Source organism: Sarcophilus harrisii, chromosome 2, assembly GCF_902635505.1.
Source record: "Sarcophilus harrisii chromosome 2, mSarHar1.11, whole genome shotgun sequence".
Taxonomy (NCBI): Eukaryota; Metazoa; Chordata; class Mammalia; order Dasyuromorphia; family Dasyuridae; genus Sarcophilus; species Sarcophilus harrisii.
The window spans coordinates 57,461,290-57,574,744 of NC_045427.1; the positions used below are offsets into that span (position 1 = coordinate 57,461,290).

General features: G+C 36.4%; 1 protein-coding gene across 6 annotated transcripts; it reads right to left on the reverse strand.

The window, feature by feature from the left end:
* Window positions 1–563: 563 nt before the first annotated feature.
* Window positions 564–90,570, reverse strand: CBFB (core-binding factor subunit beta). Of its 6 annotated transcripts, none has more exons than XM_031950313.1 (7): window positions 90,156–90,570; window positions 89,787–89,873; window positions 82,376–82,492; window positions 45,459–45,575; window positions 38,200–38,323; window positions 5,845–5,946; window positions 2,704–2,855 (listed from the first exon to the last, which is right to left on the reverse strand). In XM_031950313.1, exons 1-7 carry the CDS (start codon window positions 90,231–90,233, stop codon window positions 2,833–2,835), a joined length of 648 nt encoding a protein of 215 aa, XP_031806173.1. In that variant the 5' UTR covers window positions 90,234–90,570; the 3' UTR covers window positions 2,704–2,832. The 6 variants fall into 6 exon arrangements, with proteins under 6 accessions (XP_031806174.1, XP_031806177.1, XP_031806173.1 ...); XM_031950312.1 differs by having other exon boundaries at window positions 38,200–38,326; window positions 90,156–90,566; XM_031950316.1 differs by having other exon boundaries at window positions 2,739–2,855; window positions 38,231–38,326; window positions 90,156–90,566.
* Between the last annotated feature and the right edge of the window lie 22,885 nt (window positions 90,571–113,455).

Here is a 113,455-nt window from a genome sequence, read left to right on the forward strand (position 1 = left end):
ATGACTATTTTGAGGGTATTATTCCAGGTTTCTCAGAGGACACCTCTTCCAAGAATCACCCATAACAATTTTCCTCCTCTGATCTTACTTAACACTTTTTTGGCCTTCCTTTACCTCATGTATCCTCAAATATTACATATTACAGATCTTTAAGTTTGTGTCTTATTTCTCTCCCTAGTAGAACCTAAACATTTCATGGAAGCAGAGTCCTCTTCTCATCTATCTTTCCAGCACCTATCACTGTGGTATGCAAATAGGCACTAAAAACATGTTGAGTCAGCTCTAAATCTGTAATGGTCTAAAATTGAATGTCTTGTGACATTTGGAGGACATTTTTGTGATCAGTCCAAATGGCCACTAGATGCCACTGTTGCTTTTAAATAAACAAAACTCACAGCAGATAATTTACAGAGAAGGCTCCTTTAAGATCACCCACTATCAACTGAATCATTTTATAGATGAAGAAATTGAAGAGAGTTAGGTCTTTGTACTACTACAAAAGTAACAGAATAGAAGAAGTAACACCACAGGTTCAAATGTTGTAAACAAAAAGTAACAGACCATTGTTTTCACTACATAGTTTATTATGAAAGCAAATGAAACATAAGACAATACATATGACTAATGGTGGCAAAAGCAATTTGGAAGCTTAAGGCAAGTCTTTAAAAGAGATGAGTTCAAGAAAGATGATGCAACTTTCATTTAAATAGAGATTATGAAAAATATAAAATTGCATCAATAACTTAAAAAAGGGGTACCACTTTAAAAAGTCTGCACTATTGGAAGATAAGGGCTCATGATCTTAATGCCAGCATTAAGATATATAATAAGCAACACAATGCTAAATGGTGATAGGAGAAATTCAATATTTACAGAAAGATAGTGATGTCAACATGTGATTGAATCTACTTTTATTTAGTGATATGCCAAAACCCTTTGCTCCAAGTGCTACATTAATATCATCAGACTATCCCAATCAAAATACAAGTGCAGAAGTAAGAATCAGTAAGGATTTTATACAGTGGAGATCTTAATATATTATTTTAAGAACTCCTCAAAAGGTTATTTCCTTAAGGGTTATATGAGCAGTGTTTTGTGTGTGTGTGTGTGTGTGTGTGTGTGTGTGTGTAAACATGGGAGTCAGAGAATGCCAAATACTAACCAAGGTAAGAATAATGCATTCAAAATACTTAATTATAGAAAAGATCAACATGATCTTTGCTCATGTATTAATATTTATGATCTTTTGAACACACTTCTTATCATGCATGACTTCAAATATATATCAACAATTTTATTTTGAGATACAGGATATTATCTGTCCTATCTATAGTCATACTGAACATTATTTCTTTCTCCACAATCAAATACATTATACACAATTTCAATATAATTACCTCAGTGAAACTTCAGTTCATTTACTGAACTGGAGATGAAACCGTTGGGGATTTCCCCCCTTGAAATACATAACATAATCCATTACTTTATTATAACTAAATACATTTTTGGAAGTTCATAAATGGATGACAATATGGCTATGAAAAAAATCCAGGAAATTGGTGTCAAATGACAATACTTTCCCCAGTTTTATTTCAAACACAGAATGACGATACCATTTTGGTAGGAAGCCTATTTTAAAAAAATATCCTTACACGAATTCTTCTTGAATAATTTCTATGAATCTTGTTGGAAAATACCATCAAGATTAACCATTTCTTTTTTCCCCTTAGAATAGCTCATAGAATATAATAGACTGCTCAACTGCATAGGATTAACATTTCCTGCACAAGCCTGTCCTTTCATCACCCGGATTTTTTTTCCCCAGAAACAACAAAAAAGGCACATAATACAGATAAAGTAGATATGTGAAACATGCTTTTTTTTTTCCTTTTAAAATTCAATAATCACCTTTGTAGCTGCTTCTTCATCGTCTCCAGTATGACCGGCTGCTAAGTCTGTGAAGACGCTACAGTATCCCCTTTTTTGAATAACTTTTTAAAATCCCTGAATAAAACAGAAGCCAACCTGTGACTTCTTAGGAGCTTTAGTAGAATATTTTAAAGAAATAAACCACAACTTAAACTCATTCAATACAGAAAAAAAATCTAAAAATAGATCTGGGACAGAATGTATAACTATCAAATTTTAAAAACATTTAGGAAAGGAGGAAAGAAAACCAATTGTTAGCATATAAAAGGATACTGTAACTTTAACAACTGGAAACTTATGTTAGAAAGTTGTGGTAGACAGCTCTGTGCTACTAGGTTTGGCTTGTAAATAACGTAAAAACAATGTGAAAAATATCACTTTGCTGATATTTTACACTTAGAAAAGAAAAAAAATGGCAAAAAATTTAAGAATGCATATCTAAAATGAAGCAATAACCAAAATTTCTAAAAGTCCATAAAAAATTAAAAATGTGTAGAAAAATTCAACTGACCTATTTTTATAATGATATTAACTCCTTAATTAGAATTGATAGGAGAAAATAGTTTTACAGTTGGACAAATTTTAATTTTACTAAAGTAATGACAAAAAAATTAAGCTTGCATAGTAAAACAATATTTCAAACTATCACTAGCTACATGCCTAAAAGGAGAAATGCAGGTATTATAACATGAACATAGTGCAAACCATGGCAGTTCATGCCTGTGGACTGCTTAAGGTCAGGAAACAGACCATAGTATATCCAGTTATCACAGTTTCTGGTCTTTTATTCAATTATCTCTGCTAAGTTGAAGCAATATATATGTCAAGATGGGATGGGCACTCTGCGTTGTTGCTAATTAACGTAGTTTGAGATCATCACCACTACCTAAATTGGAACCAGGACTAGGGTCTTGTTGTCTTCTTGCCTGCAATGAGAAAATAAGAATTTGGATCAAGAAAATGTAATTTGAAAACTAGAGTCTATATACTTAAACTATGAAGCACAGAACTAGAGAAAAAGTTCGTATCTGAAAAGCATGAACAAACCTTTCAATATATAAAAGATTCAGGTATGAAACATTAGGTAAAATATTATATTTATGATTTCTGAGTTTTAGTAGACTATTTTTACTTGTGGAATGTCATCATCAAAATACAAGAGTAAAACCAACAAATTATTTTATTTATAAAACCCAATTAACATAAAAATGTACCATGAGCACAGGATCAAATATATTTAGTTTATGACATGATTTAATAGTTACATGGTTAAGAAATGAAGCACCTCATGTCTCCTAAAAAAGTTCTATCTCCTTGAAGTTATCTCAGTTTTGACTTGAGGTAAGGATAGAAAGCAGGAGCAACTACGGTTCAACCAGTGTAAGATTGGGAGACTGGTGGCCTAGCTGTGACACTGGCCAGCTTTATGTCCATGCAGGGGCAGTTCATTTAACCTCAGTTTGTTTTCTCAGCTGTAAAACAGGTGACTAGTCCTATTCTCTATCTGTGTTCTACCTTATGGGGGTGTTGTAGAGAAAGTATTTTGTAAATCTTAAATCCTTATAATGTAAGTGTAGACAACATACAAGTGAATCAGAACTCTCCCTGCCTACTACTATACTTCTCACCTGGTATATGTCGTTTTGCATGCCTGAGAAGTACTACTTCCTCCTTTCTGCCCCTCAGAATCCTTAACTTCCTTCACAATTGAACTTAGGGGCTACCTCTTCACCTGAATCTCCTGATTTTACAACCCCTTTCCAAATGCAATGTACTCTCTCTCCCCCCAAATTTCCTTGTCCTATGCATATACATATTTTGCCAGTATTAAAAAAAAAAAAGCTAGCCTTTAGGTAGCACTTTCCAAACATCATTTCATTTTATCCTCACAACCACCTTGGGAGGGAGATGCTATTTTACAGATGAGGAAAAGGAGGCACAGAGAAGGTAAGTCACACTAGTAATGACTCTGTGAGGCAAGATGAGTACTTGGGTGTTACGCAGGCCCAACACCATCTTCTGTGTCAGGCACTGGTTGAATATAAATTTCCTGAGCAACAGGGAATGTTTCATTTTTGTTTCTATTGTCTACATAGTCTCTTTTAGAAAATAAGTACTTAACAAATATTTAATGGATAGATTTCAACTGATAGAAATAGATGAGGAAACTCAGGCCCAGAGAGGTAAAGGCCTTTAGTAGTAGGGATGACTTCCTTAGGCTTTTATTCCACTTTTTCCATCTTCAAACAGGCACTTCTGACATATCCTTAGATATAAAGTGATGCCATGGAAAGAGCCTCAGCCTTGGAGCCTTTGCAACAGGGCAGATGCAAGCTCAGGGAGGGTGTCTGAGGTCATTGGGATTCCCTCTCCTCCTCTGTCAAAGGCAGTGTTGGACTAGACAATTTCTAAGGTTGCTTCTTCTCTAAATCCCAAAATGTCACAGGTGACGAGTGAAGAAGGTAAGTGAAATGCATCATACAGAGGAAATTAGACAGCAGGCATCTTCTAGCATGACATGACATTCTAATAAGTGTACATTCCAATTAAGTGTTTTGTAGTATGTCAACAGGCTAGTCATTTGAGAAATTACACAGGGCTTTCAGCACAATTTCAAGCTAAATAACCCTGGTCTCCTTGCCACTTCTTCCATAAGACAATGCAGCTCTAGACTGTTCATTTCACTGACAGTCCGCCAATCCTGGAAGTGTGTTCCTCTTCACCTTTCCCTACCTTCCTTCACAGGAAGCTTTTCTGCAATCCCCCTGGACACCAGTGCTGCCCTTTTGCTGACTTTACTCCAATTTAACCTGGAAGTGATCTTGTTTGGATGCCATCTCTCCTATTAGACTGAGAGCTCCTTTTTTGTAACTCCAGTGCTTAGCACAGTGCCCTGTGCATACCAGGTCGTTAACAATGTTCACAGACTGACTTGGGCCTTTTGGGCTTCCCTATCTCTTGGTAGCTGCTGGTGTTACTTGGTGGAGAGCTGGGTAAGGGACACTTGCTCCCTTTAGAGAAGCTTCCAAGGGACAGACTGGAGGCAGAACCAGTAGTCTGGGGGGACTTATCTCCACTGGGTTCTGGGAAGAGATGGTAAGCAAGGGTTTGTTCCATTTGTCTGGCGTATGCTTGCTCTCCCTCCAAATCCTTGCTGCTTCAGGAAGGTTAGGGATCATGCTGGGCCATATTACCAACAATGATTCGTGATTTGTGTTTAAGAAGTGACATGAAAGAGTCATCATTTATGTCTGACTGCATGATGTGGGTCAACATATAGTAAGACTATAGACTATAGACAATCCAAATGTTGCACTGATATCAAAAGGAACTATCAAGAGAACTGGAGGAAGATTTTTAGTATTTCAATTTGATAGTGTTTAGATAGAGGTGGACAAGAATCTCATGGGATAAGGGAAGTGCTAATGTGCCTCCATTGGAAAATCATGGATTCACTGAAGCACTGTGGTGTGGTAGGAACAGCCTTGGCTATGGAGTGAGAAAACCTGGGTTAGAGCTTCAGCTCTGCTATCTGCTACCTGGCTGACTGTGGACCAGCTCACCTCAACATCATATTCATGGTTACTGCATTAATTTTGGGTACATGGTTTTTAGACTGATATGGTACACAAAAGTGAACTAAGAAAACCTTAAAGTTTGTTAGATCTCAAAAATCCATGTCTAGTGCCCATACAAATATATAATGCAACAAAGACTGAAGGAGAAAAAAAATACCTGAAAACTTAAAGTTTGAAGGAGGAAAAAAAAACCCAACAACTTAATTTTGGTGACAAAAACTTAATTTGTATTTTAATTTATGCTTAATGGCTTGAAAACTCTGTTTAACCTTAAAACCAGCTTACTTTCTCACCTAAATAATATTAAATATACAATATGAAATGAATTATAACTCACCTCTCTGGACCATAGTTTCCTCTTCTGTAAAATGAGAGATTTGGGCTAGGTGTTCTCTATGGTGGGTCCCTTCCAGCTCCAGCATTCTAGGGCTCTGACTCTCTAAGCAAAAGGGATAAGGAAAGGGGACTGGCCTGTGATGTCATGAGTACATGGAACTTCCAGGTGACAAAACTTCTACTAAGACAAGTCAGCATCTTTTCTGAAACTCAACAATCTAAAAACCTGTTTCAGGCACAAAGGGCTTAAGTAAGTTGCCTGGAGTCACACAGACAGGTCTAGGACTTAACCAGGTCCTCCTTATTGTGAGATTGGCTCTCTCTCCACTATACCATGAATTTCTGGGACTCCATGTTTGTTTGTTCTTTTAAAAAAATAATAAAAAAAAGATTGCATTTCAGCACAATTGGGTTTTTTTTGTATTCCTATGTATTTAAAAACATCATTCTGATAAAGGGCCCATAGATTTCATCAGAATGCCTAAAGTGTGCCACAAAAAAGGTTAAGAACCTCTCCTTTAAGTAAAAGACGTACTTATATGCCGATCTGAAAGGAAAGAAAAAGGTTATCTTCCTCTTGTCTATCCCTCCTCCCCATTATTTGTTATTACTCCCTTCTGAATCTTGGGCAGCTTCTCTTTGTTTTTGAAAGGTAGATAACATATATCATTCATCTCACAAAATGATACTGATTCCTTAGATATAAAAAAGATGTTCATTTTAAGGATATATTAAATATATTATATATAATATATAAAATATATTTATATATATATTAAATTTTAGGTTTTTGAAAAAATTCTGAACTTAATATTATCAAATAAAAGGTCATTTCCACAAAGTAACAAAAAAGGAAGTCTTTATAATCCCTGCATGTGTTTTTATGTGTTATCTCATTTTATCTCCACAAAAGTCTCAAGCTACTAAGTCTCTCAGGCAGAATTTGAACTCAGATCTTAACTCTAAGTCCAACATTTTATAAATATATGAAGATATGTGTGAGTGTCCACAATGCCTCATGAAACTTCAAATCTCTTATATATAAGCTCATTTTCTTTCTATATAAAAAATTAATTTTAACATGCAACTTTCAAAACCCTTTTATCTATGATTCTTTCTGGCCTTCCTTCTGTACATTAAAAAATGCTTCAATAATTCTTTTTTCTTTTTTATTTGGCATCTCTCTTCCTATCTCCCTCTTGCTTCTCTCCCCAATTAGGGGGAAAAAAAGGAAAAATAAAGCTCTTGTTAACAAGTAGGTATAGTCAGACAAAACAAATTCCCACATTGGCTATGTCCAACAATATCTGTCCCATTCTGTATCAGTGATGGTCCACCACCAACTCTGTCAGAAGATGGATAGCATGCTCAATTACCAGAACTTTGGAAATGGTTGGCCACTGCACTGGTCTTAGTTCTTAAGTCTTTTAGAGTGAATTTTTTCTTCATAATACATTTTTAAATGGAAAGTGCCTACTTACCTAACAGTGTTAACTTCCTTCAATTCAAAGCATTAGATGAAATGACATTATATATGAGTAAGTTAATGCTTATTTAGATTATGTGATTTTTGCTTTAGGTGATCAAATGGACAATGTTATGGGGTCATTCTGTGATGTTACAAAAGAGTTTGTTTATAATGTATTAATGACATTATTGTAAAATGACACAAACATCCTATTCCAATCCCTGGATATGTTGTACAGGTGACCCTGAGTTCCCAAAAACTATGCCAAGACTAAATCAACCAGTCAGTCAGCAAACATTTCTCAACCACTATTATGTGGCAGGTAAAACTGTGCTATGTTAGAATTCTTACAAGGTACTAAGTCAGTGGAATTGATGGAGACAATGGTTGTTTAGCAGGGTGCTTAACAGTTCTTTAGATGTACTTAGTACTTATTAGAGTTCCACAAGATTCACACCTTTAAGAGACCATATATAAGGAAGAGCTCTCAAGCCCACTAAAGAGGAAGCCCACTAACCCACAAGCCCACTCTCGGAGGTGCAGTCAGATTCATTCCATTTTCCACCTTTGTGCTGGCTGGAGGATTCAGAGGATTCAGAGGGAGCTGGAGGCAGAAGCTGGAAGAGACAAAGGACTAGTGGCAAGAGCTCTCAGAACCAAGGAGAGAGATAGGCCTCTAAGAAAGCTAACCAGGCTATTTTGAAGGAAACAATAAAGGATTTGGACTTTAACTCCTGGCTGCATTTGAGGTGATTATTACTCTGAATTGAAACTAAGCCTGCCTCCAGAAGCTCCCCAAGAAACCTGCTCCTAGAGAACATTATGTTTTAGAGAAGAACATTACATTTTGGCACCCAACGTGGGGGCAGACATGATCCTGATTTCAGTGGAAAAGTCTCCTTGACCCAGAAATTAGGGTGAGTACAAAAACAGACAAGGAAACTTTGTTAAAAGGCTAAAATAGTATTTCAGCTAAAATGGGACAGATGTTTAGAAAACAGCTTTCTTTTCCTCTTCAAGGAAAATATGTCTAAAGCTTGGTCAGACTGATAAAAAAAATCAAGGTTTAATTGTAACCTGGGAACAGATCATTGATCTTTTAGAAACTGTACAGTACACATCTCCTTGGTTCTCTAAGGAAAAAAAATTGAATCTAGACGAGTGGAAATTAGTAGGAGAGCAACTAGGTGAATACTACAATTCCAATCCAAACTCAGTTTCCAAAAATACACTTTATATATACAATTTAATACAACTGGCTTTAAGAAATTATATAAGTATTAGAATAAGGAAAAATAAGAAAGAACAGGAGGGGGAGGTGCCAATTAAACTAGGTGAAAAGGATGAAGAATCAGATAAGAATGGACTTAAGTACAATTTTGAGTTTGGCACTTCACAACAGGAGCATTTCCCATCCCCAGACCTACTTCCCTCAATTAACCCTTCATGGGTGGAGGGAAAAGGAGGAGGGGAAGAGGCAGCGACACAACCACCCATGAAGCAGCCTATGACAAAATTACAAAAAGCACTGGTTAAGGCAAAAAATGAAGGACAGGATGTATCTGATTTAAAAACATATGCATACCCTGTTATAGAAGAGATTGACTCTTCAGGTCAAAAAAAGGAAAAGATACACTCCTTTTGATCTGGAAAAAATTAAGGATTTGAAAAAAGATTACATTTTTTATGGGGCTACATCATCTTATGTTAAGATGTTACTAGATAATATGGCTTATGAAATCTTAACCCCGAGTGATTGGAAGTCCATAGCAAGGACTTAGAACCTGGACAAAACTTGTGGCTTCCGGAGTATCATGAATTATGGGATTCAAGCCAGATGCAATAGGCAAACAGGAGATAATGTACAAGTCACTTTTGACCAACTAGCAGGTGAAGGTCAGTATGGAGAGAATTCAACACAGATTAATTACCTTATAACAGTTTATGAACAGATCACTGCTGCTGTAACAAAAGCTTGAGATTCTCTCCCAGAGAAAGATGGAGGTAGTAAAGCCTTCATAAAAATAGAGCAAGGTCCCAATGAACCCTTTGCGGATTTTGTGGGATGTTTGCAGACAGCTGTCACAAGAATCACTAGAGAAAATGCAGCTACAAAAATTATGATAAGATAACTGGCTAAGGAAAATGCTAATGAGGTTTGCAAAAGAATTATATGGAGACTACACAAAGATGCTCCTTTAGAGGAGCTCATAAGATGCTGTGCCACAGTGGGCCCAAATGCTTATTCCCAGACTATGATGAACATGGGAAGACAGGGTCCCTCTTGGCAAGGGACTTCTAGAGAAACTCATCGATGTTTTCAGTGTGGAAAACTAGGACATCTGAGAGGTCAGTGTAGATATGGAGACAGAGTAAGAAGACAGGCTGACAGAAGTTCTAAAACCCTATGTCCAAAATGCAACCGAGGTTTCCACTGGGCCTCAGAATGTAGACTGACCCAGAGAAATGAGAGGCGGGGCCCAGCTCCAAGATATCATCCAAAAGACAGGTGGGGCATAATGGCAGCTGCATCTACACCCAAAGAGTCTTCAGAAGTTCAATACTCTGATATGATCAATCAGCCAAAAAGTAATCAGATGGCAGAAAGGGATTACAATTGGGAAGAATACAGGCCTTTTAAACCAACAGGGCAGTGTCCAGTGCAAACAGCTTCAATACAAGTGCCAGGTAATGAGGAGAAATCCCCAAAATGGTAAATAGAAAGAAGTAGATAGGTTAACTGCCTGGGAGAGAGGGTTTGCTTGTATTCCTACAGATGGAGAAGGAAACAGACCGGTGGCAATGAGCACCTGGAGAGAGACAGAAAAAGAGAAAAACCTCAAAACAAAGGAGAAGATTTAAGAAACATCTGACACTGAAAGAGCATGGCTGATAATGAGACTGTTGCAGGACCTGAAAACCAGCAGGAATCATTGGATTCCTTGAGATGAAAAATTGTTGATGAGACTATTGCAGGACTTCACAGCTTGCAGGATTATTGGATTCCTGGCACGTGAACTAATGGACAACAGATTCCTTTTGGACTATTTCTAGGACTTATGGACATATATAATTCCTCATGTTGATTCATATTATTTGTTACATCACTACGAGCCTGTGTTATGTTACTATGTGCTTATGTAATTTATGTAATTATGTGTAATACCTCCCATATTGATGGATTTATGTATACCTGTTTTAAGAGTGAGCCCCTTCAGAAGAAACACACTAATCTGATTTGATTTCCCATTTCCTTTGGTGTTTTCATCTCCCTTCCTGAGATGTCAGGGAGGGCGTGTTCACCTCCTTTTTATGGTGTTTTCACTCCTTTTTTGTGCAGTCAGGCAAGGAGTAATCACCTTCTTTTTTGGGGTTCTCACCTCCTTGAGAAGTCAGGGAGGTCATGACCACCGATGTTCTAAATCAAAAGAAAGCGGGATGCTGGGGATTAAAAAAAAAAAAAAAAGGCAAGAGACAGTTCTTGTTATCAAGTAGCTTATAGTCTAAAGAGGAAAATGACATGCCAACAATTACATACAAACAGATACATAAGGATAAATAATTAAGAGGGAAGGCACTAGCATTAAGGTGAGACAGTAGGGAAAGTCTTCTTTAGAGAGTGGGGTTTTAGCTAGTATTTGAAGGAAGTCAAGGAAACCAGGACAAAGGGCTGAAAAGGGAAAACATTCCAGTCATGGGGGCCAGCCAGTGAAAATAGAATTGGGAGATGGAATGTCTCGTTTGATAAATAGATAGGAGGCTGGTGACATCGGAGCAAAGAATATAAGGAAAGGACTTTAAAGTGTGAGAAGATTGGGGGTGGAAGGTAGAGAGGTTGTGAAGAACTTTGAATACCAGAGGATTTTTATATAGAGAAAACCACTGGAGTACACTGAAGGTGGTGGTGGTGATGAGGACAGATTAGTGGAAGGTGGAATGGAATGGGAAAAGACTTGAGGATGGAAGAACAAACAGAAGGCTACAGGAACTGTCCATGTGTAAGGTAATGTTGGCCCACAACAGGATGGTGGCAGAAAGGGATGTCTACTAGAGATGTTACAAAGATAAAATTAACAGACTTAGAGAACAGAATGGATATGGGGGGTTAGGGTAGGAGAGGAAAGGAGAAAGAAGAATGAAAGAGGGAGATGAAGATGATACCAATGAGCGAATCTGGGAACTGGGAGGACTGTGGTATCCTCAACAGTAAAAGGAAAATTAGGAAGAGAGGAAGGTTTGAAGGAGAAAAATAATGAGTTAAGTTTTGAACATGGTGAATTTAAGATGCCCAGTCTGGGATGTCCAATGGGTAGTTAGAAATATAACAACGGAGGTCAACAGAAAGATTAAGGCTCCATCAGTAAATGTGAGAACCACCAGAACAGAGATATTTGTTGAATCCATGGGAGCTGATGAAATCACTAAAAAGAAATAGTATAGAGGGAAAAAAGAACCCAGGACAGAGTCTTAGACAGTTAAAGTTACAGGGTATGATTTAGATAAAAATCTAACAAAGGAAAGTGAGAAAGTGGCCAGATAGATAGGAGAAATAGGAGAGAGTAATTCAGGGATATGCTACTGCTAGCTCTAATGAGCTTGAAGAGATAATTAAATTTTTAGTATGTGCATTTATGCCTCAGAAATCAGTGACTGCTATAATCATGGTTTGATTTATTGTTCTGATGATAAGTACTGAAAATGTAAAGTAAATATAAAAATGTGTGTGTATATACACTCTTATCCCCATTTCCCCACCCTGGGTTGTTAAACATTATCAGCATACTCTTGTAATGCTCTATAAATACTGTTTACAGGAGTAAAGTTGAAGGATCAAAAGAATGAGGTTATCTCAAGACTGGAAGCTTGGTGAAGGAAAGCTAATAATAATTGGGATTTATATAGGGCTTTAAGGTTTGCAAAGTGCTTTATATCCGTTATCTAATTTGAGACTCATAACAACACCCCTTGAGTAATGTCATAAAAATCTGGAGAGAAAAAAATCAAGGAGAAGAGAATGATTGACAGCCACAAAAGCTGGGGAGTGTTTAAGAAGGATGAAGATTGCAAAAAGGACATTTGATCTGGCAAAACTCATTGGTGACTGGAGGGAGCAGATCTAGTTGAATAGTGATATGAGAAGCCAGACTGCAGAGTTAAGAAGAGAATGAAAAGGGAAGGAGATCTTCTCAAAGAGTTCAGTCACAAAATGGAAGACAGATACTTATTGCAGAGTGAGCATATTTTCTTTTCACGTTATTGTTTCTTGTTTTTCTTCTAGGCTATCATACCTTTCTGTGTATCTGCATTCATAATCTCCTGTTTTCTCTTTTGTTTCTTTGGTGAGAATGCCATTGCAGATTCAAGCTTCTCTATTCTCTGTCTCTTTAATTGCCAGATCATTTTTCTACCATTTACAGTATTTACTTATAGATGCCTAAACTAATTTATCAGATCTAGAGGACATATTTTTTTTCTGCTGTTCTTGTTTATATTTATCTGTTTATGTTCAATGTCTTAGAAATTTCTTCTTCCTGTAATCTTTGGTACTTTTAGTATTTCTGTCTCTTTTCCTTATCACTCATGTCCTGAGCCCCTCGCCTTTGAGTGTGGTTTTCTTGGGGACTGTATTTCAAAGCATCTTAGCCTTTTTCCACACTGGATAATTTATGATTCACTATGCCAGGTGTCTGTACAAATGACTTTGGATGGTTGGTCCAAACCACTGCCAGCTGGATACTGTGTTCTTTCCTTCAAGTTTGGTGAGTGCTGCACAGCTTCCCCACAAGCACAGTGTCTTGTCCTGGTAACCTATTGATTTTTTTGGGTTTTGGTAGAATGGAAGTATGAAATTGGAAGTAGGGAAGTATGAAATGGGGCTGGGAGAGTATGATGAGAAGGAGAAAGAGAAGGGGAATGTAGTCCCTACATTATGTCAAGCACTGTGTCAAGTGCTTAAGAAAAAAACCTCAACCAATTATTTGATCCTCACATTAACTCAGTGAGTTAAGTATATAAGTATACCCATTTTAAGCTGGGTATTTGCCTTGAAACTGAGGTAAACAGAGATTAACAGACTTGCCTAGGGTTATAGAGCTATAGTAAGTGAGGCTAAATTCAAAATCAGATCTTCCTGACTCCAGATCCAATGACATATCCATTGCAACACCCAATTGTCTAAGGAGGCAAGAGGAAGCCAATGAAGATTTCTAATCAGAGGAGTGACTCCTGAAGATTAATCAGTAGTATTTAAGAAAGGTTGAAAGGGTAGAGAGTATGTAGATTGTTAGAAAGTAGTGTGGTGGAACAGAAAACAAAATGAGATAAGGCAGCTGACTCTGAGATATTGTAAAGAAAGAAAGAGTGGCATAAAAATGAATGAGGAGCCGAGCATGACATTGAGGTTGTGGACCTGGAAGACTGGAAAAATGATACCTTGAAAGTAATAGGAAAGTTCAGAAGAGGGGTGGGCTTGAGTTCTATTCTGGACATACTGAATTTAAGATGCAAAACATGCAACTTGTGTGATACAAGACTGGAGCTTGAAGGAGGACTAGGCCTGATGGAACCTTGAGGGACTAACCATAGTTAGTCTTACTTCTAAAAGCTTTAACAGGTCCTGTAAAAATTCAAACTGATTAAGTTTTTCTATTCTTCAGTTGCTTCAAAGAATTGAGGCGTTAGAAAGACTTCATAGGCCAGTCCAACTTATTATCTAACCAAGAATCTCCTATGAACACCTCCAACATAAGGCTGTCTGTCTAAAAATAATGAGTATTATCTCATTTGATCCTCATAACAAACATGTGGGGAAGATGCTATTATCTCCATTTTACAGATAAGGAAAATGAGGCTGAGGATCACATAGTTAAGGAAGGAATCTGAACTCGGGTATTTCCTATACACTGTACCATCTGGCTGCCCTTCTCTGATAGAAGATCTCCACTGAATGAGCATCATTATCTTCTGAGTAAGGCTATTTTACTTTTGAAAAATTCTAATTGGTAGGAAAATTTTTCCTTACATAAAACTGAAAGTTGTCTCTCCAGCTTTGAACGACTGTTTCTAGCATCAAAGTCAAATTATTAGAGCAAGTTCTATTCCATCAAATCTCAGTGACACCGATGAAGTAAAACTTAATTCTAGAATCTTCAATTCTTATTACTTTCTCATCTGCCTGTATTTGACAGCATGGTCCACAGACAAACACCTTTGGAGCCATCTTTTCATTTTCCACACCCATTTTTTATTCTGTGATTTATATTTTACTGACTTTAGTCTGAATTACAGTTAATATGTCAAATTTAATGTTTTAATAGCAACAGTTTTCTTCTATATGCCCCAAAAGTGCTTAAGGCAAATCTATTGTTTTATCAACATCATTCATTCATTCAGTCTGGGAAATAAAATTAGATCAACTTGATATTTGTTTTCACTATTTAAATGCCATCTAAATAACTGAAAGTTTTGCTTTCCAAAGCAAATTTTGCAAAGAAGTCATACTCGTCTTTCATACATTATCTCTAACTCTATTTAAATAAATCACTATTTAAATTTCTGCCATATTAAGTTTTCTGATTCGAAATCTAAATAAAATTCAACATCAGTTTCTATATCTGCAAACTCTGGCAGAATCCTCAGATTTAAGCAATCTTAATATTAGCAGACTGTACATTCATGAAACTACCCAAATATTACAATTAATGGGTCAACTGAAAGCTAAACTGTAGTCATGGATCTAAAAATGCTATGGAATGCATATATATCAGAAAAACAATTTATGTTCTGTACAGAATCAATGCTGAATGTTGTATAAGATAGATCAATTTTGCACAATCAGGAAACACTAATATAAGCACTTCGTTTCAGTCAATGAAGGTTAAAAAGGGGCTGAGCACTGAAGAAATCCTGACTGAAAGGAATCAATACTAATTATATATTTATAACATCACTGCCAGCCTACCAATAATACTTTGTGAGATGGTAAGGTTTGAGGCTTTTGTCCTAGAAAAAGAATAATGTTAAAAATGGCAAGATTGTGACTGTTCTTTTTTTTGACTTGTATAAGAACACATGTTTCTGTTTCAGATTTGCTAACTGCATGGAAGACTGGGCTATGTAGCATGAAAAGGATTACTTTGCGATTCTTTTTTCTGCCATTAAAAATACTTTTAAGCTTCTTTTCATACCAAGGCCATGTGACTAAGAAGAAGAGAAGACAAGAAGAGGAGGCAATAGCAGTCGAAAGGCAACGCCTAATGGCAACATATGATGAGGAACAAACCGAAAGCAAAGAGACTCCATGTGAGTTTGCTAAAGGTGTAAAGGTGCCAAATGGATAAATAGTTACAAACTAAAAAAGCATTCAAAACAACGTGGTTTTCAGGGAAAACATTGAGGAACGTTTACAAAAAAACTGTAAGATGGTCAAGTGAAGATACATTTTAGATGAATAGCTTTCTATGTTTAAATATTGAAAGGATATCATATGCAAGAGGGAGAAAAACTTGTCCTGTGTTGTTGCAAAGGGCAGAATTAGGTCAAATAAATAGGAATTACAAGGAAGTAGATTTTTGCTCAACGTAAGGCATAATGTCTTAACAAATAATTGTCCTACATTGAAAAGGGATGTCTAAATTTCTTTTTTTTTTTTTTTAAAGGAGTATTCAATCAGAGAGGCTAATTGAGACAATGTGTCAGGGACGTCATAAAAGTACTTCAGATGGATAGGATGTTGAATTTATAAGATACTTTTCCAATTTCTAAATTTCATGACATTAAAAGTATGATGTTCCTAAGTTTATATTTTATCATAAATCTTGCCTGTTAGTGGGGTAGCAGAAAGAATTAATCAGAAAATCTTTTATGACTACCTATTCAGTCGACAATGACTGTCCTGTTATTCCTAATCCTTCTGATTCAAACCTTTTATTAATAATAATTTTACACAGCTTTTAAAATAAAACACATGTGAACAAGCCTGATGGGGGGGTATCATTGATTTTATTAGCTTATATAGACATCTCAATACAGGTTACTCCTTTTGGGCAGCAAGGTAGTACAGAAGAGGAATGGTATCATATCCCTGGATGATTTTGAAGTTATAAATGATTTCTATTTCTGTCAACCTAAAAAAGGTGAGACTTGGATGATGAAAGACTGGATGAATCTAAATGATACCACTTTCTAAGGCTATTACCCTGATAGCAAAGGCAAAGTAGAGTAAATAACTAAAGACACAGGCCTCTGAATCAATGAAAATTATCTGACTGGTCTCCCATTTTATTAAGTTAAATTACTGAACATTTTTAAACATTTAGTTTTCTAAAGGAGACTAAAATGAAGGAAAATTGTTATTAAAGAAGTGTAGAATTTTAGCACCAGAAAGGACCCAGGGAAATGTAAGCTAGATTCTAGATCTCAGGGAAAGAGAAACTTTTGATAATAATAAATAATAAAAATAAAGTGCTGTTTACAAAGTACCTTAGTGTCTACAAAACCCTTTCTTCAAAACAACCTGTGAGGTAGGAAATAGTGGTTTTATTATTATTTTGCCAATAAGAAACTAATGTGGAGGAGTCAAGTCTATGTGTCTGAACCTGGGTCTTCTGACTCTGGGTCTGGCATTTTTTTAATAGACCATAACTGCCTCTAGGTTGCAACTCACATTGTTTCTAAGCCTAATCAATAACTTCTAATTGCAACGACTGCTAAAGGCTAAAGAAACAGAGGCAGTGATTCTAAGAATTATTGTTTTAGAAATGAATGATGATCAAAAATTAGAAAATTCATCAAAAAGTAAAATCAAAGTCAACAGATTAAAACAAAAGGCTAATTTACAGCACTAAATATTTTTAAAGATAAAATGAGGATATCATTTTAAAACACAGCACTTTTTAATATCATCTTTCACATTACATAAGTAAATATGCAAACTTTTATACTGGCCAGGAAGTTCTAATTTAATCTTGTCAACATTTATTTTTTTTTTAAAAAGAGCCTATTATGTGTCAGGCACTGGGTATACAAAGACAATAGGAAATGTGTTTCTGCCTCCTAAAAACTTAAAGAGGAAAACATGATGCAGATAAGTAAATATAAAATAAATCCCCAACTTTGTTGGATATTGGATGGGAAGAATAACTGGGACCCAAGAGTCATGAAAGGGTCTTAATAGATGGTGATCACTTGATGGAAGCTCTGAAAGAAGCTAGGGCCTCAAGAGGCAGAAGTGAGGAGGAAAGAATATTCCAGATATCAAGGGCAGCCTAGACAAAGACATGGAGGTGGGAGGTGGAATGCTACAAATTAGAAATAGCAAATAGGAAAATTTGGCTGGAATTTAGAACATTACACATTATATGTCGTTCATCTAATGTGTAATAAGTCTGGAAAGACAGGCTGGGGTTAGACATGACTGGCATAAAATGCCAGATAGGAGAGTTTTATCCTAGAGCAGGGAGTCTTCACCTAAGGTTTGTGAACTTGTCTAAAAATATATTTTGGCAACTGTATTTCAGAATAATTGGCTTCCTTTGTCATTCTAGATATTAGAAGCAGGTGGCAGGGCTGCTAAAGCACTGGACCTTGGCCAGAAAGATCTCAATTTAAATTTATCCTCAGACACTTGCTAGTTATATGGTTCTGGGCAAGTTCCTTTATCTTTGTTTTCCCTCAGTTTCTTCACCTGTAAAGTGCAGAATTGTTGTGAGGATCAAATGAGATGATATTTGTAAAAACAGAGTCTGACACATAATAGGCACTAAATAATTATTACCTCTTCTTCCCCTACTTTCCCTATAATCATACATTTTAAACACACTGTTCTGCTAAGGGGCACAGGCCTCACCTTAGAGCCAAAGGAGTTCAGGGCCCAGAACCCATTAAGAATTCCTTTCTAAATTGAGTGGATGCCCATCAGTTGCAGAATGGCTAATTTCTTGTATATAATTGTTATGGAATATTATTGTTCTATAAGAAATGATCAGCAGGATGATTTCAGAGAGGCCTAGGGAGACTTACATGAACTGATGCTGAGTGAAGTGAGAAGAACCAGGAGATCATTGTACATGGCAACAGAAAGATTATGTAATGATTAATTCTGATGGATGTGGCCCTTTTGAACAGTAGGGTGATTCAGGGCAATTCCAATAGACGTGATGGAGAGAGCCATCTGTATCTAGAAAGAGGACTATAGGGACTGAATGTGGATTACAACATAGTATTTTCACCTTTTTTATTGCTGTTTGCTTGTTTTTTGCTTCTTTCTCATTTTTTCCTTTTTGATCTGATTTTTCTTGTGCAACATGATTGTGGAAATATGTATAGAAGAACTGCACATGTTTAACATATATTGGATTACTTGCTGCCTAGGGGAGGGAGGGAAGAGAGGGAAAAACATTTTGGAATGCAAGGTTTGGCAAGGATGAATGCTGAAAACTATCTTTGCATATATTTTGAAAATAAGAAGCTATTAAAATTTTTTTTTAAAAAAAGAATCCCTTCCTAGAGGTATGAAAGAGCAATCCATGGTCAGCCCTGAGCTTTAGGGATATTAATTTGGCAACAGTATAGAACATGGATTGGTGAATGGAGAGTTAACTGCAAAGACATCAATTGGGATCCTTACAGCAAAAAGAGGTAATGAAGATCAGAATTGAAATGATAGCTAGTCACCTGAGTGCTGATATTGTCATGGAGACTGGATTGACCAGATTTGGGTGGTGAATCAAAGTGAAAAGTCAAGAATAACTTCTCAGTTTTGAGTTTGAGTGACTAGAAGAATATTGTCTTTAAGAGAAAGTTAATGTTGCCTCTGATAACCATGTATCTCTGGGGGCAATAGTTAGCTTCTTTCTGCTTCTGTTCCTTATCTATAAAATGTGGATAATGTTTTATATACGCTATAGCCATCAGGAAAATGTTCTGCAAATAAAATATGGGTAATAATTTTTTTATTATGGTGATAAAGCTAGGCTACAGAAAAAGGCAGATGAGAAAAATCTTTACCAGCCTAACAAGCAGCCAATGATCAACATGCTTATTAAACTATATAACATTCTCATCAAAACTCTCTTAACTAGCTATCTGGAGAAACAAAACAATAGGGCATTTTCCCCCTCAGCATTTATATATGAACTTTGTTTCCTCCTAAAGAATTATAGGATTTAGACTTGAAAGAAACTTTGGAGATCATTCAATCCAATTTGGTAATGTTAGGAAGGGGGTAATGAGGCCTAGAGCCTTGTCCAAAATCACACACAAAGTAATCAGTAGAACTGAAATTCAAACGCAGGTTTTCTGAATTCATATCCAGTATTCTTCCTATTGTGAATTTCTAATATTAAAAAAATTGATTTCGATTAGGAAGATGAAATTCCTATTCTAATTAATTAAAAAGATTAATGCATACACAACAAAATCTGACCTCTGAGATAGGACCTAACACAGCCTTTGTTTCTCAGAAGGAATATAAGGCAGACATGCTTTCTTCCGCCTAGACCATATTCCTCTAGAGCAGTCTCTAGTCATTACATCCCATTAACTCTCTGTCTGACTTCCTCTCTCATCTCCCTAGCCTGACCTCTAGGAGAGGCCCACCACAGATAGGAACTTTCATATGGTCCACATTTTTCATAACATGTCCTCTAGCATAGTTCAGCAATTTAAAAAACAGAACTCTGTAGGGGGTTAAAATAAATAGAGAATAAGAGATTTTTCTTGGAACACATAGAATTTAAGGCTCCAGAAATACACAAAAAACAAACACAAAAACCACACACAGACTCGCGCCTGTTTCTATTACAAAAATAGTCTCCGCACATACTGCTGAGCTGTGCTCACAAAGAGGACTCGGCAGAGCAAGCACTTTTTTCTGGTTATTCTGTCTCCAATATAAAGACCACTTCTGCTTTCTAGCATATCCTTAATTACAGGAGGAAAAAAGTTTTATAGGTAAAAATGGAATTAATCACCTTTAGGACCCTGTCTCATAGGAGGTAGTTTAGGAAATAAAATCAAATGCTCTCTTAAAACCAATCAAATCAGAGCCAGATGCACAGATACAAAATGGATATATAAAGTAAGGTGGCTCTCATAGGGACATCAGTAACATCATTTCCTTAATATTAATTCTTCCTTTTGACTTAAATGGGGAGATTGAGCTTAACTAACATTTCTCTAGTATTTTAAGATCTATAAAATATTTTCTTCACAACACTCATGAGGTAAGTATGTACCATCTTTATTCTAAAGATGTTTATGGAGAATGTGATTTGTCCAAGGTCACAAAACTTATAAATGTCAAAGCTAGGATCTGAATCCCAAACTACAGATTCTCAGGGCAATATTCTATATTCTAAGCAAATTTATTTCAAGTGTCCTGTTCCAAATTTTGTGGGAATAGAAAGTATGTATAATAGTATAAATCTGGGGGTTAATGAACCTGAAAAAGAACCTTTTCTAGATAGTGCTTATTATATATAGCATAAGTAAGAGATGAGCTAGTCATGTATTTAGAGTGGGAGATAACAGGCAGTTCAAGTGCTATAATGATATCCCAGAAATATTACAATGTTCAGAAGAAGGTTTCTAATAGCAGGCCCTTGAGAATTTACAGAAGAATATGCACAAGAACAGCACAGGCTCAGAAGATGGTGAATGAGCTGTGACCTGTATCTGTGAGGGTTATAACCCTAACAAGGAGATACAGATTCATCAAAGAACCCTTCCTTCCCACAGAGAGGAAATATTTTTCTAACCTCAAGGCATGAGAGCTATTATGATGATGAGGTGAGAGATAAGGCAGTGGTAGAGGAGAGCTAGACTTGGAATTAAGACCTGAGTTCAAGTCATTTCAATCTTTCAGTGCTAACATAACTATTAAAGTTATAGGTAAATGCTTATTGTTATCTTCATTTATATAAGAATAATGGACTGTCCCACAAATTTAGAGCTAGAAGGGAACTTAGAGGTTAACCCCATCATTTGATAAGTGAAATTAACAGACAGTAAGATGTGAGGCTAAAAGTACAAGCTACAGATGACAATCTGCTTGGTGGAGGAAGTTTCCAACCTGGGAGTTCCTTACACAGTTGAAATCACAGGTCTGCTGGACACTCCCTCTGAAAAAAAAATTATGGATGATGATTTTAGTCCATAAATAAGCATCAATAATCATGACTTTGTGAAATGGCTTTCAGGGAAGTCTATTCAGGTTAGGGGTATGTGTATAAGATCAATATAAGCACAAAATTATTTCTACATGATTTTTTTTTTTTTGTTACAATGCTATTAACTTGCTGTGATTGCATTAGCTTTGGTACACCTCATCAGCACCCAGAGTGCCCTGTGCCCCTCTGACTGGAGACTGGAAGACAAAACAAGGAACTTCTTCCAAAGTCTCCAATTAATGAAGATTCCCAAAGCCATTCATTTTCTTCATTGCCCATCAGTTTGTAATCCTTGGACTAGACTCTACCCTGTTCTGCCCATGTACCTTCTTTTCTAATTCTCTGTCCCTACCTCCTTTTCAGCTTCCTTTTGTGAACTGTCTTCCCCAGTTAGATTATAAGCTTCTTAAGGATAGGGAGTGTCTTTCTTATTCACATTTGTATCCTCAGTGCTTAGCACACAGTAGCTACTTAAATCTTTATTAAATGACTTTGGACAAGTCATTTTCCTGATACTTTCAACTCTAAGATGAAAATACATTGATTGAACCAGCTACACCCAGCGAAAAAACTCTGGGAGATGACTAAGAACCATTACATTGAATTCCCAATCCCTCTATTTTTGTCTGCCTGCATTTTTTGATTTCCTTCACAGGCTAATTGTACAATACTTCAGAGTCCGATTCTTTTTGTACAGCAAAATAACAGTTTGGTCATGTATACTTATTTTGTATTTAATTTATACTTTACTATATTTAACATGTATTGGTCACCCTGCCATCTAGGGGAGAGGGTGGGGGGAAGGAGGGGAAAAATTGGAACAAAAGGTTGGCAATTGTCAATGCTGTAAAATTACCCATGCATATAAGTTGTAAATAAAAAGCTATTAAAAATTTAAAAAAAAAGAGAAAATACATTGAACCAGATGATCACTAAAATCCTTCCTAATGTGGACATTTTATGAATAACTTTTTTACGATAGATATTCCCAATATTGGCTGTTAGATACTTGCCTTCAGAAATCCAAAATATTATTTTGATAACTCACTTCCACTAGAAAAAAAAATTAAATACAAACTCCCAACATGTATGTATGTGTGTGTGTATATATACATATATATTTGTTAATTATGTAAAAATATATGGTTCAGAGTTCATTTTATTTCAATACTTTATTTGAGTAGTTCTCATAGCTGATAAATTTTCATCTTTGTGAAGACCGTGTTAGCACCCTGGATACTTTAAAATCAGCCGGAATCAGGATAAGCTAAAGAACTTGATTTTTATTCTTTATCAAAGGGAGAGGAGAGCTTGCTGACAGGAATCTCCTCTTTCTTCTCCCACTCCGGCTAGTCCTACTCTACCCTCTAAATCCTCCTCAATCTCTCTATCCACCAACAGATCAAACCTGCACAGAGTAGCGGGCAGGGCCATTCTTTCTCCAAGCATATGCTAATAGAGTATTGTCCAATTGGTAATTAGCCTTAAGTGCTGGACCTCAGTGCATCAACTCAGTTTCAGCCCATTACACATCTTTCCTTAATAAGTCACTTCTTCTTAGAATTAATAGGAAGGTTAAGGTAACTTGATGGCAGTGGATAGAGCACTTAGTTTGGAATCAGGAAGACTTACCCTCCCAAGTTCAAATCCAGCCTTATATACTAATTAGCAATGTGACCCAGGGCAAGCCACTTAACCTGTTTGCCTCACTTTCTTCATCTGAAAAATAAGCTTGAGAAGAAATGGGAAACCACTCTGGAATCTTTGTCAAGAAAACCCCCAAATGATGTCATGAAGAGTTGAACATGATTGAATTCATAGAAAACAAAATCTGAAGGTGTTAAATTTACACACACATGTATATTAACAAATAGTTATAGCCACAGAAATTCTTCATTTGGAAGATTTTAATGTTAGAAAATTCTGTTTTCAAGTTTAAGTTGTATAGATATGAGGATCATTTTAGGTAACGTGCTTATATCATTTTAGGCAACAAATCATATTAGTTATAAAAAAATTTCCATGTACCTGCTTAGAAAGTGTTCTTGCCAAAATACAAAATTCCTTTGAAAAACAGTTAGTTTTTCATTTTTTGTTAAACTGTTACCTTTGTTTGATACACAAGATATATATAAGGAAGTAATACAAAATGTTTAGTCATTCCCTAATGGATATTAATTGTTTTCCAAAAAAGAGGTCCAAATCCTTAATAAAAGAATGAAAATGAAAACAATATTGAGCTCTACTTCATACTCAGAAAACTGCAAAAATTATAAAATAAAATACTAGTGAAGATCAAAAATGCGGAAAGACAGAAACTGTATATGCACTGTTGGTAGAATTGTGAAGTAGTCTAATCATTGTGAAAAGCAATTTGGAAGTAACTAAAATGTTCATGAGGCAGTTGGTAGCTCAGTGGATATAACGCTGGGTCTAAGGTTAGGAAACCCAGAATCTAAATCCTGCTTCACAAACTTACTAGCTGTGTGATTCTGGGCAAGTCACTTAATTCCTGATTGTCTGATAAAAGGAGCCACTGGAGAAGGAAATGACAAACCACACTAGTATCTTTGCCAAGAAAACCTAATAGACAGCTATGGTCCCATAGGATCAAGAGGAGCTGGACACTACTGAACAAGAACAAGAACAAATGTTTAGACTCTGTGAAGTAGTGAGTGATCTCATCTCTGTTAATTTGGACAATCTATATTTTTGTAAGTATTCATCCAGTTCACTTAGATTATCAGATTTATTGTCATACAGTTGGGCAAAATAGCTCCTAATTATTGTTTTAATTTCCTCTTCATTGGTGCAAAGTTCACCCTTTTCATTTTTGATATTGGCAATTTGATTTTCTTCTTTCCTTTTTCTAATCAAATTAACTAAAAGTTATCTATTTTGTTGTTTTTTCCCCATAAAACCAACTTATTTTCATTTATTAGTTCAATCACTTTCTTACTTTCAATTTTATTAACCTCCCCTTTAATTTTTAGGATTTCAAATTTGGTATTTAATTGGGGGCTTTTAGTTTGTTCTTTTCCTAGCTTTCTTAGTTACATGTTCATTCTCTTTCTTTCTCTATTTTATTCAAGTTAGCATCTAGAGATATAAAATTTCCCCTAAAAACTACTTTGGCTACATCCCACTAATTTAGGGATGTTGTCTCATTACTGTCATTGTCTTGGGTGAAATTATCGATTGTTTCTATAAATGTGTTGTTTCACTCATTCTTTAGGATTCCGTTATTCAGTTTCCAATTAATTTTTGGTCTATCTTTTTCTGGTTCTTTATTACATGCAACTTTTTATTGCATCCTGATCTGAAAAAGATGCATTTACTATTTCTGCCTTTCTGCGTTTGATTTTAAGTTTTTTATGCCCTAATACATTATCAATTTTTGTGTAGGTTCCATGTACTACTGAGAAAAAAGTATATTCCTTTCTGTCCCCATTCAATTTTCTCCAAAAGTCTATCATATCTAACTTTTCTAAAATTCTATTTACCTCTTTAACTTCTTTCTTGTTTATTTTATGATTCACTTTATCTAGTTCTGATAAAGGAAGGTTAAGACCCCCCAGTATTATAATTTTGCTGTCTATTTCTTCTTGCAGCTTTCTTAACTTCTATAGGAATTTGGATGCCATATCACTTGGTGCATATATGTTTAGTGTTGATATTCATTATCTGTGGCAATCTTTAGCAAAATGTAGTTTCCTTCCTTATTTCTTTTAATTAAATCTATTTTTGCCTTTGCTTGATCTGAGATTAGGATCACTACCCCTGTTTATTTTTTTTTAAACTTCAGCTGAAGGAAGCATAATAGATTCTTCTCCAGCCTTTTACCTTTGTTCTGTACATATTTCATTCTGATGTAGTGATCTCAGCAAGAGGCATATACTCAAAGAAGGTCAAAGAAACACCAAAATATTTACAGCAGCACTTTTTTGTGAAAACTCCAAATGAACACAAAGAAAATGATTATATAATTGGTGAATGGCCAGACAGATGGAAATTATAATTGTGAAGTCATGATTGTAGGATTATAATGGCTTCCTCTTACCTCCAGGATGAAATATAAACTATAATATTTGGCATACAAAGCCCTTCATAACTCCCACCTGCCCCTCCATCTTTTCAGTCTTCTTACACTTTGTACATACTCTTTGATCCAATGACATCGGTTTCTTGCCATCCTTTGAATAAGAAAATCCATTCCTAACTCAGTGCATTGAGTTAACTGGTCAAATCCCATATCAGACTGTAGAGGGTTAAGAATAAAGAGGAGCCATAAAGTGTAGATGGATTCCACAAAAGGAAGAGATATAAGGTATTAGCTAGTGGAGATGAGTGGATCAAGGGAAGATTTTCTGAGGATGAGGAATTCAAGTTTATGGACAGATGAGAGGCACACAGCAGACAGTGAGAAACTGAAGCTAAATGAGAATGGGGATAATAGAGATGATCTACTGGAAAAGATCAACAGAAGAGAAACACTCATGAATATAGAAGGGTTTGCTTTGGGAAGGAGAAGGGTCATCCTTTCAAGATTGACGGAGTGAAGGAGAATAAAGTGGCAGAAGGAATCTGTATGAGGTAAGATAAGAAAGGGGCAAGTGGAGCTCTTGGAAAATGATCTCATTTCTTTTTCAGTGAAGTATGAGGCAAGGTCAGCTAAGAAGGTAGGCGAAGGGTGAGACATGGGAAATTTGAGGAAAGATAAAAAGGTTTGGAAAAGGTACAGTGGTGACTGGGATGGTGAATCAGTTAGGGAATGTAAAAGAATTGTTTTATTGCTAGGTAATAATTAAAGTTTACCAAGTTTGGCTCTGAAGAGGAGATGAAAAAACCTTTTCTCCCTTCTTTGTGGGTAACTTTATTTTGCATGAAACATGGCATATACTGTCAGATTCAATTGAGGGGTTAGTCATATTCCTTAACTATTTTTTCTACCCGTTTTCTTTTTTGTTACAGGGAAAGGTTCTTTGGATGGAGGAAGATGTATATGTTGGGAAATGGAAGGGTATCTAGAAACAGATCAATAAATACTTTTAAAAATATATACTGAAATGACAGATAAATATGCATATTAAAAAAACCTGCTAGGTAGCATGCTACTGATAGCCAGTTATGCCATTTAAAAGGTCACTAAATTTGACAGGTTTTATAAAAGAAAACTGTATAACAACTTTAAATTCTACAACTTAAAAAATCATTTTGCTATGACACAGCAAACCTTAATGTAGAAAAAATGTTGGCATATGGAATCTTTTGGAGGTTAAGCTTTTCAGATATTTTTTAGGTTAATTTGTTTTGGTAGCACTTGCCAAACAAATACTCTATGGTGAAATATTTGCCTTTATTCCAATATATACTTTAGTTAAGGACTCTGCAAATGTTTTTCAGTGTATTACATACCTTTTCTCGTAACATTTTTTCACATTAAAAAAAAAAAAACAAACTACCTTGTTTCATGAGTTTAGAGATTCAGCTAAATTTGTAGATGCTGAAACCAAGTTGGTAAACCCAAATACAAAAAAATGATTTGTGATTTCCTTGACTGGAAGTTCCAATGAGCAATAAGTCACTCTATTTATTAAATACTTGCTATGTGCCAGGTCCTGAATAAGAAATATATAAAGACAAGAATATATATAAAGATAAGAATGAAACAGATACCTTTGTGAATAGGGACTGTTCAATTTTTTTTTTTTGTTCTTGTAACCTCACTGATCATTGGAGCCACTTGATGATTACATGTCCCATGAACCATTGGAAGTATTTGATCAATAATTGTTGGGTAGATATCCCTTATTGGGACTGGGAAATGATAGATGAAATATGTACAATGAGACATATATTTCTGGACATGGCTGATACTGTATATATCAACTGTTCTTGACATTAGTAGCATGGTTGTGTGTTATAAATAAAGAACAGTTTTTCATATGAATGTCAAAAATATAAGCATCCATTTATTGACTCATTAGCATGTGTGCTTAAATTAAATAGCATTGTGTATTTAAATTAATTTATGTTGATTATATACAAAATAAATACAAGATATTTTTAGGATGGAAGGCATTATAATAGTGTTGGAGAAATTAGTCAAAGTTTCACGTAAAAGGTGATGCTTTATGCAAAATGTGATGCTTTAGCTAAGTCTTAAAGGGAAAAAAGGATGCTAAGAGGCAGAATGAAGAAGGAATAAACTTTTGATGAGGAGGGGACAGCCAGCACATGAACAAGGCTAGGAAGATAGTTCGGGGCAAGATTGTTAAGAAAGGTTTAAGTGCAAAACAGCCAATGAAGTTTACTGAGTAGAAAGAATGACATGGTGAGACCTGTCTTTTAAGAAAATTACCTTGTCATCGGTGGCAGATAGATTGGAGAAGGAGGGGCCAAGGCAGAGAGAATGGATTTTGAAGAGCTTCGGTGAAGGGATTAATATCTACACTGATGTGATCACAGGTGGAATGAAATAAATGTTATGAATGCATTTTGCAAAAAAAAAAAAGTGCTCGAAATTCAAAATGTTTTATAATTTTTATTATACTGAATTTATGGATGAGAAAATTTGGAGGGCATTCAACATTAGATATCATTTAATATTTTTTTCTGAGTGTCCTTGTTCTGTAAATTTAGGTTATCACACATTCAGGTATGTTAAAGGAATTAAAACACCATTTTTATAATCAGAACACAATCTCTGCTAAGTCCTTAGAGAGCCTTCTTTTTAGAATTGCAATGTCTTGAGTAACTTTTGGGGAAAATAGATTTTAATTTTACGTTTTAAACTCTTATAGTAAATTTTGAGTTATCTTTCCAAGTATAAGTGATATCATCTGGCACCAGTCTCACTATACCAAGTAGTTTTAAGGACTTTGCTATCATTTTTACATAAGCACACATCAGAACACACATTGGCTCACTTATACTAATGCTGGTACATACTTGTAAGTACCTCACATTTGAAAATTTGGGTAATTTTTCCATCAAACCTTATAGAGAAAATTAAATTAAAATATCTGATTAGTTACAGATTACAAAGCATAGAAAATCTCCCTGCTGCTTGGGTAACAAGGTAGATCTTATATTAGCATAAACATTCTTTCACAGTAGAATCAATTTATTTAAAGTGTTGATTGGTGTAAAAACCAATTAAAACAAACATGTAAACATATATAATCTCTTTAAAAACAGCTACTGGAATAATTTTATTTTCAGTTGTTCAAACTATCTTTCCTTAAACACAATCAATTGCCCATCATTTCTGGCACTTTCTCTATTTCCCCATTTTCTGGCCCCATACCTCAGTGCAGATTATTTGAAATATTCAACTAGGAATCATTCTTTGGCAGTACTTTACCTATTTGTTATGGTGGGGAAAGTATCTACATAGAGATCTGAAGGATAAGCATGAAACTTTACTGAGGAAAGAAATGTTTAAAGACAGACCCAACTACATGTGATTATTTTCATATGCTGCCCAACAGTGGATGAATGTTTCCAAAGACCAAAGCTGGCGCCCGTTCCTGGGACAGAAGCTGGGTGGTGGAATATTGCAAGGATTTTTTCCCCCATTGAACTACACAATCTGGTCTCCATTAAAGTCATTTCAATTACTAGTGTCTTAAATTCTTTCTAATTTTAAACAGATATTTTAAGTCATGAATTACCTTTTAACACTGAAGAGGCCTATGTCAAAACCTGAAAGTCCAACATCACTAATTATTTTATATTTTAAAAAAGTACCAGTCCCCATTAAACTTTAAAATTATAAGTTCTCCATCTTCTAAGATGAAGCATTCAGGTTTAAGTAGTGACCCTGATACAGTTGACATAATTTAAATTCCATAACCTGACACATAAGAGATGAAATACAGTTTTCAAAAGATTCTAAATTATATGAATTAAATTTATTTTAAGTGCCAAATTACAGTTCCTAAATACTGAACCTTATGATAATATTATCAAAGTTCAAAAACTTAATCATATAAATTAGGAAAATGTAATAGCTAAGATTTTTACTGAACAGAATTAAATTTTTCATATTTTAAATCATCATGTCTACCACGGTATGAGAAAATATTCTTTATACAAAGTTAGTCAGGTTAAAGTGACTACAGACAAATCCAGAAAAGTAAAATAAAACTGGAACCAAAATGAAAATCTCAGACTTGTTAGGAGAGAACAATTTAAGCCTCTATTATTTCAATTAGGGTTAAAGGCAGGGAAGCCTTTATTCTCTTCACAACTAACATCATCACAGAGGAGTTAATTCTTTTGGAAAACTAAGGGGCATTGGGAGCCAAATATGGGTGGAAATGCAGGAGTACACAGAAATAGAACTCCGGGACTTTTTATTCCACTGCTCTGCAAATCATTTTCCCGCATGCCAATGATTTAACAGTAATTTAACCAAGGTTCCCAGAGTAAATCATGTTTATTCCTTCTACTGCAGAAAGTATCCCTTATTTGCCAAGTCAAGCCATTGTTTTCCAATAGGGTAAGTTCATGATATTTCTTAAGAAAGAAAGAAAATTTAACTGCAGAAATTCAGCAGAAAAGCAATACAGATATGGTCTATTTGATACTTAAAGTAAAGGAATTAAATATTTTCCATATTTTGCAAAGAGATAAACTTAAGTTTATGAATTCTAAATGATCTGTCTTGGATGAGTAAAAGCACAGCCAGGCAGGACTAATAGCTGACACAGATACTTTTAGGTTTTTGACATACATGATCTCATTTGATCCTTGCAACAATCCAGAAACACAGGCTATTATTATCATTTCTATTCTGCATGTGGGGTAAAGTGACTTACACAATGTACCTTACAGTCAGTGTCTTTGGCAGAATCTCCATCTTCCTGATTCTAAGCAGGCCCTCTGCCCACTTGCCTAATGAGTTTCCCCAAACACATTAATTTGATCAGTTCAGTTTCTTTTCCCAGTATTTAAGTAATTCTTATCAGGGACATCCCAGACTCTGAGTAGGATTGTTGATTTTAGTATTGCCACTTTGTGTTTCCCTCTAACCAGGCAACAGGGACCACCCACTTAGACCTTATTAAATCTCTTTAGCCTTCTCTTTTACAGGCAAAATAATCCTAGTTTCTCTCACAGGGCTCCTAGGAAGTTATTGTTTATAGTACATCTCTTTGGGTAGTGATTACAAATACCTTTTGAAGCAGAGTGTGGTACAGTAGGAAAGCAAAGAGCCTATAGTCAGGAGACAAGAAGTTCTAGGTTCTATCTCAGGCTCTAGACTGCTTTGAGATCTTTAGAAAAACACTGTCCTCTGGGCCCCAACTTCCTTATCTATAAAATAAAGAGTACAGAGTATATAATCTCTAATGCTTCTTTCAGTATTATGTGTCTACCCATGAAGGCAAATCTTAATTGGAATATTCAAATAAAAAAAAAATTGTACTCCATTTTAATTTTGCTTCCTTCTGGGAAGCAAAAAGGATGAAAGCATAGTAATACATTCAGAATCAGTATTCTGACAAATTGATATGAAAACAAGTTGACATAAAAATTTAACTACACAAAAACATACAACTCTACAACTTCCTCCAACTTTCTACCAAACACACTCCCAGAGTCTGTAAGAGATTCAATTCAGGTTCTGAAATAGCCTAATTTTTACTTTCCTTATCTAAAGTGAAGGGTGTGGAAGTAGAATAAAAAATAATAATCCATTTTAAACAGCATAGTTTATAACTCTTCCCACCTTGCCTTCCCCTCAATGGGATAAAGAGAGGAACTCTTTTCAGGGCTGCTCATCTACACCTGTAGATGCACACCTGTCATGCAACTATCACAATGGCTCCAAGAAGTTGCAGCATGCATAGTGGCCAACCCTGACTAAAATTGTCTTGGCAGACAGGCTATAAAATCAGGTTGAGAGTAACTGACAAATCTCAAATGCTTTGGTGACTTGGTAGGGGAGAGCATGGCAGCGGTGACTCCTGCAAACATGTGAAGACTTTAGCCAATTGAATGCGGGGCATATGTGAGAAAATTTGTCCCAATAGTCAAGAAGGAGGTTGACTCAGGTGCTGTGGAGTAGTTAAAGTCTGGTCAGACACTAAAAACTAGCGTTATCTACTCCACCCTGGGCCACCTCCAATCTTCTTGATTTTTGTCTTGCCACGGGACTTTGAGGACTTTGGAGGAGAAAGTGAGGCTGAGTATTTAATGCAACTGCCTCCCTTAAATTCAAATCATGAACAAGTAAAAATATCATTTTGTTCGACAAAGATCCAATTCAGTTCCAATTGATCAGTGATGGACAGAATCAACTACACCCAGAGAAAGAACACTGGGAAATGAATGAGGACTATTTGCATTTTTGTTTTTCTTCCCAGGTTATTTTTTCCTTCTGAATCCAATTTTTCTTGTGCAAAAAGATAACTGTATGGATCTGCACACATATACTGTATCTAAGATATATTTTAATATGTTTAACATGTATGAGACTGCCTGCCATCTAAGGGAGGGGGTGGAGGGAGGGAAGGGAAAAGTTGGAACAGAAGTGAATGCAAGAGACAATGTTGAAAAATTACCCAGGCATATGTTGTCAATAAAAAGCTATAAAATTTTTTTTTTTAAAAATCATTTTGGGATGTCATTAGTCCTCTTTAAAAATGAAAGATGAACAAAAACCCAGCCCAGAGTAGGTGTTTAAAAAATGTTTACTAAAACAAGTTTATCTGACGAATTTAAGGTATTTTGAAGTGAAAATGATAAAAATTAGCGACTGATTAGATAAAGGATAACTCTTTTTTTTTATAGTAGATTGAATTTTATTAGAACTTCCCTTTTATTATTCTTACTTTAGTTTCTTTTTTTTTATTTAATAGCCTTTTATTTACAGGTTATATGCATGGGTAACTTTACAGCATTAACAATTGCCAAACCTCTTGTTCCAATTTTTTACCTCTTACCCCCCCACCCCCTCCCCCAGATGGCAGGATGACCAGTAGATGTTAAATACATTAAAATATAAATTAGATACACAATAAGTATACATGATCACAACGTTATTTTGCTGTACAAAAAGAATCAGACTCTGAAATATTGTACAATTAGCTTGTGAAGGGAATCAAAAATGTAGGTGGGCATAGATATAGAGATTGGGAATTCGATGTAATGATTTTTAGTCATCTCCCAGAGTTCTTTCTCTGGGCGTAGCTGGTTCAGTTCATTACTGCTCCATTGGAAATGATTTGGTTGATCTCGTTGCTGAGGATGGCCAGGTCCATCAGAACTGGTCATCATATAATATTGTTGTTGAAGTATATAATGATCTCCTGGTTCTGCTCATTTCACTTAGCATCAGTTCGTGTAAGTCTCTCCAGGCCTTTCTGAAATCATCCTGTTGGTCATTTCTTACAGAACAGTAATATTCCATAGTATTCATATACTACAATTTATTCAGCCATTCTCCAACTGATGGGCATCCATTCAGTTTCCAGTTTCTAGCCACTACAAAAAGGGCTGCCACAAACATTCGTGCACATACAGGTCCCTTTCCCTTCTTTATGATCTCTTTGGGATGTAAGCCCAATAGTAACACTGCTGGATCAAAGGGTATGCACAGTTTGATAACTTTTTGAGCATAGTTCCAAACTACTCTCCAAAATGGTTGGATTCATTCACAACTCCACCAACAATGTATCAATGTCCCAGTTTTCCCACATCCCCTCCAACAATCATCATTATTAGATAAAGGATAACTCTTACAAGTTGTGAATCTGAATGACTGGAGGAATGGTGATGCTCTCGGCAGAATTAGGACATCAAGAAAGACAGTTTCTTTTTGGTGATCTCGTCACTGTGTATAGACAGCATTCTTCTGACTGCTTATTTTATTCTCTCAGTCATAAATCTTTCCTAGGTTTCTATGAATTCATCATTAGCTATAATTTCTTGGTACATAATAACATTTCAATGTTCAAATACCACAGTTTATTCAGCCATTTCTAAATGGACTAAGAGGGGGCTTAGGGACAGAAGTGACTCTTAAGTGTTTTCCCTTTCCAAGGAGACCTTAATCACAAATATTATTGTTAAGTCTGAAGGAACAAAGGTTCCTGGGGAATTGGGCTTTTCCTTTGTGAAAAAAGTTGGATGACATAAAATTTGTCCTAGATGCTATATATTTTTAGTCTTGAGTTTTGGCTGAGCTTTTACTTTTTTGGTAGGGACCTATATCCATATGGTATAAATTTAAATTCTCAGAGAAGAGATCTTTGGTGGGTGCTTGAAGAAAGGGAAGATTTTTTTTTTTAAAGAGATACTTTCCCCAAGATCAAACCTAATCTTTTTAAACCTGGAGCTTTGGTTCTAAGTCAGGGATTATACACTGATGAATTCTTGAATAGTGAAGAAAATAAAGCCTTAATTTGAATTTTAAAAATCAATTTTGTAAGTGCTGATGAGTGGATAAATTTGTAGTTCACTTGAAAAGGAACTGGGAGTTTTAGTGGACTCTAAGTTCAATTAGACACAGTGTGATATAGCACTCAAGAAAATTAACATAATCAAGTAGTATACATCAAGAATAACATAATATCTAGGAATAAAAGAGTTATGGTTCTTTTGTATTTTGCCACATTAGACCATATTTGGTGTCCTATGCTGATCTGGGACTCACACTTATTTAGGATGGACATTGATTAACCAGAGCATCTAGAAAAGGGTTACCAGGATGGAAAGAATCTTGAGTTCATGCTGCTTAAGAATCTGCTGAAAGAACGGGGGATGTGCAGCCTAAAGAAAACTTAGAGGGTAATCTGATAGGTATCTTAAATATCTAAAGGGCTAAGTGTTAGAGGAATTAGTTTAGGATCATACATAGATTTAGAGCCATGAGAGACTTTAAGATGTCATCTAATCCAATTCCCTCATTTGGATACTTGGAGCTGAAGCCAAGGAAGGAGAAATAACAAGGACATGGTCACCCAGGGAATTGGTAGAAGAGTCAAGAATTGAATCCATTTTTGAAATCCAAATATGGAGCTTAATGACTTTCTCCCCATAATCCCAAAATACAAACAAGAACAGTTGAATGAAAGTTGCACAGATAATCAATTTAGGCTTGACATAAGGGAAAACTTTCTAGAATTAGCCTATCCAAATGTTTAAAAAAAACCAAACTATTTGAGGTAATGGATTCCTTCTTACTGGAACTTTTCAAACAAAAGTTCTAGGACTATCTGTCAAGTATATTTTCAAAGGGATCCCTCTTCAAATATGGGTAAGATAAGAAAATTTGTGGATTGATTCAAAAGGCCTTTAAAGTTCTTTTCCTCTCAGAGATGCTGATACTTTCTTTTCTTGATTTCCACGATCCATTTCTACTGGTCTAGTTGAATACTCTTTTGTTGATTCCTCATATATTCCTAAATTTCAAATGTAGATGCTCCTTTGTGCTCTCTCCTAGGACTGTTTTAAAAAAACACAACTATATACTTTCTCCTTTGATCAATTATCATCTCTATGCAAATGATTCACAAATACAAATATCCAGCACTATTCTTCCTAATATCCATCCTTGTGTGTGATTTTTTTTTTTTAATCAATTAGGTAAGTGACTTGCCTATGGTCATAGCTAGCAAGTGTCAAGTGTCTAAGGCCAAATTTGAACTCAGATCCTTCTAACTTCAGCACTGGTGCTTTACCCATTGCATCATCTACCTGTTCAATGTTCAATGCTTTCTCACCCAACTGCATCCTAATAATCCCCACTTAGATACCCCATTGCTACTGCAAACTCAAAATATCCAAAGTGAAACTCATAATTTACTTCCCACTAAAAAAGTCTTTGCCACACTTTGCAATACAATTTAAGTAGTCTTCTCTCCGTTCTTAACACAGGACACGCCATTTCTTTCCCTCCCCCATTTATATGTTTATTTTTTTTAAATTTTCAATAGCATTTTGTTTTTTCCAAATATATGAAAAGTTTTCAAAATTTATTTCTGTAAGATTTTGTATTCCAAAATGTTCTCCCTCCCTCTTTTACCTCCCCCTCTGCAAGATAGCAAGCAATAAGATAGAACTTAAATAAAAGGTACTCCATTTCGTGATTCAGTGTCTTTGCAATGATTACCCCTTATGCCTAGAATTCACCCTTTCCTTCAGAGTTCCTTTCTATCTTTTAGATGTAGATGAGGCACCATATTTTACATGAAGCCCTCCCTCTGAAGTTACTCTGGATATATTTGTCTTTATTCACTTAATATTTGTGCTGCCTGTATTGTTATATGTTCCTGGTACACCCTATTTGAATGTAACCTTTGTATAGGAGAAGGGTTATTTCATTCTTTGTGGCTCTAGCCAAGCACCTGGCACAGTGCCTGGTACATAGGAGGTGCTGATTGATTCTATGGAGGACACTGATATCCTTCTAGATACCTAAATTCAGAAATTTGGATTCATTCTTGATTCTTTCCTTTCCTTTTCTTCTCTCATTAAATAACTTGCTAAGACTTGTTGAGTCCACCTCCACTATCCTCTCTTTTCCATTCATATATGGCCACACTCCTATCCAAGTCTTCCTTATCATTTACTTGGACTATTGGTAACTATCTCTCCTTATTGATCTCATTGCTTCAAGAATCACTTATCAATAATTGTGTGGTACTTATAACTCTTTTACAACTTTTCCCTTTCCTATCTCTGCAGATTTTACACACACAGATACTGCTCCCCTTGCCAAACTGAAATTCAGACACTCTGGTTTTCTTAATGTTCTAGACATATTCTATTCCATCTTTGGTGTGTGTGTGTGTGTGTGTGTGTGTGTGTGTGTGTGTGTGTGTATGTGTGTGTTTTCTTTTAGGGAATCTTCTTCCTCATCTTTGTCTCTGCATTTTTCTCTGGCTTCCTTTAAGACTCAGACAAATGCCACCTTTTACAATGTATATGAAGCTGCCCGTTAGTCTTCTTGACTGCTAGTATCCCCTCTCTCACAACTAACTCATATATTTTTTTAATATGTGTATACCTACTAGAAAAGAAGGACTTGGACAGTAGAGATTGCTTTAACTTTTATTAGCCTAATTCTTGGCACATGATAAGCAGTTAATAAATGCAATAATGATGGACTCATTTCCTATTTTGCCATTCCTCTCCAATAAATCTGCCACATGGCATGGGTCAGATCATGCCATTCCCCTGCTTAAGCATTTTTAGTGGCTCCATACTGCCTCAAAGCAGTGAAAGTTCCTTTCACTTAAAGCTTTTTGCAGTCTGGCTCTAACCTATCAACCATTCATAACCTTGCCTTTCTTAAATTTCTTAGAGCAGTTGTGGCCTTTGTACAAAGGTTTCTCACTGGTGTCACTGATCTAGCTCTCTTCCATAACCTGGCCTTCCCTTCTCCAAGTAGAACAGAAGCTTTCTTAGGACAGGGACGGTTCTGGTTTTAGTTTTGTGTTCCCAGAACCTAGCACAGTACCTGGAATTTAGCATTCAATTCATAATTCAAAGGAAAGTTCACTGTTATAAAAATATGTATTTTTTAAAATGGGGCCAAAATTTCTAAGACTGGAAAATTTTCAGGAAAACATTATGAAGCATTTCTTTTTCCATATCATTTACATTCCACCCACATCTTAGGTACAAAGAGAAGTCGAAATATGAATTTCCTGGGAACTTTCTATATAATATTACATGCCATTTTGATTTATTTGCTTGTCAGTCATAAAAATGATATATGTTTGGCCTAATTTCAAATGCTAGTCATCTAATGCATTTTAAACACACATCTACCTTATTTATGCAACAAAAATAATTTTTTTTTTTTGGCAAGGCAATTGGGGTTGACTTGCTTAGGGTCACAAAGCTGATAAATATCAAGTGTCCGAGGAAATGTATTTTTGTTAAAATTTATATAAATGAAATTTAAATGTAACAGAAGAAATCAATTTTTATGTAAATTGAGAAATTTTTTGGTAAAATAAATTGTCATTCTTTATATATCTTGTAAAAGTAAATTTTCATGTGTAGAATTTTCATAAAAATAGTTACAAATGTATCTGACAAACAAAATACAAAGAGGTGGTCAACAAATCTATTTTCTCAGAATCTAAGCACTAAACATTCCTGGTACAAATTAACAAACAGAATAATATAAATGATTCTGAATGAGTCCTGAAAGATGATCTTGTTCAACTCCCTCAATCACAAAAGATGAAATAGAAGCCACAAGACAGAAGATGACTCGCCCATGGTCTGTGAGGCAGTAAGCAGTAGAGGTCCCTTGAGTGCCAAAGCTTTTTCTCTTTTTACATCACAGGGTTTTCTCCCCTCAAAGTATCTTCAAAAAAACAAAATTAATAGCACCAAGTAACACTGTTGCCCAAAAGTTCCACTCTGGCCTAAAGATATTTTAAGCAGAGGTAACTTTTTCAAATAACTAAAGTAGACATTAAAGCCACAAATCTTGGAGAAGACAGAACATGTGGCAGACAAAGATTTTTACTGACAAAGACAAATAGCAATGAGATAAAGTACTAGTTTTCATATAATACCTTAAATTTGTATAGTTTTTTTCCACTACATCATGCATTCAGGTTCAGGATTCAATTAAATTCAAAACAGGAGTAAAAATAAAAACCCCCAACATAAATCACCAATAAGTCTTTGATGCATCAACCAACAAACATTTCAAACCCACCCTGGGAGTTTGGGGTAAAGTACTAACCAGTTACTGCCAGCAGCTGTGAAACTCTCACCTCCATTTCCTCCCTATGAGACCGGTCTCTGTCTTCAAATTCACGTGTCCTTCTCCGAGCCTCTTCAAAGGCCTGCTGGGCCAAGGCATCCTCCTGCTGTCAGAAAAAGGAATGAAATGAGGAGTCTTCCTACCAATGAATGGTAAATATTAAAAATTTTAAGGACAGGTTTACTTGTTACCACTCCCTTCAATACACAAAATGAAAAACTGCTCTTCTAAATGCCAGTGCTTGTATAAATTAAGTTTTTACTACTTTTAAAAACCATGAATTTTCATGTTTCTATATAATTGGCAGCATGTCAGGAGTGGACTCAGGAGATCTGGGTACAAATATTGTCTCAGTTAACTCCTACTTGTACAATCATATAACCTTTTGTCTTCATAAAATGGAAATAATACTCATGCTACTTACTTCATGGGGTGATCTTGATGATCAGATCTTGTTGATCTTGTCTCACATTTCCGACTGACTACTGGACATCTCAAGCTAGATGTCTGATAGACATCTTAAACTCAACATGTCTAACACTGAACTCCTTTCCCCTTTTCCAAATACTTCCGCTATTACTGTTAGGGGAACCACCATCCTCCCAGGTGTCATAGTCAGCACCTTACTCTTCTCCCAACAGTGATCTGTTGCCAAGGCCTATTAATTTTACCTTCACAATATTTCTTGCATATGATTGCTTCTTTCCCCTGATACCATCAACATTCCACTGCAGGCTCTCATCACTGCACACTTGAACTATTGTTAACAGCCAACTAATTGGGCTCCCTTCTTTAAATGTTTCCCTACTTGAGTTCAACCACTATTCAGCGATCAAAATTATCTTCCTAAAAGGAGGATCTGATCATGTAACACAAGTAACATGATCTAATCATGTTACCACCTACTTTTAATAAAAAACTCCAGTGGCTCCCTAATATTTCTAAAATTCTTTACTGACTTTAAAAGCACTCTGTAATTTGGACCCTTCTTATTTTTTGCAATCTTTTTCCAGCTTACCCACCCCACCTCCATATAACCTAACATTCAGTGATACTGTTCATTTTGCTGTTTTTTTTTTTAATTAAAACTTTTTATTTAACAAAACATACGCATGGGTAATTTTTCAACATTGACCCTTGAAAAACCTTCTGTTCCAGATTTTCTCCTCCTTCCCCCTCTCTTTCCCCTAGATGGCAGATAGTCCAATACATATTAAATATGAAAATATATGTTAAATACAATATATGTATACATATTTATAGTTATCTTGCTGCACAAGAAAAATCGGATCAAGAAGGAAAAAAAAATCTGAGAAAGAAAACAAAATATCTTGCTGATTCTAAACAAGATACTCTATCTTCTAAGTCTGTGCATTTTCTTTTTTTTCCTTAAAATTTTTTCCCCCAATGATATATAACAAACTTTAACATTCAATTTAACAAAATTTTGAATTCCAAATTTTTTCCCTTCATCTTCCTCCCCTTTCCTGAAATGGTAAGCAATTTTACATAGGTTATATATAGACAATAATTTTAAACACATTTCCATATTAGTCATGTTGTGAAAGAAGAAACAGACTAAAAGGAAAGAAAAAACACACACCCAAAATTAAGTGAAAATAGTATGCTTCAATCTGCATTCAGACTTCTTCTGTTCTTTCCCAGATGTTGATACCATTTTCCAACAAGAATCCTTTAGAATTGTCTGGAATCATTGTATTATGGAGAAAAACTAGCTATTAGTGTGTACAGTGTTCTAGTTTCTGCTAATTTCACTTTATATCAGTTCATATAAGTCTTTCTTGGTTTTTCTGAACTGTGCTCATCCTTTCTTACAGCACAATATATTGTAACTCCATTACATATATGCCATAGCTTGCTTGTTCATCCATTCCCCAGGTCAACCCCTCAATTTCCAATGTTTTGCTACCACAAAATGAGCTGCTATAAATAATTTTGTGCATATAGGTCATTTCCCTTTTTTATGATCTCTTTGGGATACAAGTTTATGCATTTTCTTTAAAAAAAAAAAGATCATTTTTACATTATCATAGTTTCCTGTAGTCTTTCTCCCCTACTCCTCCTAGAAAAGCATTTCACACAATACATAATATTTTTTTCAACAAAGATAATTAAAAAATTTTTTTTTAAATTTCGATAAAGAAAATTAAAAAAAATATCAGTCAAACCAATGCACTGACCAAGGCTGAGAGCAAATGCAATGTCACAACACTTGGGGTGGGATGGAAATATATCCTCATCTATTCTACTGAGTTATGCTTATTTTTGAGTAATTTTCCTTTATGATTCACTTTTGTTTTTGTGTTTTTATTGTGCCTTCCATTTTCATTACTGTAGTCATTGGATGTATTGTCTTCTTGGCTTTACTGACTTCACTCTATCAGTTCACACAAATCTTCTCCTGCTTCTCTTTGTCAAAATTTGTCACTTCTTACAAATGCACAGTCATGGAACATTGTACTCATGTCATAATTTGTTTAGCCATTTTCCAACTGGTGGGCATCTATTCTGTTTCCAATTATTTTGCCATCACAAAAAGTGTACCTATAAATCTTTTGATGTCTAAAACACTTTTTCTTATCAATGGTCCCCTTTTGTGCTTTAGTAATGGAAACAAAGGGTATTTGGACATTTTAGTCACTTTATGTGCATAATTCCAAATGTTCTCACTGATTCACCAACAAAATACTAGTATGCCTATCGTCTCTAACATTATTTCCATCTTTTGTTATCTTTGCCAATTTACAAAGTGTGAAATTATACTGAGTTTCACTTCTAATGATTTTGAGTATTCTTTCATGTGGTACTTAATAGTTTGCAATTCTTCATTTGAGAATTCTTTGTTCATATTCTTTGACCATTTATCTATTGGAAAATGGCTTTTGGTTTCATATATGTTACTTGTTTATATATATCCTGGATACCAAATCAAATTTTTTTTGCACTTGACAGTTTCCCTTCTAGATCTATTAATTCTTTTTGTTCAGAAGCTTTTTAGTTTCATATAACTGAAGTTATCTATCTAATCTTTTATAACTGCTTCTATTCCTAGTTTGATTAAGAATGTATTTCTTATCCATAGTTGCAAGAGCTGCTTCTTTTCTGATTTTTAAAATGTATGTTCTTTAATAATAAGGTCATATATCCATATAGAATCTATAGTAAAATACATATAAGCCAAATTTCTCAAGTCTCTGCATTTTTACAGGTTGTCCCCCATATCTGGAATTATATCACTTGTCACCTGTGTTACATGTGGCTCTCCTGAAGTCTTAGCTAAAATTCCACCTATGCAAGAGGCTGGTCCTTATATATTTTAATGCTAATGCCTTTGCCCCTAAGATTTTCTTCAGTATATCTTGATATCTTGTATCTGTCTTGTTTGAACAGTTTTTGTCTCCTCCATGCGTTTATCCCCCTGCCTAGCATAAAGCAGGTGTTAAATGCACAGACTTAGAAGATAAGAGTATCTTGTTTAGAATCAGCAAGATATTTTGTTTTCTTTCTCAGATTTTTTTTTTCCTTCTTGATCCGATTTTTCTTGTGCAGCAAGATAACTATATAAATATGTATACATATATTGTATTTAACATATATTTTCATATTTAATATGTATTGGACTATCTGCCATCTAGGGGAAAGAGAGGGGGAAGGAGGGGAAAATCTGGAACAGAAGGTTTTTCAAGGGTCAATGTTGAAAAATTACCCATGCGTATGTTTTGTTAAATAAAAAGGTTATATGGAGGTGGGGTGGGTAAGCTGGAAAAAGATTGCAAAAAATAAATTTTGCTATTTCCTGATCCCTTCCATGTCTGGGACAAAACAGTTATACCATAAATGTTTATATTGCATAATTAGTGGCTTTGGGTTATTGCCTTAATTTATCTGATCATTCTTGTTTGATACTTTAAGTGTCGTCCTCCTAAGGAATGACATAAATGCTGGGGTTTTTAAAAATATAATTTCTTTGGCTTGTAATGAAGAATGAGCCTTAGGAATTTTAAATGACTTATATATCCACATTTTCTTATAACTTCAAATTTTAAGGACTCACCTTTGAAATCAAAGAATTATATGAGAAAACAAAAGGATAAGCTGTCCACCAATTTGGAACTATGCTCAAAAAGTTATCAAACTGTGCATACCCTTTGATCCAGCAGTGTTTCTACTGGGCTTATACCCCAAAGAGATACTAAAGAAGGGAAAGGGACCTGTATGTGCCAAAATGTTTGTGGCAGCCCAGTTTGTAGTGGCTAGAAGCTGGAAAATGAATGGATGCCCATCAATTGGAGAATGGTTGAGTAAATTGTGGTATATGAATGTTATGGAATATTATTGTTCTGTAAGAAACGACCAGCAGGATGAATACAGAGAGGATTGGCGAGACTTACATGAACTGATGCTGAGTGAAATGAGCAGAACCAGGAGATCATTATATACCTCAACAACAATACTGTATGAGGATATATTCTGATGGAAGTGGATTTCTTCAACAAAGAGAAGATCTAACTCAGTTTCAATTGATCAAGGATGGACAGAAGCAGCTACAACCAAAGAAAGAACACTAGGAAATGAATGTAAACTGCTTGCATTTTTGTTCTTCTTCCCCAGTTATTTAGACCTTCTAAATCCAATTCTCTCTGAGCAACAAGAGAACTGTTCGGTTCTGCACACACATATTGTATCTAAGATCTACTATAACCTATTTAACATGTATAGGACTGCTTACCATCTGGGGGAGGGGGTGGAGAGAGGGAAGGGAAAAATCGGAACAGAAGTGAGTGCAAGGGATAATGTTGTAAAAAAAATTACCCTGGCATGGGTTCTGTCAAAATTATCAAAGCAAATAAATAAATAAATAAAAATAAATTAAAAAAAAAAAAGAAAAAAAAAAGGATAAGCTGTCCACATAACAGAAATGGCAGATAACTGTCAGACAATAAGTGATAATGGACTCAGCACATGACAAATTTTTGGAAGGGCACAGATAGACATGAATCACACAGTATGGGCAGACATGAATGGTTTTATTTTACATAGTTAGAGAGCCTACTGATTCACATCTAGCACAGCTCCATTTCAATATGGAGTAAATCTTGGAAATACTCTGAGCTGTGCTTAGGCTCTGATGATCAATGAAACACTTTTCCTCGTTGATGTTAGTTATTACATGCATGAGGGGATAAAAACTTCTTTAGGGAAGGCATTCTTTCCATCTAAATTTTGCTATTTCCTGATCCCTACCATGTCTGGGACAAAACAGTTATACCATAAATGTTTATATTGCATAATTAGTGGCTTTGGGTTATTGCCTTAATTTATCTGATCATTCTTGTTTGATACTTAAGTGTCGTCCTTCTAAGGAATGACATAAATGCTGGGGTTTTTAAAAATATAATTAAAAATTTGAACTACATTTTCTATAGCTACATAAAGTGTTATGTCTTTAAATTCATGACTAACAAATCACAAAGAACAATTATTGTGTATTCTTTTTGAAAGTATGAAGATGTGTTTAATTATTCTTGTGAAAATATTAGATAGAAAGATAAAACCTTAAGGAATTCATCATTAATTTTTTAAAAATAGTTTTATATTTTGATAGGAAATTTTTCACATGGAGAATAGTTTTGAGGCAGATGCAGAAGACATAAAAATATTAAATTAAGCCCATTTTTATTTTTATGTTCCTTTTAAGATTACAAAGCAAATATGCAGAGTCAGATTAGAACTAATAAGGTCTGAAAACCTTCAATGTTTATTTTATTTTTAAAAAATATTTTATCTGTTTTAGTCAAGATTTGCCTTTTCCCACTCCCACTTGAATCCCTCATGTCCAAAATAGAAAAGAAGGGGAAAAAATTACAAAGATGTACAGTCAATTAAAACAAATTTCCATTGTTCATGTTCCCATCTTGCCTCCCTACTCCCCAAATGGTTTCATTCTACATTATGAGTCCTGTTTATCAGGAGATATTAAGTTTCACCTTTAATTAGTCTTCTAAAAATCTGTTAGTCATTAAGAGTGTGGCCTAATAGTATTCCATCACATTTACATATCATAATATATCAGATTTCTATCCCTTACCACCTTAAAAAGTTATAAATATTTTGTATATCTTTTGAGTTTGTTTTGCCTAGGACTCTCCCTTAATCTACTCTTTCTCTAATTTTTCCTTTCCTCTTTTCCTTTTTTCCTCTTCTATCCTTGTTTAGTGAAAGGTATTTCTGTATTAAAGTGTGTGAACATGTGTCTGTATATATGTGTTTTTCCTTATTTTGATCAATTCAGATGAAAATAAAAGCCTTCAATGATTATACCATTGACCATGGCAGAAGTCAAACATCACCACACTTTTATATAATGTTTTAGGATTTTACAAAGTAATATCATAACTACTCATATTTACATAGTACTCCTAAGTTTATAAAGTGCTATCCTTATAATGATTTTGTGAAGAGAGTAGGGCAAATAGTTTGTCTATTTTATAGATAAGGAAATTAAACTGAGGTTCAGAGTGTAGAGAATCACAGATAGTGGGGGAATTCTGGGGGAGGTATAAGACCCTTCAGACCAGAGGGAACCTGCTGACAATGTCTGGTTCGGCTCCCCATGTTCGGCTTGGGATGTCTCACCTTTCCTGAGAAGTCAAGGAGGGCGTAACCACTTGGGTTCTACTTGAAGCAAGGGATACTTACAGTAAAGAGGCACGTACTTATATATCAATAGCAGGGTGCTTATAGTTAGCCCTTGCACAGTATGATGTGATGATATAATGGTTCTATAGTTGGCACTTGCTCAGGATGCTGTGGTGATATAATTATACTAAGGTATTTAGGGGCTGAGAGAACTAGAAATAATTGGACTCCTTCTTTGATCATCCTCATGGGTCTTCTGCTTCATCACTCCTCCACTAAGACCAAAGACTTGGGTTGGCCCTGAGATATTCCAGAGAGCTAGTCTGGATGGTATATTTCGGCACCCCAGTGTGAGGGTTCTAAAAAGCATAGTACATTTTAGCACCCCAATTTGGGGGCTCTACGAAGCACACAGTCAGCAACTATATCAGTACAACAATTCAAATCTGGGCATCTATAAGTAACAGTGTTCTTTCCTATTATACTATCATGCTGAGACTGAAGTCATAAGAGCAAAATTTAAAATAAACAAAACAACAACAATAACCAACTTACTGCTAAGTCTGAAATGACCCTACCTGGGCTCGTTCTTCATCAAATTCCAAGCAACCCATGCCATCCAGTCTCTGTAGATCAATCCAGCCTTTCCAGATGACACAAACACCATTTAGAATCATTGGAGCCTTTAAATATACCTGAAACACAGTTTAACAGAAATCAGCAATGAAAACAGATAAACTCTACCACATATTTAAAGGTCAAAGGAGATTAAGAAAACCTCCATTTTTCTTAGGGATGGAGAGGGGGGAAAAAGATAACAAACAAATCTATAAAGGCTGTGAAATGGTTTATAACCTCAGGTTCTTGACAATTTTCAACCCGGATAATTTTTATCAAGATCTTACTTCTCTTGGTTACAACTTCAACAGTTATCCAATATTAAATAACACATAAGAGTAGGATTATAGTTAAATAGTATTTATTGGCAAACGTTAAACAACTTGTAGCTATTCCACATCTATATGTTACAGATACATCAGTCAAAATCCTTTGAATTAGATTTACATCAAACTATGTGTAGTGTTTCTTTATCACTCCAATTATTAGTACTTTATTCCTCTGCAAATTATTTTGTATTTAACTTGTGCATATTCTATATCTGTTAATGGAAAATAGTTTGCTTGAGGGGCAGAGACTGTTTTTCATTTCTATCATTTCCCTGTTATATCTAACATGATGTCTCTCAATTTAATCAGTTTTTAGATTTTTCCAAGACAATTTTAAAGTCCTTTGTACTTAATGTTAAAAATTAGGATAGAAATAAAGAAAAATTTAATCAATTATTTAATAATTTAGATAAAATAACAATGAACAAAATTTAGTATAATCTCTTATAAAAGGGTAAAATATAAACAGATAAGATCAATTCTTCAGAAACCAAAGAATTGAGCTTTTTTCCTTTATTTCAATTTTGGGGAGGGAAGACAAAAAAAATTCAGTGATATTCAGTATTTAATAAACAGTCAAAATAAAAACAGCTCTCAGAAAATGTTGCAGAATTGGTACAGATATTTTAGCACAACTATCCACACCTAGTACTACTTAAAAAGTCTTTTATACCTCATTGTATTACTGAAGAAAACTTGGGCTCCCTATAGGCTCTGCTTAAATTCTAGCAGAGTCCAAATAAGTTAGAACTACTAAATACCAATACTATGGACAAACTGTGTGTCTAACTGACTATGCCTAGTCAGTCATGGAAATACGTGTTACATTACCAGACTGGCCACCAGAAGATGAATGTTTTCTGTTTTTTAGTGTAGCACATTATTAGGTATGTAAAAATGAGAAACAACACTTACCTCTCTCTTTGTGCTGGTTCCTTTCCACTTACACATTGCCAGTGGCAGAAAAGGTGCTTAAAATACCTAACTACTATTACTGTAAAATGGGAACTAAAATTTAGAATGATTACTCTGAAATCAATAAACAGGTTCGCTAGATTATATGTAAAAAAGGCATAAGTCTGATTAGTTTTAAGGAAATCAACAAAGACTGAAATGAAAAACATTTACTAGTGATCTTAGAAAATCTTCAATTTTCTATACATTTGGATGACATTAAAATTTAATTGTTTTTTTTCTTGAGAAGATACAGTAACCTTTCTCTCTCAACAGACAAATTTTTAATATTGAACCCCTTCAAAAAGCCAGGATTTGGACAGATGTCAAGCTGATAACTTGAAGCCTTCTTAACTTAGTTCAGACTGTAAGAGATTGCACTCCACTACGAGAACCTTTAAGAATCTATGAGTTGGGGCAGTAGCACAGTAAATAGAAAGCACAGACCTTGGAGTCAGGAGGAATTCAATTCAAATCAGGCCTCAGACACTTTCTAGCTATATAACCCTGGACAAGTCACTTAACCCCCAACTGCCTCCAAATAAACAAACAAAAAACTAATAGTTGTCTTTGAGTCCAAATTTCATCACTATAATGATGAAATTTGGATTCAAAGTGTCTCAGATTTATTTTTTTTTTGTTGTAGTGAGGACATTCTATTCATTTATCGTATGATGAATCAACATCTATATTATTCTCCTGACCCAGTTTACTTCAATTACATATGAAAAATATTTTCAAGGCTTCTCTGTATTCTTCATTTCTTTGTTTCTTATGGCACAATAATGCTCCATAGCACTCATGTATTGTGGTTTATTTGGTCATTTCCTAGTTGATGGATATCTACTTTGTTTCCTGTTCTTTACTGTTATAAAAAGTGAGACTATAAATATTTTGGTGTTTATGAGCTCTTCCTTTTTTATTATTTACTCCTTTGGAGTACATTACTTGCAATGGAATTTGAGTCAAATTGTTAGTATAATTCCAAATTGCTTTTCACAATGATTAGTCCAATTCCCAATCTTATCAGCAGTGCAATATGCCAGTCTTTCTACAACCCCTCCAACATAATTCCCAATTTGCTAGATGTGAAGTACTGTTTTAATTTGCATTTTGTTATTATTAGTAGTAATTTGGAGCTATCTTTCCTATTGATTGTTTACCATTTGCAAATCTTCTTTTGTGAACTACTTGTTGCTATCATTTGACCACTTATTGAATAGAGAATGTCTTTATCCTAAATGTTTTTTATTAATCCTTATAAAAATCTTGAATATCAGGCCTTTTCTAAGATATTGACTACAAAGATGTTTTCCCCAAATTATAACATCTCTAATATTCCAACAATATTTTAGTTGCTTTAATTTGTTCACACAAAAATGGTTTTTTAATGTCACGTAACTGAAGTTTTCTAAATTGCTTTTTGTGATCTCCTCTAATTCCTTTCCCCTTTTTGGGTAAGAATCCTTCCTTTGTTCTATCCGAGAAAAGGACAGTTCTGATTCTCTTCTAATTTTGCTAAAGTATGATCTTTAATATTCACACTGCATATTCCCATTAAGTTTATTGAAGTATATAGTGTAAGAAGTTGGACTAAACCTAATTTCTGCCAGACTGACAAGAAAAAAATTCATTTAGTGCTTACTATTTATGTGCCCCAAACTAAGCACTGGAGGATACCCTTAATCAAGATACACCCTGTCCTCAAATAGTTTCCATTCTCATAAAAGAAGACAACACATAAAGGTAAGTATAGAGCTGAAAAATTGGGGACATACTTTAGGAACAGATGAGAATGACTGTACACGCACAAACTATATTAGTTTGCTTACTGTCTCAGAGAGGCAAGAGGGGAAAAAGGAAGAAAAGATAGAATATGGCAGTCAAAAAAATTTTTTTAAATGCTAAAAAATTTGTTTTATCATATAATTGGGGTAAAATATAGTAACACTAAAAAAAAGAAATAGATGAGTAGATTTTTTAAAAATTTAAACTACATAAATTTAAAAAGGTTTTATGTGAACAAAATCAATGTTGTTAAGATTACTGAAAAAAAATTTGCATTAAATAGTTCATAAACATGGTTTGGAAATCTAAGGGGCTTTGGAAGGGAGTTTGGAAGAAGGTGGCTAATTACAGTGTCAAAAAATGCACAAATCAACATCCTGTAGATACAGCTATGAATGCAACCAATCAGTTAATCAATAACTATTATTAAGCATCTGCTATGTTCTAAGACAGGAAAAAAGCAGTCCTTATATCCTAAAGGAACTTATAATTTATTCTTCTGGAAGCTTTCTGGAACTATACATTAAAAGTCACTATATAATTCATAACATTCAACTAAGGGATCCCACTACAAAGTATCTGTGGCATTGAGGTCAAAGATAGAAGACTGACTCCATCTATGTAAAAATATTGAATGCTGCATTTTTTTTTTTTTGGCAGCAACAAAGAAACACAAACCTGGAATCAAAGTAGGTAATGATTGACTGAGGAACAGTTAAATAAGCTGTAGTAAATAAATGTAATAGAATATGATTCTATTGCTATATGTTAATAAAACAGGAAACTATAAATATGAAGAATTCAGAGAAATTAAGATTTATATGAACTGATACCAAAGTCACCAAAATTATGGAAACATAAAATAACTATAATTATATCAATGAAAAGAACATTAAATGAAGTTTAATTCAGAGGAACTATAATGGCTCAAATTGGGCTTCCAGAAGAACTAAGAAAACACTTCCTTTTTATAAAGTAGTGAGGGACTATTATTGGTGAATAATGTTGCAAACACTGCCAAAAAGGGCACTGATTAGTTGTGCTTAGCTATTTTTCTTTGTTATAAGGGAGAGTTACTTTGTGTGTTGAGGTAGTACCAATGTTAAAATCTGAAAATTACTGTGCTAAAACAACAAGAGGTATTAATAAAACTTATTTTAAGAAAAAAAAAAAGAGGGGGCCTACAAATACCACAAAGAAACAATGAAGAGTGATTGGTAGAAATTAATTCACCAAACATTACTGTTGAGTTGTTCTCTAGACACTTAACACTGATTACTGGCTACTTGCTTTGTTACCACTTTATTATAATGTGAATTATTAAAACTTTTTTATTTGATCAGTTTTTTGCAGTTTCTTTTTATAATGACTCACTAACTTCAGAAAATATAAAAATCTCTGGTTAAACTTAGATAACTTTCTTCATTTACCTATACCAAATTATAATCTTTGTTTTGTACAAGTTCTAGTGCCACCTCAACGAAAGCATGGATTTCATTCACTACTTTATGTAACTGTGAAACTGAGAACAACATTTCAGGCAAAAACTAATAACCATGACACAAAGACAAAAATGCCTTGTGGTAAGATTTGGGGATGCCATCTCCTCCCTTCTTGTACAGGTTGGGCAAAGAAAGTTTCAAAAGTTGTGTCTGATCCAGAATCACCAAGTTGATTCAGAAGCAAAGCTGGGATTTGACCCCAGCTCTTTTATCTCCAAATTCAATGCCCTTTCTAGCCTCAATACTAGTAGCTTCACTGATTTCAGATGCCTTTTGACATAGGAGTTTTCATACAGTCTACTATTAAGGTTTAATTAATATTAAAGTTTAGTGGTAAAAGGTGATAATTATAAGTAGAAAAACTACACACAAAATTCTACTGAATAAATCTGTGTTAAACTGGTGCTAATCATTTGTATATTTATATATCATTTGTATATGATATATTTATCATATTCTTTTTTCCTTATGAACAAAATTACTTTTCCTGTCAAAAGACTTCATAACCCTTATCAATACAATTTACTTATTTCATTGGAAAAAAAATAAGACTTTATTTCTTCTCCCATTTAACTAAGGGAAATCATCTGCAGTTAAAGCTAAAACCGTTTAACCACATATTTCCTTCTGTTCAGATAAGTGGTAGTTCCCTCCTCTACCATGCTGAGCAAAAAAACCCTGAAAATATGTGTGTGTTTATGATGTTGTTCAATTTTGTCCAACATTTTGATGACCCCACACACATCTACACACACGCAACCTTGCTTCTGACCAGGCTTCTGTCTTAACTTCATACTCTATCCCACAAAAAACGTCATCTTCAATACCTCATACAAATATAAGCAAGAATTGTCTGTCTATTCCCATTCAGAAGACCTTGGACCATTCTCTTTTTCACATAAGGGAAACCAAAGCTCAATAGTAGCAGGGTGCCTACACAATGGTGGCTGCAATGGTGGCTCTAATCCTCTACTGGCACTCAGGACTACTTTGTACTGATTGTTTTATTTTTAGTTTTGTTTTATTTATTTGTCTATTTTATTTATTTATTTGTATTGGCTGTTACTAATGTTCTGACACTCTGTTTTGTTGTGGGTATTCCTTTTATTGACACAGATACCAATCCCTCTACAACTTAACAAGACAATCTTTGAGAGTAGCTGTGGCTAAAAAGTTCATCGTACAACTAATGTGGTGGCAAATCCTGGGGCCACCTTCAACTGGACTGGCTCTCACAAGAGACAGACGCAGTTTACAGATAGGCCCACCAACACTTTTGAGCTTGATGCCCCACCCTGCTTTCAGCTTGGGCCCCATTGGTATGTCTACCCAGAACTCAGGGATAATTCTATATTACAAAGGGGTTCTGAAGGAGGGTTTAAGTGAAGTGACTTGATTAGAATTCATGTTTCTTTACTACCAGTGAACTCCTTAAATTCAACAATATGATTTCTTAAAAATTACTTTTATATCTGTTAGTATCCAAGAATGACAAAAATGATTTTCAGATGGTTCCAGTGTGGTGGCTAAATGACTAGACATGAACACAAAAAAGGGGTCATGATTCCACTACTCTGGGAAGCTCCTTCCATTAATTCATGAAATCACAATGTAGATGATGATTTAGCCATAGTCGAAGGAAGATGCTAGAGGAACAAGAAGGCTAAGTGACTGTGTCCAGAGTAAAACAGTCACTATATAGGGAGGGGGCCAGCATAGTTAGCTCCAACTCTGATTCTAAATCTACCTCTCTCCACAACGGTGATAAATGATTCAGAGTAAATTCTTGGTACCTTTATGTGTTCTTGAAAACAACTCTTAAGTAATTGAGTTGGGGACCTATTGTCTCTTGCTGGTTTGGCATTTTTTCTTGTAATTTCTTAATTTCATTTAAAGCTAACAAAGATTTATTTTTCACTGAAATACAAATATATTTCGTTTGAGAGTTTGGAAAGAAGCAGTTTATTAGATTATGTACTCATTCCATTGTCTTTCAAGAACAATTAAGTATTTTAATTACAATTCCTTCCATAAGGTAAGGGTTTCAACTTGTAAAGATTGTCCAACTAGCTCAGCACCACATAAAAACAAAAACAACTATCTAACTTTTTAACTGACTATTTTATTGCCAAGGAATGTGTTTTTTAAAGTACCATAGGAACTCAAAGAAACATGGATAGTCACTTAACAAAATTTGTATTTTCTTGACTCTGTCTTCAGGAAATAACTGCCACCATCACTGATATGTCTTTCAGAGAATGCCTGGCACCTGGCAGTCCTTGAAGGCTTCAAGTGAAATAAACTGAATATACCCCTTTCAAATTTGTGAAGCACTTCTCATTCATCATCTCATTTGATCCTCAAAGACTACTGGGAGACAAAATATAATAAAGATGATAATTCACAGCTTAGAAAGGAAGAAACAACTGAGCCTTAGAGAAGTTCCTTATGGTGATACAGCTGTTAAGTTTCATGAGGCACATTTGAACCCAGGACTTTCTGACTATAAACCATAGCTAAGAGAAGGAAGGGACCACAGAAATCATTTATTTTGACTGCACCATTTGATAGGTAAGGACACTGAGGTCCAGAGTGGGGGAAGTCAGAGTTACAAAGGTAAGGAAGTGGTCAAGCTCAGATCTTTCTACTGCTCAGACTGCATCCTGTTGCTTCACACTCAACCCACTGATCCAGGCTTCCACTCAAAATACAGTACAAGTTGTGTTATCTGTAGCTCTACCAATTATCAGTGAGCATTGCTAATGTAAATTTTACTCTAGATTACACAAACGCTGCCCTGTCAATTTTCATGATCTTTGTAGAACACATCATTTTTGTAGCCAAGAGTATATTTTAAAAATGAAAAATATATTTTTCAAATAAAGTTAATTTTTCATGCAGATTCTTCCCTAATATGCCCCAATGCATATCTAGAGCAAAAAGCCTCAGGCCAAAACCCAATAAAGTTCATTAACATTATGACCATATAAGAAAGTAAAGCAAATGAGTGGAAAAAGAATCCAAAAGAGAACCTTAGAGGAAGCAACTAAAAAATTACCTTTTATATACTGAAATTAATCCAGATGCAAACAGTTACTTAAGCAAGTTTAGTTGGTTGAATATTAATTGGTTCAATATTAGAATTTTAATAAATCATTTAACAACTACTTATGGAACCCTACCACATATGTAATATTGTATAAGATACAATGAAAAGTTTAAGAAATAGTCATTGCCCCTTAAAATCTGACTATGACTAGAGAAGCAGCAGCATAGAATGTCAGAGCTGGAAATGGCTGGAGGAACTGTTGAGTTAAAACCCTACAATTAACTGATGAGAAAACTGAAACTCAAACAGGGGTCAAAATCTTGTTCAATGTCACAGAACTAGATAGTGACAAAGTCAGAAATAGAAACTAAAAACCCAGAGTTCAATGTTCTTTCCATTACACTATCTGTGACAGTTTTTTTTTTTTTTTTAATGCTTACAAATGTTAGCACTTCTATGACTTGATTGCAGGAAGTTAATTTACTATTTATTCAGCAATATCTATATTCAAGATATAGTGAGTGGGGAATGCGAGGATAAATACTCCTTGAGCTCAAAAATCTATTAAAGGAGATAGAGCCACACAAAACTCAAATACAAGGCACAGTATGACAAGTTTCAGGCAGTGAGAAAGAGCAGTGGATAGAGAGCTGAGCCTAGAGCCAGAAAACTTGAGTTAAGATTTGACTTCAGATACTTAATAGCTATGTAAACCTGGGCAAGTCATTTAACCTTGTTTGCTACAAACCCTATTTGCCAATGAACAATAACAACAACATGATGAGGTTCATAAATATGGTATTAAAGTGTTATGTTTCATTTATGAGGACATGTAAGGATGGTAGATATGATAGATTATCCAACTATGACTTGGTCAGGGCTAGAGTTAGGGATTTGGAAGTCATTAGTAGTAAGTCCTGTTGAGAATAGATGAGTTTTCTGTGGTTGAGAGTATGGAGAGGTGAAGACAGAGTATTATTGGAAGGGAGAGAGAAGAAGGAAGGGTTAGTAAAGAAGACAATACTGAGAAAGATACAAGGAAAACCAAGAAGCAGAATGGTCAACTATTGCAAATGCCAAAATGAAGTCAAATAATATTCAGTAATATTCAATAACTGTTAGTCATATCCAAGTCTTTGTGACTCAATTTGGGGTTTCTTGGCAAAAATATTGGAGAAGTTTGCCATTTATTCCTCCAGCTCATTGTGCAGATGAAGAAACTGTTACAAACAGGGTTAAATGACTTACCCAGAGTCACACAGCTGATAAGTGTCTCAGATCACATTTAAATCAGGTTTTCCTGATTCCAGGACTGATGCTCTACCCACAGTGCCACAAAGCTGCCCAAGTAATATAAGGACACAGAAAGGGCAATTTGGCAACTAAGATCATGACTGACATTTAAGAAAATAGTTTCTGAAGAATGTAGGGTAGAAGCCAGATTATGAGGAGCTTAAAAGACATAGACCTTAACAAAGGGAAAGGTCACGGATTCTAAGAATTTGGCAGAAAAAGGTAAGAATAGATAGTGAATAAAAGGGGCCAAGAAGGTCCAACAAAGCTTTTCAAGAAGGGATTTTATTGTTGTTATTGTTCTGTAGTTTTTTGTAATCATGTCCAACTCTTAAATTTGAATTCAGGAATATGAGTTGTCCTGACTATAGGCTTGGCAATATCTCCCCTGTGCCACCTAGCTGCCCCCAAAAAGGCAAGTTCTGTGGTGAAGAAAGTCTTTAGATTAATGCAGGCTGATTTTTTTGGGAACTTATAGTCTTAAGAAAATTACCCAAAGCAGAAGCTCCAAAATCTCCCAGCAAAACCCTAAATCAATTAAAATGTAACTGGGAAATGTTTAACAGAAAAAAAACAATACAACACAACACAGATAATGTTAATTTGTGGGTCTAAAAGCCAATATGTGGTCAGAAGAATGTTTCTATTTGGGTTTTACACCACTGGACTAGAGTACTGAAAGATTAAGTGACTTCACAATATATGTCAAAAATAATGTAAAAAATAAAAAAGGAATGAAATTTTCAATAGTAAATCCAAATGTCATGCTTTACTAGTAAGAAAGACTATTAAGACATAATTCTGTTTTTTTATAACTTGTATCAGAGTATTCTATTTCTTTAATCTCAATCTCAGATGGTAAATTTGTAATCATTTCTCAATTACTCAATAGCTATGTGACATTGGAAATACTATTTATTTTCTCTGGGTTTCTGTTTTCTCCTCTGTAAAACAAAGATTGAATAGATGATCTTTAATGGTTTCTTCTATCACTAAAGTTCTATGACTAATATAATTCTTCTCAAATTTCGTACATGTTATGATGAAAAGTTTTCTATGATACCTCATTTATGATTCTTTTACCATTTGTATTGCAAAGGATGATATTTCAGATAGAAATGAATATCTCAAAAATAGGAAAAGCCAATGGTGCAGGGATCATGGGAAGACAGGGACACTAACATACTGTTGGCAGAAATGTAAAGTGAATCGGCCATTCTGGGAAGTGATTTGGAATTAAGCTAAGAAAGTGGCTAAGTATCAGAACCAGAGATTCTACTATTAGGAATAAACCCCAAGGCTAAGACAAAAAGAAATATACACACAAAAAATATTCTAGCAGCATTTTTTTTTTCTGGTAGCAAAAAAGTAGAAACAAAGTTGATTACAACGAACTGTAATTCCTGAACAAATTGTGGCATGTGAATGTAATGGAATATTACTGTGCAGAAGGAAATGAAGAACAGAAGGATTCAGATAAGCTTGTGAAGACTCACCAACTGCTCATTAGTAATTTTGAACTAGGCACCTCAAACTTGCTGTGTCCAAAAAGTACTTATTTGTTGACCACAAACTGTGCTATCTTCTGAATTTCTTTCTACAACCTCTGAATCAGCTACAACTCTTTACTCTCTTGCATTCACATAGTCAATCAATTGAGAGGAAGCCTGATGGAGTAGAGTGATTTGGAGTCAAAGTACCTGTGGCTACTTCCACACACTCCATATAATTACTCTGAGGACATGAAGAAGTTTAAAATATGCAAGCAAGACAATCTATCTATAATCTTTCTACACCTCTTTGATTGGGAATAGCTGACTGGCTAATCAAATAAACTAAAACAAAAAAAGCCTTTGGAGGCTTTAAGTAGCTGGAGAAATTTCTACTAAACCTAGTGCTGGATTCCAAGTTTAAGATTCCAAGATTCCAAGATAAACTATCAAGGTGTTACCCCTTTGCCACACATCTTACATTTGAGTCTACAACTATATACTATGAGTCTATTTTCCCAATGAACCTGCTGGTATTTGTGGGAGTGCCCCAGGCTTTTACAGAGTAATGTTTAAAGCTATTGGCTGATTGTTACTTTAAAACATACCAGTGGGGGCTCGTGAGTTATATTGCTACAAAACAAAACCCTTAGAATTACTCCTAGTGCCTAGAAAGAGCAGTTCTTGACCATCATCATCAGAGACCTAACTTGCCAATATTAGTGAAATGGGGATTAGGGAATATTAAATGGGTTTGATTATTAGCTCTACTACTCATTATTTTATAAAACCCATGTTTATGGATTTATGGCATAATTTTGGGTCAGTTACTTAATCTCTTTGGACCACAGTGATTCCCTCATTTGTAAAATGGGAGAGAGAATTTTATTAAATGATCACCTTAAAAATTAATGTAAGTTTTTAATATGCTTATTTTGTACAATGTCTTTGTTCTCAGCAAGATTTGCTGGGGACACAATGGTATTGCTTTGGCCCTTGTGGAATGAAGGCATTAAGAGTACTAGATAGATTGATCTATATTTGTGTGTGTGTGTGTGTGTGTGTATTTATACATTTACATATACACATATACTTGTGCAAAATAATAGTAGCAAACCCATTTACAAGGATAAAAGCAGTCTATATTAACAATTTTACAATAACAGCAACTGGGTTTATACTTCCATTAATAAGAACAGCTTACCAACAGAGCCTTCATTATTTAAGAAAAATGATCATAATTAGTATAGACATATAGGTTGTTGAAGTTTGGAAAGTATTTTATATGAAGTCATATATACATGCACACGTATGTATGTGTGTAAGTGCATGCATGTGGAAATTAAAAACTAGATAGAACCTTGGCTGTGTAGTCTAATGACCTTATGTCAGAGAGAAGGAAGAGAAGCTCAGATATACAATGATTTGTCCAAGATTATATAGATAAGCAGAGGGATCCTGGGCTTCTAACCCCAAATCAAGCCCCTGTTTTTCCTATACCAGATTTAAGAGATTAAATGGAAGAGTTTAATAAATGACCTTTAAGAAGGTAGCTTCAAACACTAAAATTGTGATCCTAGAGTCTCACTGATTTTACCTCAAAATTATCCCTTGTAGAGAAATGTTCAAGAGAAGGAGGGAATTTTGTCAGTTTGGACATTTTTCTCCAAGAAGAATGCTCAGATTAGAATAAAATGATGAATTTAATTTAAAAATGTCGTGTCCACAGCTCAGAATTTGTTGTTCAATTGTCTTTGATTCTTCCTGAGCTCATTTGAGGTTTTCTTGGCAGATAATGGAACAGTGCCATTTTCTGCTCTAGCTCATTTTACAGATGAGGAAACTGAGGCAAACAGGGTTAAGTGAGTTGCCAACTAACTCAATTACAGATAGTAACAGAGGCTAGAATTTGAATTTAGATTTTCCTGACCCTAGATCTAGTATACTACCTATATTTTCAACTCTGTTCCTACTTTTTTTTTGATGTTTTATGAGAGTAGTCCTTTATACTTTTGCTCGTAAAGTTGACATTGGCATCTAAGTATCCTAATTGCATTTCTTGTCTCAATGTTTTTAGTCTTAAGATTTTTGTATCCTGTCACTCATCATGTTAGCCATAACTTCTAGCTTTGTATTATCTGCAGATAAATGTGATAAAGTTCCCATCTATATCTTTATCATTAATAAACATTTTAAACAGTGCAGATTTATGGAAGACTCCACTAGAAGCTTGTCACTAAGTTGATTTGCTTTTTGAATTGTCTGACTCTTTGTGATTACAGTTGGAGTTTTCAAACCACTGGAGTGGTTTGTCATTTGCTTCTAAAGCTCATTTTACAGATGGGTAAACCAAGGCAAACAAGGTGAAATGACTAGCACAGCTAGAAAGTTCAGATCTCAACAGGAGGAGATGAGTCTTTTAGACTTCAAACCCAATACTCTTATCCATTGTGCTCAAAGACTTCCAAACCTATGAAACTCTAGTAAATAGTTTCCCAACTTTTCTATGAAGACAGCTTGAGAAACTCTTTATCAGATGCTTTACTGAAACAACTCTATCTGCTTCTTATATAATTTGGAACTTCATTTTTCCTTTTTTTTTTTTTTTTTTTTTTAAAGGCATGTGTAGTACCTGTATCTTCCTTCATGATATTTCAAATAAAACATCAGCCTTCCCCCCCCCCCCCTTTAATTCACTAGGATGGAGTTTATCAAAATTTGGAGATATGACCTTAAGTGCAACTCTTATTTTCTTATGCTGTGTTTCAACTCTTTATGGATCATTTTTTTCTTCTACCCTTTCAAGCACAAAGAAGGGTTGCTCTGCTTAGCAGAGAAAATAGAAATAAATAAGAGAGTTGAGTAGTTCTGTTTTATGTAAGTTATGGTAAGCCTTCTCTTCCTAAATGTTTACTTTACTGCTTTTTAATAATCAAAAACTTGTCTTTTTCAGCCTGCCATCAAAGAAAGAATGAATCAAGGAAAATATTTTACAAATTATGGATAAATTCTTTTGACATTGAGATACTTTTTAATATGTATCCTTGACAAAATACATACTCTTGGAAAAAGTGGTTTATAGGTTACAACAGAATGAATGTCTTTCCTGGTCTGCTAATTTTGTTTCTAATTTTTTTTTCTTTTGCAAATTCCTCATTTTTTATTTTGGTAATTTGATTTTCTTTTTTCCTTATCAAGTTAGTTTAATGGTTCTTTTTAAGAAAAAAAAATCTAGTTTCATTTATCAGCTCAATAAGTTTTTGTTTCTTTTTGATTTGTAATAATTTTCTATTTCTGTGCTTTTGGGGGAGGTTAATTTCATTCTATTTTTTTTTAAAGTTGTACATTCAATCTTTTCCCCCATCATAATATGTATTTCTGAGATAAAACTTTTCCTCTAAGGATTTCACTTAACTGTACCCCCAAAATTAATTTTTCTTATTTTTGAAAAATGTAATTTTTATGTTATTAATTCTTTGACTTTTATTTAAAAGAAAACTATTTGGCTTCTACTTATGCCTAAATCCTCTTTTGATATTTTCTTTACTGACTACAATTTTTACTAATTTATGAGCTCTAAAAGATGTATTTAATTGTTCAAATAAACGAGGCTATTTGAACTAAAAAACTTTAACATACTGGGAGAAGACTTGTTACACTGTAGAGGGGAACCAGAACATCCTTGGTGAGAAAGCTGTATGTGCCGAGTCATAGTAATTTTCTTTTCCTGTGGCTACTGATAAAAGTTGGGAGAGAAGTAATAAGTCTGGAGTATAGTACTCTGTTGGTTTTTTGATGGGGATTTCCTTGGATAAATTATTTTCCTTTTTTTTTTATTTTGTGTGGTATTTTCTTGTTTTTAATGAAGTGATAGGAATATGGAACTAATCTCAGATGTAACTTTCTACTCAATTTTCTTGCCTAAAATTGCTGCTGCTGCTTTTGGTATGATGCCAGTGGATTGTTTGGTAATATCTTAAAAAGTCTCACCCCTGATGTTGTGTTGAACATCCTACCTCCCAAATGTTGTTCTGTTTTTCAGATGTAGAAAAATATGTCCTTTATAGACACACTAGAGAAAGTACAGCCATGTGGTTGGAATCCTGAAGCTTAGCCTTTGATACATACTAGCTGTGTGACACTAGGCAAATTAACTTAATTTCTCAGACAAATATTTAAGATTAAGTTGAAGAGAAGCTGCTAAATTACATTTGTAGAAGTGGAGTTTCCTCTCCTCAAAATTCCTCATACCAATGAAAAATCACAAGTCTGGTACTTATTCCTCCCCTTTAGTTGATGCCTGGACTTCTGAATTAGGAACCATAGTAATGAATTTTTACTTGTTTTTATGTATTACAATTTATATATATGAAATGATATTGTGAAGACAGAAATGTCAAGATTTTTTCCCCCAATAGATAGAATATATGGAATAAGAAGTTGAGGATGATAGCTAGGTTTTGAGCTGCATTACTTGGAGAAAAGTAGTACACTTAACACCTACTATGAAAATCGGGAAGAGGGGCGAATTTGTGAGGACAAAATAATTAGTTTAGTTTGGGTCATGTTGAGTTTAAGACATCGATGGCACATTCAGTTCAAGATGTCTGATAGGTAGCTAGAAACGGGAGACTGGAGGTTAGAAAAGGTGTTAGGCTTGGATAAATAGAATTATCTACATGGAGATGATGATTAAATTCATAGGAATTTCTGTGGTCAAAAGAGGTAGTATATACAATGATAAGAGAAATGTCGATGAAGGTATGAAGAAATGATACCACATTGGTCTTAGAATAATATATTTTGTGAAAATGAATAAACCTAGGACATCTGCAATGTCGTATATGGAAAGAAGGATAATTAATGAATACATTAATGTTGCAATAGAATTGAGTGATAAGAATGAATTGTAGCTGGCAGTTAAAAGAAGGAAAAAAAAAAGCACTGATTAGGCACCTATTATATGCCAGGCATTGTGTTAAAAGTCCTTTACATATGTTAGTGGATCCTTACAACCATCCTAGAAGTAGAAGATATTTTGATCACTATTTTACAATTAGGGGAAACTGAAGCTGATAGAGGTTAAAAGTGTCTTTTCCAGGGTCACCTTTGCAAAACCTTGTGTTCCAATTTTTTTTCCTTCCTTTCCCCCCATCTTCTCTCCTATGTGCTCAAAGACTTTGTGAAGCAGATCCAGGATCGTTCGAGTTAACCTTGCTCCATGCAGATTGACTGTAGTTTTAGTTGTGAGCTTTTTTGACAAGGAGTATATAGATAGTTTTAATAGCTTGGTGGAAGCTGTAAGGTTTCAACGTCAGGGAATTGCTTTTACTGTCCTTCTAGGGTGCTTATTTGCTTTTATCTTTTTGTAAAATGCTTTTTACTAGTTTACAATGCTTTTATCCCTAATGATCACAGGATATTTTTATTAAACATATTAACCCCAGACTCTGAGTAGTCCACTGCACCAACTGTGGAACCATGAGCACAATATACAGCCATAAGATCATAGTGAAATTTTTTGAGCCTTAGTTTCCTTATTCATAAGATAGACATAAAACTTTAGATAGAGGTAAAATATTTCCTTCCCCCACAGACTTATGACCAAAACATTCTGTAAACTGTGAAACACAATATAAATATGAGCAACTGTTCCTGTAGATACTGGCTTTTTGCCTATCTGTAGTATACATTCTGTCTATCTAATATAGTGAAAACACAGGATTTAAAATCAGTCAGGGAACCTGATTTGTACTTGATTTAGGGGATTCTGGATCCTTAGGTAAACCACTTAAAACTTAAAAAAAAAAAAAAAAAAAAAAAAAAGGTGTGATGAATTTAAGAAAACAATGTCATGGCCTCTGAATCTTTTTTAAGTACTGAGAAAACTGACTCTTCAGGGTATATAACATTTTACAACTGTCCATGTTATGGTTCATCTATTACACAATGTCTGGTGTTTGGTAACAAATTATTGTTAAAGAGGCTATTTTAAGCATAAAGAATGGTAAATGTGATTCATAAGCAGGTGGGAGTAACCATGACTGCAATGATCATCCAAAAGACAAGCAGCTGACTGTGCACTTATGAGAAGAAACCAAAGCATGTGATGAAATCTGGATGAGTCACAATTGAGTGTCTTATAAAAGAATCTCATAGTTTTGCATGGTGGGAAAATGACTGCAAGTAAAAGAGGGAACACGATGACTTTAGTGGAATAGGTTATTTCCTTAGGCTTATGACTCTCACTGTGGCTCCTGATTGCTGATTCAAGAGTTAGTGGGTGGTGAAAACTGTCTGGGCAACTTATTTGCTTTGGAGATAAATTACTTTTAAGAACAAAAAAATTGGGGGAGGGGGAGGGAGTGGATAGTGTACATACTGGCCATAGTACTTTTTATATCCACAAAATGCTCTGTTAGAACAAAATAAATGTTATATTTTATTTAAATGCTGTAAAGATGACTAAGTCAATAAACATTTATTAAACACCTACTATGAAGTAGAGGTACATAAAGGACGTCCCTGAACAAGAATTTCAGTCTAATGGGAAATATATGAAAACAACTACAAACAAGATATAGACAATGAATTAGAAATAATCAACAAAGGGAGAATTTAGGGAGATTAGAAAAAGCTTTTTCTTGTAGAGGATGGGACTTTGGCTGGCAACTGAAGATAGCTAGGAAAATCAAGCAGAGAATGGGGAAGTAAAGCATTTGAGGACTAGAAGCCAGCTAGTAAAACTGGCTGATTTCAATTTGCTTAGAACTGAGATGGAGTGACTTCACTCAAGCAATACCAAGGAAGCCAACATCGCTAGATCCATAAGTATGTGGGGAAGTGTTATAATATAAGAAAACTGGAAAGGTAGGGAGATGAGGAAGGTTAAAAAAAGCTTAACAGGTTTTATATTTGATCCTGGAAGTAATAGAAAGCCACTAGAATCGAGCAATTGATTTAAATTTTTGATACATCAGTATTTCTCATAAGAGTTCTTAGCTCTGAGCTGAAAGGAATTTCAGAAGCAATTTAGTCAAACTCCATTTTACAAATGAGTAAAATGAAGTTCCTAAGAGGTCGACTTAGAACTAGGTTATCATAAGAGATCCGCTAACGGAAAAGTCCCCACCCCTAACCCCTCCTCACTTTACAGCTGATAGCAATGAGGCCTAAAGATTTAACTGAGGTCACACCATCAATCAACAACTCTATCACAGCTAGTAAGCAGCAAAGCCAGGATTCAAACACAGGTTACCTGACTCCAAATCTAGCACTCTGTTTCAAGACTTGGTTATGTAAGGAAAGTGAGGAGGCAAACACATTCTGAGGCTGTTGACAGAAATTCACTGGGGATGGTTTATGAGAAAGATAATTAGTTCTGGTTTTGGAATCTGAGATGGATATGGGACATTCAGTTTAAAATTGCAAACAGGCAGTTGGTCATAGAGGAAATAAAGCAAGTAATAAGCCCAAAGAACTAGAATGTGAATTTGACTTATTCTAGCAATCTTTCTATAACACTATATTGGCTTTGTCTTTTTAAAGTTTATTTTAAATGATGCCTTCTGTAGTTTTCATTTCTGAATATATCCTATTGTCCCCCACCCCCACCCCATTCCCCCTATCCATTACTTAGAGAACCTTCCATTAGAAGCAGGACTTGATCCTAGATTTTTCTGAGTCTAACTACTTGCTTTCATACCTTATGGCCTCCTGTTTACCAAGGTTACTTAATTTAGCTTCCTATACAATATAAATTGATATGCTTTAATGTGACACCATAATATCTATTGTTAGGTGTAAAGGGCAGAACTTTGGAGAAATATACCTAATGCTCAGTATGATTGATTGATATGATATGATAAATCAATCATATAGTCCTATAACAAGGTGTTAACTCAGTGGAATTGATAACACAATAGTTATCTAGTTTTACATGTACTTAGTACTTAATATAGCTCTACAAGACATATACTCTATTACAAGTACATCATCATAGGTATCAAAGAGCCAAAAAGGACTGGGAGAGAGAGACATTCCATCTCCCAGCACTGTAGTGGCTGGCCTGTCCTCCTTCATTTTCCCACTGAGACCAAATCCTGTCTGAAGGCCTCCAGAAAGCTATCCAGCCCAAGTGAAGGAGACAAACTGTGAAGGAGATGATGAAGAATTTAGACTCCTTGATTATTCTCGTGGTGATTATTCTGCTAAAAAGAAGGCTGATCCCAAGACCTCCGGAAAGCTAACCAGAACATTACAGTTAGGTATATAGTCTTTAGATTTTATCACTATCTTTTGCTTTTACAGTATCTCCTGACTAGATTTCCCCCCCCCCCCCAATCTCCTATCTAGCAAGACGTTGCATGTAAACTCTTTCAAAAGAGGAAAAAAAATCAGTATAGCAAAAATCAAACATACTGATCCTTATAATATATAGAATATTTTATACCCATAGACCTCTACTTCCTCAATGAAGAGAGAAGTGCATTTTCCCCAACTCTTAGAGCCAAATCTGACCACTCAAATTTAAAAAAATTAAATTTGCTTCATCTTTCCATTTGCAATTATGGTAGTCATTGCATTTGTTATACATGTTTACTCCATCCTACATTGATTCATATAAAATCTTCCCATATTTTTCTGAATGCTTCAGTCATAATTTTTTATGGTAAAGTAATATCCTATTACATTCAAGTACTGCGATTTCTTTAACCATCAAGAATCTATTAATTTCTAATTCTTTGCTGCCACAAAACCACTGCTATGAATATTTTGGTACATATGAAACTTTCCTCACTTCACTTTCCAAGAGGTCAGTGACAGGAAAGTAGCCCCTACTTCAGAAGGTGGCTTTTAGGATCAAATGAAACAATTCACAATCACCCTTGGCAAAGGATCAAATACACTAACCTATGATCTCCTAAGAATATATGTCTAGAGTGGGATCCATGGGTAAAAAGGAATGACTATTTCACCTTAAAAAAAACAACAAAAAAAGCCTAATTGCAACTTATTTTGCAGAGTGGTCTGACCAAATCACAATGCTGGTTATTTCCATTTCTTATCTTTGCCAATTTGTTCGGTATGAAGTGAAACATTATTTGCATTTCTCATACTATTAACAGTTTGGAGCAATCTTATATAAGATTGACTTTTCAGAATAATTGAACATTTTTAACAAAGGGCATGAACAAGTGCGGTAATTATACATATGGTGATTATATTAACAACATGTAGGGGAATTGATTTTAAATTTCTTTTTTAAGTGCTGGGACCAGCTCCATCAATAGAACAGGGTGAGAGTCATCCATTGCATCCTACGTCACCACTTGTAGTCTTGCCACTGGACTTTGACTCAGGAAGAGAATGAAGTTGAGGACTTTGCACAGCTCTACTTCACTTAATTTAAATTGCCCTGTTGATGTCATTAATCCTTTTAAATAATAAAGGAGAAATAACAACCAACTTTCCAGTGCCTGAAATAAGTCATTTTTAGGCCATCTTTGCCATTCAGATATGTTTAGAGGTGGAACTTCAGAGATGTTTTAATTCGAATTTCTCTTTTTAGCTTTTTGGAAAATTTAAAGAATATAATTGTTGTTAAGCTAGGATTTCTTCTATAGTGGACTAGATATGTTCATATCTTGTGATCTTTTATCTCTTGGGGAATGGCTCATGTTCTTTAATAGTCAAATCAGTGAGTATAAGATCTTAAATATCTGATCTCTAGCAAAGAGAGTTGCTTTGGAAAATTTTTATCTACAGTTAACTGTTTTAATTTTAATTCCATTGACTTTGTTTTACAGAAGCTTTCAATTTTAAATAACCAAAACTGTCCATTTGTTTTCTTCTATGATGCTCTTTAGATTTCTTTTTGGTCTACTCCTATCCATAAATACAAAAGGTACCAGTTGCAAAAGGTTCTTGATTTCATTCTCTATTTTGTATTTATTTATTTTTTAACTAAAGCTTTTTACTTACAAAATATATATGAATGGGTAATTTTCCAAAACTGAGCCCTGCAAAGCCTTCTGTTCCAAATTATCTCTTCCTTCCTCCCAACCCCTCCCCTAGATGGCAGGTTATTCAATACATGTTATATTGGATTTAACATTATAACATATTCATGTATACATATTTATACAGTTATCTTGCTGCACAAGAAAAATCGGATCAAGGAAAAAAATTAAGAAAACAAAATGCAAGCAAACAACAACAGAGTGAGTCATTCTCTATTTTTAAAATAATAGTTTGACTTCACATTAAGATTGTGCATCTATTTTTAGTTCATTGTATAGATGATATAAGATGTGCATCTAAACTTAATTTCTGTAAACTGTTTTCCAGTTTTCCCAGCAGCTCTCTATTTGCTTAACTTATATGTCTTACAAAAAGGTCTCCTAGCTGTACAACCAAGATTAGATAATCTCAGACAGCAGGACCAACTATCTTCAATTTCTTTTTTAATTTTTAAATGTTTAATTAAAAAAAATTCTTTTAATCAACCAAGAACCACCTCATCTGTCCACTTCAAATTGAAAACACAAGAAAAACAAAACTCATTAGAAATATAGTCAATCAAATGTCCACATTAACCATTTCTTAAAAAAAAAAAAAAAATTCTTATTCTGCATTCTGAGCTCTTCATCTAAAACAAGGGTGGGGAACATTCAGCTTGTAAGCTGTATAAGGCCCACAAAATCATTTGGTCTGGCTCTACCAAGGCAACCATAGGTGACAACAACTCCCACTGGTTGGGTTCTTTAAGCTGATAATTTTGTAGGGCTTATGAATGATGTTATAAATATCCAAATGATCTTTGGCAGAAAAAAGTTTCCCCACCCCTGACCTAAAAGGAGGTAGGTAGCAGGATTCCTTTGGCATCCTACTTGTTCATTACGCTGATAAGAATTCAGCACAATAGTTTTTTTTTTTTTTTTAAATCACATTTCTATACCATAATTTGTTTAGTTATTCCCCAATTTAGCAGGCACTCCAGATCCCCATTCTGTGCCATCACAGAAAGACCTATATTTTTGTACAGGTATATATTTTCACATATCCTGTATATTTTGTTCATTGTACATTTTGCTTAGTGTTCATCCCTGTATTCCTCTAACATTTCTCTAAATTTCTTCCCCATTTCTTGCATTCCACTCATTTTCCTGTTGAATAAAATTGTACCTAATATGTGTATATTTCCTCTGATCAGTTTAGATGACAGTAAGATTTAAATATCAGCTATTCTCTCCACTTCCTCTTGCAAGTTTATACAGACATTTACTTGTGCAGCCCAATTATGTTAGGCCATTTTCTTTCTTTTCCCTTTCTTCCTAGTGTATCTTTTCCCCCTTTTTCTCTATCATTTTCTTAGGATCATCATGAAAGAACAGAATCACTCCCATTCCTTGTCTAAATAGATTCCTAGGAAACTGAATGATGATAGGGTTCAGCGGGGACATGTACTAACTCCCCATATTTGAATGAAAGCAATTTACTCTTGTTTGGTCCACTTATACATACATAACTCTGGTCTTTTCAACAGGAATGCTCAGAAGGTCCAATAATGCTCATTAAAGGTCCATTTTCCTCTTCAAAGCATTATATTCAGTTTTGCTGGGCAAATTATTCTTGTCTATAAGCCCACAATAATTTCCTTCTGGAATATCATATTCCAAGTTTTCTTCCCTTTTAAAGTAGTGGCTGCTAAATCATGTGTGATCCTAACTCTGGTTCTTTGGTATTTAAATTATTTTCCAGGTCAGCTATTTTCCCCCCTATATTTTCCTTTTTTTTTCTCGCCTTTTGGACTTAATTTTAATATTTCTTATTGTCTCATGAAGTCATTGGGTTCTATTTGGTCCATTTGAATTTTCAGGGAGTTTGTTGCATGGGCAAGATCTTAAATCTTTTGTGCCAAGCTGTTAATTCCCCTTCCAAATTCTTTTTTCTAAAACCTTAATTTCTTTTCCAATTACTTCCTCAAGAGCTCTCATTCCATTTAGAAAGACATTTTTTAACCCTTGTATTATCTCTTTCAGGAATTCTAGTTGAGTTCCAACTATGTGTGTGCATCTTTCTTTGAGGCTTTGTACCTGTTTTGGAATCATTATCATCTGCCTTGGTGTCTTGGGCAACCCTGCCCATAAAACATCAATATGGTGGAATTATTATTATTTTGCCTATTCCTCCAGTCTACTTCTTGACTTTGGACTTGATATTAGGGCTGGGCTCTATCACTCATCAAGTCTGAACTGGACTTTTTTTTTGCTTCTTTCTTGGGTATAACGCAATGATACAAAAGAATGTAACATTATTTCAGGATCTTGAGGACACTTGAAAGCTCTCAATTCTTCCAAAAGGAGGTCCTGGCCTGGTCTTTTGAGTCTATACAAGCACAGAATTCTACAGGGCTCTTTTATCAGTCAGCTAAAAAGTTGTTGGTTCAAAGTGGCAGAACTGGGGCAGCTAGTGAGAGGAGTGGATTAGAGCACCAGCCCTAGAGTCGTGAGGACCTGAATTCAAATATGGGCTTAGGCACTTCACACTTACTAGTTATGAGACCCTGGGCAAATCACTTGACCCTAACTGCCTGGGGGAGGAGTAGGGTGGAAGGAGGCAGAATTATAGATTGGTCTGGACTTTCTACCTTGTTATTCTTCTGCCAGCTGGGCTATATGATAAAAGTGAGAACCTGAAAACCAGGTCTGAGCTTGGGGTCTGAGCCACACCACAGTTGACATAGCCTTTTGAACTTCCTACTTCTCAGTATAATTTCCACAGCCTTCCTGGGAAGCCATTGAATTGATGGGCACAGGTCCTCTTTTCATTCTGTTTTGTATCTGCAACCGAGGATTGGGTAGTGGGTGATTAAACTTCCAGTTAGCATCTGTTTTTGTTCTAGTGCTCTCTAATATAAGTCTAAGATGTCCTTTTGTACTGGTGAATGCCTTCTCCTGGGGCACTGGATTGCTCCAAACCTGATGCCAATGTTTGCCAACTTCTTTCTCTGTGTTGATTTGGGCCAGACAAAAGATTCTCAGTATTTTTTTTTCCTCCATTATGATTTGGTCTGCTGAATTTTATAGATTTGTCTAGGAGGAACTGTGGAAAGAGGCTTAAATGTATTGCTTCCCTCTAGTCTGTCATGATGGTCTCCATCTTTAACTTCTAAAAAAAAATCTTCACTGTATTCATAGTGATGGGCAACATGGTATAGTGGAAAGATGTTGTATTAGGATTAAGGAAGACCCACATCAAATTCCGTTTGGTAATAAATTGTGTAACCATGGATAAACCACAATTTTTCTGAGCCTCGGTCTTCTCCTTTATAAAATGGGGATGATATTACCCAGTACTTATTTTACAGGGTTGCTGTGAATCAAGTGATAGTGGAATTAGAGTGCTTTGCATTTTAAGCACTTAATTATTTGTGAGGACTTAATGCTGCCAATTATGATCCTGATTTAGGCAAGTTTGTCAAAAGGAACACAAACAAGAGAAACATAAAATTATTACAATTTAAAATCATACATTTGATTCTATTAAATTTTTTTTTTAAATCTAGAGCTGTTAATTTCACAGGTGTAGATAATTCCTAGTAAGTAATCTTCTCTACCAGTGCACAGCATTGTCAGCTTAAGCACTGAGAAGAGCAATGATCTTTACAAAGTTCCACAGCCTGTGGGTGTCAGAGGTGGGACTCACTCCCAGGTTTTTTACTCAATAGCTGGCTCTTCAGTCACCACTCCATGCTGTCTTTATCTATATAGATTAAAAATTATACTGAGTGCTTTTTCCAATTTTAGGACACCAGGAATTTAGATATTAATGTACACTACGGGAAACTATACATATTTCCCCAGAAATTATAAGGCAGTCTCAAATATTATTTACATTGCTAATTATATCTAGTAGGGCAAGGTGGGGGGATTGATAGCTAGAAACATTAGTTAACTGGAATCACTAGGTGATAGGAAATACTACACTGGAAAGATCTGCCAAAGAGAATCCAAAAAAACAGAAAAGATTCATTATTTACACCTGAGAATTCAGCAAGTCATATGTGGAAGCTAATTTTTCTTTTCTTTTCTTTTTTTTTTTTTTTTTTGCTAATTTTTCTTATTGTTGGTTATGAACTTATAACCAATATACATAATACCTCCTTTTAAATAAAAGCATTCAAGTTTTCAAGGTAAAATCCCAAAGCCACTATTTCCGCTACACCTTCTTAAATAGAAGTAGGAAGACATAAAAAACAAAAAACCAAAAAAACTGAACTTGGAATTAAAAATACCCAAGTTAAATTTCTGGACACTTTATCTGTCTTTGTGACTTTGGGCAAATCACTTATACTCTCTGGCCTTCAGTTTTTTCATTTGTAAATGAGGTAGGCAGAGCAGATTTCTAAGGTCCTTTTCCACTCTATGAATTAAGATAGTTAAAAAACTGAATATGCTCAAACTGGTTTCACACACTGATACTACAACTGATATGAGTAAATTATTTTATAAAGAAGCAAAAACAATACTTTACATAATTTTAAAACGTTTATTGAAATTCCTGGTTTCCAACAGGCTTTTTTTTTTTAGGGGGGGGGAGGTTAAGGGGAAGAGTGACATATAGAATTATGTTCTGAATATGAAGCTATTCTGAATATGACTATGAAGCTAAATATTTATGTACTTACATGTAAAACAGAATTGAACATTACTTTTTTTCCCCCCCACAAAGAAAGATTACAGATGAACTCTTGCCCCAATCACTAATATTTATAAAGATTTCATGGAACACACTAGAAAACAGATATCAGAGGAAAGAAAAGGTAAATAATCTAGTATGTTTAAGCATCTGAGACATTTCATCCAAAGGCAGTTATGAGAAACTTTTTGTCATAAAATATGCTTGTGGTTAAAATGTCTATTGTAATCTATATACAAAGGAAGTTTTTTGATTTAATTTCCATTTGTCAGATATGATCAATGTTTCCTAGGTTAATCTGTTAAGTTAACTAGTTTTCCAGATGGATATATTCCTGATGTGTCCATTAAGCTTTTCCATGTTCAAATCATTTAGTCATCTTATCCTAATAGTGAACTTCATGGGGAAAAAAAAATGTTTCATTCCACACACAGAGTAATCTCCTGGTTGCTACCATATAATCAAAAAAAATTATTGCTGGAAGACATCTTGAAGTTCATCAAGCTTTACCCCATTACTTACAAGAAAACCAAGGATCAGGGAGATGACATGGGTCATATAGCAAATTAGTGGCAGAATTGTACTGCAATTGAACTAATGTGCCCACTAATCCTTCCATAGTACTGGGGGAATCAATTCCCGAGCCTCATACATGACAAGCATTTGTCCTAACACTGAGCTATATTCCTTTCTACTTCATTTTTAAATAAATAAATAAAAAACCTGCCTTGAGGAGTTTGTTTCACTAATATGTTGGCAGAAAACTTATTTAGTTTTATTAAAACTGAGGAAAATGGGAAAAAAAACTTAGTAATCTAAGAAACAGATATGACATGTAACAAGGTTCAGTCTCCTGAAGATAAAATAAAAATGAACAATATAATAAGTTTAATCTAAGTTCTTTACTTACACCATCACCAGTATTATAAACTTGTCAAACGATGGGTTTCTTTTTCTTAAAAACAAAACAAAACTGATAGGGAAATTGAGTTGCAAAGAAAATAACTAACTCCAAATTACATCAGAATTGAGTAACAGCAATAGGAAACAAGCTTGGGATTCTCTGTTTTAGTCCAATAATAATAATACTTCTCTATTTAAACCTGGCTCCTGATGTAAATCTAGTTGTAGATCAGGAAATTCTAGGGGAAAAAAAGCAATAAAGGTTATACCTTTTAATATGGGAGGAGAAATGAGCATAAAGAATAGGAATGTCACCAAAAGGTATATACTACATACGTGTATTGCAAAGCTACAGCCTGAGAAACTCAGTTTAGGAGAAATATGCTGAGAGGGTAACATTAATAATGGTTTTTATAATGCCTATAAAATGAAGTGAGTTTCTCTAAGTGGAAAAGGTGGAAAGAAGGGAAGAATTAGGGCACATCAAATTTAAAAGATAAAAATAACTTTCTTAGTTGTTAAAAGATTTCAATATCTTCAATGTCATTGGGATAATTTAAGAAACAAATTTTAAAAATATTTTGGATTAAAAGATGATCTGGCTAGACAATTTATCAATTCAGAATTTGCAACACGCAATTTAAAAAAGGGCCGGGGCTAAACTTCACCTTTGTACTAAGAGAAAAAAGATGTTCACTAAGCAAATTAATAGATATTAAAAAATTATCAAAGGAGCAGTTATTTACTTTAGGAACAACCTATTTTAAAACATTTTACATACACTATTTGTGCTACTGTAATGTAATTTGAACAAAATTTATTTTCCAAAGGAGCCTAGACATGCTAGTTATAAATCATTATTTTCACTACTGTTTCTACATATGAGTAGTATTTTATCATTATTTTACAGATTAAAAAAAGGTTAACTACATAGAGAAGCTGAATGTCGAGCCAGTGCCTAATACTCAGCACAAACTTTGAGGGAAAAAAATGGCAACATTTTTAATACATTTACAAACTAACATAAAAAAGATGCTACACCTTTTCCTTTTAGGAAAATTAAGAGAGATGGAATGGTCAAGGGAAAAGATCCCAGCAGTGCTTGATCAGAACAAATCCATCTTGGACACTTGTTGAACTTCCTGGACCCCCCTGTCCCCATTCTTTTTTCTATAGAATATTGTTATCATCCATCTCATATCAGTAGATATGAACGAAGTACTCTGTGTAATCTTTACAGCATTATATATAATAATGTGTTGGTATTAATCAGTTCTTAGTGCAACATGACTAACATTGATTAAAATGACTTGGGAAGAATCTTATTTTTGAACTTCTAAAATACACATTTTTATCTTGCATACCTAGACTAGCAAGAAAGAACTAGATGAGTTTGACTAGGGATTTTTTGGGGCTAACATCCAAGTGGCCTGGTTATATCCTGCCAAATTGTGGGTGGCATATAAACAGAAACAATATTTATTCTGGGACAAAGATCCTGCAGGCAAATTACTGCAAATGTTCCAGAAGAAACAGAGCCAATTGTTGGAAAAGACTATTAAAAACAGGATTCTGTTCCCATTCATTATAAGTTTTATAAATTTGAGCTTTGATATATTATACTGAAGCCCCCTGAGTGATGATACAAAAAAATACAAAAGCATAGAAAGGAAACAAAAAAATGTCCAGATGATCAAACTGAGAATGATACAATGCCTCAGCTGATGAATATTTGCTCGTGATATTGTTTAATCACATAATTAAAAGGAAAAAGACATGCATACAAAAGGCAAAGTTTTAATCTCTCACTCTGGTGATCTAAATCATCAGATTTGGAGTTGTGCTCATTCAAATACAATATTGTAATTACATGAAGCTTATTTTATTGCTCTTTAAAATTTCCCACTTCACATTTTCTAGTCTTTTGAAGGAAAAAATGTAACACATTAACTAAAAGCAATCACTGTGCATGAGCTGAAAATTACACTAACAGTTAACTCAAAATCCTTCCAAAAAAACAGAATCCTCAAATCCCACTGAGGATGGGAATAAACACAAAATGCACAGAGTCACTAAGCTGGTTACACAAGACTAATGGCTTCCAGTTAACTATAATAACCATTTACATTCTTTTGCAATAACAAACACTTAGGAATAGGTCCTATGAGGAAAGGTCAAAGAACTGTAGTCCAAGGAAGAAAAGGCTTAATTTAAAGCATGATTTGAATTTTGTCTTTTGAGTTTGTGAAGAGTTTTCTGTAAGAAGGATAGGAGATTATTCTATGTGTCCACTTATTAAGAGAAATTTAGTTTCCACAGATGGAATATTCTCAATTGACTGGATTACAGACAACTACCGAATGTTAAGAAATTTCCAGGTCTTAGTGTCTTCTTGAATATACAATCTAAACCAACCTAGGATGGTTAAGTATTCATTTACCTTAAGATGAAGACAATTTTTTCAGGTATCCTTCAGCTATTAATAAATTGTATGACTAAATTATTTATAATTTTAGTCTATTAGATTTTAGATTTGTCCATTTTATTAAACAAGATGGTCAGTGTAAATTGCTCAATAAAATTACTGAGTACAAAAGTACTCAAAGTGAATTAGTTACCAGGATATGCATTTTGAATGTATTCATTATTTTTTTAAAACCCCAATATTGAACTACCAACCACATTACAATGACTGTAAGAATATTCTTCACAATGGCTTTGTAAAAGAGAAAGTTATTCACTTCTCTATTAAAAGAAGGGAGCAAAACAATTATGCATTGCTAAAATTGAGGGAAAAAATTTATCCTTTATATTTACTTTGTGTACTGTCTTACTCCAATGATATCCCTGCTTTATCGAATCTGGTCCTAGTGTGATTAGTTTTCTCGTAAGATTTCCCTATCTCTGACCAGATTTTTGGTTTGGCTAAGATTCATTTCCAGGATTCCAGCCTCCCAGAATTTCCCCTACTCTTTGTGTTACTATAATTCTTTAGGCCTTTCTGGGCCAGTTGATGGTGCATTATTGTTGCAATGTTATCAATTCTGGCTGATTCTAAAGTAGAGAATATGTTCTCAATTCAAATGATGAGATAATATTTGTAAAGCACTTAGCAAAATGCTTAGAACATAGTAGGTGCTTAATAAATCACTGATAACATTTGTTTCACCATGTGCTTGTTTCTTCCTTCCCTTTAAATATTCTGTCATGTCAACAATGAAATAGGGTCTTCTGATTTAGAATTGGCAAATCCACTCTTTTGTAGTCCTGGAGCACTTAAATTCACTTGAACTTCAGTGGCCACTGTTATGCTCAGTCTTTATTAATCTGTTCAGAATGGCATTAGGCCTTGGGTGACAGCCTTATTCAGATGGTTACAGAGGCAAAGAATACAAAGGAATATTTCACTCAGGATCTCACTCTGACAGTAGCAGTTGTCTAAGAACTAAACCTTCTTGCCCCATTCAAAATTTAGCACTATTCTAGAGATAACACCTGCCTGCAAACCAGGCACAGCATTTTTCCCTCATTAAAAAATTCAAGGCCAAGGACATAGAGATGATGAAACATACCTTACTCTATCTGATTTAAAAAATATATATATTCAATTCATATTAATAAAAAAAAGTAATTAGCTACAGAACATGTAATTTCATAGTATCAGAGTTAGAAATTATATCAGATTATAGAATATTGGAATTGCAAGGGGGTTAGAAGCCATCTAATTCCACCCCCTAACTTTAAACAGCATAGTGAATTGGGCATTGGATTTGGAGTTCAGAAGACCTGGGTTTAAATCTGACTTCAGACTAGAAGTGAGATCCTTGGCAATCATTTCACCTGTTTGCCTCAGTTTCCTCAGCAGCAAAATTGGAATAAAAGCACCTACCTTCCAGAGTTGTTGGATCAAGTGAGATAATATTTGTAAAACGCTTAGCACGGTTCCTGGCACATAATAAGCACAGTTAGTTATTATCATTATTTGGCTTGAATAAAGGTAAGATGAGAAAAAGAAACCCCTTTTTTTCACCAAAATACTCCTACAGACCCCCAGAAAATGAACTGGTATGGAGAGTAAGATCTATTTGAAGGGCAGGTTGGGTTAGAGAATGGCAACCAGAAGACTCAAATGAGAAAGTATAGCTAAGAATTCTAAATGGGAGGGTTCAAAGAAAAGGCGCCTGCTACTGATGAAAAAGCTTTTGTCATTATCACTATCATCACTTATTAAAGAGGAAGCAAATGAAGCTCAGAAAAGGCAAGTAACTTCCTTAAAGTCATAAGAAACTTAGTTCTCACCATCACAAGATTATTGGTTCTGGCCTGAAGTCTCATTGTTGAGAGGAGCCATATTCATTAGAATTGATCATTGTAAAATCTTGCTGTTTCAGTGAATACAAATTTCTTGAGAACAAAGACTTTTCCTACTTTTGCCTTTGTATCCCTGATGACTAATATAGATGCCTAGCACTAAGGAGGTGCTTAAAGGTGATTGGTTATTGTTATGGAATTCACATGGAAACCTTGGGTTAGCCCTTAATCTGTTTGCCTTGGTTTACTTAGCTGTAAAATAGGGAAAATAATAGCTTCCAGGGCTGTTGTAAAGATCAAATAATTTTTAAAGTGGTTAGCACAGTGCCTGGCACATAGTAAGCACAGTTAGCTGCTATTATTATTTGATTTGAATAAAGGTAAGGTGAAAAAAAGAAGCCCCATCCCCTCACCAGAACAAATTTTATGTATCCCGAGGCAATGAACAGATATAGAGAGGAATATCTATTTCAAGGACATATTGGGTTAGAGAATGGCAACTAGAAGACTCAAATGATAAAGTATACCTCTATGAATTCTAAACGGGAGGGTTCAAAGAAAAGGAGCCTGCTACTGAAACTCAAAGGATTTAACTGAGTAAAACCCTAGGAATCATCTGCTTAATAGATAAGAAAACTGAATCTCAAGCAGGGGAAGTGACTTGTGAAGGTCACAGAGCTAATAAGTAGCCGAGAAGATTCAAAATGGTGATCCTCATTGTTTTGGAGTGGGGAAAAATAATAATTATCTGAAATGTCCAAAATTGCAGAAGCTCAATGAATCAGGAGAAATGCCAGTCCAAATATCAGAGAACAATATTCATTTCTGGGAAAAATTCTTTCCCATTTCCCATAAATGCTAAGACTATCCCTGTGCATTGAAGTATAAAGACTCCATGTGAATCAATGATGAGAATACAGAGCAGAGATGGAGAGAAATCCAAAAGGCTTTCAGAGAGGAAGGTCCAGGAAACAGTTTTCACCTTTCAGTGATGTTGTATAGGGCAGTGGAAAGAAAGCTAGGTCTGGAGGTATGGCATTTGAATTTCAGCTCTGTTACTACTGGGGTGATCTTGGACAAGTCACTTAAAATTTCTGGACTTAAAGTTTCCTCACTTAACAAATGAGGAACGGAAGATCTCTGAGGTTCTTTCCAGTTTTATGATTCACTGAATCATTCTTTGTTGGTAAGGCTCCTACAATACCTTCTTGGGTCAACAAAGGTCACTGAATTTATCTTCTGAATAGGGCCAAGCATCAGAGGGCTTAACCATAGGTTATTGAATTTGAGTTGAAAGATATCTTAAACATCATCTCATCTAACCCCCTTATTTTATGGGTGAAAGTGATGCTTAGAGAGGAAAGATATTAAGTGGCAGATCTGGACTTTGAATACAGGTCCATTAAGGCCAAATTTGTGCTCTTTCCACCATATTTATGATATAGAAAAACATTAGGAGTAGCTGAAATTGTTTTTTCACATTTAAATTTATCATAAATCTTTCTGCATGGTTCAAGTTCCATTTTAAGTAACTCACCTCCTATGACTCCATTTAAATGGCCTATAAATGTATCATTTAAAAGATTTTTTTTTTTTACTATATTAAACCCCAACTATCTTAGACATATTTGTTTCCTTTGAGAATTACAATCAGTCAGCATCAAAAAGTTATCAAACTGTGCATACGCTTTGATCCAGCAGTGTTTCTACTGGGCTTATACCCCAAAGAGATACTAAAGAAGGGAAAGGGACCTGTATGTGCCAAAATGTTTGTGGCAGCCTATTTGTAGTGGCTAGAAACTGGAAACTGAATGGATGCCCATCAATTGAAGAATGGCTGAATAAATTGTGGTATATGAATATTATGGAATATTATTGTTCTGTAAGAAATGACCAACAGGATGATTTCAGAAAGGCCTGGAGAGACTTACATGAACTGATGCTGAGTGAAATGAGCAGGACCAGGAGATCATTATATACTTCGACAACAATACTATATGATGACCAGTTCTGATGGACCTGGCCATCCTCAGCAAGGAGATCAACCAAATCATTTCCAATGGAGCAGTAATGAACTGAACCAGCTACGCCCAGAGAAAGAACTCTGGGTGATGACTAAAAACTATTACATTGAATTCCCAATCCCTATATTTATGCCCACCTGCATTTTTGATTTCCTTCACAAGCTAATTGTACAATATTTCAGAGTCTGATTCTTTTTGTACAGCAAAATAACGGTTTGGTCATGTATATTTATTGTGTATCTAATTTATATTTTAATATATTTAACATCTACTGGTCATCCTGCCATCTGGGGGAGGGGGTGGGGGGTAAGAGGTGAAAAATTGGAACAAGAGGTTTGGCAATTGTTAATGCTGTAAAGTTACCCATGCATATAACCTGTAAATAAAAGGCTATTAAATAAAAAACAAAAAAAAAAATCAGTCAGCATAATGATGGCAAGTCAGAAATTTTACTCATTAAGGCAAACCCACAAGAAGTGTTTTCTAGACTTCTTTGCTTATTCTAATACAATGTAGAAAGAGCAATGAATCAGGAACCAGAAGACAAATCTAACTCTGATTTTGGTGCAAACCAATTGTGTGAGTTTGGTACAGTGACAACTTTGATTAACTTCTATCTATAAAACAAAAAAGCTAAACCATAATCTCTCTCTCTTTTTTTTTTCCCCTGAGGCAGTTGGGGTTAAGTGACTTGCCCAAGATCACACAGCTAGAAAGTGTGGAAGTGTTAAGTGTCTGAGACCGGATTTGAACTTGGGTCCTTCTGACTTCAGGGCTAGTGCTCTATCTATTGCACCACCTAGCTACTCTCCCATACTCTCTTTTACTCTAAAATTCTCTGGTTAATTTTTTGCTTTAATGAATTATATTTTATTAATTATAACAGCATCTATATATACTTGGGGAAAAAATTTTTTTTTGGTACCTGACCTGTGATTTCATTAATCTAGGGAGCTTCAATCACAGAATTTCCTTTACCAATCTTTTTTAAATAATCTATTTAGAGCAATGTGAATTACCTTCTTCAATATTGAATATGGCTTACATCTGTTTCCAATGTTCTGATTTTTTTTTCCTATTTCGTGTTTTAACATTCTAATTGTGTTTGAGATGATTCCATAAAAGAATAAACAATATAGTAGGGAAAGGAAGGTAGAAGTGTTGGCTGATCTGTACCAAAGCATATTTTAAATGCAATCTGTTTCAGAAGTATACTAGAACTACATTGAACACATAATTTAACAGCATTTCTAACTGTCCTTTTAATTTTGTACAAGAAGCGTAGCACAATCCTACTGGGAAACTCACTCTGTCATATCTGGAAGCATAATTAAATAATTTCAACTTTTCTAGAATAATGGACAAGTTCCACAATTACTTATTTACTCTAGGGATAGTAAAAACAAACAGAAAAACTTTGGGCCATTTTCTGACATCTGAACTAACTGCAATATGTCCTACTTAGTAAGATTCCAATTCTCTATTTAAATATAGGTACTATTATGAAGTTTAAAAAAAAAAAAACCCCTACATAAATTATCTAATTTTGCAAAAGCTATAAAGATCAAGACACTGATACACACAACAATTTTTACTGTTTGTTATTCCATATCTGTTCAGTAAAAAAAAAAAGGCTTTGGTAAACTCTTTAAATTACATCAAGTCATATTTATTTAATATCTGACCTCAAAGTCAAAGTGTCTTTCCCATTCCTTAAGGAAAAAAGACAAACTACACATTAACATTTCAAGGACCTATGGTCAGTGTGAGCATATCCTAAGACTGCCACATCCCCAGGCCTTGGTAGATACACAAACAGGACTGAAGACCAAGATTGGAAGGGATTTAAGGAGTAGTCATCTAGTAATTCAACAGAGGCATTTTAGAGGTGAAGTGATTTGCTCAAAGTCAAAGAGGTATTAAATGATTTGGGGAGGCAGGATAGATTGGGGTGAGGGCAGAACAAACTTGGAAGGTAGCTGAGAACAAGCTGGTAAATTTCCTTCCTATAGAAACAGACATGGTCCATCACCATATATTACATATGAAAACTGTATCTTAGAAATTTTCACACAACAAATGTGCTATTTTACCTATTGATTGTTTATACCTGTATTAGTCAAACTGGTTTTCTCTAGATTTGTAGTTTCTGAAAAAGGGCATTTTAAGGTTAAAAAAAATATTTAAAAAATAGAAGAAATTCAAACTATTGTGTTCCCACCTCGGGGGTGGGGGGGAAAGGAACTAGCTAAGATGAGAGACAAAGAGCAGATCTTCTTTAGGCTATTCTTTTGTATCAGTCTAAGGGCAATATTGTCTAACTTTGGACATATCTCTTCTTACCTCTACAATTTGTATGTAATAAAATGAGGTAGCTGAAAAGCACTATAGTCAAGTACAATTTCAATAGTCTGTGTAAAGGATTAAAAATATATATATAACCTTCTAGCTTCTCCTAAGGCAAATAAAACAAAATTTCCAGAAAAGACATTCTATAACAAAGATAAACAACAACATCATTCTTAAACTAAGAGGAATTATTTTCGGATTTTTCACAGGTAATCAAAAATATATTATAAAAACTAGATTCCCCTCTTTTTTTAGACAACACTTTTTGTTCCTATAATTGAAAACAGCTTGATGGCTTAAGTCCAGGAAAATTCTGCTTCTGGTTTGATAATCGATATTCCCAAGTGTTACAGAAAACTACAAAAATTCGGCCTTAAATTAGTTAACGCCTTTCTTAAAAGTAGTAAACAAAACAGAAAAATGGAAATCATTGGAAAAGCAGGTTTGTTAAAAACTGTCCGTTATTTAAATTTTCTATTAAATTTAAATTAGGACCAAAAATTGGAGGGAATGTAGATTGTCTACCACTTCATGACATTAGAAATCACTTAAATGACTTTGGACCAAGTCTTTAAACCAAGGTCAGTTTCTAAACTATCACATATATTTATGAGAAAGGATAACCAAAAAAGGCTCCAAAAACTCTTACAAATAGTCTAAATTCTCCTTCTTTCCTGTAATATGAAATAAGAAAAAAGGCAATCATTTTGCTTTAATTTCTCCAACAGACAACACTAACAAATAAACAAGAAGAAAACAAATGTATTGTATCATTCAGTTTTTCTAAACTAGTCAAATATTTTCTCACTGAAATCCAAAAACCAAGTTTAGTTTGGTCTGCCAACCACAAAAAAGCTCATAAGCTACACCTAACTAAAATTTCATAAAAATAAAAAAAGCCCATTACTATATAATAACTTGCATTTATAGAAACAGAAAAATGATTTTCCTACTACGGTTTAATGCTTAAATATTCTCAAAGGAACACTAAAAAGTTTTTTCTTCTTGAAAGTAAAATGACAACTTTCTCACAGATCAAAAATTTATAAAGAAAAACTAATCTAGGTCACTGAATTAAAAAATAAATAAATAAATAAAAAAATAAAGTACAGGACCAAACTAAATCTGAGAAAAGCCAAGCAATTCTGCATATAAAATCAGCCCAATGACTATTTGGGGAATAATTTTAATTTGGTTTCTAGAACTTTAATATGGCTAACCTATACTATGCTAAACTCCAAATTATATATCTTGGTATACAATTTGGAATTCATTTATCAACCACCACAGTAAAATGAGTGAAACACTTTAACAAAGATCAACTAAAGGTGTGCATCTTAAAAATTCATTTGAGATCATTTCAATTTTGGTAGGGGTTTGCTGTTCAAAGTATTTCCAATTATATTTTCATATCCTATGCTCACACTTCAATTATTACCATTAAAATAACGTCCCAACTGAGTTACTTGTCTTCCTGAAAATTTTTATTAAGATTAAGCGAGATGGAGATAGGGGTAGAAAGGAGAAGGGAAAGAGAAGAAAAACCAAGAAGTTTAAAACTTTACAAGTTATGTTTTATACAATGTTTTCCCTCAGTGTTCTCTATATTAACCCACAGGAAACAAAACAAATATTAAGTTGCTCTCTTCACTTGATAGTTAAATTTTTTTCTGGGTTTTTACATTTTTCTAAAGTGATATAAAAATAGCTTAAGCTTCTTGCTCTCTTTTATACATATTCACATCTGTCATAATAAAACTATTTTTGTTCAAATCAAAATGAACCGAAATTTAAACAATTGGCATTCAAAACTTTTACATGAGCAAACATTTCTTTAAAACCTACAGAACTCAGTTTTCTCAAGTCAAATTTTGAAGCTATAAAATTTCCTTAAAGCAGTTAATCGATATAAAAAACTTTTTTTCCAACATTTTTAAAGGGATAAAGTTTTGAATGTCATATATGAGAAGGCACAGTACAGAATTCTTTGTGAACTATAAGTTTTTATAACAAATGGTTACATTAGAAAACACTGGAAAGTTACAACATTTTCATTGCAACAAAATGACATGCAATGTGCCTCCCCATTCCATGATGTAATACACTTGTGTTCTACTTATAAAAAGGTACAGTCTATAGTCACAGAACTAGTTATTTTAAAATGCAAAGATATTTCTCTTACCTTGCCTGCTTCTCTTTCCAAGTCGACATATTCCCGGCTAGGTGTTTGTCGCTGCTCTCCCTGCCAGCTGGCCGGAAAAAACTGGAGAGACAGATTGGTTCCTGTGGCCACAAAAGCCTTTTAGAAAAATCAATACAAACAGGATCAGGAGCAAGACATTACATAAATTATGCAAGCAGTCATTTATTTTTACATCAGTTTATGTCTTAAGCCAGGCAGCAAAAGGAATACTTAAAGTCAAAAACACACACTCATCATTTTTCTTAAGTATTAAGTTACAAACATCTGATTCCATTTTGACGACATTTGCCATTGGCTGCTTAGATATAAAATAAGACATGGAATCAATACTTTCTTTCAGGTCATTTTTTGCTGACGTTAGAATCTCACGTTGCAAAATCTGAGCTAGAGGCTATCAACCCTACACTTAAAAATGGTTATTTTTAAAATACAAAATTATGACACACACACACACACAAATCACCCAACATCTAAAGAATTAGATTTTTATAGAATGCCATGATTTAAAAAGAAAACACTGCCCAGAACTTTTTGTTTGTCTTTAAAGCATTTGTAAATAAGACATTTCTCTATTTTTTTCTGGCTTCATGATGAGCTTGTGCTAACAGTAGGATCACATATTTAGAACCAGAAGAGAGTTTGGAGATGAAATAGTTCAGCTCTCATTTTATAAATGGAGGAACTGAGGCCCAGAGAGATGAACTGATTTGCTCAGGTGACACAGGCAGCCTAGCAAAGCCATATCTTCAACTAAGTGGCTCTGACTGGAAATCCATTTACTCTTTCCATTTACTAATTACTTCAAGATAATCCTCTGGTGCTAAAAATGCATGAAACTGAGATACAAATAAAATTTTCACTTTTTAAATATTTGAAAGCAATAGCCAAATTCTAAAATTGCCAAAATTCTAAAATTGACAGAAATTGTCAATCTCCCAAAGTATTTTTTAGTAAGAGAGTAAAAAATAGGGGAGAAAGCAACATGAAACTTAACTATAAAAATATTCACCCAACACATGATATAGTTGGAAGACTGCTTATAAATGATTGGCCAACATCATCATATGTTCTGAGACTATTAACAATATGAATTTTAGCTTTATATGAATGAGTTTTCTAAACCACAAAGTGGAAACAACACTATCCTTACTTCTTTGGGATAATCTGGAAACTAATAAAAAACCCCAAATCTGAAGAACAACATTTGACAAACATTACCATCATCCAAATGAAAATATTACTTGGTGAATATATCAGTAAGTGGTATTAAGTTGGTGTCCGTCTCTTTCTAAGTAAGGAGCAAAGAAAAGCTCTTAAAAATTTTGGTTTCAAGTCAGAACTAGTCTTACATTGGATGTAAAAATCTCCTAGGAGGTATTCACATTTGGAAGGGACCTTAAAGCACTGAGCCCAAGAACCTTATTTCACAGAGGAAACAGGCCCAGCAAGATCAGGTAATTTGTCCAAGGCCATATAGAAAGGTGGAAGGTCAGGATTCCAGCTCCTACCCTCCAAATCCCAAAATTTTTGTTCAGGAGTTGCCCTTTATTTTAGGGGCAAAACCCCCCAACTATTTTAGTAATTGTAAAGATTTTTAAAATATTATATCAAGTCAACAAGTATTTATTAAGCATTTAATATGTGTCAGGTACTGTCCTAAGAATTGGGAAAGTCAGTTCTTATCCCAAGGAGCTTATACTCAAATGGTGAAAATAAGCACAAAATAGCCCAAGAACCGTGAGGTGGTAATACAAGTATTACCCCCATATTACAGACAAGGCAGTATGGTTTAATGGATGGAGAGCTGACCCTGAAACCAAGAACACCTAGGTTCAAGTCTTGTTGCCGACACATAATGGCTGTATGACCTTGGCCAAGTCCTACAACCTCTTATTACTGCAGGCCAGTGGTGTCAAACTAATATAGAAAAGGAGGCCATAGACTGACTTACAAAACCACATTAATATTAACTATGAATTTTTGTATTTTGTTAATTGTTTCCCAATTATATGTTAATCTGGTTCTGGTTATACTTAGTGGTGTCTCCAAGACCACATACTGCAGGGAAAACCTACTGGCATGAGGAAAGAGAGTCCTCTATATTAAGAAAATCCTCAGTACTGGAGTTGAGATTTATATTCAGGTCTTCACTCCAACTTTAGTAGTTTTCCAAGTTGTCACATTGGTTAAGGCCAAAATTTATCATATTTCTAATGAGCTGAAACATGTTTTCTTTTTAAATTTTTTTCTAATAATTAACATATATATAATTTGGTTAAAAAAGAAAAGTCAAGCGGTGTGATATAATGGAAAGGTCAAAGTACCTGGGCCTGGCCACTTAATATTTGTGTGATTTTGGGCGAGTTATGTCCCTTTCTTTGGATCTCAATGTCCTCGTGTGAAATAAGTTTGGTTTAGATTAGTCCCTAATAGATTGAGATTCTGATCTAAATGTCCAGGAAAACAAGAGGAATGCCAGATTTACAAAGCCCTTACAAATCGCCTTTCTCAGGTGATTCGGGGGGAAAAATCCCACAGGTAGGTTACAGTGGGAAAGGCAATGTGCTTCTCATCAGTACTGAGCCCAAAGCAAGACACTCTCCTTCTCTGGCCTTCAGTTTCCTTATTTATGGAATGGAAAGAATCCCCAACATCCTTCGAGCTGGAAATCCTATAAAATCCTTAGATGACTGAGTCCTTTAAATAGAGCACACCAATTTCTTTACCCTCCCACTGTTTCGACAATAACTAAAAATTATTTTTATACATAAAATTATCAAGGCTATCACACATTTTAAAGAAATCTAACTGGTTTATCAAAGATCAAGGTTCATTTAAAAATGGTTATGCCTTTAGCTTTGATATTTGTGTAATGAAACAATTCTCTTTCATGATGGTATTATAATTCACTTAAAGAATTTCCAATAGTTTTTATGGCTGCCATATAGCAACACAGTTTTAAGACAAAAAAACAAAAACAAACAAACAAACAAAAAAAACCCATTACACGATACAAATTCCCTCAAAAGATACCTTTGCCAGATCTCAATACTATGAATGCCTGTTACCTAAGAATATAAACTAAAGGCTGTTTTCTAACAGAATCCCTTGATGGTATGTTACTGCAAAGTCATATTTTCTTCTCATTTACAGAAAGTTCCTTTATCTGAACAGATAATACATATTTTAAATACGTCTCAACATTGTCATGGCTCTTCATGATTATACTATTCTTTAATCTTTCCCCAGTATTTTAGAATAAATGTCAAAAAACTGAATGGAAAGATGTCAACTGAAACAAAATGGCCTGATAAAAGCAGAAAATACTTTCAGCATTCTAAAAAATGCAAATAGGAAGATTTTCATTATAAAGAGTTTTGAAAACCTTATATAAATGCCAGTTTTTAATTATCATTTTATTCAAAGCAAAGGCAGTATTAAGCATCCATGAATGTTAGTTTTCCAACAGTCCTTGTAATAGAGTGGAACTTTTGGCAAATGAAATTTGATGAATGTCTTCCTCTACTAAGGCAATGGACCCCAGCGGACAGCCTCTGCCAGGTAAAGATCAATATAGCCCATAGATTTACCACCTTAACTCTTGTTTAATTTTTAATTTCAAGAATACATTTTCTGCCTATTATCTCTTCTCCTAATCCTTCTACATTCAAAGAAGATGATTAAAATAGACCAGTTTAGATTTAAAAATTTACAGACAATGTACTTAAATGTCCAAAGAGAAAAATAAATGAAATAGTTAGATTCCCCCCAGTATTATTCCAACTCTGCTATAAATTTTAAATATCCAAACAAAGTCACATCTTATGTAGAAATGGAATATGTACTTTTGCAATTCAACTTTTAAAATAAGTCTCAGGTCTGGCTCTAAAATGTCGCTTGCTTTGGGATACACAACCAATGAGAGAGCTAAATCATCAACGTTAATTCAAAGAAAAGGTTCTAGACTGAGGTAACAAATCTAGCCCACCCCATCATCACTGAAAAGAACCTAATATAAATGGAAAACATTGTGCCTCATAGATTCCAACTTTCTCTTCACTCTTTCTGTTCTGAGGGGACAGAGAAAGTAGAAGAGTCTCACAATGTTGCCAGGCCTTATACCTTTTAATGAAATTCATCAGCAAGTATTAAAAAATTCTCTCATTTATTCCTATTATCCTGCTTAGAGCTGCCATTCACTAAGATAATAAGGTATAGAATTTAGAGTAGTTTGGGGCAATTTATTACATTAACTAATAAGTCTGCTATTAAAGATCACTTTTCTTATATTGGGGGACCCTCCCCCAAAAAAGTCAAAAGGTTAGAAAGCAAATGCTGATTTTTTTCATTGTTGTTTTATTAAAGCTTAAAATAAATATACATTGAAAGCAATTCACTTCTCAATGGTGTTCTTCTCTCTCCAAAGAATCCTCCCTTGTAATAAGCTTTTCATAAATTAAAAATCATAAAAGCCAATATGTACCACAGAACTGAGGATACCATTATTAAAATTAATATACAAAGCCTTTAAAATCAGCTCATACATGTTTTGGATGAGTAGGTCAAATTTCAGTTCAAAATGAACTTTTAACAACCTTCTTGATATGTTTTTAAAATGTAAATTACCACAAAACCCTTAACAATAGCAAAAATGTTGAGAATTATTTTTTAATTAAAAAAAAATAATAAACTAGCCCTCAAGGAAAAACCCAGCATCATTCAGCAAAATCAAGTATTTAATAATTTTCTCCTTATAAGCATCAAATTAATAAATTAGTCTACTTTCTCTGATCTTCAACAATTTTGTTAGAATTGAAGAGGCATATAATTTTTAAACCCAGATATGCAAACAAAAAAATCATCCCAGATCTCTTGAAAGAGAAATTCATAAAAAATAGAGAATCATGTAACACCGTTTACACTAAGAAGATTAGGATCTACTTTAGGTCAACTTATACCCCTAAAACATAAGCATAAAGCAGTAAAAGCTTCATATAACAGGACTGGTCTTATATAGAAAGTGTTACTCCTACAGCTGGGCTACAAAACGTTGTTCCACATATTCACTAGATGCCATTCTTGTCAACATATTAAGTATATATAAATTAGAGAATTTTAGCGCTGGAAGCAAACCAGGAAATGTTCTGATCCACCTTATCCCCCACACAGTTGGGGAAACTGAGGCCCTGAGAAGCGGCTTGATCAAAATCACTCCAAAATCAGAACATTAAGTTTCTTGATTGATTCTGGGGCTTTCCCTCTATACCACAGTGTAGTCTAGGCTTTTATTTTTGAAAGTGTTTTCCATCGACTAGCTTCTTTTATTCACACAACAATCCCAAGAGATAGGGAGGGTTGGACTCTCCACATTTTATGGATGAGAGGTGATAAATAGATTTCATTTATGTAGTATTCTGAAAGACTATGTTCCAGTGAGGTAAAATAAGGCTCTTTTCATGAGACTAAGTCAGTAACAAAACAAAACTGATACTTCTGTCCATTAATTTACCTTCTCCACCTTACCCAAATACTGAAAAAATGTTCCCTTTCTACCCCACCTTAAATGGCTAACCTTCATAAATTCTTCATGAGATTAATTAATTATATTTATAATTTCTTCAGCATTCTCTTCTAATATAACCTAACTTGTACAAAATTGTCTTTCTACATGATGAAGTGGACACAATTAAATCCTTCCCCCCATTAAACAAACCTTCAGTTACATCAGCAAATATGTTTTTGTTACTTTCCAAGTTTACAAACAGCTTGGTACCGTAGAAAGAGAACTTGCCTAAGAGTCAGGAGATCTCTATAAAATGCCCCTATTATTCCTTGTGAGACCTTGGATAAATCATCATACCTCTCTGGACCTCAATTTCTGAATTTGTGAAATGGCATCATCTCTTCCGTTTCCTGCCAGCTTTATGATTCTATGACTCAGCACTAAATAACCCATTAGGGCCTAGGTCTTGGGCTTCCCCCTCCCCTCTATCTACTTAGCCCTATTGTTGCTCACTAGCACCCTCAACAGGACAACTGGAGTAGAAACAAACGAGAGGCCTAGGGCCAGCTACAGCAGCTTGACATTACTATTAGTACATCCCACTCCTCCTCTTTCACTTAATTCCATTTTCATGAAGCCCTTAAAAAAGTAAGACCTGAAATTTCTGGGGTTTTTGTGGAGTGGGTAAAGGAAGAGATCAAGGCTTCCAGTAGGGAATTAAAAAAGACGTGCAGATTTAAATAATCCACCCTTGCCAATGATTACCACCAAAGTAGAGCTGGTAGCAGAGTACAGTAGAAAAATCGCTGGTCTTGGAGGAAACCTGAGTTGAAACCCACTTATTAGCTCGGTGACTGCAGTGAAGTCACTCCCTATTTCTAAGGCTCAGTTTTCGCATCTTTAAAGTGGAGAGAAATATCCTAGTATCTCTCTCACAATGTGGTTGTGATCTACATGCTTTAAGTTCCATCTACCGTGAATCATTAAACACTCTGTCCAAGGATCAGTAGTCTTTGTCTTCTTGGGGGCACCCGGACTTTTCTCTTTAAGGGGTAGGAACGATTTCTTCATTAAAGAAGATATTTGCATTTGAGATTAGCTTTCCAGTTCTAAGTGAGGGCTTCTCTTCCAGACTCACTATGACCTTTCCATAAGGAGCTCCCAAATCGCAAAAGGACGAGCCTGGGGAAACAAATCTAGCTTCTAAGAATGGAACTACTCCCTAACTTAGCAGCTAAGGGGGTGAATCTATGAATACATAATGGGGTAGTCTTGTAGACGCTTTCCAAGCGTTTTCCAACACACGAATTATAGAAGAGGGTCTCTTACACCCAGAGCCTCACCAGGATATTACCCTGCTCTACAAAACGAAAGGATCATGAAACGATAAATTCTTTGTTCAGCTTGGCTCCTCTTCTTCCTAACACCCTTTACTCGCTTTAAAAAGGGATTCACTGGCAAACTTGTTTATTAGGCGGCGCCTAGGAAACACAGCCGCAAACACGGAGGCGACAGGGAAACCGTCTCCTTGTTAAAACACAAACTAGTCAGTATCTGGTTTCATATTTTCAAAATCTGAATAGGAAGTACGACGGGTTTCACAGCTTCGCACAGTTCCGGGTTGCCGAAGCGTTGGGCTACGTTTTCCACTAATAGTCTGGAGGGAAGCGAAGTTCAACAGGTATATGTGTATGTATAGCTATTGGAGGGGGAAAAAGGGAGTAATAAAGGAGAAGGAGGGATGTGTCCCAGGCTGGAAATGTAAAAGCCGAACGTTGCGCGTGCACTTCGCGGGGGTCTGCAGAGGCGAGGCGGGAAGCGGGCGGGAGGTGAAGGTCGGGGAGGAGGAGGAAGGGGAGGGGAAGCGAGGGGGTCCCAGACACTTACGATTTCCGAGCGCCCGTCTCTGCAGGCATTTTGGAACCTCGCCTGCCTCTCCTCGTGCGGCCGGTCCCTGAAGCCGGTGTATTTAATCTGCGGACGACAGAGCGGCCAGAAATCACGAGTCAAATCCGAAGCGCAAGCCCGGGTGCAGATAAGAGGGCGCGGTAAGCCAGGGCCGGGGCGCCGCTGGGGGGGAGCGCGGCGCAGACCCCCAGCGGCGCCCCGGCCGGGGGGGGGGGCGCGGATGGAGTCCGGCCCCGCCGCCGCCGCCGCCCAGGAAGTTGGAGAGGCACGAGTTTGACAAGAACCCCAAACTTTTCCCCCTCCGGGCCTGTCCCCCCCGCGCCCCGCAGGAGCCGCCGGCCCGCTCACCTCGCACTCGCGGCTCAACTTCCTGAAGAACTCCTCGTTCTCGAACTTGCTCTTCTGGTCCGGGACGACTCGCGGCATCTTCTCGCCCCGGGGCGGGCCCGTCAGGGGCGGCAGCGGAGCAGCGGAGGGGACGAGCCTGGCGCCCGCGCGCCGACGGGCTGCCTGCCGGAGCTCCGAGCCCGGAGTCGGGCTCCCGCTGTGCCTCCGGCCGCTGCGGGCGCTCCCAGGTCGGCCCCTGTCCCTGCCCCGGGGCTTCTCTTTGTTTCTCGCGCGCCCCGCCGGCTCCCGCGCGTGGAGATGGGGATGGGGATGGCTCCGTGGGACGCCCCAGCAGCCGCCGCCGTGGCCGTTGCCCGCTCCTCGCACTGACTGAGCTAGCGCACCGCCCCCTCGGCCGCCGCCGCCGCCGCCGCCGCGGTGACTTCCTCCCTCCTCCCCCAGCCCCTCCGCGCCCGCGCGCTGGCCCCGCCCCCTCCCGCGTCCCCGCCCCCTCCCCGCGTCCCCGCCCCCTCCCCGTGTCTCCGCTCCCTTCGTCGGCCTCCTCCACAGAACCCGCCCCTTCTGGCTTTCTCTCAGATCCCGCCCATTCCCCTCGCTCCTCCCTTTTATCCCCCTCAGGCTCCGCCCATCTTTCGTTTCTTCCCTTTCAGGCCCAGCCCACCGCCCCCTTCCTTCCCTCCAGGTCCCCCTCGAGCCCCGCCCACTTCCCCAGAGTAGGGGCACTCCTCTCTTTCCTCCCCTCCTGGCGCGTGCCCGCTCTCTCCGATCTCGCCTACCTCTTCTAGTGGTGATGCGCTGGCTTCCCCGGGCCATCCCTCTCCGGCTGGGCTCCGCCTCCTCTCTGCCCCGCCCCCCCCACCCTGCCCACCTGCTCCCAAACTCTTGGCAAACAAGTCGCACCATTCATAAGGCTCCAGCCGCCACGCATGCGCCCTCTGCCCGGTCCTGGATGCCGCCGCGTGTGCCTGGTCCGGGGGCTCCCCTCCCCAGCCCAGCTGAAGGCAGCCCCCGCGGCGCGGCCCGAGAAGAGCCCGGAGCTGACGCCACTGTCCGGCTTCCAGAGAGCGGGCAGAGGCCCGTATCCCGAGGGGGGGTCGGGGGCAGAGGCCCCTTTGACTCCTTGCGCGGATCTCGGGGGGACGCGTGGGCACTGAGCAGGGGAGAGTGACCGGGACGCGGGCGGGGCTGAGGCCAGAGGCCTGGCTTGTCCCTGGAAGGGGCTTCAGAGTCAGTGGCCCGAGCTTCACCGAAACTATCCCATGACTAGCCTCTCCTCGGACGCCTGCCGTAACGGGGAACTCCGTCCCCTTTGGGGGTCAGTCCTCGTTAATGTCCCGCAGCCTGAGGCACCGTGGGGAGAGCGCTGAACCTGCACTCAGGAAGACCTGAGTCCACTTTGGCCTCGGACACTTCCTAGCTGGGTGCCCCAGGCAAGTCATTTACCCCGCTTGCCTCCGTTTCCTCATCTGTAAAGCGAGCTGGAGAAGGAGACGGGAATCCCGCAAGGAATGACCCGGCGGCAGCCGCCACTCTCCCACTGCTCTGCTAGGGCCTTGGGGAAATGCACTTCCTCTCCCTGGGACAGTTTCCCCATCTGTCAAATGGCACATTCAGTCAATCCTTTCGCTATCAAGCGTCCGCAGCGGTGATGTGGGCAGATGGCTCCGTGGGTCCATGACTCGGAGGCCCGGTGGGCATTGTACAGCCCATTCACGCTATCCAGTCTTCCAAGCCTGGCTCAGAACGTCTAACATTTCTAGAAAATCAGGGAAGCATCTGGCCCTCCAGATACAGGACTAACATTTTTTAAAAGCCTCAGTGATGCTGACCATTCAACAGCTATTTATTAAACTCCTGGTGTATGCTAGGGGCTGGAAATAAAATCTACATAAAATAAAGATGTGATGTGTAGAAAGCCAGGAGTTTGGAAGTCCTCACACATGTAATGACTATATGACCCACTAAGGTCTTTTTTTTCCCCCCAAAAAAATTAATCAGAGGTCACACAACTAAGTGTCTGAGGATGCATTCGAACTCGGACCTTTCTGACTCCGGGGCAGGTATTTTAGAACTACTATACCATCTAGTTGCCCCTGAATTGAGTTTTGAAGGATAGACAAGAAATCAGCAGAAAGAGTTTATTCTAAGAATCTGGAACTACGTGGGTAAAGGCAGGGAGGCCTGAGATTGGATTCTGTTGTCAGAGATTAGTTTGGCTGAAGTACCAAGTGTGGTAGGATAACTTGTGAGATAAGACTGGAAAGGAGGGGTGGGTGGTATAGTGGCTAGAGAATTGCAATTCCTGGCTATGATATTCTCAATGCTCATCCCCTCAGTGCTCCAGGTAGCTCGATTGTAGAGAGTTAGCGCGACCTCTGCCCAAGCACATCAGCATTCGCACAGGTCTGATCCCGAAAATGAAGATATAAAAAAGTTATAGAACATATTACTATATGTTCTACAGAACATATGTTCTGTATGTACAGAACATAAAAAAGTTATAGAACATATTACTATATGTTCTACAGAGCATAGGCAGAGAAAACCAGGACATCACATCATTTACAGGCATTTACCGAAATCAGTGCTGTGACAAAGAATGAATAGCTTTAGAATCACAGAATCATGGAATATGAAATGTCAGGAACATAAAATGTTTCGTCTGGAAGAAACCTTAGCAGATAGAATTTTAGAGCTGGAGGGAACCTTAAACAGAATTTTAAGTGGCAGAAGGAACCTCAGATCATAACTATGATGTTCGAGCATCCAGTCTATTCAGTTGACAGTTGAGGGAGAGAACAAATGTCATAAAACAAGTTTGTTGGTAGATTTGACAATATTTAAAGTTGGAATATTGGTAACATCATACTGTACTGAGTTTACTTTGGGGATCAAAGAGGGCAAATTCTACCTGCATTCTATTCAATTCACAAGGATTCCCTTCAGGTTATTATAAGTCCTGCTTTGTATTAGGTAGTTAGGGGCTACATAAGCTATACAAGATGAAGCTCAGTGCTGTTCAGCACCCACCCCACACTCAAGGGAACTTACAGTTTCATTGGGAAGACTGGAGATAGACATTGAGTAATTACTCATATTTCTACAACTTTTCAGTTGTTGGTCTCCTTCATTTTCCACGAGGACTGAGGGCCTCATGGGATGATGTCAACTTTCTAATGGACTGGATTTAAGAATGGCACAGATACTCTCTCCTCAGCCTTCCTTTCCCAGAGTCATTGAAATTGAGTGGCAAGACAAGAGTCTGAATGGTAATGGCCAGGGATGAAGGCCATCTTTGATGTCTCACCAAGCTCTAAGATACTCCACAGTACCTGCTTCAGCCACCTTCATGGCCAATGGAATAAACTTTTCATCTGATTGTTCTGTCGGAGTAAGCCTTCACATGTTTTAGGTAGGACCCTTCCCTACCTCAGTTTACTTAGTTTAATCTGTTTTGGGTCCACATGACAGATGGTTTTACCTGGGTGAGACTGCTGTTTGTACTAAAGCTTCTTGAAGCCACAGGTGAGAGTTGGATGTCAAGAGGACCCCAAAGGTGAATAAGAAGCTCTGAAAAGGTGTCAGAAAGCGCCCCCCCCCAACCCTGACACTTGCTACTCCTTGAACATCTCATCCATCCCAGGTTATAGAGTACTTTCCTACAACAATTCTGTGAGGAAGGGAAAGCAAGTTTTATTATTCCCATTTTACATATGCAGAAACTGAGTCAGAGAGGGAAAGTTATTCCTTCAACTTGACAAAAGCAATAAGTGCACATAGTGTACATTCATTAATTAACATTAGCACATTTCTGTGAGCTGGGATTCAACCTGAGATCTCTTGACATCGGATCCCACATTCAGCTATCCTGCATGATGATGAAGTGATGTTTTTCCTACTTCAGTTTTTCCTTGAAGATCCCAAGGCAGACATTAAGAGAACCGGGGTGGAGGGTGGGGAGGCAGAAGAATGAGAGAGGAAGTAGGAATTGGAGTAAGAAACTAAAGAGGAAGTGAAAATATGTGTGTAGTGGGGGAAAAATGTATTTGGGGAAACAGAACCTGAGTTATGCGGAGGGAACATGGTCGTGGGAGAAGCAGCAAAAGGATGTGGGTGTCAAACGTGGAAGGAGAGGAGGAAGGAGGTAGAGGCAAAACTACTGCCCAAGTAGCCTCTTCAAGATTCCTCACTTTCCCTTGCCACTTCACCCCCCCAACAGGACCTCAGAGCCTCTAAGTGCAACCAGAGATATTTCCTAAGTGTTTTTAGGGTCCTTTAAGGCATATCTTTTTTTTAAACTAGGAAATTGGGGTTAAGTGATTTGCCCAAGCTCACTCAGTTGGTATAATATACCTGTGGCTGGACTGGAACTCAGGTTCTCCTGACTCCAGGGCTAGTGCTCTATCTACCTTATCATCTAGCTACCTTAAAGCCAAGCTTCTTAAACTTTTTCTTCTCATGACACTTTTTCACCTAAGAAATTTTTTATGAGACTCTGGGTATGTAAGTATATAAAGTACATGTACAAATCAAACATTTATTGACAATAAATCGTAATTTTACAATCCCCACATTCAGTTACATGATCCTATATGCAGTCACAACCCACAGTTTAAGAAGATTTGCTCCAAAGTTCTGTTTAAAAAGGGGGGTAAGAAGATTTGCTCCAAAGTTCTGTTTAAAAAGGAGGGGCTATGCAAAGGTCAATGTTAAAAAATTATCCATGCATAAATTTTGAAAAGAAAAAGTTTTAAAAAGAAAAAAAAAAGGGCTCAGAGTGTTTATATATCTTACTTCTACTGAACCCTCTACATTTATAGGAAATATCCACTTATAGAATCACAAACCTTTTAGTTGGAAGAAACCTTTAAGATTGTTATCTTCTCTGCAGATGAGGAAATTAGGCCCAATAAGGGGAAGTGACTTTATTACTATAATAATAGTTGACATTTATATAGTGCCTTAAAGTTTACAGAGTGCTTTACAAATATCTCATTGTAGTTGTGAACGAATCCAACCATTTTGGAGAGTAGTTTGGAACTATGCTCAAAAAGTTATCAAACTGTGCATACCCTTTGATCCAGCAGTGTTACTACTGGGCTTATATCCCAAAGAGATCATAAAGAAGGGAAAGGGACCTGTATGTGCACAAATGTTTGTGGCAGCCCTTTTTGTAGTGGCTAGAAACTGGAAACTGAATGGATGTTCATCAGTTGGAGAATGGCTGAATAAATTGTGGTATATGAATATTATGGAATATTACTGTTCTGTAAGAAATGACCAACAGGATGATTTCAGAAAGGCCTGGAGAGACTTACACGAACTGATGCTGAGTGAAATGAGCAGGACCAAGAGATCATTATATACTTCAACAACAATACTATATGATGACCAGTTCTGATGGACCTGGCCATCCTCAGCAACGAGATCAACCAAATCATTTCCAATGAAGCAGTAATGAACTGAACCAGCTACGCCCAGAGAAAGAACTCTGGGAGATGACTAAAAACCATTACATTGAATTCCCAATCCCTCTATTTATGCCCACCTGCATTTTTTATTTCCTTCACAAGCTAATTGTACAATATTTCAGAGTCTGATTCTTTTTATACAGCAAAATAATGTTTTGGTCATGTATACTTATTGTGTATCTAATTTATATTTTAATGTATTTAACATCTACTGGTTATCCTGCCATCTAGGGGAGGGGGTGGGGGGTAAGAGGTGAAAAATTGGAACAAGAGGTTTGGCAATTGTTAACGCTGTAAAGTTATCCATGCATATAACCTGCAAATAAAAGGCTATTAAATAAAATAAAATAAAAAAAACAAATATCGCATTGTATCTACACAACCTGGGAGATAGGTGCTATTATATTTCAGTTTTACAAAGGAGGAAATTGAGGAAGACAGAGGTTAAGTGCTTTGTCCAGCTGGCAAGTGTCTGAGAATTTTTAACTCGGGTCTTCCTAAATCCAGGCCCAGTGTTCTATTTGCTCTATCACCTAGCTATCTCATTGAATAGGCAGTAAATAGACAAGGAATTAAAATCTATATCACAGACCTCTTTCTTTTCATGTGACATCCCCTCCTATCTCTACCTTTATCCCAGTTTCTGATGAAGATAAAGATGAAGAGGCAAATTGCATCCCATACCCCCTCATCTTCTCCAGTACATTGTCTTCCTATCTTCTGGCTCCTTTCCTGCTGCCTACAGACATGCTCATTGTCTTAAAAAACAAACAAACAAAACCCACTTGATTCTACCTTCCCCCTTTATCTTTCCTCTCATTCTCAGCTAAAGGCCTTGAAAAAAGATATCTATCACAGTCCTCACTTCCTTTTCTCTCACTCTTCTAAATCCTTAGCAATGAGGAGTCAGTTATACACATAGTTCACAATTGTGGGGAAAGTTAAATTGAGGTTCTGTGCTCTCTTGATCTCTCTCTCTCTTTCTCCCTCTCTTCCTCTCTCCCTCCAATTAAAGTTAAGTGACTTGCCTAGGATCACATAACTAGTAAGTCTGAGGTTGAATTTAAACTCAGGTCCTCCTGACTCCAGGAATGATATTCTATCTCACCATCTAGCTATCCATGAGAATGCGCTTTCTTTATCACTGTCTTCAAGAATGTGTTTATCTGGAAAAGCTGTTCCACCATGCTTGAGTCAGGAAATCCCCATTTTTACCAAGGTTGGTAATTCTTGGGTGGATTTTTATCTATTCGTTCAGGAAATACACAAACTCACAAGAACTCAAGGAAATCACATAAATGAGGGTAACTTTTGTCAGTTGCTAGCTTTGTGCAATTCCAATGATGACTGATTGACATGTTTTTCCAAGTGTAGTACATTTTCTATTGCAATCAGATCAGCAAAAGAGTTTGTGGAGGAGGTGTTGGCATCTGAAATGAGTCAAATTAAGGTAAGGATGAGATGAGAATGTATGTCATCAAGGCAGATAGTTTGTGTTAAAGTTTGGAGATAGAGATAGACAATTTAGAGTTAGAGTTTGATTAAGAGTTTGGTGGGGGAGAGAGAAGACAGAGGGAAGGAGACAGAGACAGAGATGGAGAAGGAAACAAAGGAAAGTCATGTTTGGAGAATTAGTAGTTGCTCATTTTGGCTAGAAAGACATGTAAAAGATATGAAGGGGAGTGATGTGGAAGAAGGCTGATAGTAGGTTGGAACCCAGTTGTTGAGGACAATGAGGGCAAAGAAAAGCTAGAGACAGAAATGGAAGGAAGTAGGAAATACCTCTCTCTTCAAGGAGCACACAGCCTCTAAAAGTAGATAGGACAGTTAGAAAAGTACTATAAAACCAGCCCAGTGCATGTTAAGTATTATAAAAGATATAAATAAAATATTCTAAAATGTTTGGAGGAGTCTTTCCTTATGGTCAATGGGGCAATCAACTCTTTAGGGAGGAGGTGTTTTCTACCTCTTCATATTCTTTCAGCATATGATACTGGACCTCTCCTGTTGAAACACGACTAATAGCCTATATTTCCATAGTGCTTTCCAGTTTACAAAATATCTTTTTAGAACAGCCATGTGAGGTTAGGTGGGCCCAGAGGAATCAATTCCTCCAAAAGCCTTTTTGTGAGTTAGCAGCTTGATCTGTACCAGTTTTAAATAGAGTGATAAAAATCTTGTGAGGGGAATGAGATCTGGGAGAAAGACTGAATAGGAAGACCAGGTGAAGAGAAAATGATCAAAAGGTAAAGAGTAAATCATCCTGCTTCTTGGCCATTTCCAGACTATGATTCCATATTTGGCCATCTAAGCTCCAGCCCTCATTCCTGCCTTTTCTTCCTGAGAAACTTGGAGTCTGATCCCTAGAATTCCTTGTGGAATTTTGCATTATCCTGTTTTGATTCAAGCCTTCACTTGATTTCCCAGAAGTTTCCATATCATACTATGGCTCCAAACACCATTTTGTGTTTTCTTCCCCCATTAGAATGTAAGCTCCTTGAGAACAAGGACTATATTCTGTTATTTTTTTTATTTATATCATCTGTGCTTAACAAAAGTCCTGGCACAAAGTAAGTACTTAATGAATGTTCTCTGGATCATTTGCTGTGGATAAGAGTGCTGGGTCTGGAGTCAGGAAGATTCTTCTTAAATTCAAATCTGGCCTCAGACACTTACCAGTTGGGTGATCCTGGGCAGGTCACTTAGTCCTATTTGTCTCAGTTTCCTCAATCTGTAAGATAAACTAGGGAAAGAAATGGCAAACCTCTAGTATCTTTGCCAAAAAAAACTCAAATGGGATCACAAAGAGTTGGACAGGACTGAACAATAAATAGTAATTAGAGAATTGTATTTGAAACTGGAAAGAGCTGGATTCAAGTTCTGACTTTGGCACATATTAGCTATGTGAACCTGAGCAAATGATGTAATTCTCAATGTCCTAGGCATTAAGACTATAAATTGCAGAAAAGTGCTGATCTGCATTAGTAGAGGGAATTTTCTCAGCTAAGAGTTCTTTCTATCAATGGTTCTCAAAGTATGATTCAGGGATGCATGATAGTAGGTTGGAACCCAGTTGTTGAGGACAATGAGGGCAAAAGAAAAGCCCTTTCAGAGGGTCAAAATTATTTTCATGATAAAGATGAGATGTTTTATTTTTCTAATCCAGAAAAGCATAAACTATATGATGGAATTCTATCAGAAATAAGAAGCCAAGAAATAGGGTTGCAAATCTCAGATTCTCAGATTTCATTTGCCATTTTATTGAGTAAGTGGCCCAAGCTGGAACTGTGCAATGTCATACTGTAGAGCTAATGTCAAACACAAGAGAGCAGCTTATGCTATCCATGAAGTCACTGCATGATGATTTGGGTTATTTCGTCCAAAGTTCTCTTTTTGGTTTTGGTACAAAATAGATTCTGCTGGCCCAATATGAAGGGAGAGCTAAATAGGAAGTTTGAGTCCCACAGTTGATACTTTCAAAAGAACGGACTATTAATGTATACTGCTTATCTGGGGACTATAAGATCTAACAAGCCTTTGAAGCTTGTGTGTGTAGTCTTCTTTATTTTCTGGAAAGAGAGAGGAAGAATATATCTGATATCCTAGTAGTAACAGACCATTTTATTTAGTTTGTGCAGGTATAACAAACTACAAACTAAGAAGTTACTTATAGATATTAAGATATTTATTTCTCTATGTATGGTTTGTGTGCCAGAATCCACTATGACCAAGGTTGAGATTTTGAGATCAAGCTACTCAAGGAGGTGTTAGCTTTGGTAGGAATCCAGAATTATATCTCATTATTTTCAAGAAAACTTTTTTTTTATAATTAAAGGATTTTTATTTTTTAGCAACATTTTATCTTTAATAAAATTTCTTAATTTTTAATTGTATTCTACTGAAGATCCTGGATTCCCTTAGAATTCAGTGAAGGGCATACATATTATGCCATGAAAAACAGCACCACCATGTTTTATTCTCTACTTATTGGTGTTTGGGTGAGAGGCAAATTTATTTGCTGATTTTTGCATTGGGGTCTTGAAAATTGTGGAAAGGTATAGGAAATTTACAATCAGTGCAACTCTTGGTTGAGAGATCAGTTGAAAGAGACTTGCTGCTCAGTTATATCCTTAACTCAGAAAAGCTTGGAAAAGAATGAATAGGGACATGACTCTTGAGTTTGTTGGCAAGAACTTCAGCCAGGAGATAGAGTACTGATAAGAAATCTCAGCATCTGAGGAAAACAGAAGATAATTGAACAGTGGAAAGCTACCCCATACCAAGTAGCTGAAAGACTGGGCAGTCTGCCTGTATAAAAAAATAGCCCTGGAGAACAGCCAGGACCCTTCAAGGACAATATATCACAACCACTCATTGTCCATAGGAGAATTAGTCAGACTCCCTGGTGATCATGAGGATAAGAATGATGGAGGATGGGCCAAGTGGACTCTTAGGAGGATCTTTCTGTTGCTTGCAAGTGAAGTCAGGCTATGATAGTTCCTATGGTGAAGATTCAGATTATAATTCAAATGAGCAAATCACATGTTAGTATCCTCATGGAGCTCAGGTAAGTCAAGTGGAATGATTCTGGCCCAAGGGAATCTCTAGCCAAACACCTGAGAGGAATGAATTCCAGAATTATGTATTTGATACTTCAGCTGTGTCTCTAGGATCTGGGGGCAATGATAGGCAGTTTTAGTTCAGTAAAAGAGTCAGAAGCCATATTCCAAGAGATTGAAAAGTGAGTTGGAGATAAAAAAAACAGATGAAAGAGTGTAGTTAACTTTTTATAGAAGTTTCACTATGAAAGGAAGGAGATCTAGGACTTTAGCTTAATGGGATGGCAGAGTCAAATAAAGTTGTTTCTTAATGTCAGGGAAGATCTGGGAATGTTTATAGGCAGAAGCATTTAAAAATTTTCCCCCTCTCTGAAACAGCTGCTGCTGTTACTACTCCACCATTGTGGAATTAGAACTGGAGAGGGTGGATCAAGATACTGTGTCATTGGTTGAGAGCCAGATCTCTCTCAGTGCCAGAAGATGGAAGGAGTGAGCAAGGAAAAATTATAAGATGAAAGCAAGTTTGTTAACTATGGAATAGGTATTCCAGAGAGCATAGGGATGTGGGGAGGGCTTTGGAGTACGATTGAAGGGAGTGGGAGCAAAGGAATAGGTAAGGGCCTAAAGTTTATACAATAATATCTGGGGATTCAAAGTCATTGGAATGGTGAGAGCATGACAAGAGGAAAGTATGTTAGTCTGAGGAGTGAGTTCTGGGAGATTATCAATGGCTAGAGAGAGGAACATTGGAGGGAAGTGATTTGACTGATTAGGGCTCTCCCTTGACATCCGACTTGATAAGAGCTAAACCATTTGACCCTTCAATCCTTTGGACAATGTGAGCTATGTTTCATCTGGAGATTTCCCATCCTGCAAGTGAACCCATTCCCTTCTCCTTGCTTTCCACGTCTTCTTGTGAGAATTGTAGTCAACACTTCCATTTCCTCCCCAAAATGCATGTCATTAATTGTCCTATTGTTCCACTCCCCATCTTTGGGCCTTCCCAGGCCATAACTTCCTTCCTGGCCATCACACCACCATATTTGTTGTCTCCAACATTAGAATGCAAGGTGATTGAGGATAGAGACTGTCTTGCTTTTCATATTTGTATTCTTACAGCTTAATATAGTATTTAGTATATAGCAAGCATTTAATAAATGCTTTCTACTTATTTAATTGATATGCACTTTTCACACATTCATTCATTTTCATAGAAAAATCCCAGACAAGAGAGAGAAGGAATGGATGATGGAAGGATCAGACTCTGGTGGGAAACTACTCAAGTAGAAATGTTGATCTTGGCCAAAAGATGCATTCCTTAGAAAATGGAATAAAGGAGGAGAACAGTGAGAAAAGGGAAGAGTAATAAGGTACAGAGTTGGGAGAAACCATAATAAATATGTAATCTAATTCTCATGTCTTATAGAAGATGATACGGGGACACAGAGAGTTAAAGGGACTTGTCCAAAATCCCATTGTCAGTGAAGGCCAGCGGTGGGACCTCCTCCTCCAGTCCAGTGCTCTTTCTACTATCCCCCACCACCTCTTGTTCCCCTTTCACCCTCCGTTCTCATAAACAGGCCAGCCAGTTCTGTTTGTTCAATCTGGCCTCTGTAACTGAGGGCTAGTGGTTCTGGCGGCCTTGATGTCTGGGGGCAGTGGAAGCCACAGGAGGAGAAGAGCTGAAGGGCGAGTCCCTGCTTCTTCCCTGAAGTTGTAAAGAAAGGGAGTCTTCATCATGGTGGCCTAGAGAAACCCACCTTCCTGCTCTGCCCACTGACCTGTCTGCTGAGGGAAGATGAGAAGCATTTTCTTCAAGATTCTCACGTAGGTGTGGTCACCACACCAGGGGCCTTCTCTTGCTAAATTTCTAAGTCAATATTTTCCCTTTGGTCACTGAGGAAATGTTGCAAATGTTGAAACAAAAATGAAAATTCATACCAGAAATAAGGTTCGTTTGGGAATGGTTAGAAACTGGTGCTCACCTAGCCCTGAAGCAGTGCATTGCTGTCAGCCCCTGCCCTTGGTTTTATTTTTTAAAACTAAACCCATGTCACAACGGGTCTGCCTTGAGAAGGAGGCTCCTAAAACCTTTGTATTGCGGGGAAATCTCAGTCTGCAACCTTCCCTTCCCCCAACCCCAGCCAAAGGAAATAGAGCAACTTGTTTCTCTTAAAATACATTTCTTCAATGTTAGGATCAATAAGGCAGTTTACTTAAAAGGATCCAGATGATTTCATCCTTGTAATTACAAGTTTGACTTTTTCAAATTCAAAGAGGCTTCTTTGTCATGCTCTGAGATTGCACTTTGTCTACATATGAGCTAAAAGGGAAGGAGGAGACACTGTGGCTATGGTGGGGTGGACTGGGCTCTGGCCTGAGAGGCAGCAGACCTGGGTTCTAGTCCTGCAAAGAGTCTGTGACTCTAGTCTGCCCCCTTGTAAAATGGGAGAATGGGGAGACAGTAGACAAGGCAGTCTAGTGGATGGAGGAGCCAGAAAGAAAAGTTCAGAGTCTCTCTTAAGCACTGTAGTGTAACTGAGCAAATCACTACTTAATCCCCATGGGGAAAATAAGTATTAATCCCAGGATTTTCATGAGAACCAAAAGAGATAATAATTGTAAAGTGCTTAGCACACAGTAGGTGCTATATAAATACTAGCTATTGTGTTATTATTGGTATCATCATTATTCCACTGGTCAGTGAGATAGCCTTTATAAAATGCTTTGCAAACCTTAAATCCAAGCTCCAGATAAATGTTGGCTCCCTCCTTGGGATTCCCAGGAGCAATCACGGTCCTTGTCCCAGGCTTCTCTTCTGCTCTGATGTTCAGTGACTCCACAGAGCCGGTGAGTTGTGTCATCCTTTCTCCCTGCTCCCCACAGCATCAGCTGGTGCCCTTGTTGTGGTTTTTATTGATAAAATCGTGCCTCGAGGCAGGGAGGGAAGGGCCTGTCTGTGCCGGCCTTCCCCTAGTGTGGGAACTGATTCTTTTGAGAAGAAAAGAGTCCCAGGCCATATCTGTGGCCTGCACACCCCAGGCTGCTTGGGACCAGGAGCGGACTTCCCTGGAACATTTCACCTGTTACTTGTGCTTAATCCTTCCACCATCCCTCGGTGTCAGTACTCCTTCCAGCAGGCCTTATTCTTTCTTCTTCTGAGCCACTCTGGCCTAGGTATGTTAGACTTTCAGACGTGTCTGACTCTCTGTGACCCTGTGGACCACAGCAGCCAGCACTGCCCTTGGAGTTTTCTTGGCAAAGATATTGGAGTGATTTGCCATTTCCTTCTCCAGTGATTAAGACAATCAGAGGTTAAGTGGCTAGCCTGCTCACGCAACTATCCTGTGTTTGAAGTCATGTTTGAATTCAGGTCTTCCTGACTCCAGAACTCCTACCCACTGAGCCACCTGGCTGCCTTTACTCTTGTCCATGTCCTCCCATAAATCTTCCATAAGGGCCTACACTATGTGCCTCACACAGTGTCCAGAACACAGTAAGTACTTAATAAGTGCTTGTTTCCATCATCCCTCCTTTTCCCTCCTTCTGTCCTCTCTGGCTATTACTCATACCAGTGGGGCAGGTTGTTTATCTGTTAACCCTCTCTTACCACATGGCTGCCCCTGCTTAAATATCAGTTAAAAAAATAATTGGAAGAATTATTAAGCTTTTAAGGAAATAGCTTTTGTTATTTCTTAATAAGTTATTTCTTCCTCTGTAAAATGAGACGGTTGGTCTGGGGTGGTGGCGCGGTATGTTAGAGAGCCTTGGAGTTGGAATCACAGGAACTGGATTTGGATCCTGAAAGGCTGAGCTTGCTAGGTTAACTCCCTGGTCTGATGCCCTGGCTTTCATGGCGGTAAAAGACAGAAATTACAGCCATGTTGTATCATAGCTTCAGAACATTAAATAAGAAGTTCAACACTGTCTCCATGAATGTGAGAATGCTATGCAAACCTTCTTAAACTGTGGGTCACACAACTGAATGTGGGGGCTGTAAATTGTGATTTATTATCAGTAAATGTTTGGTCTGTATACCTATTTTATATAACTATATATACCCAGGATCATGTAAAATTTTGGGGGGCAAAAAAGGGATCATGAGTGGAAAAAGTTTAAGCAGATCTGTCTGCTAGGAAAGGTACTAGAAAAGGTCTTTCTGGAAGGAAACTGTCTTTGCCTCAGGAATTTTCCTCCTGGCAACTTTTACTCATCCCTAGTTTTACCTTCTGCAATCAGACAGCATTAAGTCTAATCCTTATAATTAAGATATTTAATGGAACTGAAATTTGCCTACAGAAGTTAGATCCACTAGCCATCAGCAGCTTTTATACCTGGTCTCCGATAAAGACTAGAATCATAAAGAGAATTGACCCATAGAATTTCAGAGCTGGAAGGGAGCCTTGAACAAGGAACATGAAGACCAGTGATCTTTAGAACATAGAATGTCATTTCTAGTGTAATCTCTGTCCTAAAGCCTATTGGTATGGAATTCTCTCCTCACTGGTGGAAATACACTAGTATCTTAGAACACTAAAATTTTACAATAGAATCTTGGAATTTTAAAATTTTACACTAGAATCTGACAACACTAAAATTATACAATGGAATTTTAGAACACAAGAATCTTAGAAATATAACGAGATCTTAGAACACAGAATATTAGAGTTCTAAGGGACCTTAGGGAATTACCTAGTTTAATTTCCTCATTTTACAGAGCATGTACCAGAAGCTGTTTCCCCAAAAGGTCAGATTCCTTTCCAGATCAAACAATTTAAAAATATTTAAGCAGAAAGTGTAAGAAGATTTAAAGACAGAGATATAAAGTGGTTTCACCACAACACCTCATTAGTCTGGGTCAGGTTCAGGTCAGGTCTAAGGTAATCCTAGATCATGTCTAGGTCAAGTCTAGATGAGGATGAGAGAAAGCTTTTTTAATTTTTTTTTTTTTTTTAAATAGAGCAGGTCTGGGAACATGCTGCTTCTTGCCTGAAAACGCTGTTGTGCCAGATGAAGAGTTCTATCCATCTCTCTACCTTTGTCTTTGAGGGAGAGGTAGGGCAGGTGAGATGGCCTTGGGCTGATAGCATTCCCTTCTTGTTTATCAAGCAATATGAAAGGGTGTTGGGCCCAGAAAAGACAGAAAACTGATGGAAACACTAATCCCAGGTCCGGCTGGCCCGAAGTCAGGCCTGGAGATCGTAATGAACACTTGGAAAGGAAATCAGAGGAAGAAATGGGGCTGGAATGTCACTAGCAGGGAGGGGAGAGAAAAACAGGTCAATGAAACTGAGTTTGGGTTGGGAACAGAAAGGAAATGAGAGGAAAGCGTTGAATTATTCATCCTCCCTTATCGATCCATTGATTTCTATGTGCAGGTCTTAGTATATTCCCCTTGTAATGCTGAAAGTGAAGAGGTCTAAATGTTTTTGAGGATTCAAGGTGACAGGAGTGAGTTGAGAGAGTGAGAGACAGAGACAGCAAGAGACAGTGAGACAGAAACACAGAGAGAGACAGAGACAGAAACAGAGAGAGAGAGAGAGAGAGACAGACAGACAGACAGACAGAGACAGGTAGTTTGGTTCCATGAAAAGACTTAAGAAAGCTGGACCTGGAAGCAGTTCCAGTTCTGGTTCCAAATGAATGGCATGAGTTTGAATAAATACTGTGGTTCAGTCTTCTCCCCTGAAAAATGAAAGGATCTGGTCTTGATTTCCAATGGTAAATTCCCTAATTGGTTGCCAAGACCCCCTTTGTGTAGTCTTTCTTCCCTCTGCATTATGTCCTGAATATTTTAGTTATAGCCAGTGCTTTCTCCCATTGCCTCCCTTTTCTATCAAATATATTCTTAAAGCTCTGCTTTCTCACTATTTTTTCTTCTACAGTGTCCAGTTCATGGCACCTACTTTGGGACTTAGATGCTCTCACAAAATCATTAGACCAACCAGTGATTGCTATTAGCAGAAGGCCTTTCTTATGGGATGGCATCAGGTCCAGTTTGAAATACTAGGGCCTGAGGTATGGGAGAGGAGAGGCTAGAAAAGAGGGGTTCAGGGAAAAGGATGCCATTGGGTTTTGGGGTTTTTGTGGGAGTTTTTTTTGGTTTTTTTTGGCTAGGGGTAGAGTGGAGAAAGTTAAGGGAGTGGGGAAGAGGTTACCAAGTCTCAATTGTTACTATCTTCAGGAAGAAGGGGACAAAAAGATGGCTCCATCCTTAGGCTTGGTACCTCTAAGTCATGCTGAGCTCTCCCTTAGCTCTGGGCAGAACAAGAGCAGGTTGTAAGCAGGGCGGTAGCTGTCACCCCCAAAATCTGGATAACAGCTCATACCCCTAGATTCAAGCAGGGAAAGGGTACAACTCTTAAGTGTAGTGACTGTGAAATAGGTTCCTCAGGACCCTAGAGGAGGCCTAACAACAGGAAAGAGCCTCACTTTTATAGGAAAGGATAGGGCCTCACTTAGGTATGTCTGATTGATTCTGGGGAATACCCCCAGCCAGGTCTCTGCTATACTATGAAACATGAAAGGTTCTAGACACAGAATATTCCAAATTAAGGAGGGTTCTTAGGCAGGAAATAATGCAGTCTAGAATAGAGGTAGCCTTTCTCAAAGGAGGGAGGCTCAAGAAACCAGACACTTTACCTGAGGAGCAGGTAGAGGAGGACTCCTTTGGGTGGAGAAGGCTTCCTGGGTTCTTGAAATAACATCACACTGGCAGCTGCTCCCATTCCATTCCTGGGCAGAACATAGAATATTAAAGCTGGAAGGTTCCTGAGAACACAGAAAGTTATAATGTAGGACATTGAATGTTAGAACTGGAAGAGCCCCTAGAGCATAGAATGAATGATAGAATTAGGAGAGACTTTAAAACAAAGCCAGTTAAAGGTAGAAAGGGACTTAGAAGACTTTCAGAAATGGTAGGAACCTTTGCCATGCAATTCAACCCCCCCCCCCTGTTTTTTTTCCAAGAGGGAGAAAATAAATCCTGGATTTAGAACAGTGACATGTTCCAGGTGTCACAGCTAGTCAGTCCTTGGAGTTGGGATTAGGAAAAAAAAGTCTGAAGGAAAATAGATAAATGAGATAGCTGGGAGAAAACCTTTTCCACCATCTTTGCAAAAGATAGAGTGATTCATTACAAAAGTTTGGGACCCCTGGCCTATAAAACAAATCCCTTACCCTAGCATTTAGATTTTACCCACCTTTCTTTTTCCTCTTTCCTTTCAGATAGCATATACTTCAACCAAACTAGATTACTCATCATTCCCTATCTTGTCTTTTCCTTCACTTCTATTTATTCAAATCCTGCCCCCTTACCCCATTCTTTAATGCCCTTCTTCCCTGAAGCATCTGCCCATCCCCTGCCACCCCCACATGCCAGGCAGTCTTTCTTTCCTATATCTTGATTCTTCCTTCTCCTAGAAGTTAATATATATTATAGTTCTTGTTTTACCCCTGTCTAATAGATTGTGGGTTTCATGAAAGGGAAGATTCCTTTTATTAATCTTTATGCCCCCAGACCTGGCTTATTATGCCCTTGATATATGCCGATTGCACTAAAATATGGTACCCAGACTTCAACCTAGTATGCCAGGTGTAGAATGGCCAGTGAAAAGCATTGTTTTCTGGCTCAGACATTATTCTACCATGGCAGCCGCCCCTGGCCTCGGGGGAGGGGGTCTGTAGCCTTGTCACTGATTCCCAGAGCTATTTAGACTCTCTGGCTCCTTCTGATTTATTTGCTGTAGAAAAGGTTGGGTTCCAATTGAGATCCGCAGATGGATGACTCCTCTGAGGTAGGGTTGGGTAGGGTCAGGGGCTGTCTGCTTGGGATTATATATGATAGCCATCCCACCAATGTAGTTTCCAAATAGCATCATTAATATATAGAATCATAGGAATGTTTGTTCTATCAGGGACCTTAGAACAGAGTGCATCAGAGCTGGAAAATTTCTTAGTAAATACAGAATATTAGAACTGAAAGGGACTCACTTAGATCCCAATTCTATCCTTTTAAAAGTGAGGAAACATCCCCAAAGAAAGCAATGATTTTTCTAAAGTCATATAGTAAGTGGTTGAGCCAGGACCAAACCCTGGTTATCTTTCTATACTTAGACTTTACATTTTATTTTAAGGTGATGAAGCCCTGTTGGAATGTTGTCTGACGTCATCCATTTTAACATTGTTCCTAAGTAATGAACGGCCACCTGTAACGTCTTTCTGCCTAATGTATTTCCTGGGAGGAGTTTGTCTGTGTGGTTAAAAATAAATGTACCATTAGAAATAAACGCTCCACTCTATACCTTTTTAGTGTTTATTTATTTCATCCTTTTCTCAGGGTTTTTTTTTTCTTTTTCTTTTTCTTTTAATAACTTTTTATTTACAAGTTATATGTATGGGTAATTTTACAGCATTGACCCAAATCAGGTTTTTTTTTTAATGAGCATTATCGCATTTGAAGTTTACAATAATTCTGAGAAATGGTCAAGATAAAGAATTATTTTCTTAGTTTTCCAAGCATGGGATACTAAGTCTCTTTCTCTGTTTTAAAAAAAAATAAAGGAGAGCCTTAGACTAGATGATCTTAAAGGTTCCTTGAAGCTGGACTTCCTATAATCCTATGACTCTATGATCCTCCCCTTCTGCTGCCACCAGCTTCTCTCTGCCCGCAGCAGTGAGATGCTCAGGAGCTCCCCTCATTAGATGGAGCCATGAATCAGCCAGCGACTGGAGCTGTCAGCCTCCTGACCCACCCCAACCCATTCCCCCAGGAGGCATTCATCCCTTCCCCCCTCCAGGCTTTTTGATGAATTTTTCTGCCACATTTGCTAATTTCCTGAAACACTTTTCTTCTACCTCAGGGCTACTTGACTCTGCAGTGAATTGTAATGGCCTTCCTGCTTCACTCCATCCATTTCCACCCTCCCAACCTCCTTGAAAGTGGTGATGTAACCTCAGATACAGACCTTGCCCAGGGTCCAGTGGATATGACCTTGTTCCAGCCTCAGGGGTAAGGACGGGATGTAAAAGGGCTATGTTATTGGATCCAGTGTTCGGGGACTGGACCTAGGGTGTGTGTGTGTGTGTGTGTGTGTGTGTGTGTGTGTATGTGTGTGCACGCGCGGGCGCTTCCCTGCTCCATCAGTATCCTGATGTTCTCATTTACAAATCAGGTTTACCAGACCCCCCTTCTGGGCTGTAGGGGGCTATTTGCCTTTGTATTTAACCCCTTCCTTTCCCACGGGATCTGGAAGATCGGCTGTCTTCTAAAATGTTTTTTTCCTTTCCTCCCCAAGTCTCTCAACATTCAGGGAGAGTGGTCTCTATTCCTTTGAGTAGCTTCTCTTAAGGGAATACAGTTCCAGAGTTAACTACTTTTCCATAAACAATCAGAATATCCCTCTCCTAATTGTTCTAGAGTACTTTGTCTCTCTCCTTTACCTATATTGGTTTCTATCTTGATCACATTTTGCACGTCATACATAGAATTTAGAGCTAGATTCAGAAGTTCATCAGTTCTTATCTTCTCACTTTCTTGGGCCAGGAGGTAGCAAGGGTCCTACAGCAGTAACTCACAGCTGAGACAGGAGTTTGGGTCCTCCGAATTCAGTCTTTTTTCTACTACCCCAATTGTTGTTTGTCCTTTGTTTTTGAAGAGGGCCAATGACATCACAGGGTGATGGTTCCCTCTTAACTTGCTCAAGAATTGACTTGAAGAGAGATGGAGTTCCACAGAGTCTTCAGCTTCACTTTCCCTTCCAATCATTGAAATTCAGTGTCAGGACAAAAGTCAAAATGTGATGTCCCATCAAGCTCTGAGCTCTCCACAGCACCTGGTTTAGCTGCCTCTATGGCTGTTGAAGCAAAGTGTTCTTATCCATCCATTCTGCCTGGGAAAGTCATCACATGCTAGGGATAGACACCCCTGGAACTCATAGACAGGCTTGATGCCCCTTGGTTACCCCCTATCTGGTTCAGCTCATCTGCTGAGATGGTTTTAACAGATTGTGGCTGCTACTTGGAGCCATAGGTGAGAGCTGAATGGCAGGTAGATGCCAAAGATGGATGAGCATCCCTGAGAAGGGCTTGGCAAGCCCTCACACTAGAGGTGCTGGTCTCCCTTAAGCACCCCATACATCTCATTACCTCATTTAAAGATAAGGAAACTAAAGTCTACAGAGATCATGATGTGACGAATCCCATATGTTGTGATGCTAAGACCTGGAATCTTTCCTCTATATCCCTGTCTTACATTAATGGAGATGCGGAATCCAAGAAGATAGGAACATGGAAAGAATCTTTTTGGATGGGAAGGAGAAGAAGAGAGGAGTTCCTCTTACATGGAAGAAGGATCGTAAAATAGAAACTCTAGAGAAGGCCTGTCTGAATGAAGCATCTTTGGGGCTTCCCACATTAGAGCAAGAAGGGATCTTATTTATTTATTTTAAAACTTTTATTTTCAAAATATATGCATAGATAGCTTTCAACATTTACACTTGCAAAACCTTGTATTCCAAATTTTTTTTCTCCTTCCCTTTCTCCCCACCTCTCCCAAATCTAATATATGTTAAACATGTGCAATTCTTCTGTACATATTTCCACAATTACCATACTGCACAAGAAAAATTAGATCAAAAAGGGAAAAAAATTGATAAGGAAAAAAAAGCAAGCAAACAACAGCAAAAAGATGAAAATACTATTTTTTTGTTACACACTCATTTCCGACAGTCCTCACAAGACCATTGGAACTGGTCTGAATCATCTCATTGTTAAAAAGAGAGGGTTGATCATCGCATAATTTTGTTGCTGTGTATAATGTTCTCTTGGTTCTACTCATTTCACTTAACATTAGTTCATATAAGTTTCTCCAGGCATCTCTGAAATCATCCCGCTCATAATTTCTTACAGAACAATAATATTCCATAACATTCATATACCATAATTTATTCAGCCACTCCCCAACTGATGGGCATCCACTCAGTTTCTAGATATTTGCCACTAGAAAAAGGGCTGCTACAAACAATTTTGCACAGATGGGTCCTTTTCCTTCTTTTATGATCTCTTTAGTTAGTATACAGACCCAGTAGAGACACTGTTGGATCAAAGAGTAAGCAGCCAGAAAGGATCTTGAAAGACTTTCTCATCTTATTCTCATCAAGGGGAAAGCAAATCTCATAAGTAGAATGGGACTTGTTCAAAGTGACATAGCTAGCAAATAGCAAAGCTAAAAGTGGACCGCCTGTCTCCTGACTTCCACTCTCGCATAGTCTCCGATTTTTTTCCCTTTTAAATTATAAGTGACTTGAGGCCAGTGATTAGGTCAATGACTAATATTCCATTTGTCATCTTTTTATCTTCAGGGCCTGGCACATCACTACATACTTAACAAATGTTGAATTAAATTGAATTGAATTGAATCTTAGTGTTGGAAGAATCTCAGAGAACAGCTAAACTAAGAAAGAGTGCTTAGATAGGATGATGAATTACAGAAGAATCGAGACCACACAGCATTTCAGGGATAATTTCCACTGTATTAGGAGAATTTTGATGGGGATGCATTTGTCATCCTAAACTGTAATTTGAAATTTGCCACTCAGGAAATTGCTGTGCAGATCATGGAGGATTTTCCGCTGCAATTCCTTTGCCACAATCATCTAGCATCTTCCCTCTCTATTCCTATATAGATACTAGGACTTTAATGTTTGGAAAAATAACAAGAAGAAACAGTAGCAGCAGCAACTACAACCGCAGCAATAACACTCCATTATCTCTAATCTTGACAACATCTCTGGGATATCCGTGCTATTATTATTCTCATTTTACAGATGAGGTAACTGAGGCTAAAGAAATCAAGTGACCTGCCCAGGTTACATGGTTAGAAAGTCTGAGGCAAAATTAGAATTCAGATCTTTATTCCAGGGCTGATATCTGACCACTGCACCACCTAGTAGCCCCACATAGGATATCATACTGCATTTCTTCAACCTGGTTTACTTTGTATATATTTTGGATGTATTTATCAGATGTTTCCCTAATAAAAATTAAGCTATTTGCGCTTTCTTTCTTTCTTTCTTTCTTTCTTTCTTTCTTTCTTTCTTTCTTTCTTTCTTTCCTTTCTTTCTTTTTTTCTTTCTTTCTTTCTTTCTTTCTTTCTTTCTTTCTTTCTTTCTTTCTTTCTTTCTTTCTTTTTCTTTCTTTCTTTCTTTCTTTCCTTCCTTCCTTCCTTTCTCTCTTTCTTTCTTTCTCTCTCTCTCCCTCCTTTCTCTCTCTTTCCCTTCTTCCTTCCCTCCCTCTATTCCTCCCTCCCTCCCTCCCTCTCTCTCTTTCTTTCTTTCTCATCAGTGCTTTATGCTTAGTAGGTGCCTATTAAGTGTTTGTCAAATAATGAATATCTTCCTTACTTTTTTTTCCAATCAAATAGTATCTGTTTTGACACTTAGGATGATCAGCCTCTGTAGGTGTTTGTGGGGTCAGAGAATGTCAGAGCTGGCTGGCTGTTTTAAAGGTCTGGTTTAACATCCTGGTTTGGCAGTTGAGAGCTGAGGTGGAGAGAGGAGGAAGTGACTTCAATTAATTCCACAAACGTAGTTTGTTGTAGTTGTTATGTAGTTGTTATGAAGAAAACACTGCTCTGATTGGAATATAAGTGAAACTGTTTTTGCTTTAAATTCACTTGCCTCCTCTGGGGAGAGGAGTTGGAGTAAAAAATAGAACCAGCACTCAAAATAAGGACAGTATGATAAAACTGAGACACCTACCAATGGTGGGTATCAGAAAAGTCTCAGACACTTAAACTGGGTTGAGCCTTGAAGGAAGACAAGGATGCAGAAAGGAGGTGGAATTCATGGCAGGAAGGCGGTGGGCTGCTGCTTATTTGTTCACAGAGGTGAGAAATGGAGAGTTGATTTCTGGGGGTATAGCTAAGTACTTTGGTTTGGCTGAAATGCAGAGTTCCTAAAGAGGTATATTATGAAATAAGCCTGGAAAAGTAGATGGGACTCAGTGCAGGGTCTTAAAATTTGCATTATATCTTAGAAGGAGAGCTGCTAAAAATTTTTGAGCAGAGAAGTAACATCAAAAAAACCCCTCAAACTTAAAAAATATGATTTTAGTAGCTATGTGCAGGATTAGTTAGAGAGGAGAGACTGGAAACAAGAAAATTCTTAAAGAAAGTTATCACGTAGAAATCAAGGGAATATTCAGAAGAATCACATCCAGGAGGAAGTTATTGGTGACTCAGAATTGATTAAAAATGAATTTGTTGTTTTGG

Coding starts and splice junctions, on each gene's coding strand:
- CBFB (XM_031950312.1), bottom strand. CDS start 90,233: ATGCCGCGAGTCGTCCCGGACCAGAAGAGCAAGTTCGAGAACGAGGAG. Junction 82,493..89,786: donor GAGACGGGCGCTCGGAAATC/GTAAGTGTCTGG, acceptor TTTTTCTAAAAG/GCTTTTGTGGCCACAGGAAC. Junction 45,576..82,375: donor TGGAAAGAGAAGCAGGCAAG/GTAAGAGAAATA, acceptor ACTGTGTTTCAG/GTATATTTAAAGGCTCCAAT.